Consider the following 144179-nt stretch of genomic DNA (forward strand, 5'->3'; position numbering starts at 1 on the left):
CCTTGGTCCCCGTGTGGCATGTGTTGTGATGTGTGTCTCCACCTGCATGTATGGCACGTGAGTCAGAGGTGTGTGTGGGTGTGTCACTGGAGTGATGGTGGCAGTGATGGTAGTATTTCCCCACTCATAATTGTGACCTAGCATGTTGTCATCCATACATGTGTCGAGTCAATGCACATGCAAGTGGCTGTGCTTTTTGTGGCTGACTTCTTGTGTGTCTCTCTTCCCCAGGTACCTGCGCATGCCATCTTCTGGTTGCATTGTTGTGGCACTGCTATTCCTCATGGACATGGCATCGTGGGCTGACTCAGCGTTACAGGCACGGACACGTTTGGAAGTCTCCATGGGGTAAGGGATGCATCTGGGGTGTATTGGGTGTGGCAGTTGTTCACGATGTGTGCACACTGCCCCGGTCGGGGTTTGGTTCCTCTGCAGACATGTGGCATCCCCATGGGACACGACATGCAGCTGGGTACACCTGCATAGATGGGCTGCCTGGTTGTCAGTCATCAGTGATGGGATAGTGGATTGTGATGATGGCATCAATGTGTGTGACACTGCCCTCGGACACATACGGTTAACATTGGCTTGACATGGCGTGGGACTTCCACATCAGCGGATCTATGGTGTATGGCAGGCTCTCTGTGTGCAGCTGTGGGTATTTAGCTGTTAGCCGACGCTTGTGTGCCAGTACCATGGCTATCACGCATTTGTGCTGCAGAAGGGGGGTGCCAGTGTTGGACCCACATGTTACTCCACATGATGTGTTCATGTGTACTTCAAGTTGCCTCTGCAATCCCAAAAACATGACTAATAAAGGTGTCCCTATGCCTCCAAGGTGCCTCTTCTCAGTCAATGCTGGTGTGTTGGCACGGTGCATCCTGCATGTCTGGCATGGTATTCCCTGATTGTGGCTATGTGTCAATGTGTCGAGTGGCAAGATGCAAGCTGTGTGTGTGTGCTGAGACTGTGTATTGGGCATGATGTCCATGACTGTGTGGGTATTGTGACATGTGCCATCCCCATGCATCCAACGTTGTCCATGACCCCATTCTCTGCATCCACCGGACTCAAGCTTGCAGGACATGGTTCTGCCACCTGTCTACACATACCTGGGTGCCCCCCAGGACACTGGCCAGGATCCCTGACCTCTGCGCATGACTGTTGCTGTACTCAATGTGTCTGTCAGCACGGTTGTTCGGCCACCCTCTCAGCTGGTTGTGCCCATCACGGGTGTGTATGGTGCTCCATGTCTGTCTTGCCTAATAAACTGTGACCCATGTGTCCTGTGCCAGACTCAGGCCCCAGGGTGTGGATGGTTGAAGAGAACAGATGACTCAGGCATGTTTAGACTGTACAAGACACATGTTAGGTAATAATGCTACCAGCAGGCATCTACTCTTAATAGTGTGATTTATTATTGGGGGGGGGGGACAAAGTGAGGGGCTTTCCGGGATTAGGGAATCCAAAGTTCAGTAGGGGAGTTGGTGTCCTTGCCATTGGAAATCCTCAGAGTCCATGCCACAGTCTTTGTCAACATTGGTCAGCCAGTGACCAGCAGGGCCATGTGGCAGAGAATGTCTCTTGATGCTGTGATGCTGTTGCTCCAGTGGGCCAGGTGCCAGGCCAGGTGTCCTGGGAGATGGTGATGTAGCAGATACCCTCACGGTCCTTTCCGTGGACGACCCGGCCTCCTGCGGGGAACCTCAGCAGCAGGCCGTGACGACGTCTGGGATGCTCCGTCGGATGTTTCCTCCTCCTCCTCCTGATCCCTCCCTGTGGGTGGTGATGTTCTCCGCCTTCTGGCACAGGGAGGGTCGGCCATGGTGTCGGCCATCCGACGGAGTGTAGCGTGAATCCCCTGGAACGCCGTCACTTGCTCAGCCTGTCTGTCCTCCATCCTCCGTTGGTGTACCAGTAGACAGGCTATTAGCTCCGCATGTTGCTGGGCCTGCTGGACCTTCATCCCCTCGAGGACGGACACAACCTGGGCCATGCCCGTGGTGTCCTGCCGGTATGAGTCCAGGATGTTACGGACATGGGAAAATACCGGATCCCCAGCCAACTGGTCAGGCTCGCGCCTCCGCCATCCTCCACTCCCACCACCACTGCCCACTTGCGACTGGCCTGCCCTCTTGGGCACATCGGGTCTCCGGGACCCCTGAGGGGTGGCATTGGCGTTGTCGCCTGCCTCCTCCTGGGTGCCCGGGACACCGTGTCCCTCCTGGCGAGCCTGGCTGCATTGTGGTGTTGGGGCAGGGATCCTGGGTGTCTCCTGGGATGTGGCAGGAGTGGGGGTGGTGGTTGGCACGGTTGTACCTGACGCAGGTGCTGCAGGTGGTTGGACACCAGAGGGGCCAGGTCGGTCGGGGTCGTCTGCAGAGTGGTGAGAGTGGTCGCTGCCGGTGGGATCGGTCTCCTGCAGATCCGGGTCCTGTGAGTGTTCCCCCCCAGTGTTGGGGGGTGCAGCACGACGTTGACCTGTGTGTCAGAGAGACAATGTTAATTTTGGTCCATGCAACATCCATGTTTCATCCGTTTCAAAGTTGGCACATTTCCTCTTGGAATTAGGATATGTCTTGCATTCCACTCACAGTGCACTTGTGCATGGGTGTGGTGTGGGGTTATTGGTCCATGGGTGGGTGTGGCAGTGTTTGAAGTTTGGGTGGGTGTGTTATAAGGAGTGGTGGTGTATTGGGCCTCTGTTTGTTTTTGGCAGTTGCAGGTCAGTGATTGTGTTATTTTAGTGGTTGTTGGCCATGTTTAGTGGCTTTGTGCCTTTCGAATGGTGTATTCTTGTGTTGTTTTGTTTTGTCCTGGTTGTGTACGTGCGTTTTGAGCGTGTGTACGGTGTGTACATGGGCCATTTGGTTGTACGATGATGTCCTTGTGTGTGGCTTTGTACGACTCGTACATGCGGTTGTGATGTTGGGGCATGGGGTGCGCTCCGTACTTAGGAGGTTGTGTTGGGGGTGCGCCAGGAACTACTGGGGTGTACATAGACGGTGGTACGACACGTACAGGGGTGGGGGTACGACTGGAACGTACTGGGGTGTAGGTACACGGGGGGTACGACACGTACTGGGGTGGGGGTACGACTGGAACGTACTGGGGTGTAGGTACACGGGGGGTACGACACGTACTGGGGTGGGGGTACGACTGGAACGTACTGGGGTGTAGGTACACGGGGGGTACGACACGTACTGGGGTGGGGGTACGACTGGAACGTACTGGGGTGTAGGTACACGGGGGTACGACACGTACTGGGGTGGGGGTATGACTGGAACGTACTGGGGTGTAGGTACACGGGGGGTATGACACGTACTGGGGTGGGGGTACGACTGGAACGTACTGGGGTGTAGGTACACGGGGCTATGACACGTACTGGGGTGGGGGTGGGGCTCGAACGTACTGGGGTGTACATAGACGGTGGTACGACACGTACAGGGGTGGGGGGGTGTACATTGACGGTGGTACGACACGTACTGGGGTGGGGGTACGACTGGAACGTACTGGGGTGTTGGTACACGGGGGGTACGACACATACTGGGGTGGGGGTACGACTGGAACGTACTGGGGTGTAGGTACACGGGGGGTATGACACGTACTGGGGTGGGGGTACGACTGGAACGTACTGGGGTGTACCTAGACGGGTGGGGGTATACATACACGGGGGGTACGTGTCGGACGTACGGGGCTGGGGGGAGTGTTGGGCGCGTATGCGGGCACATGTCTCCATGGTTGCTATGGGTGTTCGGTGCGGACGGTGTTTTTTCCATACGGTTGTACGCTCGGACGCACGGGATGGATCGTGATTCCTCGGTCGGACTTGGCTTTTCACGTTTGTAAGGTAAATCGTCCGAGGACGTGTCGGACACATTTTCCGACCCGAGGACGTGTGGGGAATGATTCCCAGTGCGGTTCGTATGGACTTTTTACCATGCGAATCGTGATTGCCAGTTCGTACGGCACTTGGACGATTCGTACGGTAATTAGACCCGATACGAGTCGCACGGGGGAATTTTTTACCGGATCGTGATCGGCACCAAAGTGTGAAGTGAGAGTTACATATGATCCGAGCTATAACAACTAACAAAGCACTCCAACACCTTTCGCTCTGCGATGAAACTGTTGCAGCTCAGGAGGAAGAGCGGAAAGGGGCGGGGCTATTTCCTGCCCTCTCTATGATTTGAGTGTGCAGTGTGGCATTGCGTAATGTCATTGCTATCTTTGGCCTTATAAAAAACACTCCAGCTGTAGTAGGGTCCTGGCTTCACCTACTGGTGCAGTGTGGGCTGTGCTTAATGGCAGGCATGGAGGGAGGGAGCGAGGGATTGTCTCGGCTGCAGCTCCGGCCTTGTACAGTGCCCCTGCTATTTCTAGTGAGCGAGAGGCGATAAGGTGGTGGTATTGTTATTGGTGGTGGTGGTATTGGTATTGGTGGTGATATCGGTGGTGGTGGTGGCATTGGTGGTATTGGTGGTGGTGGTGGTATTGGTATTGGTGGGGGTGGTATTGGCATTGGTGGTGGTGGTATTGGTGGTGTTAGTGTTATTGGTGGTGGTGGTATTGGTATCAGTGGTGGTGGTATTGGTGGTGGTGGTATTGGTGGTGGTATTGGTGGTGGCATTGGTGGTGGTGGTTTTAGTGGTGGTTGTGGTATTGGTGGTGGTGGCGGTGGTATTGGTGGTGGTGGTGCTATTGGTGGTATTGGGCGTGGTGGTATTGAGGGTGGTGGTATTGGTGGTGTCGGTATTGGTGGTGGTGGTACTGGTGGTGGTATTGGTGGTGGTGGAATTGGTGGTGGTGGTGGTATTAGTGATGGTATTGGTGGTGGTGGTATTGGTGGTGGTGGTAGTATTGGTGGTAGTGGTATTGGTGGTGGTGTTATTGATGGTGGTGGTGGTGGTATTGGTGGTGGTGGTAGTGGTGTATTGGAGGTGGTGGTGCTATTGGTGGTGGTGGTATTAGTGGTGGTAATGGTATTGGTAGTGGTGGTGGTATTGGTGGTGGTATTGGTGGTGTTGATGGTGGTATGGGTGGTGATATTGGCGGTGGTGGTGGTATTGGTGGTAGTATAGGTGGTGGTGGTATTGGTGGTGGTATTGGTGGTGGTGGTATTGGTGTTGGTGGTATTGGTGGTGGCGATGTTATTGGTGGTATTGGTGGTGGTGTTGTTGTTGATAAAACAGGCTTTTGAAAACAACCAGTCAGGTGGCTTAGTGCAGATGACATGAAACACATATGTGCTGTTGTCAGCTTCAGCCCATTAGCACACGATAATGTGCTACCTGTAATTCACATGACTTAATTTGCTAAATATTTCTAAATCAATTTTACTTGGGGGGTTGAAACAGACACGAGATAATGCCGGGTTAAAGTGATTGAAAGCGGCCGCCTGTGTTATGGGGCGGCCGTGCTGCTTAAAAAAACACAAGCGGTTTCAGCAGAAGCAGCGCATGTCTGGCCTGCAGGAGGAGAAACTCAGTAAAGTAAATAGTGCTTACAGACTAAATAACAGGTCCTGTTTAACAACGGAAGTAAAAGGGCAAGTCGCCATGGGAGGGTACAAATGAAGACAAGGCTGTACTAAGGAGGGACTAACAAGCCTATTAACGAATCCGAAGGCAGCATTTACGAAAGACAATGACACAAGCCAATGAAAAATGTGGGAGGAGAGTGGGCGTGGCTTGTCTCCCACACTCTACTACAGCAGTCTCGCTGAGCGAGCAATGCATGCGCGCTGCTGCTAGGCTCCACCTACAAATGCGGACAGATACCACAGCAGAGAACACGAATGAGCAAGACCATGTGATAAGGTTCTTTAAGGGGTACAAAAAACAGAGGCACATTCCCCCCACTGATACGATATTCATAGGCAATAAGTCCATAAATTAGAATGTACCCACAGACCAAGCATAATATTTATATTGTTTTTACTTTCATTTATTTATCAAAAATAATTTTATACATTTTGATATGAATGTTGTAGTGATGTCACTACTAATGTTCATTTTAAAAAAAAAAACAGATACATTTTGAATTCAACATTGACACAATATATAGTTTAGAAAAGAGAAACAATCCATATACCCGACGAGAAAAGCAATTAAACATACAGACAATGCATACAATGGGTCAATGCATACAAAGGCACAAAGAAATACCTAGGAAAAACAAAAGCTGAACAATGCACAATACAATATAACATACATAAAGGACAATAAACAAAACAGAAAAGCGCTTTTAAAAAAAAATGAACATTAGTAGTGACATCACTACAACATTCATATCAAAATGTATAAAAATATTTTTGATAAATAAATGAAAGTGAAAACAATATAAATATTATGCTTGGTCTGTAGGTACATTCTAATTTATGGACTTTTTGCCTATGAATATCGTATCAGTGGGGGGAATGTGCCTCTGTTTTTTGTATTGATTATTCCCTGACTCCTTTCCCCTCCTACTTATTGATTCAGGGTCCCTCTTTGTTTCTTCATTCATCTTTAAGGGGTACAACATGGAACACAGCACGATCTGTCCCCTTATCAAACGAAATTGGCACATACTGCACCATGATGAACACCTTAAGGGAGTAGTGGGCCAATATCAGAGCATAACATATCGTAAAGCTCCATCATTGGGCAACATGCTGATCAAGTCCATATTTTACCAGGAATCGAATTTGCTCAGCAACAGGCATATAGGCTTCAGGAAATGGGCCATCTGCAAAGCTTGCAAGTTTGGATCAAACCGAACCTCTTATGTAACTATGAGAGAAGAGATTGCAGAGTCAAGGAAAAGATCACCTGTGAAACTGAATTTGTGGTCTATGTATTGGAATGTGGTTGTGGTATGCGACATGTGGAGAGTACGGTCAACAAAGTTAAACTGAGGATTTTTTAGCATATCAGGGCCATTAAGCAGCAAGATAGAGCATACCCAATGGCTAAACATTTATGGGAAGTACATCAGGACAATATGGCTTAAAAAATGTGAGTATTCACCCACGTAGAGGGAATAGAGAACTTGAGCTACGGCGTTGTGAATCAAGAATTATTGTCCTATTAGGTACTGAGAAACCATGGGGCCACAATCTCGATGCAGACCTGTATGTTAATCTTTGAGGTATCATACATTGATTATTGCTATATGGCCAGGTTTGAAAGAATTGATTTGAACTTGTTCTGGCTTTTAGAGGACTTTGACTGTAATTTTAATGAAAATGAACATCGCTGTACCTACGAAGTATGAATCTGAGGACTAGGCTATGTACTGAATACTTTCCATCAGTTATTTTTTTGCACACATGCTTTGCACATAATATTTGCACCAGCACTTTATTTTACTGATCTCATAGTGATGGGAAATATGGATCTAGACCAAGCAAGCGATATATCACATTAGGATTCATTGCATTGTGGTGTTATGTTGCTCTTTTATAGCAATAATAGCACTTTGCCAAGAAAGAACAGGAATGATTTATCATGCTATTGCACTTTATTACTGAATATAGAGGTATACTAGGAAAAACAAACACAAAGCGTAGTACATATGACCATCTTGGAATTGTACGTAATTATTTGCATAAATATCGTTATCCCATGAGGAGAAGGTAGGAATTACACACAATGCACTTGCACTTTAAATCTAAGTACAAGTTGTAAATACTGTATCAAAATTGATGATATAGAGGCTCTGACACAGAGTTAACTAGTGTGAATGTTTACAGTCAAGCACTTGCACCTTATGCGTCTCTGTGTATAGTTTGATAGCTAGCAGATTACAGTTACAGAATAAGGCAGAGGATCGTCTTGGTTGTGTTTATATATATATATATAGTCGTATGGTGAATTTTGGTCGAACTCCTGAACCGCCGCCGATGAGTTTTTCCAGTCAACGAAGGAGTCGCAAGTTATTCAAACTTGGGTATGCCAGTTATTTATCTGACACCTGACACCTGCGGGGAAAATATCATATCAAATCCGGCGGCCGTGGTGAAGGACATGGGCAATGGAAATGGCGATGAAAGCAATTGGACATTGGCCGAACAGAACATCAGAGCCCTCCAATTGGCCCGGTATTATCCAATGGCTGAAGTGGACACAGTATAATTGTCCAATCTCATACTGTGTACCATGGACAAGCTTCACAGCACTGAAAAGGTGATGAACTCCGAAACGCGTCTGCTGTTAACAAATAAAGCCTGAAATGAGTCTGGGAGTGCCCCAAATCGTATCGGAGTTGCTGTGTAGCAAGAGTGAGGTCCCACCCTCACTGAAGGGAGATAGCACCCGCCCTGAATTCGGAGTTTGAGGTGGGAGTCGTATGGTGAATATATATATATATATATATATATATATATATATATATATATATATATATATATATATATATATATTACCCCTTTTTGCACATTTGCGTCCTTTGCACATATTTTATTGCTTTTTAATATATGTAGTTTCACATTTATGTGTTTTTACCAGTTGCTAATACAAAGATATATATGAAGTTAATGAAATATATATAGCACTTTGCACTTTTCATTATTTTGACCTAAGGTAATAGCGTGATGAGGAACTATACATATCAGGGGAATATCAAGCACTAACAAAAGGATTCTCATAGTAGATAGATAGATAGATAGATAGATAGATAGATAGATAGATAGATAGATAGATAGATAGATAGATAGATAGATAGATAGATAGATAGATAGATAGATAGATAGATAGATAGATAGATATGAACTTTATTCGATATGTAAAAACAATATCATAAAAGTACATACAAGTAAATATAAAAACAAGAGTTCATTAAAATAATACGTAAAAAATCAGCTAATTTATAACAATCTCAAGATTAATTAAAAAATTCAGATACACAACAGGGCTTTAGGACATATATCAGCTAAAACTGCATTGATGCCCTGAGCTTCATGGTCATTTTCATATAAGATGAAATAGCTTGCTGAAGGCTAGGGGGGTTTCCAAGGTTTTTAATTTGTGGTAAGCCGCTCTGCATGAGCGTAGTCCCCAAGATATAAGGAGAGTTTTCAGGAAAGTAGCCCTTGGCAGTTGGTAAAATTTGCAAAATAAGATGCAATGGATTTTAGATTGCATTGATAAACCATCGCAGGGGCATTCCTCCAAGTCATTTGACCAACAATTTGGGTTTGGAAAAGTTAAGAGTCTAAAAAAAGTGTCGGTGCGAAAGCGGGTCAGGAGAATACGAATAAAAGGCGATGGTTCTAAGAGTAAATATTGCTGAATCCCATTCATAATGGTCGATTGTTGATAGTCAACAATTGTACTCTTTTGTTTTTCTAAGGACCATCTTTGGCTGCTCAGGTGGTTTAGGACAAGACGTTTTAGGGTAACTTTTGGTATGGTATTTAGTGTTGAAGGATCAGAGAAAAATTCAGGGTGCCCTAAATCAGAGGACAACTTCTTTACATGTTCAGCCATTTGATGTTCTTGACCTCGTTCAGATTAAGACAGTCTGTAATGATTTCTCTGTTAAAAGGTGTCTCTTGGATTGTCCAAACTTTGTGCCATAGGATGAGGGGGGAGGAATTGATCGTATCCGCAATATATGTAAGACCTAATTCAGTATGCACCAAATAGGTAGATGTACTGGGTGGAACAGCCAGGAGGTAACGCAGAAAAGCGTTCTCGTGGCATTGAATTTGGTCAGCGCGCTCGATCCCCCAGATCCCGGATCCATAAGTGCCGGCTGAAATGCACTTCGCCCGGTAGATCTGAAGTAAGGGGTTTATCGGGCGGCCCCCGAGTTTTTTAGAAAAGTTGGTCAGTGCACCTATGGCTTTGGACAAAGCTAAACCCCTGGCTTGAGCTGCAGCACGCCAAGTGCCCCTCTTATTAAAAATAATGCCCAAGTATGGGAAACTATCGGTACTATCCAATTTTTTACCATTTAAAAAGGTGGAACATGTTTTTTTCCCGATCCCTGATCCACACGACATGGTGAAGGTTTTAGAGGAGTTGACATTTAGACCTCTCCTTGACATAAAATCAGAGAATTCATTAACTGCCTTCTGTAGGCCCATACGGGTCTGGGACATGATTACTGCGTCATCCGCGTAAAGCAGAATAGGTATGGGTTTGCCGTTGATAGTAGGGTAATCATAAAAAGTTCTGTTTAGATGATGACCAACAGAGTTGATGTAAAGGGTGAAAAGTAGGGGAGCTAAAATGCAGCCCTGTCTGACACCTCTCCTGATAAAAAATCTATCAGAGCATTCTCCACTCCTACCATATCTGACGCGGGCTGAAGCGTCCCTATACAGCTCTTTGATGAATAAAAGGATGGAAGGATCTAAACCAATCTCTACGAGAGATTCCCATAACAGCTCATGATCTACGCAATCAAATGCGGAGCTAAGGTCTACAAAGGTAATGAAAAGATTCCCTTTTTTAGCCTGAGTGTATTTGGCTATAATAAGGGTCAGGTTCAGACCTTGCTCGATGGTACCTTTGCCATGTCTGAAGCCATACTGCAGATTGGAGATAATGTCTTGATCACTTAACCAGTCATGTATTCTATTTAAAATGATTTGCCCAGCTACCTTCATGAGGGAGTCTAATAATGAAATTGGGCGGTAGTTGGCGGGATTATCCCTTGCGCCTTTTTTAAAAATCGGGACAACGATTGCCTCGGGCCAGGTGGAAATAAAACCAGTAGTGTTCAAGGCGTTCAAGACGTTAGTAAGCAGCGGAGCCCATAAGTCTGGCTGTGATTTAAAAACGTCTATGGGAACGCAATCCAGGCCTGGGGCCTTCCCAGAGGGACTTTCTTTTAGTGCCATCAATACTTCGGTGTGGTCGAAAAGGATGTTCAAAGGAAAGAAAGTGGAGGTGTTTGAATCTGGGGGGAAATTGGGCTGGCTTGCCCGCTCGCTCAGTCGATTAGCCGAATCATGGGGGTTATATAATATACTGAAGTGTTTAACCCAGGTTTCGGCAGTTATAGCTGAGTCCAAATTTGGAAGCTGAGAGGAACGAAAAAAAGGAGCGTTAACTGCCCTCCAAAAGGTGATATTATCCCTCTTAGTGGAGGCTTCCAGGAGGGCTTGCCAAGCCTCTGCCTTCAACTGTTTTTTCCTAGCCTGACGCATAGTGCGGTAGTTTTGTCTGGCTTGCTGGACTTCCAGACAACTTCTGGGATTAGATTTTAAGGCTGCTTTCAAAAGTCGCAATGCCTTGGAGCAATTCCTATCGAACCTGCCATGGCTAGATGACGGGGATTTCCTAGGAGCACGTGCAAGTAAACTTTTGATTTCCGACAAAATTATGGAAAAAGAGTGACTTACTACCTGCGTGTTTTCTGTGAGTGATGATCACGTTTGGATATGGTCATATGTGTTTATGACCAAAGAGTTAAGAAAAAGGGGAGGGACTACCTTGTCCCATTTTAAATAGAGCCCCATTGTTGTTCCCATCTGTAAAGGTGGAGTATAAAGGGAATTTTGCCTGGCCGGCGTACGGAGTTAATTTTAAAGACACCCCGATTGGGTAGTGGTCGCTAATTGCAGTGTCAAGGGTCTCCCAATTGAGCATAATCCCTGAGTACCTGGAGGATATGAGTATATAGTCGATTGTGGTATGATAGCCTCTCCCATTATAGGTAGGTTTAAAGCACTTAGATGGGAGGCATAGTTCGTTGGCAAAGGATAGATTAAAACGGGATGTTAGACCATTTAAAAGATCTCCTAATTTAGTGTGGCAAAAATGACAAGAAGGATCATCAATATCGTTTACCATACCACAGGTGCCTTTGATGCTCTGGGGACACAGGGGGCAGTTGAAATCACCCAGCCAAATGATTAGCGTATCGGAATCATTTTGATTCTCTATTTCGATTAAGTCAGTTTTTAGCCCAGTAAGGACCTGGTCCAGATGTAAGCTTGGAATATTGTGGTAAAAGTTGACCAAGACGGTGTTCCTGTGGGAGCCACCGGTTAGACTAATGATCTGGTAGTTTAAAGTCCCTGTGACGTAGACTGGTTTTAGTTGGCTTTCTACAGAGATGTAGGTCGAAAGTCCCCCCTTGCTTCTGCCGTGGGTGCTAGGAGAAGCTGGGGTATGGAAGGTCTGGTATCCTAAAAGGTGAAGCTCTGTAATGGTCCAAGTTTCCTGTAAGCAAATAATGCTATATCGGGAAACAATTTGGACCCATGCTGGATTAGACAGTTTATCAGAAAGGCCTGCCACATTCCAAGATAAAAGACTATCACCCGGAGGGGATTCGTCTGTATGTGACTTACCAGTCAAGGGGTCTGTTAAGCACTCAAAGATTTCTTGGGATTGCAAAGGGATTGGTGAGAGGGAAATGTCCCTCGTGGGGTATGTAATCAAAGAAAAATTGGTAGGTAGGCTACCAATTGGGCTTATTGGCTCAGAAGTTAAAGAGTGAAAAACAATACTATGTATTAAGTTTTTCCCAATATTGTCAGTGAGCAAGGAGTTTTTCTTGGAGTTAGGATTATCAGGTACTGAAGTAATTAGCGGGATGTTCATATTGAAGGAATTTTCAGCCATAAGAGCAGAGTTAGAAAGTCAATCCTGCTCGTCCAGACCAGAAAGAGGGGCGAATCTGTTAAAGGTGGGGAGAGCGAAATGGTGGGGCTCGGTGTTAATCCTCGAAAGTGGGTATGGAATTTGAGAATTTGACAAGAGGGAAAGGGGATAGAAATAACTCAAATCATGCGTTGAGATGCCTGTACCCCTGCTCGTGGTGTACCAATCCACTATGTGGGGTAGTGCCCTACGATCCCTAAAGTTGATTATAATAATATCACCCTGGATGTCCTTGGGCCTAGGACCCAACCATTTCAATCTTCTCACGTAAAGTATTTCGCCATTAATTTCAGGGGGAAGTGGTCTATTTTGATTTAACCAGTGTACTACTTTGTTTTTAAGTTCCTGGTGTCTCTCCGTTTTACCCGGGGCAAGCTCTGGGACACCAGTGAGTGTCACTATGTAGGGAGCTGCTTCGGGAGGCAAGTCGATGTGGGAAATCATTTCCGGTCTGTTATTCAGAAAGGACTGCCTGTTGATGGTGTTACCCAAGGGTGCTGCGGGGTAGGAGAGTTGATCTCCTCTTGGAGCCCCTTCAGCGGAAGATTTTTTCTCTGCTATGGGGGTAGGAACAGGTCTAATCTCCATACGATTTTGTGGGCTAGGCTGGATAACTGTTTGAATGGGTAGGGAGGGCGTGGTATCCGGGGTAAGATTTTTAGATAATTGAGTGTTCATTTCGTTGTTTAGTGCGATTAATGATGCATGTGAAGCTTCCAAAGATGTTAGTTGTTGGGCGATGGATTTAACTCTCTCCACCAGGGGTGCAAGTAGGGATTTTACCAAGTGCTCCATATCAGCCAATAAATTAGAAAAAGGTGATATGGGAGGCTGTGTTGGGGCTTTGGAGGGCCTGGTACTCGTAGGATTAGATGTTAGTTGTAGCGTGAGGATGGGAGACTCGGGGTAGTGATTTTTTCCCCTTTTTTTTGGCACAGTAGTTTTTTTTGCTGCAAGCGTAGAAGGAAGAGGTCTGTTTTTTACAGATTTTCTCTTAACTGTTTTGGCAGTTGGAATTGGGGTTAGGTCCTCAAGGGAGCTATCCGTTAATGGTTGGAAAGTGGGGGAACGTGTGTTAGTAACCTTTGGAGTAGCCAAAAGATCGGTTGAATCCTGTGAATGCAGGGGGGGGCCGGCGTCGTCCGTAAAATCAGGGCCTGTGTTCCTAGTTGGGGGTGAGGGGACCTGTTGGATATGGCCCAAGGACGAGCGCTTCTGGGAGGTGGGATCCAATGATAGACGGCGCTCTGCAATAGCAATCTCTTGTTCTAAAACAGTAGCGGCCCTGGTGATAAAGTTATCTAATGTCCCCCTAACCGAGCCCCCCACCAAAGAATGCCTAGGTTTTGTGGAGCGTGTGGCCATGATACTTAATTATATTAAATGAGACACAGACAATATGTACACGATCAAGCGATGTGTGTAGGCAGCTACTGACATACGAAAAAGGGAAGAGTAGAAGATATAACTAGTGCGAGAGACCAGCCCCCGTGGGTATATATGAAAGACTATAAATGACAATCACCCTGCTCCAGGAGGATTAGTGTAGACAGATCAACAAGCGACAAAGGGGGTGGCCCAGCCCGGCCTCGTTCGGCCTTGGATGGCCGTAGACGGCCCGCCCTTTGCCCGCCGTGTCCCGCGCGCGTCCCGCGAAGCGGGAGGCGCGAGGTGCTTATCAATCCGACGCCGGAGAAAGGGAGGAGCTACAGGTGATGACACTGCCCCCAAGGTCTTCTGGGCTCGGTAGTTTAGCGCGAGTTCAAACAAACAGGTCCACACTCCAGGCGCCGCGCGTCCCGCAAAGCGGGAGGCGCGAGGTGCTTATCAATCCGCCGCCGGAGAAAGGGAGGAGCTACAGGTGATGACACTGCCCCCAAGGTCTTCTGGGCTCGGTAGTTTAGCGCGAGTTCAAACAAACAGGTCCACACTCCAGGCGCTGTTTTTGGGATGTTTTTGGAATATGTTATATAATGTGCTGACGTGCTTCTGTACATGGACAGATATGCTTTAATAACAAGGAGATGTTCTGGAAGTACGAAAAATATACACATAGTATTTTTACTATGTTTAGAAGTGCCTCAGTCATTACGTCATTGTAAGTGCCAACACTGTGCCTTTAAATTTCTGTTTCTGTTACCCGTTTGTCATGTGATCGAGGACATCGTCTTGTGTCCGAAACACGTCAGAGACAGCACTGTTTTTATATCACTGCATAAATAAAGAAAACCTGGCATCAGCTATATACAGAGTCCGTGTTCCTGTCTGTGCACGATTGCACTTGGGAGTTTCCTTTTCGATATATATATATATATATATATATATATTCACTTAAAAAACCATAGGTTTCACACATGTTATAGTTAGTTGGACATTTCCCTCGTAAAAAAACAATGAAATTCCCCCGTTATAGTTAGTGCAGGCAACTATAACTCACGCGACCGCAGTCCTCTGCTGATGACGTCAGATATTACATCACTGTATTTAGACACCTATTTACCCATGTCTTCTTCCATTAATCTTTAGCTATACATATATTACAAATATTTATTTTTCAGAAAGACACATATGTAATCAGTGATGTAATATCTGACGTCATCAGCAGAGGACTGCGGTCGCGTGAGTTATAGTTGCCTGCACTAACTATAACGGGGGAATTTCATTGGTTTTTTACGAGGGAAATGTCCAGCTAACTATAACATGTGTGAAACCTATGGTTTTTTAAGTGAATTTGCAAGGTTTTTTAAATGCTAATTCCTAACTATAACGTGTGTGAAACCTATGGTTTTTTAAGTGAATTTGTACGTTTTTTTAAATGCTAAGTTATGTATTTATTAATATTTTTTTTTTTCAGGTTTTTCACCGAGCGCGCACCGTGCGCGCGGAGTGCGCTTCGCGCACCGTGCGCGCTCTGTGGGCGCTCGGTGCGCTTTGCGCACCGAGCACCCACGATGTGTTGTCCGTGCCGTGCGCGCACCCCGCGCTTTTTCGTGAAAACAAAAAAAAAAATTTCACCCTTGGGGGTCCTTCAGTGACCCCCTGACAAAGGCTAGGAGGTCAGGAACTGTCCACCCTGCCCCCTTTTCACGTTCTCCACCTTTGTTTTTCACTGCCTCAGACTGCGAGAGACAAAATGGCGGCCGACACTTCCTGATTTCGACCGATTCGAATGTTTACTGGCATCTAACAACCAGTCAGAATTGCGCTCGCGCACGTCACCGTGCGCGTACGGTATGCTTACCGTACGCGCACGGTGCGCGCTTATAGCTATATATATTGATTTAAATGCTATTTTCTTAGGAAATACTGAACAGATTTACACCAGACCTGCAAAAGGCACATCCCTGACCTGAGGACTACCTCTCTGCCAAATTTCAAGTAATTCTGTTCAGCCGTTTGGGCTGTACCTTGGACTAAATGTCCCTATGGAAAATTGCATGGGAAAAACGCGTTTTGGGACCCCCCTTTTTTCTCAGCCCCCGCTAGACGAATCCCCCCGAGACTTTCAGGGTAGGAGCGGAGCAGAGCGCCCCACCTATTTTGAAAAATTCGCGAGGATTCATCAATCGGCGCCAAAGTTATTCCAAATAGAATGTTGCGGATTTCCTATGGAAACACGGTCCTAACTATAACTATCTACTGGCGACCGCCAGTAGATAATATATATATATACATATATATATACATATATATATATATAACTGAAAAAACCATAGGTTTCAGGCATGTTATAGTTACAAATTGTGTGGGTGGTGTGTATGTGACTCTGTGCATAGATGTGTGAGTGGGTGATTCGCTGGGTGCATGGTTTCAAGAGTGCATCTGTGATGGACTGCATGGGTGGGTGAGTGTGTCAATGTATATCTCAGTGGTACATGTGCGAGTAACTACATATTTAAAAGGCAGTATATATGTTTGTTAGAGTATTTAAATGGCTATAAGTGAGAGTGTGTGATTGTGAGGGTGGTTATATGGATGAGTGTGTGGTTGTATCAGTGATTGTATAAGAGCATAAGAATGTTCTAGTATTTGTATGAGAAAGTGAGCAGGTGTGTGTATAACTATATAGATGAGTAAATGGGGTTGTGATTATTTATTTGCATAACTGACTAGATGTGTGAGTACCTATCCGGATGAGTGGCGGTGTGTGAGTGTCTATATAGGTGTATGAGTGCATGTGATAGTCCTGTACTGAGTGAGCATAAGTATGAATGACTGTACGGATGAGTGAGTGGATGTGTGTGTAGACCTAAGAATCAGCAAGTGGGTATGTGGTTGTTGGTGTTGGAGTGTCAAAGGTTTTGAGAATGGCCGCCTGTAATTTAGAGTGGGTGTATCAAAGGTTATATCCGGGTGTGAGAAGATGCATCAATTTAACACATGGATGATGTAATCAGTGATGTCATTTGAGATGCCATCAGTGATGTCATCAGTGATGTCACTGACCATGTCATGAGTGATGTAATAAGTGACGTCATCAGCAGTGCATTGCAGGGGCGTGAGTTATAGTTAGCTGAACTAACTATAACAAGGGAATTTCTATGGTTTTGTACGAGTGAAATGTCCAACTAACCTTAACTTTCCCTAAAATCTATGGTTTTTCATTGAATTTCTAAGGATTTTTAAATGCTAATTTCTAACTATAACGTGCCTGAAAACTATGGTTTTTTCAGTGAATTTCAAAGGTTTTTTAACTGCTAATTTCTAACTATAACGTGCCTGAAACATATGGTTTTTTCAGTGAATTTCATAGGATTTTTAAATGCTAGTTTCTAACTATGCCTACAGAGGTAGGACATGTGAAGGAAGAAGAAAAAACGCACAGAAAGAAGCAAAATAAATGCCGAAAGAAGCAACAGAAGTCCACAAAGACGAAGAAAAGTGCAGGAAGAAGGAAGACGTGCAGAAAGAAACGACCGAGGAGCAGAAAGAGGCCTTGTTGCAAAATCATCCTGTGCCCATAACTTTTTCAGATGGGTACTGGTGGTAACTGACTCTGACTAACCAGGCGTAAAGCCAGTGCTATGCTAAAAGACACTTAGAATTCAGTGAAAACACCTACATACACTAGGGAACACTATGCGTTGGGGTACCCCTGTGTTTAGCATGACCTCATTTGTAAGTTCCTAGTACATAATAGGGCAGGGGGATTAAAACTGCCTCTTAAAACGCGCCACGGGGGCGCGTTTGCACAGTGGTGAAGGGAGGGGGGCCTGAGATGACTTGTGTGCAAACACGCCCTTTGGCCGTTTCAAGTTGAGAGATTAAGTCCCCTTTAATCGTGAGGGTCCTTGGGGTCCAACTAGCCCACCAGGTACCTCCAGTAAGCGCCACAGAGCTGCGTTGCACAGAGGTTTAAAAAGGGACATGGCATGGACCACATCTCTGCAATGAAGCCCTATGGCGCTTACTGGAGGCACCTGGTGGCCTAGTTGGTCCCCAGGGGCCCTCAGGATTGAAGGGGACTGAATTACCCAACTTAAAAGGTGCCACGGGGCATGTTTGCACATGTCACCTCTGGCCCCGCCCCCTCCCTTTACTACTGTGCAAAGGCGCCCTGTGGCACGTTTTAAGTTGGGGGATTAAGTCATTTGAGATGTCATCAGTGATGTCATGAGTGATGTCACTGACCATGTCATGAGTGATGTAATAAGTGACGTCATCAGCAGTGCATCGCAGGGGCGTGAGTTATAGTTAGCTGAACTAACTATAACAAGGGAATTTCTATGGTTTTGTACGAGTGAAATGTCCAACTAACCATAACTTTCCCTAAAACCTATGGTTTTTTCATTGAATTTCTAAGGATTTTTAAATGCTAATTTCTAACTATAACGTGCCTGAAAACTATGGTTTTTTCAGTGAATTTCAAAGGTTTTTTAACTGCTAATTTCTAACTATAACGTGCCTGAAACATATGGTTTTTTCAGTGAATTTCATAGGTTTTTTAAATGCTAGTTTCTAACTATGCCTACAGAGGTAGGACATGTGAAGGAAGAAGAAAAAACGCACAGAAAGAAGCAAAATAAATGCCGAAAGAAGCAACAGAAGTCCACAAAGACGAAGAAAAGTGCAGGAAGAAGGAAGACGTGCAGAAAGAAACGACAGAGGAGCAGAAAGAGGCCTTGTTGCAAAATCATCCTGTGCCCATAACTTTTTCAGATGGGTACTGGTGGTAACTGACTCTGACTAACCAGGCGTAAAGCCAGTGCTATGCTAAAAGACACTTAGAATTCAGTGAAAACACCTACATACACTAGGGAACACTATGCGTTGGGGTACCCCTGTGTTTAGCATGACCTCATTTGTAAGTTCCTAGTACATAATAGGGCAGGGGGATTAAAACTGCCTCTTAAAACGCGCCACGAGGGCGCGTTTGCACAGTGGTGAAGGGAGGGGGGTCTGAGATGACTTGTGTGCAAACACGCCCTTTGGCCGTTTCAAGTTGAGAGATTAAGTCCCCTTTAATCGTGAGGGTCCTTGGGGTCCAACTAGCCCACCAGGTACCTCCAGTAAGCGCCACAGAGCTGCGTTGCACAGAGGTTTAAAAAGGGGCATGGCATGGACCACATCTCTGCAATGAAGCCCTATGGCGCTTACTGGAGGCACCTGGTGGCCTAGTTGGTTCCCAGGGGCCGTCAGGATTGAAGGGGACTGAATTACCCAACTTAAAATGTGCCACGGGGCATGTTTGCACATGTCACCTCTGGCCCCGCCCCCTCCCTTTACTACTGTGCAAAGGCGCCCTGTGGCACGTTTTAAGTTGGGGGATTAAGTCATTTGAGATGTCATCAGTGATGTCATGAGTGATGTCACTGACCATGTCATGAGTGATGTAATAAGTGACGTCATCAGCAGTGCATTGCAGGGGCGTGAGTTATAGTTAGCTGAACTAACTATAACAAGAGAATTTCTATGGTTTTGCACGAGTGAAATGTCCAACTAACCATAACTTTCCCTAAAACCTATGGTTTTTTCCTTGAATTTCTAAGGATTTTTAAATGCTAATTTCTAACTATAACGTGCCTGAAAACTATGGTTTTTTCAGTGAATTTCAAAGGTTTTTTAACTGCTAATTTCTAACTATAACGTGCCTGAAACATATGTTTTTTTCAGTGAATTTCATAGGTTTTTTAAATGCTAGTTTCTAACTATGCCTACAGAGGTAGGACATGTGAAGGAAGAAGAAAAAACGCACAGAAAGAAGCAAAATAAATGCCGAAAGAAGCAACAAAAGTCCACAAAGACGAAGAAAAGTGCAGGAAGAAGGAAGACGTGCAGAAAGAAACGACAGAGGAGCAGAAAGAGGCCTTGTTGCAAAATCATCCTGTGCCCATAACTTTTTCAGATGGGTACTGGTGGTAACTGACTCTGACTAACCAGGCGTAAAGCCAGTGCTATGCTAAAAGACACTTAGAATTCAGTGAAAACACCTACATACACTAGGGAACACTATGCGTTGGGGTACCCCTGTGTTTAGCATGACCTCATTTGTAAGTTCCTAGTACATTATAGGGCAGGGGGATTACAACTGCCTCTTAAAATGCGCCACGGGTGCGCGTTTGCACAGTGGTGAAGGGAGGGGGGCCTGAGATGACTTGTGTGCAAACACGCCCTTTGGCCGTTTTAAGTTGGGAGATTAAGTCCCCTTTAATCTTGAGGGTCCTTGGGGTCCAACTAGCCCACCAGGTACCTCCAGTAAGCGCCACAGAGCTGCGTTGCACAGAGGTTTAAAAAGGGGCATGGCATGGACCACATCTCTGCAGTGAAGCACTGTGGCGCTTACTGGAGGCACCTGGTGGCCTAGTTGGCCCCCAGGGGCCCTCAGGATTGAAGGGGACTGAATTACCCAACTTAAAATGCGCCACGGGGCATGTTTGCACATGTCACCTCTGGCCCCGCCCCCTCCCTTTACTACTGTGCAAAGGCGCCCTGTGGCACGTTTTAAGTTGGGGGATTAAGTCATTTGAGATGTCATCAGTGATGTCATGAGTGATGTCACTGACCATGTCATGAGTGATGTAATATGTGACGTCATCAGCAGTGCATTGCGGGCGCGTGAGTTATAGTTAGCTGAACTAACTATAACAGGGGAATATCAATGGTTTTGTACGAGTGAAAAGTCCAGCTAACTATAATGCCCCTGAAACCTATGGGTTCTTCAGTGAATTTCTAAGGTTTTTTAAATGCTAATTCCTAACTATAACATGTCTGAAACCTATGGTTTTTTCAGTGAATTTCAAAGGTATTTTAAATGCTAATTTCTAACTGTGCCTACAGAGATAGGACATGTGAAGAAAGACTAAAAAACGCACAGAAAGAAAAAAAAGAAATGCAGAAAGAAGCAACAGAAGTCCTCAAAGACGACACTGGTGGTAACTGAGTCTGACTAACCAGTCCTAGAGCCAGTGCTATGTTAAGACACTCAGAATACAGTGAAAACCCCTACATACACTAGGGAACACTATGCGTTGGGGTCCCCCTGTGATTAGCATGACCTCCTCTGTAAGCCCCTAGTATATAATAGGGCAGGGGATTAAAACTACCTCTTAAAACGTGCCACAGGGCATGTTTGCACACGTCACCTCAGGCCTCGTCCCCTCCCTTCCCCACTGTGTAAACACGCCCTGTGGCCGTTTTAAGTTGGCAGATTAAGTCCCCTTGAATCCTGAGGGTCCCTAGGGTCCAACTAGACCACTAGGTACCTCCACTAAGCGCCACAGAGCTGCGTTGCAGAGAGATGTAAAAAGTGGCACGGCCTGCACCACCTCTCTGCAACGCAGAACAGTGGCGCTTACTGGAAGCACCTGGTGGGCTAGTTGGCCCCCAGGGTCCCTCAGGATTGAAAGGGAATTATTCCCCCAACTTAAAACGCGCCACAGGGCGTGTTTGCACACATCACCTCAGGCCCTGTCCCCTCCCTTCACCACTGTGTAAACGTGCCCTGTGGCCGTTCTAAGTTGAGAGATTAAGTCCCCTTGAATCCTAAGGGTCCCTAGTGTCAAACTAGCCCACTAGGTACCTCCAGTAAGCGCCACAGCGTTGCATAGAGGTGTAAAAAGGGGAGTGGCCTCAGAACAACTGTCTGCAGCGCAGCTCCCCGGCGCATACTGGAGATGCCTGTTGGGCTATTTGGCCCTCAGGGACCCTCAGTATTGAAGGGGAATTAATTCCCCAACTTACAACTGGCCAGGGGGCGCGTTTGCAGAGTGCTGCAAGGAGGGGGCGTGGCCTCCGGCGCGATGCCGGTCTTTTATTTATTTTATTTTTTTAAGAAGGAGGGCTGTGTGGCCCCCCTTCTTTTTCTAATTTATTGGCCCTGGGGACCCCATCTCCCAGGGCCTGCACCCTAATTTTTTTGTTGAAAAAAATACATTTGGAAGGGGGCGCGTGGCCCCCCTCCCAAGGCCTTAATCGGTCCCGGGGACCCAAACCCCGGGTCATGGCCTTTTTTTTTTTTATTCTTTGGGAGGGGGGCTGCGTTGCCCCCCATCTCAGGCCATTTATGGCCCCGGGGACCCCATCCCAGGGGCGGCCTTTGTTTTTTATTATTTAAAAAAAATATATATTTATAGAAACACCTAGGACATGCTGGACAAACCGTATGTATCTATCACCATGACGATTTGCGTGATATTCATTAAAAGGCGACTATGCATAAAATGAATCCACATGGAATGTATTTACACCGCTAGTGAAGCTCTGACGTGTCTGACGCCCTACCATACCTAATCCCGGTGACCCCGCCGGTGGGTACTCTCCAAGTAGACACCTTTGTTGTTTATTTATACAAACATGGGTAGCTATTGACGGGCACATTTAATACACACGCACACCAAGCCATTCAAAGGGGATTTGACCAAAATTCGACCAAACTATGCAAGAAACCCCCCTCACGGCTAATAAAACACAAATCCACCGCCGGATGTGTAATACTTTTTATTTTACTCTCTGGAAAGGAGACGAACCTCACTTGAGAGTCACAGCGTGCTCCTGGCTGAGCCCAATGCTGTGTTACACCCACCAGTGCCCGCCGAGTGCCACACACCTCTGTGTTGTATTCCATTAGCTAGTGCGTATGCTATGACACAATCTCTAGCCCATGTGCACTGTAACACCACCCCGTGAATATGTCATGCCACACTTGCCTTCGCACGGGTTATTTTGCCCCATCTAACGTGCCTTCCTTGATGCCTATTTTAAAACGCACAGCGCTATGCCATACATATTACAATCTGGGATCCATATCTTTGTCACGGTGAGGATCTCTGACATATTATCGACAGACACATTATCGAACTACACAAATATCGCATCAAATATATCGACATCAAAAATATCGACATTGTATACTTATTTAAAAAACTACACTAATATCGACACTACAATATCATAATACAATTATATCGATCACACAAATATCGCACACATTAATATCGCAATACTAAATATCGACATGAGTTAATAAATATGACACATGTCATAAATATCGATAACCAAAATATAGACATCAATAATATCGTTTTTTTAAAATATATCGACAATTCTAATACTAATAAAACCAATACTTTCAACAACATAAAGACAATATTTTCCCAAAACATACATTTTCAAATGAGATTCTACTTAAACATAAACATAACATTTATAGCGATCTCAATATTTAACAACATAATAAAAAAACACTGAAATAATTATCACATTGGCATTTCGAACACATTTAAATAAAATTACTACACATTATAAACAATCTTTTATATATAATGATTTAAAACTCTCCTCCTTTAAAACTAAATATACTCTTACTTAGCATTTTCCATAAAAGGAAACCAATTAACTAAAAAAAATTCAAACCATCCAATAGAAAGGCCACATACAGAAAACAACCAATAACATTCAAGAAACAATTTGAAACCACTATATAAACCAATTAAAACAAGTCTTCTACTGTGCCTTAAACCAAAGCATTGAACGAAGAAGAAACTCTACTAAACAGAAGAAACCTACATCCTACTACTATTCTAAAAACGTAAGTAAATATTCTTTTCTAACTAAACTGCCAAATTAAACTAAAACACTAATTTATCTTTACTCAAATAAATAACTAACTTATATATTCCATCTCTTTATGTTTCCACTACAGATATTACTCCAAACAGCTAAAGAAAATATTGAAGATTGCCAGAAAAGACTCACTAAAAAGTAAGTATACTATCAAAATACTTTATAAAATATTAATTAAATCCTACTCAAACCCCAAAACATCCTAAACCCCTAAACAAATCCATGTTCTCTTTTTTAAATTTTTAAAAACCTGTATAAATTAACACCTATAGTCTATACCACTGGGCATGAGGGTAGGCTCTGTTTGCTTAGGGAGAGGTTAGGCTACTGCATCTTATTTATTAGGCAGGAGGGGCACATAGTAAGAGGGGTAGGGGACGGGGGTACATTGACATGTGGTGGGGGAGGGGGGGGGTAGAGAACTGGGTGGAAAGGTTGTTCATTCTCCTGAATAATTGGTCTTGATGATAAATGTGTGGTACTTCCGGGACAGGTGAAGGCGGGGGAATGTTTTTTGAGTTGTTAATTTGTAAAACAATAAAATACATTTCTACAATAAAAATATAGTCTATACCAAACAGCAATACCACCCCACTTAAAAAACTAAACCAACCACAACAATAAATGTTCTTTAACTTTCAGAGACTACATCAACTAAACAACATTTTGTCTACAAACAACATCTTCATTCAAATACAACCAAAAACACTTGGGTGCCGATCACGATCCGGTAAAAACCGGGTACGAACCGTCGGACGGAGCATAATCTCCGTCCGACGCGTACCCGGTCGTCAATTTTTACAAACAAGGAATTACGATTCGCACGGGTACACCATCACCGTATGATTCGTAAAAAAGCCCGACCGAACAAAAAAACCCTACCAATGCCATCCGGGAAAGCGCCGACCTGACGTCGGGACGCTCGCAGCCAGCCATTCACGACCCAGGAATTACGATTCGCACCAACGTCATCCCGCACGGTGAATATTTTCCGGCACCCAAAAACTGCCGGGAAATCAGGACGACGCGAACAAGGACCACCAGTACGCGACGGACAGACAGGACGACGCGAACAAGGAGGACCAGTACGCGACGGACACACAGGACGACGCGACCAAGGAGGACCCGTACACGACAGGACGACGCGATCACGGAGGACCCGTACGCGACAGGACGACGCGATCAAGGAGTACCAGTACGCGACGGACAGACATGGACCCGAACCTACGAGTCATCCCTGCCCTCATAGCAGTCCACCTCCTCTACAGGTTACGACGCAGACGCCGCAGAAGGTCAGAATAACTAAGGGAGGGGGGAAAGTGGGGTGGGGTGGGGGTTGCAGGACCAGGGCAGGCCACAAAACAACCACATAAGTCACACACCACACATGGCCTGGACATACCTGACTCCCATGCCCTGGTCACCACGAGGGGGTGGGGGCGTGTCCTGATAAGCCAGCGACCGCCACAACGGAAGTCCGTCACCACGCGAACCGGCAACACAACCAGACAGGTACGTCCCGTACCCACGCCCACACACACGTCACCCCAACAATGGCGGGACGGATCGTACCCACGTGGCAAAGGCCTGGGTACGGGCCGCACAAGCATCACATAGCGTGGGGACGGATATGTACGGACCCTACCCCCACCCCGTATGCAAGGAGCATACCCCCCACCCCAACAGTGTAAGTACGACCCGTACCCTCACCCGCGTATGCAAGGAGCGTACCCCACACCCCAACAGTGTAAGTACGACCCGTACCCTCACCCGCGTATGCAAGGAGCGTACCCCACACCCCAACAGTGTAAGTACGACTCGAACCCCCACCCGCGTATGCATGGAGCGTACCCCCCATGCCAACAGTGTAAGTACGATCCGTACCCTCACCCGCGTATGCAAGGAGCGTACCCCACACCCCTACAGTGTAAGTACGACCCGTACCCTCACCCGCGTATGCAAGGAGCGTACCCCACACCCCAACAGTGTAAGTACGACCCGTACCCTCACCCGCGTATGCAAGGAGCGTACCCCACACCCCAACAGTGTAAGTACGACTCGAACCCCCACCCGCGTATGCATGGAGCGTACCCCCCATGCCAACAGTGTAAGTACGATCCGTACCCTCACCCGCGTATGCAAGGAGCGTACCCCACACCCCTACAGTGTAAGTACGACCCGTACCCTCACCCGCGTATGCAAGGAGCGTACCCCACACCCCAACAGTGTAAGTACGACCCGTACCCCCACCCGCGTATGCAAGGAGTGTACCCCCCACCCCAACAGTGTAAGTACGACCCGTACCCTCACCCGCGTATGCAAGGAGCGTACCCCACACCCCAACAGTGTAAGTACGACTCGAACCCCCACCCGCGTATGCATGGAGCGTACCCCCCATGCCAACAGTGTAAGTACGATCCGTACCCTCACCCGCGTATGCAAGGAGCGTACCCCACACCCCTACAGTGTAAGTACGACCCGTACCCTCACCCGCGTATGCAAGGAGCGTACCCCACACCCCAACAGTGTAAGTACGACCCGTACCCCCACCCGCGTATGCAAGGAGCGTACCCCCCACCCCAACAGTGTAAGTACGACCCGTACCCTCACCCGCGTATGCAAGGAGCGTACCCCACACCCCAACAGTGTAAGTACGACTCGAACCCCCACCCGCGTATGCATGGAGCGTAGCCCCCCATGCCAACAGTGTAAGTACGATCCGTACCCTCACCCGATTATGCAAGGAGCGTACCCCACACCCCAACAGTGTCAGTATGACCCGTACCCTCACCCGCGTATGCAAGGAGCGTACCCCACACCCCAACAGTGTAAGTACGACTCGAACCCTCACCTCCAATGCATGGAGCGTACCCCCACCGTGTATGTCCCAAGCGTACATATCCTGAAATAGGAGGTGTGTGTGCAGAGTCCTCCCAGCTGTGCCCTGAGACAGGAGGGGTGTGTGCCTATCACTCCCAGCAGTGCCCTGAGACAGGAGGGGTGTGTGCCTATCACTCCCAGCAGTGCCCTGAGCCAGGAGGGGTGGGTGTGGAGTCCTCCCAGCAGTGCTCTGAGACAGGAGGGGTGGGTGTGGAGTCCTCCCAGCAGTGCCCTGAGACAGGAGGGGTGTGTGCCTATCACTCCCAGCAGTGCCCTGAGACAGGAGGGGTGGGTGCCTATCACTCCCAGCAGTGCCCTGGGCCAGGAGGGGTGGGTGTGGAGTCCTCCCAGCAGTGCCCTGAGACAGGAGGGGTGGGTGCCCATCACTCCCAGCAGTGCCCTGAGCCAGGAGGGGTGGGTGTGGAGTCCTCCCAGCAGTGCCCTGAGACAGGAGGGGTGTGTGCCTATCACTCCCAGCAGTGCCCTGAGCCAGGAGGGGTGGGTGTGGAGTCCTCCCAGCAGTGCCCTGAGACAGGAGGGGTGGGTGTGGAGTCCTCCCAGCAGTGCCCTGAGACAGGAGGGGTGTGTGCCTATCACTCCCAGCAGTGCCCTGAGACAGGAGGGGTGGGTGTGGAGTCCTCCCAGCAGTGCCCTGAGACAGGAGGGGTGGGTGTGGAGTCCTCCCAGCAGTGCCCTGAGACAGGAGGGGTGGGTGTGGAGTCCTCCCAGCAGTGCCCTGAGACAGGAAGGGTGTGTGCCTATCACTCCCTGCAGTGCCCTGAGACAGGAGGGGTGGGTGTGGAGTCCTCCCAGCAGTGCCCTGAGACAGGAGGGGTGGGTGTGGAGTCCTCCCAGCAGTGCCCTGAGACAGGAGGGGTGTGTGCCTATCACTTCCAGCAGTGCCCTGAGACAGGAGGGGTGGGTGCCTATCACTCCCAGCAGTGCCCTGAGCCAGGAGGGGTGGGTGTGGAGTCCTCCCAGCAGTGCCCTGAGACAGGAGGGGTGGGTGCCCATCACTCCCAGCAGTGCCCTGAGCCAGGAGGGGTGGGTGTGGAGTCCTCCCAGCAGTGCCCTGAGACAGGAGGGGTGTGTGCCTATCACTCCCAGCAGTGCCCTGAGCCAGGAGGGGTGGGTGTGGAGTCCTCCCAGCAGTGCCCTGAGACAGGAGGGGTGTGTGCCTATCACTCCCAGCAGTGCCCTGAGCCAGGAGGGGTGGGTGTGGAGTCCTCCGAGCAGTGCCCTGAGACAGGAGGGGTGGGTGTGGAGTCCTCCCAGCAGTGCCCTGAGACAGGAGGGGTGTGTGCCTATCACTCCCAGCAGTGCCCTGAGACAGGAGGGGTGGGTGCCTATCACTCCCAGCAGTGCCCTGAGCCAGGAGGGGTGGGTGTGGAGTCCTCCCAGCAGTGCCCTGAGACAGGAGGGGTGTAACACATGTGTGTGAGGCCAGAATTATCCACATGCATACTGCCTACAAGGGAACATGTCCCCATGAACTCATGTCAACAGACTCCACACACAAGTACAGTGATCACCAAGGATGCCACGATTGCTGCAGGTGGAGACATGGCCCTGCATGCATGGCCAAAGTAGAAGGGCTCCGTCACACACACAGCTCATGTAGACACAGCTCTGCGCTAAACATTGGGAACACCCTGCAGGGAAGAAAGCTGGGTACACAGAGGAAGGAATACACCCTGGGACAAGTGCACCATGCAGTAACTGCGTACATGAACAAAGAAAGTTAGCCAACACCTTGTGATGGCACACAGATCCCAGGGTCCCCCCAATGAGCAGCACACTACTACATATCCCACACACCCAAACCCTGAAACACCACCCAAAACCATGTAGCAGCCCCACCAACACCAATACCAGCATAGCAGTAGTGTGAAAATGAAAACAAAATTAAGCTTTATTCAGCATGAGCACAATGTCCGTGGATCGCAGGCAGTTCAATAATCACAAAGCCCATAGGGCAGTCAATGATTCCCAGCTGGATGGGGGACACAGTGGGATGCGTGTCCCCTACCTTGCCTGCACAGTCAAATGGCATCGTCTTCCACACTGGTGAGGGCATCAGGGGGGGGGGGAAGCACCAGGCACCGCAGGGACATCAGGGCAAAGGGGCGGCGTTGTGGGTGCAGGGATGGAGGACTCCACCACAGGGGGTGGGTCAGTGCCAAAGGCGGAGGCCAGGATGGCACTACACACCTTTGCAAGGTCCTCCAGGGAGTCCCCTGCACCCGAAGGGACCTCAGGCCCCAAGGAGGGGGGGGGGGGTCAGAGGGATGGGTCGCAGCGCCACCGGGGGAGGGTGGAGACAGGGGGGGAGACTCAACCACCCTGACCGAGGACTTCCTTGACCGCTTGCGTGGTGGTGTAACTGTGCGGCTCAGGGACAGAGCGGCCATGAAGGAGTCCTTGGGGGAGATGTGGCCAGGAGAGCTGAGGGGAGGGGATTTGGAGGGAGTGGACTGGGTGGAATGCGGACTCCCACTATGGCTGCGTGTCACACATTTGCCCCCCGACCCAGTGGGTGTGCCTACCTCACCCTGTGTGTGCGTGTCAGGAGGAGTGCGGTGGACCTTCCCTGCTGGTGTGGTGCCTGTGTCTGTTGATGTGGGTGCATGCCGACGTCTGGGTGTACGTGGGACAGGCATGGGAGTGGGAAGTGTGGATGGGGCAGGGGTAGGTGGGGGGAGGTCGCGCTGCAGGAGACCCACTGCTGCAGTCAGTGTGGAGTCTATGGACCTCAGCAAGTTGCGTTGGTCAGCCTGCGATGAATGAATGCCCTTCAAGAATGCCTCGATGTTGGTGAGGGTTTTGGCGTGGCCATGGGCAAGGATCGCAGCCTGACCAACCTGCAGTTGCCGCTGGATGTCCACAGACTCTGCATTGGCGGCAGCAGTGGAGACAGGGGCAGGGGGTGCGGTGCCTGGCAGGAAGGAGACATGCTGTGACCGGGCACGCTGGGAAGGGACACGAGCAAGTGGGAGGCGGCTGATGGGAACTGAGGGGGCGGTGCGAGGTGTTGTTCCGCTGTCAGCTGCTGGTGCAGCCACCGCCCACTCGGAGACATCCTCCTCGGACCTGTCAGCTTCGTATTCTGACGTGCCAGTCGACAGGTCCTCGGCCGCACTATCCTCCACCTCTGTCCCACTCGATATGCCAGCCCCGATGTCACGGCTGGCACTGGTGCTCGGTCCCTCCGCCTTGCCTGTGTCCATGTCTCCCTCTGTGTCCCCCGACGATGCTGTGGGCAGGGTGGAGAGACAGAAATTAATCAGACAGCTGTACACATCAGTCACATGAGTCCAATCTACATAGGTAACATTGCATAGCCTGAAAAGGAAGATCCCTAACATCTACTAAACAAGGTACCAATGTAGGGCATGAAACACACAGTTGGTTGAGCCACCATGCCACTAAAACACCATGGAGAGCATGAGACAATAGCTCAAGACAGGAAACGTAGTCTGACATAGCACCCAGGCCCTGGGGACAATCCATCACTGCATCTGCACCACACAGCGTCGGTGAAAATACCGATGACCAGGGACCATATCCACGAACTTGAGACACATGCTGCATAGGTAATGCTGGAAACATGCCCAACATGACTCGGTCACTGCACCTTGCGTGTGTGTCCAGACAAACATCACACACTGCCCAGACCCAGCAAGTAGAAATCAGGATTTTACATATAGGCATTGCCCGCCCCAACCAACCCCTACACGAGGCAAATTGTTGAGACACAGGTGGCACCAACATCTCATAGTCTGGGTGATAAACACAGGGGCAGGCAAAATGCAAGATTGGACGCCAAACAGCCAAGGTGCACCTGTACAAATAATGAGGTACCAGTGCCCATCCTCATATGAGTATAACAAGACACACAGGCACTGGCAACTGTGAGTATGAAGAAGGACAATCAGGTCAGGCTGCACAGTGGACACCTGTACAAAATAGCACGTCTATATACATGGTGACAGGGACAATGGCACAGAGCACAACCTACGCTGTAGACACTGAGAGTGTCCACGTTTATGATGACACACACCACTGAGGAAAAGGTGCTCCAGGGGACAGTAGTGGGCACGCAACTACATGCTACTGAATGGTAATGACTGCAACACACGCCACCATCCCTGCACTATGCGTATCGCACACTCATGCACATCATGTCACAGGCCACTACATAGGACATGCGCGCTGTAAGGCATGACACATGAGAGACCAACTCCCATGTCTGGAGTCAGCATCAGTGCCAACTGACATGGAACCCACATGCAGTGAACTTGACAGGGCACAGCCAAGGTCCAAAAAGCTGTTACACACCACCCCCACACATGATGCTACAGGCATTGTTCTCGTGGACAAAGCACCAGCCTACATTACCTTGTGAAGGAGTGACCACACACAGACCAGGGAACACATTGCAAGGAGGGGAAGGGTGGCAGGGGCGCAGCGCTATACTGGGGCAAACAGGATCTGCACAGCACCTTTAAACCCTGCCAGTGAATTAATGCTACCGTGCCCTTACAAATGCCGGTGACACACAACAAACGCACATGTACCTACCCCCTTCCGGCTGCTGCATCGCCTGTAAGCGCCTCTCCAGGTCTGGAAAGACCACCGGCAGCACACGCCTGTGGAGGTGGCTCAGACGGCGGCGGCCGCGGTTCTTGTGGCTCTCAGGTGAGTCCCCCAGCAGGAGCCGTGCAATCCTCCGCGTCCAGCACCGGATATCCTGCCAGCGTTTCCTCACCTGGGGCAGGCTCCGCCTCCGACCATCCACACCCCTCACGGCACTGACGGCAGTCAGCCAGATCTGCTCCTTGGCAGTTTCGCCTACCTGTGAGGAAGAACAAGTGACACCACATCAATACACCAGCCACATGTCACAGAGAGACATATGAGAACAAATTAGCTGGTTACAACAAGGCATGTCATGCAGCCAACGCATTGCACCTTTGTCATAGGGACATCATCCCCTGGTGAGGGAAAAAGCTGTACGTGCCATAGTGGGTACACAGGTGGAATGATGGCAATGTCACAATCAGTGATCAAGGCTCACACTGTGCATCACACCCACCCCTCCTGTCTCAGGGCACTGATGGGAGTGATAGGCACACACCCCTCCTGTCTCAGGGCACTGCTGGGAGGACTCCACACCCACCCCTCCTGGCTCAGGGCACTGCTGGGAGTGATAGGCACACACCCCTCCTGTCTCAGGGCACTGCTGGGAGACATCAGGCATCCCCCCCTGGGACTCCCCCTACAGTACATGGCATGTGTGTCACACCAGGACACAATGCCAGAAGTCACAGTCACAACATAGGGACAGTCTGTGCCAGTGGCCTATGCACTCACCTGATACCCTGGTCGCCCATACAGCATGGAGTACAGTGGGAGGATCACATCCAGCAGAGCCATGTTCTCCTCCAGGGTGAATGGCTGTGTCCTCTCCACAGCCCTTGACATGGTTCCAGGGAATCAGTAGCAGCAGCTGGGTCGACGAATGCAAAGATGTGCAGGCAAGTACTCCCTCATGGGACCTGGCTGCCTTATATCTGCCTTTCTGCCCTGTCTCATGCACAGGAGTACAGAGTGATTGGTCACTCACATTTGCATCCTATGTTTCCACCAATCCCTTCAAACCTAGCAGTCTGTGGGTTCTCTATCGGTTTCATTCTCCGGCATGATGTCAGACCCACAAACACATTGCAACAATGTAGAAGAATTCCAACTGACTTCTGCTGTGCACCTTCCAGAACAATTTCGAAATTTGAACTTGGTCTCCATGACAACCAGCATGCATGTAGGCCTTAATACTTGTCCCCTATGTAATTTGGAGCATCACACACAGGTACGGTGCGTTTCGGGGCCCTAGGGCACCCCAAATGCGTTGCAACGGCCCGTACACGCATGACTACGTTCACTATCAGTATGGGTGTCCTCGCGTATGCGTATTCGTAGTGGTACGGCCCGTACACACGCATGTACGCTTACTATCACTACGAGTACGCATACGCGTGCAGACCCATAGTGATAGTGAGCGTAGATGCGTGTGTACGGCCCGTACCACTACGAGTACGCATACGCGTGCAGACCCATAGTGATAGTGAGCGTAGATGCGTGTGTACGGCCCGTACCACTACGAGTACGCATACGCGTGCAGACCCATAGTGATAGTGAGCGTAGATGCGTGTGTACGGCCCGTACCACTACGAGTACGCATACGCGAGGACACACATTCTGATAGGGCCGTACACACGCATCTACGCTCACTATCACTATGGGTCTGCACGCGTATGCGTACTCGTAGTGGTACGGACCGTACACACGCATCTACGCTCACTATCACTATGGGTCTGCACGCGTATGCGTACTCGTAGTGGTACGGACCGTACACACGCATCTACGCTCACTATCACTATGGGTCTGCACGCGTATGAGTACTCGTAGTGGTACAGACCGTACACACGCATCTACGCTCACTATCACTATGGGTCTGCACGCGTATGCGTACTCGTAGTGGAACGGACCGTACACACGCATCTACGCTCACTATCACTATGGGTCTGCACGCGTATGCGTACTCGTAGTGGTACGGACCGTACACACGCATCTACGCTCACTATCACTATGGGTCTGCACGCGTATGCGTACTCGTAGTGGTACGGACCGTACACACGCATCTACGCTCACTATCACTATGGGTCTGCACGCGTATGCGTACTCGTAGTGGTACGGACCGTACAAATGCCTGTACGCTCGCCATCACGATGGGTACACATACGGCAGCACTCCCACAGTGATTTGGGAACGTACACAGGCCCTCTTAGCAGCAGTACGGCGGTTTTTACACATCACAGTGGGGATAGGCGATACACAGGTAGGAATAGGGCGGACATACTTGTCCATGGATGGACATACTTGTCCATGGATGGACATACTTGTCCAGGAATGGACATCAAGGCATCGTCTGTGCATTACTACATGTGTGGGGCACAGGTGTGACAGGCTGTGATGTGGAACATGACTCCTGAGTGGAGAAGGCACCAGATGTATGATGAGATGTGTATAGGTGTACTGTGTGATGGTGCAATGTGTGCCAGCCATGCCCTTGACTCCTTTGACATGTGTGCATGTCGTACTGCACACTTGGGGTAAGCGTCACTGGCATGGCACGGACACCAACACACGGAAGTGTCCCATGATGCCCGGTACAGGGGTTATGACACCTGACTTGTCACTACCCACAGTGCACAATGTGACTATGTCATTTATGTGTGGGGGATTTACATCAGGTTGATGTTGTAGCACCCTCATAAGCTGCAGCCGTAGCAGCAACCAACATGTGTCTGTGTGTAGATTGTCATTGCACACTGTTCCGCACACCATGCCACATGTGGTATCGGATGTGAGGTGCACATGTATGCATGGGACACGGAGTAGCGTGACAAGGCCATGTCTGCATCCTCACAAGGAATGTGTGGTGAGTCATGACATGTGCACCTTCATGGCAAGGTGTGTGGGCTGTCCTAGTGTAATGTCATGTGACCTGTGGCTCCAGTGTTCCGCTACCAGTCTCTGCAATCGGCATCCTACTTCTGCTGATGTGTGGGTGTATGTCACTCCTGTCTTGCGTCTGGCTGTTCACTTGCACTGGGACACAGCTATTCCCATGGCATGGCATGGGGAGGTTCTCAATCTCCGTGTGTAGCTGGGTCTTGGAAGGAGTGCCACCTTGCATCCATACGTGTGCTGGCCATGTAGCACATACCTGACTCCCTATGTAGCATGTGTGTATTGCCAGATTAACATGTGCTCAGTAGACATGAGTTGTTGTCGTGGTGCACTCACTCTTCCTTGTCACTTCCAAATTACTGCAGAGCGCCGCCTCTTGCCCGAATAATTCCAGACTTGGCTGCCATGCAGGAGAATGACAGCATCCGGCTCTACCGCTTCACCCAACTGTTGATTCTGGAGTTGACGGCGAGACTGGCACCACACCTGCAACCGCTGCACAGGTATCCTACGGCACTGACACCCCAGCTGAAGGTAATGGCTGCCCTACATTTTCTTGCCACGGGTACCTTTCAAAATACCATAGCTCATGTTGGTGGCATGTCCCAGAGCATGTTCAGCGGTGTGCTGCATGATTTCTTGGAGGCCATGTTGATTCACCTGGATGACTTCATCAAGTTCCCAACCCCTGAACAGATGACTGAGGTCAAGCGTGGATTCTATGCCCTGGGAGGGATGCCCCATGTCATTGGGTCCATAGATGGGACACATGTAGCTTTGGTACCACCACACGCACGGGAGGTGGCGTACCGCAATCGGAAACACTACCACTCCATCAATGCCCTTGTGGTGTGTCTCTCCAACATGGTGATTTCACATGTCTGTGCTCGTTTTCCAGGATCAGCACACGATGCCTACATCATGAGGCGTAGCGGGATGCCTGATATGATGATGCAGCTGCGCAACGAACGGGCATGTGTTGTAGGTGGGTACAGTCTGTCTGTCTTCTATTCTGTATCGCCTACCAGCACGACCGCTTCACCACTTCTAACGATGACCATGTGCTTCCCATGTAGGGGACGCTGGCTATCCCAACATGCCATGGCTGATCACACCTCTCCGCAACCCCATCACGCCGGCACAGCTCCGCTACAACACCGCCCATGGCCGGACAAGGCGAGTGATAGAGAGGACGTTTGGCATGCTGAAGAGCCGATTCCGGTGCCTCCACAAGACCGGCGGTGCACTCCCTTATGCCCCGGCAAAGGTCTGCAAGATCTTCATGGTCTGCTGCATGCTGCACAACATGGCAGTTGAAAGAGCTGTGCCACTCATCCTGAATCAACATGACGAGGACCATCCACCCGTGGAGGACGAAGGGCTTGGCAATGGGGCTAGTGATGTGGAGGATGTGGAGCCGCAAGAGGACATCCGGACTCGGCTCATACGCGACTTCTTTGCTTAGTGGTGAGTACCAGTGTCTGAGTGTGCACGCATTGGTCCCCGTGTGGCATGCGTTGTGATGTGTGTCTCCACCTGCATGTATGGCACGTGACTCAGAGGTGTGTGTGGGTGTGTCACTGGAGTGATGGTGCCAGTGATGGTAGTATTTCCCCAGTAATTATAATGACCTAGCATGTTGTCATCCATACATGTGTCGAGTAAATGCACATGCAAGTGGCTGTGCATTTTTGTGGCTGACTTCTTGTGTGTCTCTCTTCCCCAGGTACCTGCACATGCCGTCTGCTGGTTGCATTGTTGTGGCACTGCTATTCATCATGGACATGACATCGTGGGCTGACTCAGCGTTACAGGCACGGACACGTTTTGAAGTCTCCATGGGGTAAGGGATGCATCTGGGGTGTATTGGGTGTGGCAGTTGTTCACGATGTATGCACACTGCCCCTGTCGATGTGTTGTTCCTCTGCAGCCATGTCGCATCCCCATGGGACACGACATGCAGCTGTGTACACCTGAATAGATGGTCTGCCTGGTTGACAGGCATCAGTGATGGGATAGGGGATTGTGATGATGGCATCAATGTGTGTGACACTGCCCTCGGCCACATACGGTTAGCATTGTCTGGACATGGTGTGGGACTTCGACATCAGCGGATCTATGGTGTATGGCAGGCTCTCCGTGTGCAGCTGTGGGTATTTAGCTGTTAGCCGACGCTTGTGTGCCACTTCCATGGCAAACACGCATGTGTGCTGCAGAAGGGGGGTGCCAGTGTTGGACCCACATGTTACTCCACATGATGTGTTCATGTGTACTTCGAGTGGCCTCTGCAATCCCGAATACATGTCTAATAAAGGTGTCCCTATGCCTCCAAGGTGCCTCTTCTCAGTCAATGCTGGTGTGTTGCCACGGTGCATCCTGCATGTCTGGCATGGTATTCCCTGATTGTGGCTATGTGTCAATGTGTCGAGTTGCAAGATGCAAGCTGTGTGTGTGGGCTGAGACTGTGTATTGGGCATGATGTCCATGACTGTGTTGGTATTGTGACATGTGCCATCCCCATGCATCCAACGTTGGCCAGGCCCCCATTCTCGGCATCCACCGGACTCCGGCTTGCAGGACATGGTTCTGCCACCTGTGTACACATGCCTGGGTGCCCCCCAGGACACTGGACTGGATCCCTGACCACTGCGCATGACAGTTGCTGTACTCAATGTGTGTGTCAGCACGGTTGTTCGGCAACCCCCTCAGCTGGTTGGGCCCATCACGGGTGTGTATGGTGCTCCATGTCTGTCTTGCCTAATACACTGTGACCCATGTGTCCTGTGCCAGACTCAGGCCCCAGGGTGTGGATGGTTGAAGACAAAAGATGACTCAGGCATGTTTTGACTTTACAAGACACATGTTAGTTAATAATGCTACCAGCAGGCATCTACTCATCATAGTGTGATTTATTAGTGGGGGGGGGGGCAAAGTAAGGGTCTTTCCGGGATGTTTGAATCCAAAGTTCAGTAGGGGAGTTGGGGTCCTTGCCATTGGAAATCCTCAGAGTCCATGCCACAGTCTTTGTCAACATTGGTCAGCCAGTGACCAGCAGGGCCATGTGGCAGAGAATGTCTCTTGATGCTGTGATGCTGTTGCTCCAGTGGGCCAGGTGCCAGGCCAGGTGTCCTGGGAGATGGTGATGTAGCAGCCACCCTCACGGTCCTTTCCGTGGATGACCCGGCCTCCTGCGGGGAACCTCACCAGCAGGCCGTGACGACGTCTGGGATGCTCCGTCGGATGTTTCCTCCTCCTCCTCCTGATCCCTCCCTGTGGGTGGTGATGTTCTCCGCCTTCTGGCACAGGGAGGGTCGGCCATGGTGTCGGCCATCCGACGGAGTGTAGCGTGAATCCCCTGGAATGCCGTCACTTGCTCAGCCTGTCTGTCCTCCATCCTCCGTTGGTGTACCAGTAGACAGGCAATTAGCTCCGCATGTTGCTGGGCCTGCTGGGCCTTGATCCCCTCGAGGACGGACACAACCTGGGCCATGCCCGTGGTGTCCTGCCGGTATGAGTCCAGGATGTTACGGACATGGGAAAATACCGGATCCCCAGCCAACTGGTCAGGCTCGCGCCTCCGCCGTCCTCCACTCCCACCACCCCTGCCCACTTGCACCTGGCCTGCACTTGTGGGCACATGGGGTCTCCGGGACCCCTGAGGGGTGGCATTGGCGTTGTCGCCTGCCTCCTCCTGGGTGCCCGGGACACCGTGTCCCTCCTGGCGAGCCTGGCTGCATTGTGGTGTTGGGGCAGGGATCCTGGGTGTCTCCTGGGATGTGGCAGGAGTGGGGGTGGTGGTTGGCACAGTTGTACCTGACGCAGGTGCTGCAGGTGGTTGGACACCAGAGGGGCCAGGTTGGTCGGGGTCGTCCGCAGAGTGGTGAGAGTGGTCGCTGCCGGTGGGATCGGGCTCCTGCAGATCCAGGTCCTGTGAGTGTTCCCCCCCAGTGTTGGGGGGTGCACCACGACGTTGACCTGTGTGTGAGAGAGACAATGTTAATTTTTGTCCATGCAACATCCATGTTTCATCATTTTCAAAGTTGGCACATTTCCTCTTGGAATTAGGATTGGTCTTGCATTCCACTCACAGTGCACTTGTGCATGGGTGTGTCCCTTGGGCACCACTTTGGCCCCTTTAACTATGTGTGGCACAGTCTTACTTGCTGCGTCAAGTGTGACTGCAGTCAGCAGTGGAGTGGGCAGGTGTGGCGAGCCATGCACTGTACATGTGCACATGGAGTGGATCCACACACTTATATGATCCAGGTAGCTGTCCTTGTGCTCGTGAACAGGTTGTGACATGGCCATGTGTTTTGCCATGGTGAAGAGGGGGGCTTCTGGCACTGGCCACCCTTGTCTACATGCACGCAGTCTAACTGCTGACGAGCAGACATTCACACACGCAACACGGCTGATTGGCTCTCCCTGTGTCTCGCTCCCTCTGTGTCCCCCTCTCCCTCCCTCTGTGTCCCCCTCTCCCTCCCTCCGTGTGTCAGCCTCCTCCCTCTGTCCGTCTACCTCCCTCTCTGTCCCCCTCTCCCTCCATCTCTGTCCCCCTCTCCCTCCATCTCTGTCCCCCTCTCCCTCCCTCTCAGTCCCCCTCTCCCTCCCTTCGTGTGTCAGCCTCCTCCCTCTGTCCGTCTCCCTCCCTCTCTGTCCCCCTCTCCCTCCATCTCTGTCCCCCTCTCCCTCCATCTCTGTCCCCCTCTCCCTCCCTCTCTGTCCCCCTCTCCCTCCATCTCTGTCCCCCTCTCCCTCCATCTCTGTCCCCCTCTCCCTCCCTCTCAGTCCCCCTCTCCCTCCCTCCGTGTGTCAGCCTCCTCCCTCTGTCCGTCTCCCTCCCTCTCTGTCCCCCTCTCCCTCCCTCCGTGTGTCACCCTCTGTCACCTCGGCCCAGCTTCCTGGGCACACACTGTTAGCAGATCTTTGAGTGGCCCTTGGATTGTTGATGTGAGTTTGTTTATGATCTCCAGGCACCCATTGGGTGTAGTGTCTGTGTCTGTGCGCTGCTGCTGTGGTGGTGTGTGCTGCCACTCTTTCACAATGTTGGCTGTTCATTAGCTGCTGTCATGTGCAAAACAGTGCCTTCACCCCCATGTGTTGATGCAAGGCGTCCGCCATTTGCTGGCAAGTCATTCCTGTGTTGGGACACACTGTTTGTCTGGCTGTGACCTAGGCCATATGGGTAGAGTGAATTGTTGTCTGCTTCTGAGTTGCACTATGTGCTTTTTTGGGCCCAGCCTCCCGCCATCCGGGTTACCGTGTCATGTGTTGTTGTCTTCTGTGGCCTGTGACTTGACATTGTCCAGCTGGGTGCATGGGGCATGGTGGCAGCAGTGGCATGTGCGTGCTCATGGAGTGTGGTTGAGTCATGCGATGGCTTGTGGTGGTTGCGTGCCTGTTGGTGATTTTGGTTGTGGATGCCGTTCCCCCCTTGTGAGGTGCGTTGTTTGTGTACTCACCCGGGTCTCGGAGTCCTTCTAATCCTTCGACTGCCTCCACCGGCAGTATGGCCATCACCCTCTCCTCCCAGGGATGGTACTGTACGGGTCTGCGGGAGGGCCCTCCTCCGGTGACGTTGGCCTGGTCGTGTTCATCCTGCCTCTTGGCTCGGACCCTCCTCCGCAGATCGTACCACCTGTTCTGGCATTCCTGCTTGGTCCGTCTGGTGTCCGCAACAGCATTTACAGCATCGACGATGGTCTGCCACATGGCAGTTTTTGCTGCCAGGCTGGTGCTTCTGACCAATGTTCCAAAGATCTGTGGCTCGACTCTGAGGATTTGATCAACAAGGACCTCCAATTCTCGGTTACTGAACTTTGGATTCTTGGTGGTGGGCATGGTGAGGGGTGTGGGTGGGGATGGTGGGGGGGTGTGTGTGGATGTTGGGGGGTGTGTGGATGGTTGTGTGTGTGTGTGTGTGTGAATGTGATGAGGGGGTGTTTGTGAGGGTGGTTGTGTGAAGGTGTGCAAGTGTAAGGTGTGGTGTAGCTTGTAGTGTGGTTCTGTGGTGTCTGGCAGCAGTGAGTCTGTTGCAAAGGCTCATGGTTTGTGTGTGTGGGCCCTTTTTATTGGTCCATTGGTGGGTGTGGCTGTGTTTGAATCTTGGGTGGGTTGGTTATAAGGAGTGGTGGTGTATTTGGCCTCTGTTTGTTTTTGGCAGTTGCAGGTCAGTGAATGTGTTGTTTTAGTGGTTGTTGGACATGTTTAGTGGCTTTGTGCCATTCGAATGGTGTATTCTTGTGTTGTTTTGTTTTGTCCTGGTTGTGTACGTGCGTTTTGAGCGTGTGTACGGTGTGTACATGGGCCATTTGGTTGTACGGTGCTGTCCTTGTGTGTGGGTTGGTACGACTCGTACATGCGGTGGTGATGTTGAGACCTGGGGTGCGCTCCGTACTTAGGAGGTTGTGTTGGGGGTAGGACCGGAACGTACTGGGGTGTACATAGACGGTGGTACGACACGTACTGGGGTGTGGGTACACGGGGGTACGACACGTACTGGGGTGGGGGTAGGACTGGAACGTACTGGGGTGTACATAGACGGTGGTACGACACGTACTGGGGTGGGGGTACGACTGGAACGTACTGGGGTGTACATAGACGGTGGTACGACACGTACTGGGGTGTGGGTACACGGGGTACGACACGTACTGGGGTGGGGGTACGGCTGGAACGTACTGGGGTGTACATAGACGGTGGTACGACACGTACTGGGGTGTGGGTACACGGGGGTACGACACGTACTGGGGTGGGGGTACGACTGGAACGTACTGGGGTGTACATAGACGGTGGTACGACACGTACTGGGGTGTACATAGACGGTGGTACGACACGTATTGGGGTGGGGGTACGACTGGAACGTACTGGGGTGTACATAGACGGTGGTACGACACGTACTGGGGTGGGGGTAGGACTGGAACGTACTGGGGTGTACATAGACGGTGGTACGACACGTACTGGGGTGGGGGTAGGACTGGAACGTACTGGGGTGTACATAGACGGTGGTACGACACGTACTGGGGTGTGGGTACACGGGGGTACGACACGTACTGGGGTGGGGGTAGGACTGGAACGTACTGGGGTGTACATAGACGGTGGTACGACACGTACTGGGGTGGGGGTACGACTGGAACGTACTGGGGTGTACATAGACGGTGGTACGACACGTACTGGGGTGTGGGTACACGGGGGTACGACACGTACTGGGGTGGGGGTACGACTGGAACGTACTGGGGTGTACATAGACGGTGGTACGACACGTACTGGGGTGTGGGTACACGGGGGTACGACACGTACTGGGGTGGGGGTACGACTGGAACGTACTGGGGTGTACATAGACGGTGGTACGACACGTACTGGGGTGTACATAGACGGTGGTACGACACGTACTGGGGTGGGGGTACGACTGGAACGTACTGGGGTGTACATGGACGGTGGTACGACACGTACTGGGGTGTGGGTACACGGGGGTACGACACGTACTGGGGTGGGGGTACGACTGGAACGTACTGGGGTGTAAATAGACGGTGGTACGACACGTACTGGGGTGGGGGTAGGACTGGAACGTACTGGGGTGTACATAGACGGTGGTACGACACGTACTGGGGTGGGGGTAGGACTGGAACGTACTGGGGTGTACATAGACGGTGGTACGACACGTACTGGGGTGTGGGTACACGGGGGTACGACACGTACTGGGGTGGGGGTAGGACTGGAACGTTCTGGGGTGTACATAGACGGTGGTACGACACGTACTGGGGTGGGGGTACGACTGGAACGTACTGGGGTGTACATAGACAGTGGTACGACACGTACTGGGGTGTGGGTACACGGGGGTACGACACGTACTGGGGTGGGGGTACGACTGGAACGTACTGGGGTGTACATAGACGGTGGTACGACACGTACTGAGGTGTGGGTACACGGGGGTACGACACGTACTGGGGTGGGGGTACGACTGGAACGTACTGGGGTGTACATAGACGGTGGTACGACACGTACTGGGGTGTACATAGACGGTGGTACGACACGTACTGGGGTGGGGGTACGACTGGAACGTACTGGGGTGTACATAGACGGTGGTACGACACGTACTGGGGTGGGGGTAGGACTGGAACGTACTGGGGTGTACATAGACGGTGGTACGACACGTACTGGGGTGGGGGTAGGACTGGAACATACTGGGGTGTACATAGACGGTGGTACGACACGTACTGGGGTGTGGGTACACGGGGGTACGACACGTACTGGGGTGGGGGTAGGACTGGAACGTACTGGGGTGTACATAGACGGTGGTACGACACGTACTGGGGTGGGGGTACGACTGGAACGTACTGGGGTGTACATAGACGGTGGTACGACACGTACTGGGGTGTGGGTACACGGGGGTACGACACGTACTGGGGTGGGGGTACGACTGGAACGTACTGGGGTGTACATAGACGGTGGTACGACACGTACTGGGGTGTGGGTACACGGGGGTACTACACGTACTGGGGTGGGGGTACGACTGGAACGTACTGGGGTGTACATAGACGGTGGTACGACACGTACTGGGGTGTACATAGACGGTGGTACGACACGTACTGGGGTGGGGGTACGACTGGAACGTACTGGGGTGTACATAGACGGTGGTACGACACGTACTGGGGTGTGGGTACACGGGGGTACGACACGTACTGGGGTGGGGGTACGACTGGAACGTACTGGGGTGTACATAGACGGTGGTACGACACGTACTGGGGTGGGGGTAGGACTGGAACGTACTGGGGTGTACATAGACAGTGGTACGACACGTACTGGGGTGGGGGTACGACTGGAACGTACTGGGGTGTACATAGACGGTGGTACGACACGTACTGGGGTGTGGGTACACGGGGGTACGACACGTACTGGGGTGGGGGTACGACTGGAACGTACTGGGGTGTACATAGACGGTGGTACGACACGTACTGGGGTGTACATAGACGGTGGTACGACACGTACTGGGGTGGGGGTACGACTGGAACGTACTGGGGTGTACATAGACGGTGGTACGACACGTACTGGGGTGTGGGTACACGGGGGTACGACACGTACTGGGGTGGGGGTACGACTGGAACGTACTGGGGTGTACATAGACGGTGGTACGACACGTACTGGGGTGGGGGTAGGACTGGAACGTACTGGGGTGTACATAGACGGTGTTACGACACGTACTGGGGTGGGGGTAGGACTGGAACGTACTGGGGTGTACATAGACGGTGGTACGACACGTACTGGGGTGTGGGTACACGGGGGTACGACACGTACTGGGGTGGGGGTAGGACTGGAACGTACTGGGGTGTACATAGACGGTGGTACGACACGTACTGGGGTGTTGGTACGACTGGAACGTACTGGGGTGTACATAGACGGTGGTACGACACGTACTGGGGTGTGGGTACACGGGGGTATGACACGTACAGGTGTGGGGGTAGGACTCGGACGTACTGGGGTGTACCTAGACGGGTGGGGGTGTACATACACGGGGGGTACGTGTCGGACATACGGGGGCTGGGGGGAGTGTTGGGCGTGTATGCGGGCACATGTCTCCATGGTTGCTGTAGGAGTTCGGTGCGGACGGTGTTTTTTCCATACGGTTGTAACCTCGGACGCACGGGATGGATCGTGATTCCTCGGTCGGACTTGACTTTTCACGTTTGTACGGTAAATCGTCCGTGGACGTGTCGGACACATTTTCCAACCCGAGGACGTGTGGGGAAATATTCCCAATGCGGTTCGTATGGACTTTTTACCATGCGAATCGTGATTGCCAGTTCGTACGGCACTTGTACGATTCGTACGGTAAAAAGACCGGATACGAGTCGCACGGGGGAATTTTTTACCGGATCGTGATCGGCACCTTGGTAAGTATATATAAAAAAAATGCTTTTTTGCTATTTTCATTTAAATATATAAAGTACTATTGCATATATTTTAATATACATTTTTTCCAGATTTGCAACACATCACGATGACAGAAGAAGCCCAATTTATAACTTCGCAGAAAGGAAAATTCCTATTGTGTTACATGGGTTACACATACACCCAAGAAAAGCAGACGGACCGAAAAGTGAACTGGAAATGTACTAAATATTATTCTAACAAATGCTACGGACGAGCAACAACAAGAGAAACAACTGTACTATATACAAGAGAGCATAACCATCCACCCAATCTCTCTGAAATAGAAGTCAGATCAACTCTTGAAAATATCAAAGAATTAAGCACAGGTTCACAAACTGCTACAAGTGTAATCCTAAAAGAACTATTACCTAGAGTGCCCAAAGAAGCAAGAGGCCAATTACCATCAATTGCTTCTATAAAAAGAACTATTGCTAGGACCAAAAAAGCAACCACGACAACTATACCATCCCCTAAAACTTTTCAAGAGATCATCATTCCACCAGAATTAAGTATCACCCACAATAATGAACCTTTTTTTTTTTTTTTATAACAAAAGCCCAGAAAAAAGAATCATAATGTTTGCTACTGCAAACAATATAACTAAACTGCAACAATGCCAAACATGGATGATGGATGGCACCTTTACAATATGCCCAAAACCATTCTACCAGCTTTACACAATACACGGTCAATATCACAACACTTCCATACCTTTAATTTATGCACTATTAGCTAACAAACAAAACACAACATATAATGAAATGCTAGGAAAACTAAAACAAGAATCAAATGATTTTTACCCTCAAAGAATTATCATAGACTTTGAGCAAGCCATGATAAATTCCATTCTAAAACTGTACCCCCATACAGCTATCCAAGGATGTTACTTCCATCTAAACCAATGTATATGGAGACATTTACAAAAATCTTCACTTTGGTGCCGATCACGATCCGTTAAAAACCGCGTACGAACCGTCGGTCGGAGCGAATTCCCCGTCCGACTCGTACCCGGTTGTAAAACTTTACAAACATGGAATTACGATTCGCACGGAAACACCATTTCCGTACGAATCGTAAAAAACACCGACCTACGAAAATATACATACGAATGTGATCCGGGAATGCTGCGACGTGACGTCGGGACGCTTTCAGGCAGCGTTTCACGAACCAGGAATTACGATTCGAACCGACAGCAGTCCGGACGGCAATATTTTCACGGCACCCAAAAAGTGCCGCAAAAGCGAAGTACGGCGTGAATCGACCAGAGTAGGTGGCCCGGTACGCGCCGACCCCCCCCCCAGCCCCCGTAGGTACGCGCCGACCCCCCCCCGCCCCCGTAGGTACGCGCCGACCCCCCCCCCAGCCCCCGTAGGTACGTGCCGACCCCCCCTGTGTGTACACCCGTGTACGGTGCGTACCCCCCCCGTGTACGCTCGAGTCGAACCCCCCGTGTACGCTCGAGTCGAACCCCCCCGTGTACGCTCGAGTCGGACCCCCCCGTGTATGTACGGTGCGTACCCCCCCGTGTACGCTCGAGTCGATCCCCCCCGTGTACGCTCGAGTCGAACCCCCCCGTGTACGCTCGAGTCGGACCCCCCCGTGTACGCTCCAGTCGGACCCCCCCGTGTACGCTCGAGTCGTACCCCAGTGGGGGTACGACTCGAACGTACACGGGGGGTCCGACTCGAGCGTACACGGGGGGTTCGACTCGAGCGTACACGGGGGGGTATGCACCGTACATACACGGGGGGGGGTTCGACTCGAGCGTACACGGGGGGTTCGACTCGAGCGTACACGGGGGGTTCGACTCGAGCGTACACGGGGGGGTCCGACTGGAGCGTACACGGGGGGTCCGACTCGAGCGTACACGGGGGGGTACGCACCGTACATACACGGGGGGGGGTTCGACTCGAGCGTACACGGGGGGTTCGACTCGAGCGTACACGGGGGGGTTCGACTCGAGCGTACACGGGGGTTCGACTCGAGCGTACACGGGGGGATCCGACTGGAGCGTACACGGGGGGGTCCGACTCGAGCGTACACGGGGGGGTCCGACTCGAGCGTACACGGGGGGGTTCGACTCGAGCGTACACGGGGGGGTTCGACTCGAGCGTACACGGGGGGGTACGCACCGTACATACACGGGTGGGGGTTCGACTCGAGCATACACGGGGGGGTCCGACTCGAGCGTACACGGGGGGTTCGACTCGAGCGTACACGGGGGGGTTCGACTCGAGCGTACACGGGGGGTACGCACCGTACATACACGGGTGGGGGTTCGACTCGAGCGTACACGGGGGGTCCGACTCGAGCGTACACGGGGGGTTCGACTCGAGCGTACACGGGGGGGTTCGACTCGAGCGTACACGGGGGGTTCGACTCAAACGTACACGGGGGGTCCGACTGGAGCGTACACGGGGGGGTCCGACTCGAGCGTACACGGGGGGTTCGACTCGAACGTACACGGGGGGTACGCACCGTACACGGGTGTACACACAGGGGGGGTCGGCACGTACCTACGGGGGCTGGGGGGGGGGTCGGCGCGTACCTATGGGGGCTGGGGGGGGGGTCGGCGCGTACCTACGGGGGCTGGGGGGGGTACGGCACGTACCGGGCACCTGTTTGGATGTCTCCATGGTTGTTATGGGAGTTCGGTGCGGACGGTCTTTTCACCATACGGTTGTACATTCGGACGCCCGGGATGGATCGTGATTCCCCGGTCGGAGTTCACCTTTCACGTTTGTACGGTGAATCGTCCGAGGACGTGTTGGACACATTTTCCGACCCGAGGACGTGTGGGGAAATATTCCCAGTGCGGTTCGTATGGACTTTTTACCATGCGAATCGTGATTGCCAGTTCGTACGGCACTTGTACGATTCGTACGGTAAAAAGACCTGATACGAGTCGTACGGGGACATTTTTTACCGGATCGTGATCGGCACCTAAGTGTAGAATATGCCACTAACATAAGTTTTGCACATCAAATAAAACTTCTAACAGCCCTAGCTTATGTACCAACCACAGATGTTGCAGAACATTACAATCTTTTATTAGAAAGTCCATTCTACAAACAAAATGAAGTAAAGTTATCTCCCCTCTTAGATTATTTTGAGGATACCTGGGTGGGGAGACTACACAGATCAGGCCATAGACGTCAGCCCAAGTTCCAAATACCTTGGTGGAATGTATATGTAAGTACACTCAACCAACAAGCCAAAACTAACAACGCCGTCGAGGGCTGGCATAATGCATTCCTAACTTCTACTGGGAGAACAACTCCAACACTACAAAAACTACTAATTGCCATACAAAAGGAACAAAGTTTCCAAGAATTAAGAATGCAACAATCTGTCCTACAATTAAAACCAAAACAGTCTAGACAAACTACTCAAATGTATAATTACCTACAACAACAGGTACAGCTATACCCATCCACAAGAGGACTTGAGTACTTAAATATAATAGCTCAAACTCTCTTCTAAACCCTTTCCTAAATATTAACCCACAATTCTACTAAAACAACTATCACAACATAAATAAACCACTTTATTATATCACATATTTAATTATGTGGTCTAAAATATATACATCAATTATATGGACATATATTTAGACAACATAATTAAACAAACCAAGTACACAACAACAATATTAAATATATAAGGTTTGGCCACCAACAATAACAATATTTAAATGAACTTACCTGTGTAGTTGCTCCAATGGGATAATAACATTCCTTCCAAATAAATCCAGGGAGTTCAAAATCCATAGGTATCCAAAACAAAATCCCAATAAAATGTAAAAATACAACTGTTTATCGAAAACAACGTCTACGCAAAAAAACGACTATCCATTAACCATAAAAATCCCGAAAAATATTAAAAAGGTAAATAACCGCTCCTGGAAACCCGAACAATAAAGGAAGTGTAAAATAAACATTAGTAAACACAACTAATACACACTTCCTTTAAAACAAATAAGGTGTTTGAAACCGACGAAAATATCTTCTCCGTAAAACCTACAAAACAGAAACAAACATTCCCACCCACCCACAAACACACAAAACGCACCTAAAAACATCACTACAAACGTTATTCAAACACTATAAAACTTTAACACACCGAAATAACAAAACACTAACAAAGCCACAAACACGGAACACAACGTAAATTATAAAACCGTATACAAACTATTACTAACACCCTAACTTCTAAAACATCAATCAATACACACTTATTACAACATTACTACTTCCACAAAACACTTAAAACTATTTAATAATAAAGAAAATAACTCTTACCTTCTCAAACGCGAAACAGCTCCGGACCGCGACCTGGATTCGACCAAAATAACCCAAAACAACAGCGAGCGGTTACAAAATAAAAGACCCAAACAAACATAACAACTAAAAAAATACCAATAAATGGCCTAACTATTTATTTAACATTACACATTACTTTAAAAATTAGTAAAACATTAGAATACAATACTCAAAAAGAATACCTAATTTTTGTCTCTACGTGAAAATTCTTTAACGTATAAAAATAAATATAATAAATAAAATATTTTTATTAATATATCAATAAAACAGTATATATTAACAAAATAAATAGATGAACATGATATAATTAATATATTGTATCCACAACATACCAAAAAAATATTTTAAAAAATACATATTCTAAAATGTTAACAATTTCAATATTAAATATATAATATAAATATTAATAATTAAAATATATTAGTCATATATTTCAAAACATACAATTTCTTATAAATTCAAATAAATTCTAAAAAATTTCAGAGTACACAATATAAATTTATAAATATTATACAGCTATAAAAATCTGATTTTTTAATTTTTATTTATTTTGTGTGTTCATATATTCATGTCCAAAATATACATTAAACAAATATATATCCATTATAAAAAAATTATAACTATAATACAAATGTTAAATATTAATTATTTTATTACATGTTTATTTCAATGATTTAATTATTAGAATATGCGTAATAATAAACAAAATTTTCTCTCTAATGAATATACATTCCAACAACTATAAAATAAATATTATTTTCCTTTCTACTATTTAATAAAAAAAAATTGGAATTTGCATTCTGATATAACTTCTATCTTTTATCCAACCAAAACTAAAATCTACAGATTTTTTGTAAATTAAATCCAATTAATTTAACTATTCCTATTCAACTCTATAATTAATTCTAATATTTGCTATTTACCAAACTTAATTAACATACTACTCCCACTACATACTGAACTTAATTAATTTACTATTCTCAGTCCAATCTATATTTAATTAGGGTAGATGCTGGACACTGAACTTAAATAATTTACTATTCCCACTCTAGTCTATATTTAATTAAGATAAGTGCTGGACACTGAACATAATTAATTTACTATTCTCACTCCAACCTATATTAAATTAGAGTAGGTGCTGGATACTGAACTTAATTAATTTACTATTCCCACTCCACTCTATATTTAATAAAGAAAACTGCTGGACACTGAACTTAATTAATTTACTATTCTCACTCCAACCTATATTAAATTAAGGTAGGTGCTGGACACTGAACTAAATTAATTTACTATTCCCACTCCAGTCTATATTAAATTAAAATAAGTGCTGGACACTGAACTTAATTAATTTACTATTCTCACTCCAACCTATATTTAATTAGAGTATGTGCTGGACACTGAACTTAATTAATTTACTATTCTCACTCCAACCTATATTTAATTAGAGTATGTGCTGGACACTGAACGGAATTAATTTACTATTCCCACTCCAATCTCTATTTAATTAAGATAAGTGCTGGACACTGAACTTAATTAATTTACTATGCTCACTCCAAACTATATTAAATTACAGTAGGTGCTGGACAATGAACTTAATTAATTTACTATTCCCACTCCACTCTATATTTAATTAAGATAAGTGCTGGACACTGAACTTAATTAATTTACTATTCTCACTCCAACCTATATTAAATTAGAGTAGGTGCTGGACACTGAACTAAATTAATTTACTATTCCCACTCCATTCTATATTAAATTAAAATAAGTGCTGGACACTGAACTTAAGTAATTTACTATTCTCACTCCAACCTATATTTAATTAGAGTATGTGCTGGACACTGAACTTAATTAATTTACTATTCTCACTCCAACCTATATTTAATTAGAGTATGTGCTGGACACTGAACTGAATTAATTTACTATTCCCACTACAATCTATATTTAATTAAGATAAGTGCTGGACACTGAACTTAATTAATTTACTATTCTCACTCCAAACTATATTAAATTACAGTACGTGCTGGACAATGAACTTAATTATTTACTATTCCCACTCCACTCTATATTTAATTAAGATAAGTGCTGGACACAGAACTTAATTAATTTACTATTCTCACTCCAACCTATATTAAATTAGGGTAGGTGCTGGACACTGAACTAAATTAATTTACTATTCCCACTCCATTCTATATTAAATTAAAATAAGTGCTGGACACTGAACTTAATTAATTTACTATTCTCACTCCAACCTATATTTAATTAGAGTATGTGCTGGACACTGAACTGAATTAATTTACTATTCCCACTCCAATCTATATTTTATTAAGATAAGTGCTGGACACTGAACTTAATTAATTTACTATTCTCACTCCAAACTATATTAAATTACAGTAGGTGCTGGACAATGAACTTAATTAATTTACTATTCCCACTCCACTCTATATTTAATTAAGATAAGTGCTGGACACTGAACTTAATTAATTTACTATTCTCACTCCAACCTATATTAAATTAGGGTAGGTGCTGGACACTGAACTAAATTAATTTACTATTCCCACTCCAGTCTATATTAAATTAAAATAAGTGCTGGACACTGAACTTAATTAATTTACTATTCTCACTCCAACCTATATTTAATTAGAGTATGTGCTGGACACTGAACTGAATTAATTTACTATTCCCACTCCAATCTATATTTAATTAAGATAAGTGCTGGACACTGAACTTAATTAATTTACTATTCTCACTCCAAACTATATTAAATTACAGTAGGTGCTGGACAATGAACTTAATTAATTTACTATTCCCACTCCACTCTATATTTAATTAAGATAAGTGCTGGACACTGAACTTAATTAATTTACTATTCTCACTCCAACCTATATTAAATTAGGGTAGGTGCTGGACACTGAACTAAATTATTTACTATTCCCACTCCAGTCTATATAAAATTAAAATAAGTGCTGGACACTGAACTTAATTAATTTCCTATTCTCACTCCGACCTATATTTAATTATAGTATGTGCTGGACACTGAACTGAATTAATTTACTATTCCCACTCCAATCTATATTTAATTAAGATAAGTGCTGGACACTGAACTTAATTAATTTACTATTCTCACTCCAAACTATATTAAATTACAGTAGGTGCTGGACAATGAACTTAATTAATTTACTATTCCCACTCCACTCTATATTTAATTAAGATAAGTGCTGGACACTGAACTTAATTAATTTACTATTCTCACTCCAACCTATATTAAATTAGGGTAGGTGCTGGACACTGAACTAAATTAATTTACTATTCCCACTCCAGTCTATATAAAATTAAAATAAGTGCTGGACACTGAACTTAATTAATTTCCTATTCTCACTCCAACCTATATTATATTATAGTATGTGCTGGACACTGAACTGAATTAATTTACTATTCCCACTCCAATCTATATTTAATTAAGATAAGTGCTGGACACTGAACTTAATTAATTTACTATTCTCGCTCCAAACTATATTAAATTACAGTAGGTGCTGGACAATGAACTTAATTTATTTACTATTCCCACTCCAGTCTATATTTAACTAAGATAAGTGCTGGACACTGAACTTAATTAATTTACTATTCTCACTCCAACCTATATTAAATTAGGGTAGGTGCTGGACACTGAACTAAAATAATTTACTATTCCCACTCCAGTCTATATTAAATTAAGATAAGTGCTGGACACTAAACTTAATAAATTTAGTATTCTCACTCCAACCTATATTTAATTAGAGTATGTGCTGGACACTGAACTGAATTAATTTACTATTCCCACTCCAGTCTATATTTAATTAAGATAAATGCTGGACACTGAACTTAATTAATTTACTATTCTCACTCCAACCTATATTACATTAGAGTAGATGCTGGACAGTGAACTTAATTTATTTACTATTCCCACTCCAATCTATATTTAATTAAGATAAGTGCTGGACACTGAACAAAATTAATTTACTATTCTCACTCCAAACTATATTAAATTACAGTAAGTGCTGGACAATGAACTTAATTAATTTACTATTCCTACTCCAGTCTATATTTCATTAAGATAAGTGCTGGACAGTGAACTTAATTAATTTAATATTCTGACTGAAATCTATATTTAATTATGGGATTTGTTAAATTCTAAAATATATTTAAATTTTCTAAATATTTTTATTTTTTAATTAAAAAATATATAAACATTTTAAATTAACTTCCCACCCTTATCCCCTATAACCCAACATTCCGCTCCTAAAATTATTTGTAACATTCTAAATTAAAGTTACAATTTCTAAATAATTTTTTTTTTAAATTAACAAATATATAAACATTTTTAAAACACTTCCCACCCTTATCCCCTATTAACCAACATCCCACTCCTAAAATTATTAGTAAAATTCTTAATTTATTTTACAATTTCTAAATTTTTATTTTTTTTAAATTAACAAATATATAAACATTTTTAAAAAACTTCCCACCCTTATCCCCTATAAACCAACATCCCGCTCCTAAAATTTTATTTAAAATTCTACATTTAATTTACAATTTCTAAATTAATTTTTTTTTTAAATTAAACAATATATAATCATTTTTAAAACACTTCCCACCCTTATCCCCTATAAACCAACATCCCGCTCCTAAAATTATTTCTAAAATTCTAAATTTAATTTACAATTTCTAAATAAATTTTAAAAAAATTCAAACAATATATAAACATTTTTAATACACTTCCCACCCTTATCCCCTATAAACCAACATCCCGCTCCTAAATTTTTTTTTTAAATTCTAAATTTAATTTACAATTTCTAAAAATTTAGTTTTAAAAATTTACAAATATATAAACATTTTTAAAACACTTACCACCCTTATCACCTATAAACCAACATCCCGCTCCTAAAATTATTTTTAAAATTCTAAATTTAATTTACAATTTCTAAATAATTTTTAAAAAATTCAAACAATATATAAACATTTTTAAAACACTTCCCACCCTTATCCCCTATAAACCAACATCCCGCTCCTAAAATTATTTTTAAAATTCTACATTTAATTTACAATTTCTAAATTATTTTTTTTTTTAATTAAACAATATATAAACATTTTTAATACACTTCCCACCCTTATCCCCTATAAACCAACATCCCGATCCTAAAATTAAATATACATTTCACATTTTAAATAAAATTTACTAATTAAATGTTACAATATATTAAAAAAATAAATTAACTTTTTTAAAACACTCCCCACCCTTATCCCCTATAACCCAACATCCCACCCCTAAAACAATATAAATATTTCTCATATTATATACATTTTAACTATTTATACAAACAACTTCAAAATATTTACTAAACACACAATGACGATATTTTCACATGTCGATATTATTACTAACGATATTACTTACATCGACATATAAGTAAAAAAAAAAAAACGATATTTTTCACATCGATATTAGCTATTTCGATATTTTGGACATTCGATATTTTTGACTCGATATTTACGTCCCTCGATATTAAAAAGTCGATATATAGACTGCTCACCCACAGTGCATATGCAACGTTACACTCCCCAGCACATATTTTATATTACAACTTTAGAGACTAGTTAGGTTACACAACACTGCCCTGTGCATATTACACTCCAAGGCGCATATCGCATAGCACGCGCTAGTGCCTGTGCTATCTCGCGCTCTCCAATGAATCTGCCATTGCGCACAATGTATTGCATATTATATTTCACGCCCGGTTCATCTTATATCACACTTTTTGGTGCATAGTTTAAACCATATACTATATCTAGTTTTCATTTTCAATCGTGCTCTCAGGACTATGTTCTATATAACACTGCGTCCACCTACCCTTTTCACAGGCATTACATTTTGCAATGGGGGGTGGAGGGTCAGGGGGTGTTTCTGCCAAGTGAGCCCAGAGTCACAGTCACAATCGTCCTCTTCTTCCTGAATAAAAGTGAGATTATGCTGCATACTTGTTCATATTTTAAGTAGTTCGCACAGACACACATTTTAAAAACAATAAAGTTCCTAATACCCACCTTCTCTGAACAGTTAGCTTACTGCCCCATCCACCTCCTCCCTATCCTCTGTTGTCTGAATCCATGGACTAGCCTCCTCCCTCCTGCCATGCATGGTCTGATGTGCTGCCACTGCCCTCCATTTAGCATGATGAACCAATCCACTCCTCATGCCCTCCATTGCCCAATTCTATGGCCCACCATTGACCTCCTGCTTAGGTGCCAATTCCGATCCGGTAAAAAAATTCCCCGTCCGACTCGTATCCGGATTTTTTTCCGTCCGAATCGTCAAAGTAGCGTACAAACTGCCAAGTACGATTCGAACGGAAAAAAGTCCATACGAATCGCATTGGGAAGATTTCCCCACACGTCCTCGGGTCGGGAAAAGTCACCGACACGTCCCCGGGCGAGAAACCCACCGTGCGGAAAAATAAAGTCCGACTGCGCAAGTACGATCCCTCCCGTCCTCCCCATTTCACAACCGTACGCAAAAAACACCGTCCGAACCGAACTCCCATAGCAACCATGGAGACATGTGCCCGCATACGCGCCGAACACCCCACCACCCCCCGCCCGCGTATGTACGCCCCGAACCCCCACCCGTGTATGTACGCACCAAACACCCACCCGTGTATGTACGCCCCCGAACCCCCCCCAGCCGTGTATGTACGCACCGAACCACCAGCCGTGTATGTACGCCCCCGAACCCCCCCCAGCCGTGTATGTACGCACCGAACCACCAGCCGTGTATGTACGCACCAAACCCCCCCCCCAGCCCTGTATGTACGCACCGAACCACCAGCCGTGTATGTACGCCCCCGAACCCCCCCCAGCCGTGTATGTACGGACCGAACCACCAGCCGTGTATGTACGCACCAAACACCCACCCGTGTATGTACGCCCCCGAACCCCCCCCAGCCGTGTATGTACGCACCGAACCACCAGCCGTGTATGTACGCACCAAACACCCACCCGTGTATGTACGCCCCCGAACCCCCCCCCAGCCGTGTATGTACGCACCGAACCACCAGCCGTGTATGTACGCCCCCGAACCCCCCCCCAGCCGTGTATGTACGCACCGAACCACCAGCCGTGTATGTACGCACCAAACCCCCACCCCAGCCGTGTATGTACGCACCGAACCACCAGCCGTGTATGTACGCACCAAACACCCACCCGTGTATGTACGCCCCCGAATCCCCCCCCCAGCCGTGTATGTACGCACCGAACCACCAGCCGTGTATGTACGCACCAAACACCCACCCGTGTATGTACGCCCCCGAACCCCCCCCAGCCGTGTATGTACGCACCGAACCACCAGCCGTGTATGTACGCCCCCGAACCCCCCCCAGCCGTGTATGTACGCACCGAACCACCAGCCGTGTATGTACGCACCAAACCCCCACCCCAGCCGTGTATGTACGCACCGAACCACCAGCCGTGTATGTACGCACCAAACACCCACCCATGTATGTACGCCCCCGAACCCCCCCCCCAGCCGTGTATGTACGCACCGAACCACCAGCCGTGTATGTACGCCCCCGAACCCCCCCCCAGCCGTGTATGTACGCACCGAACCACCAGCCGTGTATGTACGCACCAAACACCCACCCGTGTATGTACGCCCCCGAACCCCCCCCCAGCCGTGTATGTACGCACCGAACCACCAGCCGTGTATGTACGCCCCCGAACCCCCCCCAGCCGTGTATGTACGCACCGAACCACCAGCCGTGTATGTACGCACCAAACCCCCACCCCAGCCGTGTATGTACGCACCGAACCACCAGCCGTGTATGTACGCACCAAACACCCACCCGTGTATGTACGCCCCCGAACCCCCCCCCAGCCGTGTATGTACGCACCGAACCACCAGCCGTGTATGTACGCACCAAACACCCACCCGTGTATGTACGCCCCCGAACCCCCCCCCAGCCGTGTATGTACGCACCGAACCACCAGCCGTGTATGTACGCCCCCGAACCCCCCCCAGCCGTGTATGTACGCACCGAACCACCAGCCGTGTATGTACGCACCAAACCCCCACCCCAGCCGTGTATGTACGCACCTAACCACCACCCCACCAGGGAATGTACGGACCGCACCCCCACCAGTGCATGTACGGACCGTACTGACGCCAAAAAAACACGTACTGAACCCGGACAAACCATATTTACACAAGGAGAGTCAAGTAGAGTTTCCCCACACCACCAAACAGGCCCAACAACCCCACAAACATCACATACACTCACCTGCAACTGCCAAACTGCCAAACAGAGGCCCAAAACTCAATCACTCCTCATAACACACCCACACAAATTTCAAACACAGCCACACCCACAAATGGACCAATAAAAATGGACCACACACACAAACCATGAGCCTTTGCAACAGACCCACTGCTGCCAGAGCCCACAGACGACCCACACCACCATACTTGAACCTCACACTTGCATACCTTCACACAACCACCTACACAAACACCCCCTCATCACATTCACACACACACCTCCACTACCACACCCACACACCCACAGCCATCCACACCCACACCCCCACAACCACACCCCACGCCATGTCCACCACCAAGAATCCAAAGTTCACAAAGGAGGAGCTGGAGATCCTTGTCGACGAAATCCTCAGAGTCGAGCCACAGCTCTTTGGGACATTGGTCAGACAGACCAGCATATCCGAAAAAACCGCCATGTGGCAGAGGATCGTCGATTCTGTGAATGCTGTTGGGACAACCAGAAGGACCAGGCACGAGTGCCAATCCAGGTGGTACGATCTGCGGAGGACGGTCAAGAGGAAGATGACTGACAATCACAACCAGGGGAACATCACTGGAGGAGGGCCGCCCCCCAGACCGGTACAATACCATCCCTGGGAGGAGAAGGTGATGTCCACGCTGGCGGTGGAGGGACTACACGGACTGCCAGGACTCCCAGACCCTGGTGAGTACACAAACAACTCACCTCACATGGGGGGGATGCCATACACAATCAATCATGCATGCCACCCCCCCAAGCCACCACCGGACACAACAACACTCCACAAACACACACATGCCACTGGCACCTCCATGCCCCATGCATCAATCAGGGCCATGCCAAGTCACAGGCCACACAAAACACCAACACAACACAGGATGTGGTCGATGCTGGGAGTGGGGGCAGCAAAACTAACATTGAGCAACTCACAAGCACACAACAATGCCCTCAGCCCATATGGCCCAGGGCACAGCCATACAAACTGTGTGTACCCACACAGTACTGTCTTGCCTGCAAATGATGGCTGCCATGCAGGATGCCATGGGTCTGAAGGCACAATTTGCACATAACAGCAGACAATGAAGATGCATCGCTCTGATAGAGTCTCAGCACACACCGCCACAGCAGCAGCCTACACTCAGACACACTGCCCAATGGGTGCCCGGAGAACAGGGACTAACTCACATGAACAAGCCAATGGCCATTCAAAGACCGGCTAACTGTGTGTGCCCAGGAAGCTGGCCTGAGGTGACAGAGAGTGACAAAGAGAGGGAGGGAGAGGGGGAATGAGAGGGAAGGAGACAGAGGGGGGACACAGGGAGACAGACAGAGGGAGGGAGTAGGGTGACAGAGGGAGACCGACAGAGGGAGGGAGGAGGGTGACAGAGGGAGGGAGGAAGGGAGACACAGGGAGACTAAATCACCCTTGGGTGGTGTGGCCATGTCCACTCGTCAGCCGGTGGACTGTGTGCATGCAGACCAGGTCTGGCAGTGCCTCAACCCCCCCTTCCGTAGATGAAGACCGGTCCATGTGTCAATCTGTGCACGAGTCCATCCGTGCTGCAGGCACAGACCTAACCACACACCCAGTATACCCACCCACCGTGTCGGTAAGAACCCTGTCACAAATGCTTCAGTCCCCTACCTGCAACATCAAATTGCCTTGCCAAAACACCATTTGGCCACGTACAGTGCAACACGTAAGGCGCCTCTGCATGGCTCGCTACGCCCGCACACCACACTGCTGACTGTGTACCCAAATAGATGCATCAACTAAGATTGTGTCTCACACATGCGTAAAGCCCTGACAGCTGTGGCCAAGGGACATAGCCATGCACAAGTGCACTGTGAGAGGAATGCAGGACAGATCCAACTACCCAGAGGAAGAGTGCCAAATCAGAAATGCATGCAACATGGATGCCACATGTGACACTGTTAACATTGTCTCTCTCACACACAGGTCAACGTCGACGAACACCCCCCAACACTGGGGGGGAAGTCACACAGGACCAGGCTCCGCGGGATGATGACCCCACCGCCAGCGATGACTCTCACCACTCCGTGGATGACCCAGACCAACCTGGCCCCTCTGGTGTCCAACCACCTGCAGCACCTGCGTCAGGTACAACTGTGCCAACCACCACCCCCATTCCTGCCACATCCCAGGAGACGTCCAGGAGCCCTGCCCGCACACGACCACCCAGCCAGTCTGCCCAGGAGGGACACGGTCCTCCGGGCACCCAGGAGGAGGCAGGCGGCAACGCAGATGCCATCCCTCAGGGGTCCCGGAGACCCGATGCACCCACAACGGCAGGCCAGGTGCACGTGGGCAGGGGTGGCGGGAGTGGAGGACGGCGGAGGCGCGAACCTGACCAGGCAGCTCAGGACCCGGTAGTGTCCCAGGTCAGCAACATCCTGGATACATACCGGCGTGACACCAGGGGCATGGACCAGATTGCGTCCACCCTCAATGACATCAAGGGGACCCTCCAGGAGATGAAGACCCTGCAGTCCCAGCAACATGCCTGTCAACTGCAACACCAAGGAAGGATGGAGGATAGACAGGCTGAGCTCGTGGCGGTGCAAACCCAAATGACCGGTGTACTCCGTCGGATTGCCGACAACATGGGCAACCCTCCCTGTGGCACCAGGCGAAGGCCATTACCAGACACAGGGAGGGATCAGGAGGAGGAGGATTCATCCGACGGAGCGTCACAGACATCGTCACGGACTGCTTCCGAGGGTCCCCGCAGGAAGGTGGGTCGTCCACGAAAAAGACTGTGAGAGTCAGCAGAACATCACCATCTCCCAGGTCACCTGGCCTGGCACCTGGCCCTCTGGCCCAATAGCAGCACATGACATTCTCTGCCACATGGACTTGCTGGTCACTGTCTGACCTATGTTGACGAAGACTGTGGCATGGACTCTGACATTTTGCTACGACAAGGATACCAACTCCCCCAGTGAACTTTGGATTCTACACTCCCGCTGTGCACCTCTTGTCATCCCCACAAACCCGTACCCCACCACAAATAAATTAATCACACTTACAAGATGATGCCGTGATTCTACATTATTACAATACATGTGTGTGTCGTACAGTCAAAGCATGCCTGATCTCAGAATTAACTCCAACCATCCAAACCGTGGGGTCGCAGTCTTGCCCAGGACACACATGGGTCCCAATGTCTCATCTGATACAGACATGGAGTACCAAACTCACCTGTGCTGGGCCCAACCAGCTGAGTGGTTCCCGCACAACTGTGGCTACAGACACATTCAGGGGAGCAACAGTCATGCGCAGAGGTCAGGGATCATGTGGAGTGACCTGGCTTGCCGCTCCCAGGTATGTCTAGACATGTGTCCCTACAATGTGCAGCATGCTTGCGTCAGGCGGATGTTGAGAATGGTGGCTAGGCCAAGGTTGGATGCATGGAGATGCCAGAATGCAGTTTAGGATCACTGTGCCACATGGTTGTGTTGGGGTTGTGGGCTGCATCATGAGTGTGGGCGTGGATCTAGAAGGTCATCCTGCAGCTGGCTGTGAAACATTCCCCCCATCCCGTTAGGACGTTGATGTGGCCTGGTTGCCCGACGCAGTAGCAGAGCTGTGCAGATGCACTCCGGATATGGACAAGTACCATGGGAGTCGTGAGGCACATGTCCGTAGACTGCAGGGTAGGATTCTACACAGATGTTGTAGTTTCCCTGGGGGATGGTCTCTCTTGCCTTGAGGTGGATGGAACTGTGCATCTTGTGCATAATACAGTTCCCACTCCCTGACAAACCCCTAGCATCTTGTCACTCTACACATAGACACATATGCACCACCTATGAAAACTATGCCAGACCTGCGGCACGCACAGTGGCAACAGGGCACCATTGACAGGGAAGAGGCACCTTGGAGACAGAGGGACAAATTTATTAGTCATGTGTGTTGGAATGACAATGATACTCTGTCAACACATACACAGGTCATGTGGATGTACATGTGGGAGCAACACTGGCACCCCCCATTGCAACACAGATGCTGGCATCCCATTGACCTGGCACACAAGTGACGGATAACAGCTAAACACCCCCTGCTGCCACGGAGAGGCCGCTATACACCATTGAGGCCCTGATGGGGCAATCACACACCATGTCAACCCGGTGCAACCTGTATGTTTCCGAGGCCAGTGTTACACACAATGATGGCCTCATCACAATCCCCAATCCCCTGCCACATGACAGTCACCAAGTCTGAGCATGGCTCCAGGTGAAGCCTGCCCCATGTCATGTTCCCCATGTAGGATCACCATGTATGCAAATGGAACACACATGAACCGGAGAAGTGCACACAGACTACAAACAATTCACACACCCAAAACGACGTGAGGCATCCCTTACCCTGAGGAGATTTCAACACTTGCCCGTGCATGTGACGCTGAATCAGCACATGTCGCTGTGTTCATGAGGAGTAGCAGGAGCACAACAATGCCACCAGCAGACAGCATGCACATGGACCTGTGGAAGAGAGACACACAAGGATTCAGCACAAAGGAGCACATCCGCAAGCATGTACTTAACACGTATCATGTTGTTAACATGACAGGTGACAATGATGACCCTCAGACAACATCCTTCCATTGCGCCATCACTTGAGTGACACTTCAATACACACCACTGACTCACTTGGCAGACATGCAGATGGACACACACATTGCAACACATGCCACACACGGCCCAATGCGTGCACACTCAGACACTGGAACTCACCACTAAGCAAAGAAGTTGCGTATGAGCCGACTCCGCATGTCCTCCACAGCCTCCTCCTCCTCCACATCACTTGCCCCGTCACCAAGCCCTTCATCCTCCACGGGTGGATGGTCCTGGTCATCTTGATCCAGTATGAGTGGAACAGCTTCCTCCACTGCCATGTTGTGCAGCATGCAGCAGACGATGATGATCTTGCACACCTTCACCGGGGCATATGGGAGTGCTCCGCCGGTCTTGTGGAGGCACCGGAATCGGCTCTTCAGAAGTCCAAACGTCCTCTCAATGACTCTCCTGGTCCGCCCATGTGCGTTGTTGTAGAGGTGCTCGGCAGCCGTGCTGGGGTTGCGGACAGGCGTCATCAGCCATGGCATGTTGGGATAGCCAGCGTCCCCTACAAGGAAACATCATGGACAGAAGTGTGTCAGCACAGGCAGTGAGATTGGAAGATGACGCCAAACACTGAACTGCCAGAGTCTACCCACCAACAATACATGCTCGCTCGTTCCGCAGCTGCAGCATCATTTCTGGCACCCTGCTACGCCTCATGATGAAGGCATCGTGTGCTGATCCTGGAAAGCGAACACAGACATGTGAAATCACCATGTTGGACAGACACACCACAAGGGCATTAATGGAGTGATAATGTTTGCGATTCCTATACACCACCTCCTGTGCCTGTGGTGGTACCAACGCAACATGTGTCCCATCTATGGACCCAATGACATGGGGCATCCCTCCCAGGGCATAGAACTCACGCTTGACATCTGTCAACTGCTCACGATTTGGGAATTTAATGTACTCATCCAGGTGAACCAACATGGCCTCTAAGAAATCATGCAGAACACGGCTGAACATCGTCTGGGACATGCCCCCGACATCAGCAATGGTATGTTGGAACGTACCCGTGGCAAGGAAATGTAGGGCTGCCATCACCTTCAACTTGGGTGTCAGTGCACTTGGATACCTGTGGCGCGGGAGGAGTTGTGCTTCCAGCCGGCCAGTCAACTCATCAATCAACGGTTGGCTGAATCTGTAGCGGCGTATACAGTCCCGTTCATGCAGGGCAGCAATGTCTGGCATACGTCGAGGGAGAGGCGGAGCCCTGCAGTGAAATGGAAGGAACACCTAAGAGTGAGCACTGTACAACAACATCGTCAATGCACTGAGCACATGTTACACAGCCAATACACATATGCCACGTTGTGAGTCAGGTCTGTGCCACAGTTCCTGGACACGAACGCCAGTCAGGTTACACTCCTACCAAGGGACAGCCACTAACGGAGGGGGGCAAGATCACGATGACATGGCATGAGACTAGCTGTGGGCCAGTGTAAGTGAACATGCACACGCATCACAGGATTCACAGACATCCACACATGTGCAGAGGTAGTATGCGTATGGTACAGACAGGTAGTTGGATGCGATATGCACTGGTCACATGTCATAGGAATAGGACAGGCCACACACATTGCCTTTGAGGAGTACATGTCGAGACAGAACATACATAGGGAGCATGTGGATATGTACTTGTGTTGATACTCCGTGTAGTTGGATACATACACACCTCATGGCAAATCACATATGTGGGCTGGTGTGCGGAACAGTGTGCCATGCCCATCGACACACAGACACATGTTGGCAGCAGCAACTGCTGACACATTGAATCACACACCTACAGCAAAATCATGGAAAGACATGCCACACACATGACATGGTTGCAGCATGCAACGCAGCCATACACGTGTCATATGTAATATTCCGTGTACCTGGCATCAGGGGACAGGTGCGGGTGTCCGTGACTGGGACATGCAAGTGACTCATGGCTCCACTAGTGTGTACGACATGCACACATGTCAAAGGAGTGCAGGGGATGTGTGGTACAATGCGCACCATCACACACGACATGTGTACACAGCTCATCGTACATGTGCTTTGCCCACACCTCAGGGGTAAAGTGCCACATCACATCCTGACACACCTGTGTCACACACAGGTGGTATTGCACAGACAATGCATTGGTGTCCACCCTTGGCAATACCTGTCCGCTCCATTCCTGTCTGTGTGCCGCCTGTCACCACTGACAGTTGTTATACGCACCGTACATACGCTCGGAGCGCGTGTATAGGGTCCCTGGGCCAATATTGCCGCTGGCGTATGCGTACGCCACAGTAGTACGGACTGTACACGCGCTTGTGCGGTCCGGATCACAATATGGGCGCTGGCGTATGCGTACGCCACAGTAGTACGGACTGTACACGCGCTTGTACGGTCCGTACTACTGTGGCGTACGCATACGCCAGCGCCCATATTGTGATCCGGACCGTACAAGCGCGTGTACAGTCCGTACTACTGTGGCGTACGCATACGCCAGCGCCCATATTGTGATCCGGACCGTACAAGCGCGTGTACAGTCCGTACTACTGTGGCGTACGCATACGCCAGCGCCCATATTGTGATCCGGACCGTACAAGCGCGTGTACAGTCCGTACTACTGTGGCGTACGCATACGCCAGCGCCCATATTGTGATCCGGACCGTACAAGCGCGTGTACAGTCCGTACTACTGTGGCGTACGCATACGCCAGCGCCCATATTGTGATCCGGACCGTACAAGCGCATGTACGGTCGGTATCACTGCTTGTGGGGTGCCCTAGGGCGTGGAACGCACCGTACCTGTGTGTAAATGTATGAAAACACATAGGGGACACATGAGGGACAAGTATAAGGGCCTAAATGCCTGATGGTTGCCATGGAGACTGAGTTAAATTTTTGAATTTGAGCACCAGGTGCACAGCAGAAGTCAGTTTGAAAGAATCTACATTGTTGCAATGTGGATGTTGACTTGACATCATTATCAAAACTGAAACCATGCAAAGCCACACACTGGGGTAGGTTTGAAGGGATTGGATGAAACGTAGGATGCTAATGTGACTGACCAATCAATCTGTACTCCTATACATGAACAGGCCAGCCAGGCATATATAAGGCAGCCAGGTCCCATGAGAGAGCACTTGCCTGCACATCCATTCATCCATGACCACTGCTGCTGATAGTGATTCCTCTGGCACCATGTCCAGGACTGTGGAGAGGTCACAGCCATTCACCCAGGAGGAGAACCTTGCCCTGATAGATGTGATCCTCCCACAGTTCCAGAGCCTGTATGGTCGACCAGGGGTTCAGGTGAGTGCAGACTCCACTAGCTTAGACTGTGCCCCTTTTGTGTGACAGTGACTTCTGGCATTGTGTCCATGTGTGACAGACATGCACTGTTGTTTGGAGTGGGTCCCAGGGTGTGGAAGGCCTCATGTCACCCATGCAGAGCATGCTGTGTTTCCTGTGTGCACTCCTCACTTGCATAGTGCCTACTGTGACAATGAATGCAAGGTGCATGCCACATTCTGCCTGCATACTCCTCCTGGGGATGTTGTTTCCACAGTCCTGATGTGATCCTGTGTTCCCCCCAGTGTGACAGGTGTCAGTACCCATGGATGTGTGTTTGTTCAGTGTACCTGTGCTGTGAGTGTCCAAAGGCCGTGTTCGTCCCCTGCACATTGGTGTGTGTGTTAGTCCCCTGTCATGTGGGTGAGTGCATATGGGGAGTGTTGCACACAAGCAGCATGAGGGATGGATATGGCCTGGCCATCGGATGTGAGCAGGGAGCAGTGCTGTGTGCATGCCGTGCTGAGCCAGCCCCACACCTGTGACACCCCCGTCTACTGGCACATGGGCAGAGTGAGGTGTGTACCCGCAGTTGGCAATGCCATGTGATTGTCCTGTACCTGTGTGTGTCTGTGTACTCTGCTGAGGTAGCATCAGTGTGCTGGGGCAGGTGACTGCTGTGAGGTGCTGTACATAATCCTGGTGTAGCCTGTGAGGCACAGTGTGATCCCTGGTCAGTGAGTGTGTGGTACCCCTCATGCCACCCGTGTGCTTCCACTGGCACGTAGTGCATTTGGCCTTCCACAGTGGATAATGTCCCTATGACAAAGGTGCAATTAGTTGCATGCATACCATGGCCTGTTCATAATGAGGATTGTTCTATATGTGTGTCTCTGTGTCTTTGCTCATGTGGATTAATGTATTCTCTCTTTTGCATCCTCACAGGTAGGCGCCATTGCCAAGGGGGAGATCTGGAGGGAAGCCGTCAGTGCCGTGAGGGGTACAGAGGGTCGGAGGCGGAGCCTGTCTCAGGTGAGGAAACGCTGGCAGGACATCCGGTGCTGGACGAGGAGGATTGCACGGCTCCTGCTGGGGGACTCACCTGAGAGCCGTAAGAACCGTGGCCGCCGTCGTCTGACCCACATCCAGAAGCGTGTGCTGGCGGTGGTCTTCCCCGATATGGACAGGCGCCTACAGGAGAGGCAGCAGCAGGAAGGGGGTAGGTACATGTGTGTCAGTTGTGTGTCCCCAGCCAATGTAAGTGTGCAGTTGCATGGATACACTGCCAGGGTTTGATTGTGCAGTGCGTCAACTTCTCCACAAAGTAGCACAGTGCTGTTCTCACTCCCTCCCTTCCCCTCCTTGCAATGTGTTCCCTGGTCTGTCGCCACTCTTGCACAAGGTTATTTATGCAGGCAGTTCATGCAGGTGCCCTATGCTATCAGCATCATGTGTGGGGGTGATGTGCCACAGGTATGGGGACCTTGCGTGTGCCATGGCCAATTTCAGTCATTGTGGTGTCCATGTCACTTGGCACTGATTGTGAATCACGACATAGGGGTGTGTCTCCAAAATGTACAGCCTTCCAGCATGCATGTCCAATTGTGTGCCCTCTGACATGATGTGCCTGAGTGGGAGGCCTGCTAAGTGCAGGGACGGTTGCTTAATTTGCAGTCATGTCCATCCTGGACCATGGAGGAGTGTGGGCACTACTGTGCCCTGGGGCACCTCTTCCTAGGTATCATGTGCGTCATCCAACAATATGGCCATTCACTGTGTCTTTGCCATGGGTTGCGTAGGGTGGCATTGTACCCTGGGCTCAACTGTTAGGACCTACAGGTTGCTACATGTGTCCACTGTACAGGGGGACCCATTTTGCTTGTGCATACTCACAGTGGGCATTACCTGTGTGTGTTGTTGAGACAATCTGATGATGTTTGCCTGTCAATGATGTGTGGACATGGCCACCAGGGGCTGTGTGTTTACAGTCATGAATTAGTGGAGGCCATGTGTTTCCATCCCAGAGTAAGAGGTGTACATACTTTCTCCGTCTCAATGAGATTGTCTCAGGTGTGGGTGGTTTGTGCGTACAAGGCCTACATGTCAGAAGCTTCATCCTCCTTGCTGGGTTTAGCCTGTGTGTGATGTTTGACTGGACATACGCTCAAGGTGCAGTGACCCTGTCATGTGTGGCCTGGTTTCATGTATTGCCTTTGCAGCATGCGGCAAGAGTAAATGGATATGATTCATGCTCATCCCTTTTTGACGACGCAGTGTGGTGCAGGTGCTGTGCACATTTGTCCCCAGAGGCTGACTCCTCTCTAAAATTTCAGGTGCAGTGATTTGCTGTTGTGTCATGATCTCCATTGTGTCTCAGTGGCATGGTGGGTAGAAAAACTGTGTGTTCCATGGCCTACATGTGTACATTGTTTTGTAGGTGTTACTCCTGTTGCTTTTCAGGCTATGCAATGTGACCTATGTATATTTGACTCATGTGACATAAGTGTACAGGTGTCTGATTTTCTCCTGTCTCTTCACCTTGCCCACAGCATCGCCGGGGGACACGGAAGGAGACACTAGCACGGACCGGGAGGAGAGATTGAGCACCAGTACCAGCAGTGCTGTCCTGTCTGGCACATGGAGTGGCACGGAGGCCGAAGGGAGTGAGGCGGAGGACCTGTTGACTGCCAACACAGACTATGACGCAGACGGGTCCGAGGCTGAGCTCCCAGAGGTGGCGGAGTCTGCCCCCCCAGCTGATGGCAGCCCTCCACATCCCCCCGCCACCTCAGGTTCCATCACCGGCCTCCCACATGCTCGTGGCCCTTCCCTCCGTGCTCGGTCCCCACATGTCTCCTTCCTGCCAGGCACCGCACCCCCTGCCCCTGTCACCACTGCTGCGGTGAGTGCGGAGTCTGTGGACATCCTGAGGCAGTTGCAGGTTGGTCAGACTGCGATGCTAAATGTCCTCCATGCCCACACCCAGGTGCTGACCCAGATGGAGGCATACATGGAGGGCATGTCGGCTGCGCAGTCTGACCAACGGCAGTTGCTGAGGTCCATAGACTCCACACTGACTGCAGCACTGGATCTCCTGCAGCGCTGCGTAACACCCCCTACCCCTGCCCCATCCACAATTCCCACTCCCGTGCCTGTCCCACGCACATCCAGACGTCAGCGTGCACGCACCCCAACAGACACAGGCACCACACCACCAGGGAAGTCGAAGCGCACACCTCCTGTCATGCACACACAGGGTGAGGAAGGCACACCCACTGGGTCGGGGGGGAAACGTAGAACACGCAGCCACAGTGGGAGTCCGCATTCCACACAACCCACTCCCTCCAAATCCACTCCCCTTAGCTCTCCTGGCCAACAGTCAGTGACAGCATCATCCACTGCGAGTGTGCCCCCCAGCCCCAGGATGACACCACCCCGCAAGCGGTGGAGGCGGGACCCGGCCAGGGGAGTTGAGTCCCCCACCCTGTCCACACCCTCCCCCAGTGGCGCTGCGACCCATCCCTTTGCCCCCCCCCCCTCCTTGGGGCCTGTGGTTGGATTGGGTACGGGGGAGTCGCTGGGGGAACTTGCCGACGTGTGCAGCGCCATTCTGTCCTCCACCTTTGGCGCTGGCACCCCCCCTGTGGCAGATTCATCCCTCCCTGCACCCACAACACCTACCCTTTCCCCTCCTGTCCCTGCGGTGCCTGTTTCCACCCTCCCCCCTGATGCCCCCTCTTCTGTGGATGAAATGGACTTGTGAACTGTGCAGGCAAGCTAGGGGACACACGTCCCGATGTGTACCCCCCCCCCGGACATTGCTGCTGGGCTGGCCCATGGCCCTTGTACATAGTGGACATTTTCTCTGATATATTTTCCTGCTGAATAAAGCCTTTTCTTTTTGTTTTGCACACTGATGCTTTCCTGGACTTGCTGTTGGTGCTGGTGCTCCCTGCGTTGGGGTGGTGATAATGTGTTAGGGGTCTGTGAAATGTTGGAGTGTGCTGCTCATGGGGTGTACCCTGCCATCTGCGTGCCATCACAAAGGTCTCTGCAAATGGTATTTGGTCATGTTTGCTCTCACTGTATGGTGACATTGTCCCAAGGTGTGTTCCGTCCTCTGTGGCCCAGGCCATTTTTCCTGCAGGGTGTCTCCCAAATGCTGTGCTGTGCTGTGTCTACATTTCCTGGATGTGTGAGGGTTGCCTTTCAATATAGCCATGCTGGCTCAGCGATGGCTCCGCCTGCATCTGGGGTATCACCCTTGTAGGTCACTGAACTTGTTGATGGGGTATATTGTCCGATGTCTGGGCACTGCTGGGAGTGATAGGTACACACCCCTCCTGTGTCTGGGCACTGCTGGGAGTGATAGGCACACACCCCTCCTGTGTCTGGGCACTGCTGGGAGGACCCTGCACCCACCCCTCCTGTGTCTGGGCACTGCTGGGGGTGTTTTGCACACCCCATTCTTATAGCAGGTTCGGTGCGTACATGCACGGGTGGGGGTTTGGTGCGTACATACACGGGTGGGGGTTCGGTCCGTACATACACGGGTGGGGGTTCGGGGCGTACATACTCTGCTGGGGTGGGGGTTCGGTGCGTACATACACGGGTGGTGGTTCGGTGCGTACATACACGGCTGGGGTGGGGGTTTGGTGCGTACATACACGGCTGGTGTGGTGGTTTGGTGCGTACATACACGGGTGGGGGTTCGGTCCGTACATACACGGGTGGGGGTTCGGGGCGTACATACTCTGCTGGGGTGGGGGTTCGGTGCGTACATACACGGGTGGTGGTTCGGTGCGTACATACACGGCTGGGGTGGGGGTTTGGTGCGTACATACACGGCTGGTGTGGTGGTTTGGTGCGTACATACACGGGTGGGCGTTTGGTGCGTACATACACGGGTGGTGGTTTGGTGCGTACATACACGGCTGGGGTGGTGGTTTGGTGCGTACATACACGGGTGGGGGTTTGGTGCGTACATACACGGCTGGGGTGGGGGTTCGGTCCGTACATACACGGGTGGGGGTTCGGGGCGTACATACTCTGCTGGGGTGGGGGTTCGGTCCGTACATACACGGGTGGTGGTTCGGTGCGTACATACACGGCTGGGGTGGGTGTTAGGTGCGTACATACACGGGTGGGGGTTTGGTGCGTACATACACGGCTGGTGGTTCGGTGCGTACATACACGGCTGGGGGGGGGTTCGGTGCGTACATACACGGGTGGTGGTTCGGTGCGTACATACACGGCTGGGGTGGGGGTTTGGTGCGTACATACACGGCTGGTGTGGTGGTTTGGTGCGTACATACACGGGTGGGCGTTTGGTGCGTACATACACGGGTGGTGGTTTGGTGCGTACATACACGGCTGGGGTGGTGGTTTGGTGCGTACATACACGGGTGGTGGTTTGGTGCGTACATACACGGCTGGGGTGGGGGTTCGGTCCGTACATACACGGGTGGGGGTTCGGGGCGTACATACTCTGCTGGGGTGGGGGTTCGGTCCGTACATACACGGGTGGTGGTTCGGTGCGTACATACACGGCTGGGGTGGGTGTTAGGTGCGTACATACACGGGTGGGGGTTTGGTGCGTACATACACGGCTGGGGGGGGTTCGGGGGCGTACATACACGGGTGGTGGTTCGGTGCGTACATACACGGGTGGTGGTTCGGTGCGTACATACACGGCTGGGGTGGGGGTTTGGTGCGTACATACACGGCTGGTGGTTCGGTGCGTACATACACGGCTGGGGTGGGGGTTTGGTGCGTACATACACGGCTGGTGGTTCGGTGCGTACATACACGGCTGGGGGGGGGTTCGGGGGCGTACATACACGGGTGGTGGTTTGGTGCGTACATACACGGCTGGGGTGGGGGTTCGGTCCGTACATACACGGGTGGGGGTTCGGGGCGTACATACTCTGCTGGGGTGGGGGTTCGGTCCGTACATACACGGGTGGGGGTTCGGGGCGTACATACTCTGCTGGGGTGGGTGTTAGGTGCGTACATACACGGGTGGGGGTTTGGTGCGTACATACACGGCTGGTGGTTCGGTGCGTACATACACGGCTGGGGGGGGTTAGGGGGCGTACATACACGGGTGGTGGTTTGGTGCGTACATACACGGCTGGGGTGGGGGTTCGGTCCGTACATACACGGGTGGGGGTTCGGGGCGTACATACTCTGCTGGGGTGGGGGTTCGGGGGCGTACATACACGGGTGGTGGTTCGGTGCGTACATACACGGGTGGTGGTTCGGTGCGTACATACACGGCTGGGGTGGGGGTTTGGTGCGTACATACACGGCTGGTGTGGTGGTTTGGTGCGTACATACACGGGTGGGGGTTTGGTGCGTACATACACGGCTGGGGGTTCGGGGCGTACATACCAGGGTGGGGTGGGGGTTCGGGGCGTACATGCACGGGTGGCGCTTGGGTGCGTACATACACGGGTGGGGGTTCGGGGCGTACATACCAGGGTGGGGTGGGGGTTCGGGGCGTACATACACGGGTGGCGCTTGGGTGCGTACATACACGGGTGGCGGTTCGGGGCGTACATACACGGGTGGGGGTTCGGGGCGTACATACACGAGTGGGGGTTCGGGGCGTACATGCACGGGTGGGGGTACGGGCCGTACTTCCACGGGTGGGGGTACGGTCCGTACATACCCCTGCCCACGCTCTGCGTGCCTGGGTACGGGCCGTACCCATGCCTTTGGTGTGTGGGTACGGTGCGTCCCACCATTGTTGCGGGCCGTGGGGTCCGCACCGTACACAGGCCTTGGGGGCGTGGCTACGGGTCGTACCACGCGTACCCCTACATGACCCCAGCAATGCTGGTACGAGCTGTACCAAGGCCTTTCTGACGTGGGTACGGGCCGTACCGCTATTGTTGGAGTGACGTAGGGGGACGCGTGGTACGTTCCGTACCCACGCTCTTGCGGCCTGGGTAGGGTACGTACCGGTTCGCGTGACCATCCACTTCCGTTGTGGCGGACGCTTGCGTTGCTGGCCTTGCCCCCACCCCCTGGAAGTGACCAGGCCCTGATGGTCAGGTATGTCCAGGCCATGTGTGATTTGGTACCATGTGTTGGTGTTGTGTGTCCTGCCCCTGCCCCCCCTTTGCCCCTGGTTGTTGTGCTGACCTTCTGCGGCGTCTGCGTCGGTTCCTGTACGCCAGGTGGACTGCTAGGAGGGCAGGGATGGCACGTAGGTTCGGGTCCATGTCTGTTCGTCGCGTCCAGCTGCTCCTTGCGTGTGTCGTCCTGATTTCCCGGCAGTTTTTGGCAGCCGGTAAATATTTTCCGTGCGGGATGACGTCGGTTCGAATCGTACTTCCTGGTTCGTGAAACGTAGGCTGGATGCGTACCGACGTCACGTCGGCTCCTTTCAGGATCGGAATTGTGTTTAGTTTCTGTTCGGTCGGTGTTTTGTTCGAATCGTACGGAAATGGTGTTTCCGTATGAATCGTACTTGCATTTTCGGATGGATTTCGCACCGGGTACGAGTCGGACGGAGAAAAGGCTCCGTCCGACGGTTCGTACCCGGTTTTTACCGGATCGGAATTGGCACCTTAGTCTCTGTGCTTAGCTTGCTGCCCCTATTCTCTTTCCGCCTGCCCTCCGATGTCTTTGTGCATGCCCCTGCTCCATCCTTTTTGCCCACCATGTTCCATGGACCTGCCACTCCTATCTACTCTGAGTGTTCTGTTGAGCTGCCACTCCCCTCCCACCTGCCTAGCATTGTCAGATGACTGTAATCTGTCCCTGCCACCTCCACCCTGCCTGTCCACATGCCATGCCCCTATCCCCTTCCTCCTGTCCTCCATGGTCCATTTTACTGCCACACCCTTCTGCCCTCCCTGGTCTGTTGTGCTGCAACTGCTCCTCCTGCCTGCACCGCACGGTCTGTTGTGAGGCCCCTTCCCCTGAACTCTCTTGTCTGTGCCCAGGTCCTGACCCTCCCTTCTATCCTCCAAGGTCCTTTGTGCATGCCCCTGCACCCTCCTTCTTGCCCATCGAGGCCACTGTGCTGCCACTAACCCTCCCACTTGCCATGCATGGTCTTCTGTGCTGCCATGGCCCCTCCCACCTTCCCTGTGTGGTCAGCTAGCTGCCCCTGACCCCCTCCCACCTTCCCTCCATGGTCTGTGTGTATGCCATCATAGTCTCACTGTTGCTCTCCATGGTTTGTCTTGTTTCTAGTGCCCATCCTGCCTGACCTCCATGGTCATCTTGCTGCTCCTGCCCTGCCCCCTTGCCCCCAGCCCTCTGTTTCCATGTGCAGACCCCTATTCCCTCCCTCCTGGCTTGTCTGTTCCATTGTAATGCCCCTGATCCGTCCCTCCTGCCCTTTATGGTCTGTTATGCTGCAGCTTTCTCTCCTGTCTGTCCATTATGGTCAGCTAGCTACCAGTGCCTCTTTCCCCTCTGTTCTCTGTTGTCCATGTGCATGGTCCTGTCCCCTCCCTATTGCTTTCTATGGATTGTTGTGCTGCACTCCCGTCCCGCATGCCCTGTGTGGTGTATTGTGCTGCTGCAAACCTTGATGCCTGCCCTGTAGGGTCAGTTTAGTGCACCTCTCCATGTCCCTCCTGTCCTCTGTTATCCGAGTCCATGTCCCTACCCCAATTCCTCCTGCCTACCATGATCCAATGTACCATACTTGCGAACATTTTGAACTTGGTAAGAGGGAGATTTTGAAAAAAAACTGGGGTATTGATTTTCCCCTTTGAGTTACATTGAAAAAGAGGAGATTGTAGACAGGAGACAGATCAAGTAAAGCCCATTTGAGCTTAAAAACATTGGACGTTTCCTGGCTGAAACGGGTCTGTTGGCATGTATGGTTGTACTACCACTGCCTCTTCCTTCTGCCCACAATGGTCTATTATATTGCCACAGCCTCTCTTGCCAGTCCTGTATTGTTGGTTTGTTGCCCCTGCCCCCCTTTCCACTGCCCTCCATAGTCTGTTGTGCTGCCACTGCCCTTCCTGCCTGCCCAGTGTGGTCAAATTGTTGCCTCTGCACTCTCCTACCTGCCTTCAACTTTCAGAGTCCGTACCCTTGGCCTCTGCCTCTCAACAGTATCCCAATGAACAACTAGATTGCTAACAATCTATATTTATTACAAAAGTGTGGAACGCCTGACGTCATCTTGATGTAATCAAAACTGTAATACCTAGAGCATTTACTTTAGAAATTACATATATGAGAGGGTCTTATTTGCATCAAAATTATGGTTAGTGCTCTAAAAAACTAAAATGAGGACATATTTTCTGAGTTTTCAAATTGCGATAAAGAACTTTTAAATTATTTGTAATCTTTATGTTTTTTTATCCAGTTGACCACTTGATTAAATGTTGCACTTCGGGGAGAGGATGTGGTGTTACTTCCAGAGCTGCAGACTTTGCAACTGGGGAACCAGGTTGGAGTTTCTGCTTCAGCTCAACATTCTGTGATTCTGGTCAAATCACTTAATCTCCCCATGTCTACAACCAAAATGAATTTGATCTTGTGTGATGTAACCAATGCTCACGTAAAACACACCAATACCTGACAAGTCTGCACTATATAAAAGTGCAAAAACACAACAAATAAGTGTTTTGCACACTTCTGTCATTGGGCTACATGTGGGCTACATCTGGGTGATATTTGGGCTGCATTTGGGCTCTTTTGTCTCTGGTGGCCATCTTGGGAGATTTATTTGTTATGAAGTTCTCTAATTTCCTCATTTACTGCAGTCTCCTCAATAGGAAATGCTTTCAGTTTTTTACTTTGATTCCATCAACAAGGTATTCAGATATGTCACACATTTGCCATAAATTCTGAATGTTAACACTCTAGTTGCTCATTAGATCACTGTAGTAAAGCTACTGCTCACCACAGAAGTCTGCTGCTGGTATTAAAAGTGCATGTTTCAGTCTGCATATCAGAACTTTTTTATGAAATAGAAGAGGATTTGAGAAGTCACTCAAAATGTGCCCTAATTTTTCTTTCTTCAGCACTAATCATAATTCTATGGCAAAATGAACCTCCTCATTGTGTTCCTTTTTAAATTAAATGTTTTAAGTGTTACCAGTTTATTCCAATCAAGATGGCTTCAGGTGTGCCATACTTTTGTCATAAGTAAGACAGTAAGCGCTCTAGTTGTTCTTAAGAACACTCTGGGACATTCTGTCATTGGGCTATACTTGGGCTACATCTGGGTGATATTTGGGCTACATTTGGGCTCTTTTGTCTCTGGAGGCCATCTTGGGAGATTAAGGTGCCGATCACGATCCGGTAAAAAATTCCCCCGTGCGACTCGTATCGGGTCTTTTTACCCTACGAATCGTCCAAGTGCCGTACGAACTGGCAATCACGATTCGCATGGTAAAAAGTCCATACGAACCGCACTGGGAATCATTCCCCACACGTCCTCGGGTCGGAAAATGTGTCCGACACGTCCTCGGACGATTTACCTTACAAACGTAAAAATCCAAGTCCGACCGAGGAATCACGATCCATCCCGTGCGTCCGAGCCTACAACCGTATGGAAAAAACACCGTCCGCACCGAACACCAATAGCAACCATGGAGACATGTGCCCGCATACGCGCCCAACACTCCCCCCAGCCCCCGTACGTCCGACACGTACCCCCCGTATATGTATACCCCCACCCGTCTATGTACACCCCAGTACGTTCCAGTCGTACCCCCACCCCAGTACGTGTCGTACCACCGTCTATGTACACCCCCCCACCCCTGTACGTGTCGTACCACCGTCTATGTACACCCCCCCACCCCTGTACGTGTCGTACCACCGTCTATGAACACCCCAGTACGTTCCAGTCGTACCCCCACCCCAGTACGTGTCGTACCACCGTCTATGTACACCCCCCCACCCCTGTACGTGTCGTACCACCGTCTATGTACACCCCCCCACCCCTGTACGTGTCGTACCACCGTCTATGAACACCCCAGTACGTTCCAGTCGTACCCCCACCCCAGTACGTGTCGTACCACCGTCTATGTACACCCCCCCACCCCTGTACGTGTCGTACCACCGTCTATGTACACCCCCCCACCCCTGTACGTGTCGTACCACCGTCTATGAACACCCCAGTACGTTCCAGTCGTACCCCCACCCCAGTACGTGTCGTACCACCATCAATGTACACCCCCCACCCCTGTACGTGTCGTACCACCGTCTATGTACACCCCCCCACCCCTGTACGTGTCGTACCACCGTCTATGAACACCCCAGTACGTTCCAGTCGTACCCCCACCCCAGTACGTGTCGTACCACCGTCAATGTACACCCCCCCACCCCTGTACGTGTCGTACCACCGTCTATGTACACCCCCCCACCCCTGTACGTGTCGTACCACCGCCCATGTACACCCCAGTACGTTCCAGTCGTACCCCCACCCCAGTACGTGTCGTACCACCGTCAATGTACACCCCCCACCCCTGTACGTGTCGTACCACCGTCTATGTACACCCCCCCACCCCTGTACGTGTCGTACCACCGTCTATGTACACCCCCCCACCCCTGTACGTGTCGTACCACCGTCTATGTACACCCCCCCACCCCTGTACGTGTCGTACCACCGTCTATGAACACCCCAGTACGTTCCAGTCGTACCCCCACCCCAGTACGTGTCGTACCACCGTCAATGTACACCCCCCACCCCTGTACGTGTCGTACCACCGTCTATGTACACCCCCCCACCCCTGTACGTGTCGTACCACCGTCTATGAACACCCCAGTACGTTCCAGTCGTACCCCCACCCCAGTACGTGTCGTACCACCGTCAATGTACACCCCCCCACCCCTGTACGTGTCGTACCACCGTCTATGTACACCCCCCCACCCCTGTACGTGTCGTACCACCGCCCATGTACACCCCAGTACGTTCCAGTCGTACCCCCACCCCTGTACGTGTCGTACCACCGTCAATGTACACCCCCCCACCCCTGTACGTGTCGTACCACCGTCTATGTACACCCCCCCACCCCTGTACGTGTCGTACCACCGCCCATGTACACCCCAGTACGTTCCAGTCGTACCCCCACCCCAGTACGTGTCGTACCACCGTCAATGTACACCCCCCACCCCTGTACGTGTCGTACCACCGTCTATGTACACCCCCCCACCCCTGTACGTGTCGTACCACCGTCTATGAACACCCCAGTACGTTCCAGTCGTACCCCCACCCCTGTACGTGTCGTACCACCGTCAATGTACACCCCCCACCCCTGTACGTGTCGTACCACCGTCAATGTACACCCCCCCACCCCTGTACGTGTCGTACCACCGTCTATGTACACCCCCCCACCCCTGTACGTGTCGTACCACCGCCCATGTACACCCCAGTACGTTCCAGTCGTACCCCCACCCCAGTACGTGTCGTACCACCGCCCATGTACACCCCAGTACGTTCCAGTCGTACCCCCACCCCAGTACGTGTCGTACCACCGTCTATGTACACCCCCCACCCCTGTACGTGTCGTACCACCGTCTATGTACACCCCCCCACCCCTGTACGTGTCGTACCACCGTCTATGTACACCCCCCCACCCCTGTACGTGTCGTACCACCGCCCATGTACACCCCAGTACGTTCCAGTCGTACCCCCACCCCAGTACGTGTCGTACCACCATCTATGTACACCCCCCCACCCCTGTACGTGTCGTACCACCGTCTATGAACACCCCAGTACGTTCCAGTCGTACCCCCACCCCAGTACGTGTCGTACCACCGTCAATGTACACCCCCCACCCCTGTACGTGTCGTACCACCGTCAATGTACACCCCCCCACCCCTGTACGTGTCGTACCACCGTCTATGTACACCCCCCCACCCCTGTACGTGTCGTACCACCGCCCATGTACACCCCAGTACGTTCCAGTTGTACCCCCACCCCAGTACGTGTCGTACCACCGTCAATGTACACCCCCCACCCCTGTACGTGTCGTACCACCGTCTATGTACACCCCCCACCCCTGTACGTGTCGTACCACCGCCCATGTACACCCCAGTACGTTCCAGTCGTACCCCCACCCCAGTACGTGTCGTACCACCGTCAATGTACACCCCCCACCCCTGTACGTGTCGTACCACCGTCTATGTACACCCCCCCACCCCTGTACGTGTCGTACCACCGTCTATGAACACCCCAGTACGTTCCAGTCGTACCCCCACCCCTGTACGTGTCGTACCACCGCCCATGTACACCCCAGTACGTTCCAGTCGTACCCCCACCCCAGTACGTGTCGTACCACCGTCTATGTACACCCCCCACCCCTGTACGTGTCGTACCACCGTCTATGTACACCCCCCCACCCCTGTACGTGTCGTACCACCGTCTATGTACACCCCCCCACCCCTGTACGTGTCGTACCACCGCCCATGTACACCCCAGTACGTTCCAGTCGTACCCCCACCCCAGTACGTGTCGTACCACCGTCTATGTACACCCCCCCACCCCTGTACGTGTCGTACCACCGTCTATGAACACCCCAGTACGTTCCAGTCGTACCCCCACCCCAGTACGTGTCGTACCACCGTCAATGTACACCCCCCACCCCTGTACGTGTCGTACCACCGTCAATGTACACCCCCCCACCCCTGTACGTGTCGTACCACCGTCTATGTACACCCCCCCACCCCTGTACGTGTCGTACCACCGCCCATGTACACCCCAGTACGTTCCAGTCGTACCCCCACCCCAGTACGTGTCGTACCACCGTCAATGTACACCCCCCACCCCTGTACGTGTCGTACCACCGTCTATGTACACCCCCCACCCCTGTACGTGTCGTACCACCGTCTATGTACACCCCCCCACCCCTGTACGTGTCGTACCACCGTCTATGAACACCCCAGTACGTTCCAGTCGTACCCCCACCCCAGTACGTTCCTGGCGCACCCCCAACACAACCTTCTAAGTACGGAGCGCACCCCATGCCCCAACATCACAACCGCATGTACGAGTCGTACAAAGCCACACACAAGGACCAAATCGTACAACCAAATGGCCCATGTACACACCGTACACACGCTCAAAACGCACGTACACAACAAGGACAAAACAAAACAACTCAACAATACACCATTCGCAAGGCACACAGCCACTAAACATGGCCAACAACCACTAAAATAACACAATCACTGACCTGCAACTGTCAAAAACAAACAGAGGCCCAATACACCACCACTCCTTATAACACACCCACCCAAAATTCAAACACTGCCACACCCACCCATGGACCAATAAAAAGGGCCCACACACACAAACCATGAGCCTTTGCAACAGACCCACTGCTGCCAGACACCACAGAACCAGACTACAAGCGACACCACATCTTACACTTGCACACCTTCACACGACCACCCTCACAAACACCCTCTCATCACATTCACACACACACACAACCATCCACACCCCCCCCCAACATCCACACACCCCCCACACCCACACCATCCCCACCCACACCCCTCACCATGCCCACTACCAAGAATCCAAAGTTCAGTCACCGAGAGTTGGAGGTCCTTGTTGATCAAATCCTCAGAGTCGAGCCACAGATCTTTGGAACATTGGTCAGAAGCACCAGCCAGGCAGCCAAAACAGCCATGTGGCAGACCATCGTCGATGCTGTGAATGCTGTTGCGGACACCAGGAGGACCAAGCAGGATTGCCAGAACAGGTGGTACGATCTGCGGAGGAGGGTCAGAGCCAAGAGACAGGAGGAACACGACCAGGCCAACGCCACCGGAGGAGGGCCCTCCCGCAGAGCCGTACAGTACCATCCCTGGGAGGAGAGGGTGATGGCCATACTGCCGGTGGAGGCAGTTGAAGGAGTAGAAGGACTCCGAGACCCGGGTGAGTACACAAACAACGCACCTCACATGGGGGGAACTGCAACCACAACCAAAATTAATAACAGGCACGCAAACACCACAAGCCATCGCATTACTCAACCACACTCCATGAGCAGGCACATGCCACTGCTGCCACCATGCCCCATGCACCCAGCTGGACAATGTCAAGTCACAGGCCACAGAAGACAACAACACATGACACGGTAACCCGGATGGCGGGAGTGTGGGCACCAAGAATCACATAGTGCGACTCCAAAGCAGACAACAATGCCCTCTGCCCATATGGCCTAGGTCACAGCCAGACAAACACTGTGTCCCAACACAGGAATGACTTGCCAGCAAATGGCGGATGCCTTGCATCAACACATGGGGGTGAAGGCACTGTTTTGCACATGCCAGCAGCTAATGAACAGCCAACAGTGTGAAAGAGTGGCAGCACACACCACCACAGCAGCAGCGCACAGACACACAGCAGACAAAATGGGTGCCTGGAGATCAGAAACAAACTCACATCAACAGGCCAAGGGCCACTCAAAGATCTGCTAACAGTGTGTGCCCAGGAAGCTGGGCCAAGGTGACAGAGGGTGACACACGGAGGGAGGGAGAGGGGGACACAGAGGGAGGGAGAGGGGGACTGAGAGGGAGGGAGACACAGGAAGATGGACAGAGGGAGGAGGCTGACACACAGAGGGAGGGAGAGGGGGACAGAGAGGGAGGGAGAGGGGGACACAGAGGGAGGGAGACACAGGAAGATGGACAGAGGGAGGAGGCTGACACACAGAGGGAGGGAGAGGGGGACACAGAGGGAGGGAGACACAGGAAGATGGACAGAGGGAGGAGGCTGACACACAGAGGGAGGGAGAGGGGGACACAGAGGGAGGGAGAGGGGGACAGAGAGGGAGGGAGACACAGGAAGATGGACAGAGGGAGGAGGCTGACACACAGAGGGAGGGAGAGGGGGACACAGAGGGAGGGAGACACAGGAAGATGGACAGAGGGAGGAGGCTGACACACAGAGGGAGGGAGAGGGGGACACAGAGGGAGGGAGAGGGGGACAGAGAGGGAGGGAGACACAGGAAGATGGACAGAGGGAGGAGGCTGACACACAGAGGGAGGGAGAGGGGGACACAGAGGGAGGGAGACACAGGAAGATGGACAGAGGGAGGAGGCTGACACACAGAGGGAGGGAGAGGGGGACACAGAGGGAGGGAGAGGGGGACAGAGAGGGAGGGAGACACAGGAAGATGGACAGAGGGAGGAGGCTGACACACAGAGGGAGGGAGAGGGGGACAGAGAGGGAGGGAGAGGGGGACAGAGAGGGAGGGAGAGGGGGACAGAGAGGGAGGGAGAGGGGGACAGAGAAGGAGGGAGACACAGGGAGAGCAAATCAGTCCTTTGGTGTGTGGGAATGTCTGCTCGTCAGCAGGTGGACTGCGTGCATGTAGACAAGGGTGCCCAGTGCCAGAACCCCCCCTCTTCATCATGGCAAAACGCAGGGCCATGTCACAACCTGTACACGAGCACAAGGACAGCCACCTGCATCATATGAGTGTGTGGATCCACTCCATGTGCACATGTACAGTGCTACAAGGAAGGCGCAAACGCATAGCTCGGCACACATGCACACTCCACTGCTGACTGCAGTCACACTTGACGCAGCAAGTAAGACTGTGCCACACATAGTTAAAGGGGCCAAATTGGTGCCCAAGGGACACACACATGCACAAGTGCACTGTGAGTGGAATGCAAGACAGATCCTAATTCCAAGAGGAAATGTGCCAACTTTGTAACGGATGCAACATGGATGTTGCATGGATCAAAAGTAACATTGTCTCTCTCACACACAGGTCAACGTCGTGCTGCACCCCCCAACACTGGGGGGGAACACTCACAGGACCCGGATCTGCAGGAGACCGATCCCACCGGCAGCGACCACTCTCACCACTCTGCGGACGACCCCGACCGACCTGGCCCCTCTGGTGTCCAACCACCTGCAGCACCTGCGTCAGGTACAACCGTGCCAACCACCACCCCCACTCCTGCCACATCCCAGGAGACACCCAGGATCCCTGCCCCAACACCACAATGCAGCCAGGCTCGCCAGGAGGGACACGGTGTCCCGGGCACCCAGGAGGAGGCAGGCGACAACGCCAATGCCACCCCTCAGGGGTCCCGGAGACCCCATGTGCCCACAAGTGCAGGCCAGACGCAAGTGGGCAGGGGTGGTGGGAGTGGAGAGCGGCGGAGGCGCGAGCCTGACCAGTTGGCTGGGGATCCGGTATTTTCCCATGTCCGTAACATCCTGGACTCATACCGGCAGGACACCACGGGCATGGCCCAGGTTGTGTCCGTCCTCGAGGGGATCAAGGTCCAGCAGGCCCAGCAACATGCGGAGCTAATAGCCTGTCTACAGCTACACCAACGGAGGATGGAGGACAGACAGGCTGAGCAAGTGACGGCGTCCCAGGGGATTCACGCTGAACTCCGTCGGATGGCCGACACCATGGCCGACCCTCCCTGTGCCAGAAGGCGGAGAACATCACCACCCACAGGGAGGGATCATGAGGAGGAGGAGGAAACATCCGACGGAGCATCCCAGACGTCGTCACGGCCTGCTGCTGAGGTTCCCCGCAGGAAGCCGGGTCGTCCACGGAAAGGACCGTGAGGGTGGCTGCTACATCACCATCTCCCAGGACACCTGGCCTGGCACCTGGCCCACTGGAGCAACAGCATCACAGCATCAAGAGACATTCTCTGCCACATGGCCCTGCTGGTCACTGGCTGACCAATGTTGACAAAGACTGTGGCATGGACTCTGAGGATTTCCAATGGCAAGGACACCAACTCCCCTACTGAACTTTGGATTCCCTAATCCCGGAAAGGCCCTCACTTGGCCCCCCCCCCAATAATAAATCACACTATTATGAGTTGATGCCTGCTGGTAGCATTATTACCTAACATGTGTCTTGTACAGTCTAAACATGCCTGAGTCATCTGTTCACTTCAACCATCCACACCCTGGGGCCTGAGTCTGGCACAGGACACATGGGTCACAGTTTTCTAGGCAAGACAGACATGGAGCACCATACACACCCGTGATGGTCAGAACCAGCTGAGGGGGTGGCCGAACAACCGTGCTGACAGACACATTGAGTACAGCAACAGTCATGCGCAGAGGTCAGGGATCCTGGCCCGTGTCCTGGGGGGCACCCAGGTACGTGTAGACAGGTGGCAGAACCATGTCCTGCAAGCTTGAGTCCGGTGGATGCAGAGAATGGGGTCATGGACAACGTTGGATGCATGGGGATGGCACATGTCACAATACCCACACAGTCATGGACATCATGCCCATTACACAGTCTCAGCACACACACACAGCTTGCATCTTGCCACTCGACACATTGACACATAGCCACAATCAGGGAATACCATGCCAGACATGCAGGATGCACCGTGCCAACACACCAGCATTGACTGAGAAGAGGCACCTTGGAGGCATAGGGACATCTTTAATAGTCATGTGTTTGGGATTGCAGAGGCAACTTGAAGTACACATGAACACATCATGTGGAGTAACATGTGGCTCCAACACTGGCACCCCACTCTGCAGCACAAATGCGTGATAGCCATGGAACTGGCACACAAGTGTCGGATAATAGCTAAATACCCACAGCTGCTCACGGAGAGCCTGCCATACACCATACATCCGCTGATGTGGAAGTCCCACGCCATGTCAAGACAATGTTAACCGTATGTGTCCGAGGGCAGTGTCACACACATTGATGCCTTCATCACAATCCACCATCCCATCACTGATGACTGACAACCAGGCAGCCCATCTATTCAGGTGTACCCAGCTGCATGTCGTGTCCCATGGGGATGCCACATGTCTGCAGAGGACCCAAACCCCGACCGGGGCAGTGTGCACACATCGTGAACAACTGCCACACCCAATACACCCCAGATGCATCCCTTACCCCATGGAGACTTCCAAACGTGTCCGTGCCTGTAACGCTGAGTCAGCCCACGATGCCATGTCCATGAGGAATAGCAGTGCCACAACAATGCAACCAGCAAACGGCATGCGCAGGTACCTGGGGAAGAGAGACACACAAGAAGTCAGCCACAAGAAGCACAGCCACTTGCATGTGCATGTACTCGACACATGTATGTATGACAACATGCTAGGTCACAATTATGTCTGGGGAAATACTACCATCACTGCCACCATCACTCCAGTGACACACCCACACACACCTCTGACCCACGTGCCATACATGCAGGTGGAGACACACATCACAACGCATGCCACACGTGGACCAATGCGTGCACACTCAGACCCTGGTACTCACCACTAAGCAAAGAAGTCGCGTATGAGCCGAGTCCGGATGTCCTCTTGAGGCTCCACATCCTCCACATCACTAGCCCCATTGCCAAGCCCTTCGTCCTCCACGGGTGGATGGTCCTCGTCATCTTGATCCAGGATGAGGGGCACAGCTCTTTCAACTGCCATGTTGTGCAGCATGCAGCAGACCATGAAGATCTTGCAGACCTTCGCCGGGGCATATGGGAGTGCGCCGCCGGTCTTGTGGAGGCACCGGAATCGGCTCTTCAGCATGCCAAACGTCCTCTCTATCACTCGCCTTGTCCGGCCATGGGCGGTGTTGTAGCGGAGCTGGGCCGGCGTGATGGGGTTGCGGAGAGGTGTCAGCAGCCAAGGCATGTTGGGATAGCCAGCGTCCCCTAAATGGAAAGCACATGGATATCGTTAGAACTGGCGAAGCGGTAGTGCTGCTCGGCCAAACAGAATACAGGACAGACAGACTGTACCCACCAACAACACATGCACGTTCGTTGCGCAGCTGCATCATCATATCAGGCATCCCGCTACGCCTCATGATGTAGGCATCGTGTGCTGATCCTGGAAAACGAGCACAGACATGTGAAATCACCATGTTGGACAGACACACCACAAGGGCATTGATGGAGTGGTAGTGCTTCCGATTGCGGTACGCCACCTCCCGTGCGTGTGGTGGTACCAAACCTACATGTGTCCCATCTATGGACCCAATGACATGGGGCATCCCTCCCAGGGCATAGAAACCACGTTTGACCTCAGTCATCTGTTCAGGGGTTGGGAACTTGATGAAGTCATCCAGGTGAATCAACATGGCCTCCAAGAAATCATGCAGCACACCGCTGAACATGCTCTGGGACATGCCACCAACATGGGCTATGGTATATTGGAAGGTACCCGTGGCAAGGAAATGTAGGGCAGCCATTACCTTCAGCTGGGGTGTCAGTGCCGTAGGATACCTGTGCTGCGGTTGCAGGTGTGGTGCCAGTCTCGCCGTCAGCTCCAGAATCAACGGTTGGGTGAAGCGGTAGAGCCGGATCCTGTCATTCTCCTGCATGGTGGCCAAGTCTGGAATTCTTCGGGCAACAGGAGGCGCTCTGCAGTAATTTGGAAGTGACAAGGAAGAGTGAGTGCACTACGAGAACAACTCATGTCTACTGAGCACATGTAAATCTGCCAATACACACATGCCACATAGGGAGTCAGGCATGTGCTACATGCCCAGGACACGTATGGATGCAAGGTGACACTCCTTCCAAGACCCAGCTACACACGGTGATTGAGAACCTCCCCATGCCACGCCATGGGAATAGCTGTGTCCCAGTGCAAGTGAACAGCCCGACGCAAGACAGAAGTGACATACACACACACATCAGCAGAAGTAGGATGCCGATTGTAGAGACTGGTAGCGGAACACCGGAGCCACAGGTCACATGACATTACACTAGGCCTGCCCACACACCTTGCCATGAAGGTGCACATGTCATGACTCACCACACATTCCTTGTGAGGATGCTGACATGGCCTTGTCACGCTACTCCGTGTCCCATGCATACATGTGCACCTCACATCAGATACCACATGTGGCATGGTGTGCGGAACAGTGTGCAATGACAATCTACACACAGACACATGTTGGTTGCTGCAACGGCTGCAGCTTTTGAGGGTGCTACAACATCAACCTGATGTAAATCCCGGACACATAAATGACATAGTCACATTGTGCACTGTGGGTAGTGACAAGTCAGGTGTCATGACCCCTGTACCGGGCATCATGGGACACTTCCGTGTGTTGGTGTCCGTGCCATGCCAGTGACGCTCACCCCAAGTGCGCAGTACGACATGCACACATGTCAAAGGAGTCAAGGGCATGCCTGGCACACATTGCACCCTCACACAGTACACCTGTACACATCTCATCATACATCTGGTGCCTCCTCCACTCAGGAGGCATGTTCCACATCACAGCCTGTCACACCTGTGCCCCACACATGTAGTAATGCACAGACGATGCCTTGATGTCCATTCCTGGACAAGTATGTCCATCCATGGACAAGTATGTCCGCCCTATTCCTACCTGTGTGTCGACTATCACCACAGTGATGTGTACAAACCGGCGTACTGCTGCTAAGAGGGCCTGTGTATGTTCCCCAATCACTGTGGGAGTGCTGCCGTATGTGTACCCATCGTGATGGCGAGCGTACAGGCATTTGTACGGTCCGTACCACAACGAGTACGCATACGCGTGCAGACCCATAGTGATAGTGAGCGTACATGCGAGTGTACGGCCCTCTCACTATGGGTCTGCACGCGTATGCGTACTCGTTGTGGTACGGACCGTACACTCGCATCTACGCTCACTATCACTATGGGTCTGCACGCGTATGCGTACACGTAGTGGTACGGACCGTACAAATGCCTGTACGCTCACTATCACTATGGTTCTGCACGCGTATGCGTACACGTAGTGGTACGGACCGTACACACGCATGTACGCTCACTATCACTATGGGTCTGCACGCGTATGCGTACACGTAGTGGTACGGACCGTACACTCGCATGTACGCTCACTATCACTACGGGTACACAGACCCATAGTGATAGTGAGCGTACAGGCATTTGTACGGTCCGTACCACGACGAGTACGCATACGCGTGCAGAACCATAGTGATAGTGAGCGTACAGGCATTTGTACGGTCCGTACCACTACGTGTACGCATACGCGTGCAGACCCATAGTGATAGTGAGCGTACATGCGTGTGTACGGTCCGTACCACTACGTGTACGCATACGCGTGCAGACCCATAGTGATTTTGAACGTCGGCATGCATGTACGGGCCGTTGCCATGCATTTGGGGTGCCCTAGGGCCCGGAAACGCACCGTACCTGTGTGTGATTCTCCTAATTACATAGGGGACAAGTATTAAGGCCTACATGCATGCTGGTTGTCATGGCGACCAGGTTCAAATTTCGATTTTGTTCTGGAAGGTGCACAGCAGAAGTCAGTTGGAATTCTTCTACTTTGTTGCAATGTGTTTGTGGGGCTGACATCATGCAGGAGAATGAAACCGATAGAGAACCCACAGACTGCTAGGTTTGAAGGGATTGGTGGAAACATAGGATGCAAATGTGAGTGACCAATCACTCTGTACTCCTGTGCATGAGACTGGGCAGAAGGCCACATATAAGGCAGCCAGGTCCCATGAGGGATTACTTACCTGCACATCTTTGCATTTGTCGACCAAGCTGCTGCTACTGATTCCCTGGAACCATGTCAAGGGCTGTGGAGAGGACACAGCCATTCACCCTGGAGGAGAACATGGCTCTGCTGGATGTGATCCTCCCACAGTACCCCATGCTGTATGGGCGACCAGGGTATCAGGTGAGTGCATAGGCCACTGCCACAGACTGTCCCTATGTTGTGACTGTGTCTTCAGGCATTGTGACCCGGTGTGACACACATGCCATGTACTGTGGGGGGGGTACCAGGGGGGGGGTGCCTGATGTCTCCCAGCAGTGCCCTGAGACAGGAGGGGTGTGTGCAGAGTCCTCCCAGCAGTGCCCTGAGACAGGAGGGGTGGGGACCTATCACTAACAGCAGTGCCCTGAGACAGGAGGGGTGGGTGTGGAGTCCTCCCAGCAGTGCCCTGAGACAGGAGGGGTGGGTGTGGAGTCCTCCCAGCAGTGCCCTGAGACAGGAGGGGTGGGGACCTATCACTAACAGCAGTGCCCTGAGACAGGAGGGGTGGGTGTGGAGTCCTCCCAGCAGTGCCCTGAGACAGGAGGGGTGGGGACCTATCACTAACAGCAGTGCCCTGAGACAGGAGGGGTGGGTGTGGAGTCCTCCCAGCAGTGCCCTGAGACAGGAGGGGTGGGGACCTATCACTAACAGCAGTGCCCTGAGACAGGAGGGGTGGGTGTGGAGTCCTCCCAGCAGTGCCCTGAGACAGGAGGGGTGGGTGTGATGCACAGTGTGAGCCTTGATCATTGATTGTGACATTGCCATCATTCCACCTGAGTACCCACTATGGCACGTACTGCCTTTTCCCTCACCAGAGGATGATGTCCCTATGACAGAGGTGCAATGCGTTGTCTGCATTACATGCCATGTAGTAACCAGCTATTATGTTCACATATGTCTCTCTGTGACATGTGGCTGGTGTATTGATGTGGTGTCACTTGTACTTCCTCACAGGTAGGCGCCTCTGCCAAGGAGCAGATCTGGCTGACCGCCGTCAGTGCCGTGAGGCGTGTGGATGGTCGGAGGCGGAGCCTGTCCCAGGTGAGGAAACGCTGGCAGGATATCCGGTGCTGGACGCGGAGGATTGCACGGCTCCTGCTGGGGGACTCACCTGAGAGCCACAAGAACCGCGGCCGCCGCCGTCTGACCCACCTCCACAGGCGTGTGCTGCCGGTGGTCTTTCCAGACCTGGAGAGGCGCTTACAGGCGATGCAGCAGGCGGAAGGGGGTAGGTACATGTGCGTTTGTTGTGTGTCACCGGCATTTGTAAGGGCACAGTGGCATTAATTCACTGGCAGGGTTTAAAGGTGCTGTGCCCATCCAGTTTGCCCAAGTGTAGCGCTGCGCCCCTGCCACCCTTCCCCTCCTTGCAATGTGTTCCCTGGTCTGTGTGTAGTCACTCCTTCACAAGGTAATGTAGGCTGGCGCTTTGTCCACGAGAACAATGACTGTAGCATCATGGGTGGTGGTGGTGGGTAACAGGTTGTGGGACCTTGCCTGTGAACTGTCAAGTTCACTGCATGTGGGTTCCATGTCAGTTGGCACTGATGCTGGCTCCAGACATGGGAGTTGGTCTCTCATGTGTCATGCCTTACAGCGCGCATGTCCTATGTAGTGGCCTGTGACATGATGTGCATGAGTGTGCGCTACGCATAGTGCAGGGATGGTGACGTGTGTAGCAGTCATTCCCATTCAGCCATTCAGTAGCATGTAGTTGCGTGCCCAATACTGTCCCCTGGGGCACCTTATCCTCAGTGTTGTTTGTGTCATCATCAACGTGGACACTCTCACTGTCTACAGCGTAGGTTGTGCTCTGTGCCATTGTCCCCTGTCACCATGTATATAGACGTGCTATTATGTACAGGTGTCCACTGTGCAGCCTGACCTGATTGTCCCTCTTCATACTCACAGTTGCCAGTGCCTGTGTGTCTTGTTATACTCATCTGAGGATGGGCACTGGTACCTCATTATTTGTACAGGCGCACCTTTGCTGTTTTGCGTCCAATCTAGCCTTTTGCCTGCCACTGTGTTTATCACCCAGACTATGAGATGTTGGTGCCACCTGTGTCTCAGCAATTAGCATCGTGTGGGGGTTGCTTGGGGCGGGCAATGCCTATGTGTCAAATCCTGATTCCTAATTGCTGGGTCTGGACAGTGTGTGATGTTACTGGACACACACGCAAGGTGCAGTGACCGAGTTATGTTGGGCATGTTTGCAGCATTACCTATGCAGCATGTGTCTCAAGTTCATGGATATTGTCCCTGGTCATAGGTATTTTCACAAACGCTGTGTGGTGCAGAGGCAGTGCAGGATTGTCCCCAGGGCCTGGGTGCTATGTCAGACTCCGTTTCCTGTCATCAGCTATTGTCTCATGCTCTCCATGGTATTTCAGTGGCATGGTGGCTCAACCAACTGTGTTTCATGCCCTACATCGGTACCTTGTTTTGCAGATGTTAGGGATCTGCCTCTTCAGGCTATGCAATGTTGACTATGTAGATTGGACTCATGTGACAGATGTGTACAGGTGTCTGATTAATTTCTGTCTCTCCACCCTGCCCACAGCATCGTCGGGGGACACAGAGGGAGACATGGACACGGACCAGGCGGAGGGACCGAGCACCAGTGGCAGCCGTGACATCGGGGCTGGCACATCGAGTGGGACAGAGGCGGAGGATAGTGTGGCCGAGGACCTGTCGACTGGCACATCAGACTACGAAGCTGACAGGTCCGAGGAGGATGTCTCAGAGTTGGCGGAGGCTGCACCAGCAGCTGACAGTGGAACAACACCTGCCACCGCCCCCTCAGTTCCCACCAACCGCCTCCCACTTGCTCGTGTCTCTTCCCAGCGTGCCCGGTCACCGCATGTCTCCTTCCTGCCAGGCACCGCACCCCCTGCCCCTGTCTCCACTGCTGCCGCCAATGCTGAGTCCATGGACATCCAGCGGCAAATGCAGGTTGGTCAGGCTGCGATCCTGAATGTCCTCCATTCCCACGGGAAAACCCTCACCAACATCGAGGCATTCTTGGAGGGCATTCATTCTTTGCAGGCTGAGCAACGCAACTTGCTGAGGTCCCTAGACTCCACACTGACTGCAGCAGTGGGTCTCCTGCAGCGCGACCTCCCCCCACCTACCCCTGCCCCATCCACACTTCCCACTTCCATGCCTGTCCCACGTACACCCAGACGTCGGCATGCACCCACCACAACAGACACAGGCACCACACCAGCAGGGAAGGTCCACCGCACTCCTCCTGACACGCACACACAGGGTGAGATAGGCACACCCACTGGGTCGGGGGGCAAACGTGTGACACGCAGCCAGAGTGGGAGTCCGCATTCCACACAATCCACTCCCTCCAAATCCCCTCCCCTCAGCTCTCCTGGCCACATCTCCCCCAAGGACTACTTCATGGCCGCTCTGTCCCTGAGCCCCACAGTTACGCCACCACGCAAGCGGTCAAGGAAGTCCTCGGTCAGGGTGGTTGAGTCTCCCCCCCTGTCTCCACCCTCCCCCGGTGGCGCTGCAACCCATCCCTCTGAACCCCCCCCCTCCTTGGGGCCTGAGGTCACTTCGGGTGCAGGGGACTCCCTGGAGGACCTTGCTAAGGTGTGTAGTGCCATCCTGGCCTCCGCCTTTGGCCATGACACACCCCCTGTGGTTGAGTCCTCCATCCCTGCACCCACAACGCCGCCCCTTTGCCCTGATGTCCCTGCGGTGCCTGTTGCTTCCCCCCCCCCCTGATGCCCTCACCAGTATGGAAGACGATGGCATTTGACTGTGCAGGCAAGGTAGGGGACACACATCCCACTGTGTCCCCCATGCAGCTGGGAATAATTGACTGCCCTATGGCCTTTGTTGACTTTGAACTGCCGTTGATCCACGGACATTGTGCTCATGCTGATTAAAGCTTATTTTTTTTTTCATTATCACACTCCTGCTATGGTGGTATTGGTGTTGGTGGGGCTGCTACATTGTTTTGGGTGGTGTTTAAGGCTTTGGGTGTGTGGGATTTGTAGTAGTGTTCTGCTCTTTGGGGCCACCCTAGGATCTGTGTGCCATCACAAGGTGTTGGCTAACTTCCTTAGGTCATGTCAGCAGTTACTGCATGGTTCAATTGTCCCAGGGTGTATTCCTTCCTCTGTGTACCCAGTTTCTTCCCTGCAGGGTGTTCCCAATGTTTAGCGCAGAGCTGTGTGTACATGAGCTGTGTGTGTGACGGAGCCCTTCTACTTTGGCCATGCATGCATGGCCATGTCTCCACCTGCAACAATCGTGGCATCCTTGGTGATCACTGTACTTGTGTGTGGAGTCAGTTGACATGAGTTCATGGGGACATGTTCCCTTGTAGGCAGTATGGATGTGGGTAATTGTGGCATCACACACATGTGTTACACCCCTCCTGGGTGTGGACACTGCTGGGAGGACTCTGCACCCACCCCTCCTGGGTCTGGACACTGCTGGGAGGACTCTGCACACACCCCTCCTGTCTCTGGGCACTGCTGGGAGGTGTCTGCACCCACCCCTCCTGGGTCTGGACACTGCTGGGAGGACTCTGCACCCACCCCTCCTGTCTCTGGGCACTGCTGGGAGGACTCACCACCCACCCCTCCTGGGTCTGGACACTGCTGGGAGGACTCTGCACACACCCCTCCTGTCTCAGGGCACTGCTGGGAGGTCTCTGCACCCACCCCTCCTGTCTCTGGGCACTGCTGGGAGGACTCACCACCCACCCCTCCTGGGTCTGGACACTGCTGGGAGGACTCTGCACCCACCCCTCCTGTCTCAGGGCACTGCTGGGTGGACTCTGCACACACACCTCCGATTTCTGGATATGTGCGCTTGGCACATACACGGTGGGGTTACGCACACTGCATTAGAGGTGAGGGTACGTGTCTACTGACACTGGTGTGGTGGGGGTACGCTCCGTACGTCCGCGGGTGTGGGTACGGGTCGTACTTACACTGTTGGGCAGGGGGGTACGCTCCTTGCATTCGTGGGTGGGGGTTCGAGTCGTACTTACACTGTTGGCATGGGGGGTACGCTCCATACGTCCGCGGGTGGGGGTACGGGTCGTACTTACACTGTTGGGCTGGGGGTACGCTCCGTGCGTCCGCGGGTGGGGGTACGGGTCGTACTTACACTGTTGGGCTGGGGGTACGCTCCGTACGTCCGCGGGTGTGGGTACGGGTCGTACTTACACTGTTGGGCAGGGGGGTACGCTCCTTGCATTCGCGGGTGGGGGTACGGGTCGTACTTACACTGTTGGGCAGGGGGGTACGCTCCTTGCATTCGCGGGTGGGGGTACGGGTCGTACTTACACTGTTGGGCTGGGGGTACGCTCCGTACGTCCGCGGGTGGGGGTACGGGTCGTACTTACACTGTTGGGCTGGGGGTACGCTCCGTACGTCCGCGGGTGTGGGTACGGGTCGTACTTACACTGTTGGGCAGGGGGGTACGCTCCTTGCATTCGTGGGTGGGGGTTCGAGTCGTACTTACACTGTTGGCATGGGGGGTACGCTCCGTACGTCCGCGGGTGGGGGTACGGGTCGTACTTACACTGTTGGGCTGGGGGTACGCTCCGTGCGTCCGCGGGTGGGGGTACGGGTCGTACTTACACTGTTGGGCTGGGGGTACGCTCCGTACGTCCGCGGGTGTGGGTACGGGTCGTACTTACACTGTTGGGCAGGGGGGTACGCTCCTTGCATTCGCGGGTGGGGGTACGGGTCGTACTTACACTGTTGGGCAGGGGGGTACGCTCCTTGCATTCGCGGGTGGGGGTACGGGTCGTACTTACACTGTTGGGCTGGGGGTACGCTCCGTACGTCCGCGGGTGGGGGTACGGGTCGTACTTACACTGTTGGGCTGGGGGTACGCTCCGTACGTCCGCGGGTGTGGGTACGGGTCGTACTTACACTGTTGGGCAGGGGGGTACGCTCCTTGCATTCGTGGGTGGGGGTTCGAGTCGTACTTACACTGTTGGCATGGGGGGTACGCTCCATGCATACGCGGGTGGGGGTACGGGTCGTACTTACACTGTTGGGCAGGGGGGTACGCTCCTTGCATTCGCGGGTGGGGGTACGGGTCGTACTTACACTGTTGGGCTGGGGGTACGCTCCGTACGTCCGCGGGTGGGGGTACGGGTCGTACTTACACTGTTGGGCTGGGGGTACGCTCCGTACGTCCGCGGGTGGGGGTACGGGTCGTACTTACACTGTTGGGCTGGGGGTACGCTCCGTACGTCCGCGGGTGGGGGTACGGGTCGTACTTACACTGTTGGGCTGGGGGTACGCTCCGTACGTCCGCGGGTGTGGGTACGGGTCGTACTTACACTGTTGGGCAGGGGGGTACGCTCCTTGCATTCGTGGGTGGGGGTTCGAGTCGTACTTACACTGTTGGCATGGGGGGTACGCTCCATGCATACGCGGGTGGGGGTACGGGTCGTACTTACACTGTTGGGCAGGGGGGTACGCTCCTTGCATTCGCGGGTGGGGGTACGGGTCGTACTTACACTGTTGGGCTGGGGGTACGCTCCGTACGTCCGCGGGTGGGGGTACGGGTCGTACTTAAACTGTTGGGCTGGGGGAACGCTCCGTACGTCCGCGGGTGGGGGTACGGGTCGTACTTGCACTGTTGGGCTGGGGGGTACGCTCCTTGCATACGGGGTGGGGGTAGGGTCCGTACATATCCGTCCCCACGCTATGTGATGTTTGTGCGGCCCGTACCCAGGCCTTTGCCACGTGGGTGCGATCCGTCCCGCCATTGTTGGGGTGACGTGTGTGGGCGTGGTCCGACTCGTACCCACGCTCTTCAGGCGTGGGTACGGGACGTACCTGTCTGGTTGTGTTGCCGGTTCGCGTGGTGACGGACTTCCGTTGTGGCGGTCGCTGGATTATCAGGACACGCCCCCACCCCCTCGTGGTGACCAGGGCATGGGAGTCAGGTATGTCCAGGCCATGTGTAGTGTGTCACTCATGTGGTTGTTTTGTGGCCTGCCCTGGTAGTGCCACCCCCACCCCACCCCACTTTCCCCCCTCCCTTAGTTATTCTGACCTTCTGCGGCGTCTGCGTCGTAACCTGTAGAGGAGGTGTACTGCTATGAGGGCAGGGATGACTCGTAGGTTCGGGTCCATGTCTGTCCGTCGCGTACTGGTACTCCTTGCTCGCGTCGTCCTGTCGCGTACGGGTCCTCCTTGATCGCGTCGTCCTGTCGCGTACGGGTCCTCCTTGGTGGCGTCGTCCTGTGTGTCCGTCACGTACTGGTCCTCCTTGTTCGCGTCGCCGTCTGTCCGTCGCGTACTGGTGGTCCTTGTTCGCGTCGTCCTGATTTTCCGGCAGTTTTTGGGTGCCGCAAAATATTCACCGTGCGGGGTGACGTCGGTGCGAATCGTGATTCCTGGGTCGTGAATGGCTGGCTGCGTGCGTCCCGACGTCAGGTCGGCGCTTTCCCGGATCGCATTGGTAGGTGTTTTTTGTTCGGTCGGTCTTTTTTACGATTCGTACGGTAATGGTGTACCCGTGCGAATCGTAATTCCATGTTTGTATATTTTGACGACCGGGTACGCGTCGGACGGAGAATATGCTCCGTCCGACGGTTCGTACCCGGTTTTTACCGGATTGTGATCGGCACCTTATTTGTTATGAAGTTTCCTAATTTCCTCATTTACTGCAGTCTCCTCAGTAGGAAATACTTTCAGTTATTTACTTTGGTTCCATCAAGAAGGCATTCAGATGTGTCACACATTTGGCATAAATTCTGAAGGTGGGTGACCTTTTCTACGTGGCCTCTACTTCGGATTGCCTTTGCTTCGGATCGTTAGTGTGCAGAAACCATTACATCGCATGGTTTTACTGCACATGACCGTTACTTCGCAGGATATCCACATCATTGTGTTTATTTAAGTGCTTCCGTTTCTAAAAACGTAGTACAGCTCTGACGACACAGGAAGCTGGAGCAGTAGAAGGTGATCCACGAGGAGAGAGAGGTAAGTGAAGGCGCGTGTACGATTGTGTAGGTGTAGTGTAAAGTAGTGTAATTGGTTGTAGTGTATTGTATGGGGTCGGAAATGGTAGTGTTTGGGAGTAGGGAACGGACTGGGGGTAGGGTCGTGCTGGGGTTAGTGTTTTAGGGTTTAGGGTAGTGTTGTGGGGTTAGTGAAGTGTAGGGTAGTGTTTTAGGGTTTAGTGTAGTGTCGGGGGGTTGTGATGGGTAGTGAATGAGTGTAGGGACAGGAGTAGGGGAATGTGTATGTTCGTGCAGGAGGTAGGGCTTTAGGGTTTAGGGTAGTGTAGTGGTGTTTCAGTAGTATAGGGTAGTGTAGTGTTTTAATGTATTGGTAGTGTTTTAGTGTTTTAGAGGTGTAAGGTAGTATGAAACGTTATTCCGCATGCCATTCTTATTACTAGGTAAGTTTTTACTTCGCATATATTAACACTTTCATTGTAATGGTATGCGAAGTAAAAACTTGCGTAGTAACGGTTATTGCTAAGTAATAACCGCGTAGTAATAGCATGCGAAGTAATGGCATGCAAAATAACGTCTCATATTCATTCTGAATGTTAGCACTCTAGTTGCTCATTAGATCACTGTAGTAAAGCTACTGCTCAACAGGGAAGTCTGCTGCTGGTATTCAAAGTGCATGTTTCAGTATGCATGTCAGAATTTTTTTATGAAATAGAAGAGGATTTGAGAAGTCAAAATGTGCCCTAATTTTTCTTTCTGCAGCACTAATCATAATTTCTATGGCAAAATGAACCCCCTCATTTTGTTCCTTTGTAAATTAAATGTTTTAAGTGTTACCACTTTATTCCAATCAAGATGGCTTCAGGTGTGCCATACTTTTGTCATAAGTAAGACTGCTAGCGCTCTAGTTGTTCGTTAGAACACTCTGGGACATTCTGTCATTGGGCTATATTTGGGCTACATCTGGGTGATATTTGTGCTACATTTGGGCTCTTTTGTCTCTGGTGGCCATTTTGGGAGAATTATTTGTTATGAAGTTTCCTAATTTCCTCATTTACTACAGTCTCCTCAGTAGGAAATACTTTCAGTTTTTTACTTTGATTCCATCAAGAAGGCATTCAGATGTGTTACACATTTGCCATAAATTTAGAATGTTAGCACTCTAGATTCTCATTAGATCACTGTAGTAAAGCTACTGCTCACCAGGGAAGTCTGCTGCTGGTATTGAAAGTGCATGTTTCAGTCTGCATGTCAGAATGTTTTAATGAAATAGAAGTCAATCACAATGTGCCCTAATTTTTCTTTCTGCAGCACTAATCATACTTTCTATGGCAAAATGAACCCCCTCATTTTGTTCCTTTTTAAATTAAATGTTTTAAGAGTTACCACTTTATTCCAATCAAGATGGCTTCAGGTGTGCAATACGTTTGTCATAAGTAGGACTGTTAGCGCTCTAGTTGTTCTTTAGAACACTCTGGGAAGCTGCAGTAGAACACAAAGGAATGAACTGACAGTCTCTGCCCTTGTTGGATGAACATGTTTTACTGAGAATGTCAGACTTCATTCTCACATGACTGAGAAAGATAATGTGAATTTACAGAAAATATGCTCTCAGTTTAGCTTATAGATCACCTTCCAAACCTCCGTGGGAAAAGCATGAGAAAATAGTTTTCTCTCAAACATGATTCATGATATCACAGCAGAAGGCTTTTTCACATGGTAAAATCACCTTAGAACACACCACAATTCCTAAAATGACTATGGTACCATCAACAAATGATTTATAATGTAACTAAAGTCTTAAAACCTTCTATTAACTGCAATGCTTTTTAATGAGGTGCTATCATGTATATTGGTCCCAAGATGGCTGCCAACACTTCTTGGATGAAGTACTGACAGCCAATCAGATCTCACTATGAGATGTGTGGTTAGGCTCCGCCCAGATATATCTATCTTTTTAACTCTAATTTTCTCAGGAACTACTGAACGGATTTACACCATTTAAGCAAAAGGCATGAGTCTGAACTGAGGACTACCTCTTTGCCAAATTTGGTGTAATTCCGTTCAGCAGTTCGGTCTGTAGCGGCGTCAACAGGTCCTATGGGAAAATGCATGGGGAAAACACATTTTGGGAGCCCCCTTTTTTCTCGGCCCCCGCTTGACGAATCACCGTGAAATTTTCAGGATAGGAGCAGACCGGAGCTGGCCAAAAGTGTGGAAAACTTCGCGAAGATTCGTCAATCGGTGCCAACGTTATTCCAAATAGAATGTTGCGGATTTCCTATGGAAAATAGGTCCTAACTATAACTACCTACAGGCGACTGCCAGTAGGTTTTATATATATATCTATCTATATATCTATATATCTATATATCTATATATCTATATATCTATATATCTATATATATATTCACTTAAAAAACCATAGGTTTCACACATATTATAGTTAGCTGGACATTTCCCTCGTAAAAAAACATTGAAATTCCCCCGTTATAGTTAGCGCAGGCAACTATAACTCACGCGACCGCAATCCTCTGCTGATGACGTCAGATATTACATCACTGTATTTAGACACCTATTTACCCATGTCTTCTTCCATTAATCTTTAGCTATACATATATTACAAATATTTTTTTTTCAATAAGACACATATGTCATCAGTGATGTAATATCTGACGTCATCAGCAGAGGATTGCGGGGGAATTTCAATGGTTTTTTACGAGGGAAGTGTCCAGATAACTATAACATGTGTGAAACCTATGGTTTTTTAAGTGAATTTGCAAGGTTTTTTAAATGCTGATTCCTAACTATAACGTGTGTGAAACCTATGGTTTTTTAAGTGAATTTGCAAGGTTTTTTAAATGCTAATTCCTAACTATAACATGTGTGAAACCTATGGTTTTTTCAGTGAATTTGTACGGTTTTTTAAATGCTAAGGTATGTATTTTTAAGGTTTTTCACCGTGCGCGTACCGTACGCGCACGGTGCGGTTCGCGCACCGTGCGCGCGCTGTGCGTGGTTCGTGCCGTGCGCATACGGTGCGCGCACTCCGCGATTTTTCACAAAAAAATATATTTTTTTTTTACCCTTGGGGGTCCTTCAGTGACCCTCTGACAAAGGCTAGGGGGTCAGGACCTGTCCATCCTGCCCCCTTCTCACGTTTTCCCCCTTTGTTTTTCATTGCCTCAGACTGCGAGAGACAAAATGGCGGCCGACACTTCCTGATTTCGACCGATTCGAATGTTTACTGACATCTAACAACCAATCAGAATTGCGCTCGCGCACGTCACCGTGTGCGTACGGTATGCTTACCGTACGCGCACGGTGCGCGCTTATAGCTATATATATTGATTTAAATGCTATTTTCTCAGGAAATACTGAACAGATTTACACCAGACCTGCAAAAGGCACATCCCTGACCTGAGGACTACCTCTCTGCCAAATTTCAAGTAATTCTGTTCAGCCGTTCGGGCTGTAGCTTGGACTAAAGGTCCTATGGAAAAATGCATGGGGAAAATGCGTTTTGGGACCCCCCCTTTTTCTCAGCCCCCGCTTGACGAATCTCCCCGAGACTTTCAGGGAAGGAGCGGAGCGGAGCGGAGCACCCCACCTATTTTGAAAATTTCACGAGGATTCGTCAATCGGCGCCAAAGTTATTCCAAATAGAATGTTGCGGATTTCCTATGGAAACACGATCCTAACTATAACTATCTACTGGCGACCGCCAGTAGATAATATATATATATATATGAAAACAAGGGTGTCCTGTGCACGAGGGAGCACTCACATGGCAGGCAATTCATCAGGTGAGTATTTTCACAAGGAATGCTGGTATTCGTAGTTTTGCCCTGGATTCCTTTCACCCCTTCAGTGGGGTTTGCTAAGTTGCAGACAATTAATGATGCATTTAAAACCCTCCAGTGGGTCTCAGAGTGCTACTTAATCAGTCCATTTTAACAGCTCTGTCATGTCGAAAAAGTCAAAGAAAGGTTCCTTAGCTCCACGCCCCACATTCGTTTCTGGGGGGTGCTCTCCTCCACGGCCAGACTGCCGTGATGATTATGAAAACAAGGGTGTCCTGTGCACGTGGGAGTACTCACATGGCAGGCAATTCATCAGAATTAATTTCTTCAGGGGAACCGGCAAGTTTACACGCTGATTTATATCTTCTGCCTAACGCGTTTCAGAGCCCCTGGCTCCTTTGTCAAAGGCTGCCTGCAACTTCCGCAAATAACTTCCAAGGGACTCACAACATTTTGTACATTTTTTATTTACCTCTAGTCGGTTCAGGTGAGTATTTTCACAAGGATTGCTGGTATTCGTAGTTTTGCCCTGGATTCCTTTCACCCCTTCAGTGGGGTTTGCTAAGTTGCAGACAATTAATGATGCATTTAAAACCCTCCAGTGGGTCTCAGAGTTCTGCTTAATCAGTCCATTTTAACAGCTCTGTCATGTCGAAAAAGTCAAAGAAAGGTTCCTTAGCTCCACGCCCCACATTCGTTTCTGGGGGTGCTATCCTCCACGGCCAGACTGCTGTGATGATTATGAAAACAAGGGTGTCCTGTGCACGAGGGAGCACTCACATGGCAGGCAATTCATCAGAATTAATTTCTTCAGGGGAACCGGCATGTTTACACGCTGATTTATATTTTCTGCCTAACGCGTTTCAGAGCCCCTGGCTCCTTTGTCAAAGGCTGCCTGCAACTTCCACAAATAACTTCCAAGGGACTCACAACATTTTGTGCATGTTTTATTTCCCTCTAGTGGGTTCATGTGAGTATTTTCACAAGGAATGCTGGTATTCGTAGATTTGCCCTGGATTCCTTTCACCCCTTCAGTGGGGTTTGCTAAGTTGCAGACAATTAATGATGCATTTAAAACCCTCCAGTGGGTCTCAGAGTGCTTCTTAATGAGTCCATTTTAACAGCTCTGTCATGTCGAAAAAGTCAAAGAAAGGTTCTTTAGCTCCACGGCCCACATTCGTTTCTGGGGGGTGCTCTCAGGCAATTCATCAGAATTAATTTCTTCAGGGGAACCGGCAAGTTTACACGCTGATTTATATCTTCTGCCTAACGCGTTTCAGAGCCCCTGGCTCCTTTGTCAAAGGCTGCCTGCAACTTCCGCAAATAACTTCCAAGGGACTCACAACATTTTGTACATTTTTTTTTTTCCCTCCTCCCACAGGACACCCTTGTTTTCATATATATATGGCGACATCTGGAATAAAGACGGAATAATTTTGCACACAGTTTTGGGTTTGTGTCCATCCTTGGGGATTGCCGGTGAACAACGGGCAGCGGAGACGTATTCAAGATATATATATATATATATATACATATTCACAGAAAAAACCATAGGTTTCAGGCACGTTATAGTTAGGAATTAGCATTTAAAAAACCTCAGAAATTCACTGAAAAAACCATAGGTTTCAGGGGTGTTATAGTTAGCTGGACTTTTCACTTGTACAAAACCATTGAAATTCCCCCGTTATAGTTAGTTCAGCTAACTATAACTCGCGCGCCCGCAATGCACTGCTGATGACGTCACATATTACATCACTCATGACATGGTCAGTGACATCACTCATGACATCACTGATGACATCTCAAATGACATCACTGATGACATCACTGATGACATCATCCTTGTGATAGAGTGGCAGACCTCCTCTCACCCTAATATAACCTTTGATACACACATTCAAAAATAGAGAATAAAATTTTCAAAACAATGGACATACCAATACCAGTTACAACAACCTCTTCAGGAATTCTAAGATCCACATACACATCCACTCATTCACCAACAGTCCTATACAGTCACTCATACATGTACTCACTCATCATATGTACTCATACACCTATACATCCTGTTACACAATGCCACTCATCCATAGAGTTACTCACACACATAGTCACTCATGCTAATAAAGAATCAAACCTAAATTTACTTGCATATACAGTTATACACACACCACCACACTTACTTCTACGGAAACTTACACATACTTAGTCTTTTAAACAATCACTTATAGAAACACATACTTATTCATACAGGAACTCTTTCAATCTCTCACTCTCACATATACTCACTTATATACACCAATAGTCACATATACTAGTTTAAAACATATGTAGTTACTCATAAAGACACTATTGAGACAGTCATTCACTCACTAACACACCCATACACACACTCATCCACCCATACAGTCCTGAACACATGCTGTCTTCAACACATACAAACAGTGAGTCACTCATTCATACACCTATGCACTATGTAATACCCCCCACCGAACCATGCAGACACTCAGACTGATACTCAAAAAACCAACTAATAACCTATATAGACACCCATGTAGCTACTCACCAACCCATGCAGCCACTTATACGCAAAGTGAGAGACTGATACAGATATTTACATATTTAAACATTACTCACTAAGCCATGTATTCACTATGATACACTTAATCAGTCAGTTACACAATCAATTTTTCAAAAACAAATCATCCATTTAGACACTTATATACCCATTTATTCTTCCATCGACCTTGAGATATACATATATAAAACATATTTAATTTTCAGAAAAACACACATTCACTGGATGATGTCATCAGTGATGTCATCAGTGATGTCATTTGAGATGTCATCAGTGATGTCATGAGTGATGTCACTGACCATGTCATGAGTGATGTAATATGTGACATCATCAGCAGTGCATTGCGGGCGCGCGAGTTATAGTTAGCTGAACTAACTATAACGGGGGAATTTCAATGGTTTTGTACAAGTGAAAAGTCCAGCTAACTATAACACCCCTGAAACCTATGGTTTTTTCAGTGAATTTCTGAGGTTTTTTAAATGCTAATTCCTAACTATAACGTGCCTGAAACCTATGGTTTTTTCTGTGAATTTCAAAGGTTTTTTAAATGCTAATTTCTAACTATGCCTACAGAGATAGGACATGTGAAGAAAGAAGAAAAAATGCACAGAAAGAAACAAAAGAAGTGCAGAAAGAAGCAACAGAAGTCCTCAAATACGAAGATAAGTGCAGGAAGAAGGATAACGTGCAGAAAGAACAAAAAGAAGAGCAGAAAGAAGCCTTGTTGCAAAATCATCCTGTACCCTCAACTTTTTCAGACGGATACTGGTGGTAACTGAGTCTGACTAACCAGTCCTAGAGCCAGTGCTATGTTAAAAGACACTTAGAATACAGTGAAAACACCTACATACACTAGGGAACATTATGCGTTGGGGTCCCCCTGTGATTAGCATGACCTCCTCTGTAAGCCCCTAGTGTATAATAGGGCATGGGGATTAAAACTACCTCTTAAAACAGGCCACAGGGCGTTTTTGCACACGTTAACTCAGGCCCCGTCCCCTCCCTTCACCACTGTGTAAACAAGCCCTGTGTCCATTTTTAGTTGGGAGATTAAGTTCATTTGAATCCTGAGGGTCCCTAGGGTCCAACTAGCCCACTAGGTACCTCCAGTAAGTGCCACAGAGCTGCGTTGCAGAGAGGTGTAAAAAGTGGCACGGCCTGGACCACCTCTCTGCAATGCAGCTCAGTGGCGCTTACTGGAAGCACTTGGTGGGCTAGTTAGCCCCCAGGGGCCCTCAGTATTGAAGGGAAATTATATCCCCAATTTAAAACGTGCCATAGTGCGTGTTTGCACACGTCGCCTCAGGCCCCGTCCCCTCCCTTCACCACTGTGTAAACGCGCCCTGTGGCTGTTCTAAGTTGAGAGATTAAGTCCCCCTGAATCCTAAGGGTCCCTAGGGTCAAACTAGACCACTAGGTACCTCCAGTAAGCGCCAGAGAGCTGCGTTGCAGAGAGGTGTAAAAAGGGGCTTGGCCTCAGAACACCTGGCTGCAGCGCAGCTCCCTGGCGCATACTGGAGATGCCTGTTGGGGGCGCGTTTGCAGAGTGCTGCACGGAGGGGGCATGGCCTCCGGCATGATGCCAGTCTTTTATTTATTTTAGTTTTTTAAGAAGGGGGGCTGTTTGGTTCCCCTTCTTATTCTAATTTATTGGCCCTGATGACCCCATCCCCCAGGGCCAGTCTCCTAATTATATTTTTTTGACCCCAATCCCCAGGGCCGGCCACTGTTTTTTATTATTTTTAAAAAATATATATTTATAGACACACCTAGGACATGCTGGACAAACCGTACGTACCTATCACCATGACGATTTGCGTGATATTCATTAAAAGGCGACTATGCATGCAATGAATCCACGTGGAATGTATTTACACCACTAGTGAAGCTCTGACATGTCTGATGCCCTACCGTGCCTAATCCTGGTAGACACCCTTGTCGTTTATTTATACAAACATGGGTAGCTATTGACGGGCACATTTATTACACATGCACACCAAGCCATTCAAAGGGGATTCGACAAAAATTCGACCAAAACTATGCAAGAAACCCCCCTCACGGTTAATAAAACACACATCCACTGCCGGATGTGTAATACTTTTTATTTTACTCTCTGGAAAGGGGACGAACATCACTTGAGAGTCACAGCGTGCTCCTGACAGAGCCCAATGCTGTGTTACACCCACCATTGCCTGCCGAGTGCCACACACCTCTGTGTTGTATTCCACTAGCTAGTGCATATGCTATGACACTCTCTAGCCCATGTGCACTGTAACACCACCCCGTGAATATGTCATGCCACACTTGTCTTCGCACGGGTTATATTGCCCCATCTAACGTGCCTTTCTCGATGCCTATGTTATAACGCACAGTGCTATGCCATACATATTACAATCTGGGATCCATATCTTTGTCACAGTGCATATGCAACGTTACACTCCCCAGCACATATTTTATATTACAACTTTAGAGACTAGTTAGGTTACACAACACTGCCCTGTGCATATTACACTCCAAGGCGCATATCGCATAGCACGCGCTAGTGCCTGTGCTATCTCGCGCTCTCCTATGAATCTGTCATTGCGCACAATGTATTTCATATTATTTTTCACGCCCGGTTCATCTTATATCACACTTTTTGGTGCATAGTTTATACCATACACTATATCTAGTTTTCATTTTCAATCGTGCTCTCAGGACTATGTTCTATATAACACTGTGTTCACCTACCCTTTTCACGGGCATTACATTTTGCGATAGGGGGTGGAGGGTCAGGGGGTGTTTCTGCCAAGTGAGCCCGGAGTCACAGTCACAAACGTCCTCTTCTTCCTGAATAAAAGTGAGATTATGCTGCATACTTGTTCATATTTTAAGTAGTTCGCACAGACACAATGTTTTAAAAACAATAAAGTTCCTAATACCTGCCTTCTCTGAACAGTTAGCTTGCTGCCCCATCCCCTTCCTCCCTATCCTCTGTTGTGTGAATCCATGGACTAGCCTCCTCCCTCCTGCCATGCATGGTCTGATGTGCTGCCACTGCCCTCAATTTAGTATGATGTACCAGTCCACTCCTCCTGCCCTCCATTGCCCAATTCTATGCCCCATCATTGACCTCCTGCTTAAACTCTGTGCTTAGCTTGCTGCCCCTATTCTCCTTCCCCCTGCCCTCCGATGTCTTTGTGCATGCCCCTGCTCCATCCTTTTTGCCCACCATGTCCCATGGACCTGCCACTCCTATCTACTCTGAGTGTTCTGTTGAGCTGCCACTCCCCTCCCACCTGCCTAGCATTGTCAGATGACTGTAACCTGTCCCTGCCACCTCCACCCTGCCTGTCCACATGCCATGCCCCTATCCTCTTCCTCCTGTCCTACATGGTCCATTGTACTGCCACACCCTTCTGCCCTCCCTGGTCTGTTGTGCTGCAACTGCTCCTCCTGCCTGCCCCGTGTGGTCTGTTGTGAGGTCCCTTCCCCTGAACTTTCTTGTCTGTGCACAGGTCCTGACCCTTCCTTCTATCCTCCATCGTCCTTTGTGCATGCCCCTCCACCCTCCTTCTTGCCCATCATAGCCATTGTGCTGCCACTAACCCTCCCACTTGCCATGCATGGTCTTCTGTGCTGTCATGGCCCCTCCCACCTTCCCTGTGGGGTCAGTTAGCTGCCCCTGACCCCCTCCCACCTTCCCTCCATGGTCTGTGTGTATGCCATCACAGTCTCACTGTTGCTCTTCATGGTGTGTCTTGCTTCTAGTGCCCATCCTGCCTGACCTCCATGGCTATCTTGCTGCTCCTGCCCTGCCCCCTTGCCCCCAGCCCTACTCCCTCCCTCCTGGCTTGTCTGTTCCATTGTAATGCCCCTGATCCGTCCCTCCTGCCCTTTATGGTCTGTTATAGTGCAGCTTTCTCTCCTGTCTGTCCATTATGGTCAGCTAGCTACCATTGCCTCTTGCCCCTCTGTTCTCTGTTGTCCATGTGCATGGTCCTGTCCCCTCCCTCTTGCTTTCTATGGATTGTTGTGCTGCACTCCCGTCCTGCATGCCCTGTGTGGTGTATTGTGCTGCTGCAAACCCTGATGCCTGCCCTGCAGGGTCAGTTTGGTGCACCTCTCCATGTCCCTCCTGTCCTCTGTTATCCAAGTCCATGACCCTATCCCATTTCCTTCCATGATCCAATGTACCATACTTGCGAACATTTTGAACTTGGTAAGAGGGAGATTTTGAAAAAAAACTGGGGTATTCATTTTCCCCTTTGAGTTACATTGAAAAAGAGGATATTGTAGACAGGAGACAGATCAAATAAAGCCCATTTGAGCTTAAAAACATTGGACGTTTCCTGGCTGAATCGGGTCTGTTGGCATGTATGGTTGTACTACCATTGCCTCTTCCTTCTGCCCACAATGGTCTATTACATTGCCACAGCCTTGAAGGAGGGTAGATTTTGTATCACAGGGGCCCCCTGGCCCGTTCTGTCCACACCTGAAGTATGAGACCCTTGTCCTTGCCCTGCCAGCTGCATTTGTAGGCCGTATTAAATTGACCAGCGGGTCCTGTGTTGCTATATAATTATCCTGAGACATCCTTACCACTCAGCCAGCATAAAACCCCTGTGTAGGCCCTTCTGTTCAATATGTAGGCCTCTTTGTTAAATTGACCATAGCTCTGCAATTTTAGTGTATAGCAGTCTGAAGGCAGGTCTGCGAGGCCTTCTGATCCAAACTAGTAGCCCCCACCCTACCCGAGTGCTCCGTGCTCGGTATCAAAGTTCAACATCCCCCTGAAGCTGTCGACATACAGTAGGCTGCATCCTGGACTGGTACTTGCTTCCTGGGCAGGTTTCCCGCTTTTAAGGAAGTGGCAACCGCAGAGCGTCAAGTTAGGAGAACTGAGGAGATTTTATACATGAATATATTGAATTCCCGTACAATACCCATTATTTTCTGCTTGCTCTATGGAACTTACGATAAGCGATTGGCCTGAGAGACTGACCTTTTCACCCAGTCCATTGTCAGCATTAAGTGGGTAAATGACGAAATGTCTGGTAAAATCTGCAGACGAAGCTTTTGGGTAGCATACGTAGGTAGATGTAGCGTGCAAAGGAGCCCACAAAATGATATAAAAAGGGAGCACCCACAGATATCGACGGACTACCTCGCCGTCTGTATGTAGGTTAACAGGCAGTGCAGGTTTTCCCCAAGAGCTGGGAGCTCTTGTCTTCCTTTGCTTAAAATGTCTTGCTCTGCTTTGCTTGAAGTATCTTATTCTATTTTACCTATGTGAAATGTCATGTTATGTTTAACCATTGTTCTCTTTACTTTTGCATTTAAAAGATTTTGTATTGTAATTGCAGGAATGCTTGCTCTAAGAGTAAACGTGAGTGTTCCTAGGTAACATTTTCCTTGGTGTAACTTGTTTCTCATGATGCATTTATAGATGTGTTTTCTCTCTCTCTCTGTCAGTACATTAATTGAGATACAGAGAATATTATGACAGCTGTATGATTATCTGGATTCTGTATTTTGTACTTTATGTCTCTATTCTGCGGTTTCTTTGAAGTTGCATCTTCTCATTAAACTGCCATTGTATTCTGCCTCCAATTCCATGTCTCATATGTCTGTTTTCTTCATTTTTGGAGCAAGCGTTCCTAGGCACCCCGGCTCAAATTAAGGTGCCCCTTTTGTCCCTGACTCACTCTCCTGCTCAGTTCTGTGCTGGCTCCCGGGGATCTGGGGACCGCCCCTAGCTTCCTTGACCCGTAATAGATCTTCCCTCCAACAGCCTCTCTTGCAAGTCCTGTATTGTTGGTTTGTTGCCCCTGCCCCCCTTTCCACTGCCCTCCATAGTCTGTTGTGCTTCCACGGCCCTTCCTGCCTGCTCAGTGTGGTTAAATTGTTGCCTTTGCACCCTCCTACCTGCCTTCAATTTTCAGAGTCCGTGCCCCTGGCCTCTGCCTCTCAACAGTATCCTAATGAACAACTAGATTGCTAACATTCTATATTTATTACAAAAGTGTGGAACGCCTGACATCATCTTGATGTAATCAAAACTGTAATACCTAGAGCATTTCCTTTAGAAATTACATATATGAGAGGGTCTTATTGGCATCAAAATTATGGTTAGTGCTCTAAAAGACTAAAATAAGGACATATTTTCTGAGTTTTCAAATAGCGACAAAGCACTTTTAAATTATTTGTTATCTTTATGTTTTTTTATCCAGTTGACCACTTGATTAAATGTTGCACTTAGGGGAGAGGATGTGGTGTTACTTCCAGAACTGCAGACTTTGCAACTGGGGAACCAGGTTGAAGTTTCTGCTTCAGCTCGACATTCTGTGATTCTGGTCAAATCACTTAGTCTCCCCATGTCTACAACCAAAATGAATTTGTTCTTGTGTGATGTAACCAATGCTCATGTAAAGCACTCCAATACCTGACAAGTCTGCACTATATAACACTGCAAAAACACAAAATAATAAGTGTTTTGCACACTTCTGTCATTGGGCTATATTTGGGCTACATCTGGGTGATTTTGGGCTACATTTGGGCTCTTTTGTCTCCGGTGGCCATCTTGGGAGATTTATTTGTTATGAAGTTTCCTAATTTCCTCATGTACTGCAGTCTCCTCAGTAGGAAATGCTTTCAGTTTTTTACTTTGATTCCATCATGAAGGTATTCAGATATGTCACACATTTGCCGTAAATTCTGAATGTTAGCACTCTAGTTGCTCATTAGATCACTGTAGTAAAACTACTGCACCATCGAAGTCTGCTCCTGGTATTAAAAGTGCATGTTTCAGTCTGCATGTCAGAATTTTTTAATGAAATAGAAGAGGATTTGAGAAGTCACTCAAAATGTGCCCTCATTTTCTTTCTTCAGCATTAATCATAATTTCTATGGCAAAATGAACCTCCTCATTGTGTTCCTTTTTAAATTAAATGTTTTAAGTGTTACCAGTTTATTCCAATCAAGATGGCTTCAGGTGTGCCTTACTTTTGTCATAATGAAGACAGTAAGCGCTCTAGTTGTTTTTAAGAACATTCTGGGACATTCTGTCATTGGGCTATACTTGGGCTACATCTGGGTGATATTTGGGCTACATTTGGGCTCTTTTGTCTCTGGTGGCCATCTTGGGAGACTTATTTGTTATGAAGTTTCCTAATTTCCTCATTTACTGCAGTCTCCTCAGTAGGAAATACTTTCAGTTTTTTACTTTGATTCCATCAAGAAGGCATTCAGATGTGTCACACATTTGCCATAAATTCAGAATGTTAGCACTCTTTTTGCTCATTAGATCACTGTAGTAAAGCTACTGCTCACCAGGGAAAACTGCTGCTGGTATTGAAAGTGCATGTTTCAGTCTGCATGTCAGAATTTTTTAATGAAATAGAAGAGGATTTGAGAAGTCACTCAAAATGTGCCCTAATTTTTCTTTCTGCAGCACTAATCATACTTTCTATGGAAAAATGAACCCCCTCATTTTGTTCCTTTTTAAATTAAATGTTTTAAGAGTTACCACTTTAATCCAAGCAAGATGGCTTCAGGTGTGCCATACGTTTATCATAAGTAGGACTGTTAGCGCTCTAGTAGTTCTTTGGAACACTCTGGGAAGCTGCAGTAGAACACAAAGTAATCAACTGACAGTCTCTGCCCTTGTTGGATGTACATGTTTTACTGAGAATGTCAGACTTCATTCTCACATGACTAAGAAAGATAATGTGAATTTACAGAAAATAAGCTCTCAGTTTAGCCTATAGATCACCTTCCAAACCTCTGTGGTAAAAGCATGAGAAAATATTTTTCTCTCAATCATGATATCCCAGCAGAAGGCTTTTTCACATGGTGAAATCACCTTAGAACATACCACAATTCCTAAAATGAGTATGGTACCATCAACAAATGATTTATAATGTAACTAAAGTCTTAAAACCTTCTATTAACTGCAATGCTTTTTAATGAGGTGCTATCATGTATATTGGTCCCAAGATGGCTGCCAACACTTCTTGGATGAAGTGCTGACAGCCAATCAGATCTCAGGATGAGATGTGTGGTTAGGCTCCGCCCACATATATATATGCTTTTAAATGCTATTTTCTCAGGAAATACTGAACAGATTTACACCAGACCTGCAAAAGGCACTTCCTTGACCTTATGGCTACCTCTCTGCCAAATTTCAAGTAATTCTGTTCAGCCGTTCGGGCTGTAGCTGTGTCTAAAGGTCCTATGGAAAAATGCATGGGGAAAACGCGTTTTGGGACCCCCCTTTTTTCTCGGCCCCTGCTTGACGAATCCCCCCGAGACTTTCAGGGTAGGAGCGGAGCGTAGCGCCCCACCTATTTTGAAAATTTCGCGAGGATTCGTCGACCGGCGCCAAAGTTATTCCAAATAGAATGTTGCGGATTTCCTATGGAAACAGGGTCCTAACTATAACTACCTACTGGCGACCGCCAGTAGGTAATATTACCTACTGGCGGTTGCCAGTAGATAGTTATAGTTAGGTAACGTCTCTGAAACCTATGTTTTTTTCTGTGAATATATATATATATATATTCACTGAAAAAACCATAGGTTTCACAAACGTTATAGTTACGAATTAGCATTTAAAAAACCTTGCAAATTCACTTTAAAAACCATAGGTTTCACACATGTTATAGTTGGCTGGACATTTCACTCGTAAAAAAACAATGAAATTCCCCCGTTATAGTTAGTGCTGGCAACTATAACTCACTCGACCGCAATCCTCTGCTGATGACGTCAGATATTACATCACTGTATTTAGACACTTATTTACCCATGTCTTCTTCCATTAATCTTTAGCTATACATATATTACAAATAAATATTTTTCAGAAAGACACATATGTCATCAGTGATGTAATATCTGACGTCATCAGCATTGGATTGCGGTCGCGCAGAGCAAGCAAACTCACGAATGCACTGATGGCATCTGAAGAAAGAGTTAGAGACTCTGAAACGCGTCAGGCCGAGGGTTTCCAAGACGGAATCGGAAGCTGCCTGTTTCTTTGAAATAAAGATGTTCTTTAACCTGCAGTGGTGTGTGGCCTCAATTGCTGAATCAATGTGGGATATATATATATATATATGATATTATTGTAACCCTGTCAAAGGAAGCCAAACATTTTCATGCATCTGCAAGACATTTTTTATGCATCTGCACTTTATAAGTATGCATGTAGCATTGTTTAGTGTACTTATGTTGTAAATATTGAGGCTTTAACACATATCAATTCAGTGTGATTGTTTACAATTAAGCATTTGCACTTTCTTGAAGTGTTTATGTGCACTTTGTGAGTTTTTAAAAACTTGGAAGGTGAGAGGTTCAGTAGTGACGTAATCCACACCAAGTGCAGCAGATGAGCTAATAAGTTTAAATATTATATATAAAAATAAGCACTTGTACTTTAAATGAGTATAGTGCACTTAATGGAAATTCTTGGATGCATATACAAAGACTGGGGTTTACATTTACACATATAGAACAATTTGAATTAGCAAAAGTTGGAATTTTATCACATTGTAGTCCAACATGGTTGAAAACGTTGACCGAGTAAAAATGTAAGAAGCGGTCTAGATGTTGCAAACAGGAAATTATAGAGGGTCATGTGATGTATACTTGTTTTTTAAAATTCACTTTGAATATGGGAATGGGGACTGCCCAGTCGAAGGCGCAAGCCGAAGAGCCTAGGCATCCTGTGTTGGGTGTTGCGGCACATGAATTAATCATATGCAAATAAAATGCACAACTAAAGAAAGCGGACTCACCGGTGTTCTTTGGCTGTTCCGTGGAGTGAGTGCGGCTGGATCGCTTCAGAAGAGTGATCACTGTGATGGAATATATATATTGTTAATTTGAGGGGAGGGAGGTGTGCGGCCCCCTGCCCAGGCCATTACAGGCCTGGGGGAGCCCACTCCCCAGGCCCAAATGCCAAGAACTGTGGAGGGGGCTTGTGACCCCTTTCCTGAGCCTCTAAAGGTCCAGAGGACCCCATCTCCGGGGCCGCTAAACATTTTAAAAGGAAGGGTGCAGCACAGCCCCACCCCCTCCTTAAGCCTTCTTTGGCCCCAGGGACCCCAGCCCTGGGCAGGCTCACATGCTGTATCTGCAGGGAGCCCACCCCTGGGACACAGCAGTTTCCCCGCCCGCACTGGCATGGGCAGGGAAACTTATGTTTGCTCCTGCCTGGTGGGAGCATTTGTAAATCTCCTGCCATGTGTGAGCAAACACAAAGGTGCCGATCACGATCCGGTAAAAAATGTCCCCGTACGACTCGTATCGGGTCTTTTTACCGTACGAATCGTACAAGTGCCGTACGAACTGGCAATCACGATTCGCATGGTAAAAAGTCCATACGAACCGCACTGGGAATCATTCCCCACACGTCCTCGGGTCGGAAAATGTGTCCGACACGTCCTCGGACGATTTACCTTACAAACGTGAAAAGCCAAGTCCGACCGAGGAATCACGATCCATCCCGTGCGTCCGAGCTTACAACCGTATGGAAAAAACACCGTCCGCACCGAACTCCTATAGCAACCATGGAGACATGTGCCCGCATACGCGCCCAACACTCCCCCCAGCCCCCGTACGTCCGACACGTACCCCCCGTGTATGTATACCCCCACCCGTCTAGGTACACCCCAGTACGTTCAAGTCGTACCCCCACCCCAGTACGTGTCGTACCACCGTCTATGTACACCCCAGTACGTTCGAGCCCCACCCCCACCCCTGTACGTGTCGCACCACCGTGTACCTACACCCCAGTACGTTCCAGTCGTACCCCCACCCCAGTACGTGTCATACCCCCGTCTATGTACACCCCAGTACGTTCCAGTCGTACCCCCACCCCAGTACGTGTCGTACCACCCTCTATGTACACCCCAGTACATTCCAGTCGTACCCCCACCCCAGTACGTGTCATACCCCCCGTGTACCTACACCCCAGTACGTTCCAGTCGTACCCCCACCCCAGTACGTGTCGTACCACCGTCTATGTACACCCCAGTACGTTCCAGTCGTACCCCCACCCCAGTACGTGTCATACCCCCGTGTACCTACACCCCAGTACGTTCCAGTCGTACCCCCACCCCAGTACGTGTCGTACCACCGTCTATGTACACCCCAGTACGTTCGAGCCCCACCCCCACCCCAGTACGTGTCATACCCCCGTGTACCTACACCCCAGTACGTTCCAGTCGTACCCCCACCCCAGTACGTGTCGTACCACCGTCTATGTACACCCCAGTACGTTCCAGTCGTACCCCCACCCCAGTACGTGTCATACCCCCGTGTACCTACACCCCAGTACGTTCCAGTCGTACCCCCACCCCAGTACGTGTCGTACCACCGTCTATGTACACCCCAGTACGTTCGAGCCCCACCCCCACCCCTGTACGTGTCGCACCACCGTGTACCTACACCCCAGTACGTTCCAGTCGTACCCCCACCCCAGTACGTGTCATACCCCCGTCAATGTACACCCCAGTACGTTCCAGTCATACCCCCACCCCAGTATGTGTCGTACCACCCTCTATGTACACCCCAGTACGTTCGAGCCCCACCCCCACCCCTGTACGTGTCGTACCACCGTCTATGTACACCCCAGTACGTTCCAGTCGTACCCCCACCCCAGTACGTGTCATACCCCCGTGTACCTACACCCCAGTACGTTCCAGTCGTACCCCCACCCCTGTACCTGTCGCACCACCGTCTATGTACACCCCAGTACGTTCGAGCCCCACCCCCACCCCTGTACGTGTCGCACCACCGTGTACCTACACCCCAGTACGTTCCAGTCGTACCCCCACCCCAGTACGTGTCATACCCCCGTCTATGTACACCCCAGTACGTTCCAGTCGTACCCCCACCCCAGTACGTGTCATACCACCCTCTATGTACACCCCAGTACGTTCGAGCCCCACCCCCACCCGTGTACGTGTCATACCACCGTCTATGTACACCCCAGTACGTTCCAGTCGTACCCCCATCCCAGTACGTGTCATACCCCCGTGTACCTACACCCCAGTACGTTCCAGTCGTACCCCCACCCCTGTACGTGTCGCACCACCGTGTACCTACACCCCAGTACGTTCCAGTCGTACCCCCACCCCAGTACGTGTCGTATCACCGTCTATGTACACCCCAGTACGTTCCAGTCGTACCCCCACCCCAGTACGTGTCATACCCCCGTGTACCTACACCCCAGTACGTTCCAGTCGTACCCCCACCCCAGTACGTGTCATACCCCCGTGTACCTACACCCCAGTATGTTCCAGTCGTACCCCCACCCCAGTACGTGTCGTACCACCGTCTATGTACACCCCAGTACGTTCGAGTCGCACCCCCACCCCTGTACGTGTCGTACCACCGTCTATGTACACCCCAGTACGTTCCGGTCCTACCCCCAACACAACCTCCTAAGTACGGAGCGCACCCCAGGCCCCAACATCACAACCGCATGTACGAGTCGTACCAACCCACACACAAGGACAGCACCGTACAACCAAATGGCCCATCTACACACCGTACACACGCTCAAAACGCACGTACACAACCAGGACAAAACAAAACAACACAAGAAGACACTATTCGAATGGCACAAAGCCACTAAACATGGCCAACAAACACTACAAATACACCTTCACTGACCTGCAACTGCCAAAGACAAACAGAGGGCCAAAACACCACCACTACTTATAACACACCCACCCAAAATTCAAACACTGCCACACCCACCCATGGACCAATAAAAAGGGCCCACACACACAAACCATGAGCCTTTGCAACAGACTCACTGCTGCCAGACACCACAGAACCATACAGCAAGCTACACCACACCTTACACTTGCACACCTTCACACAACCACCCTCACAAACACCCCCTCATCACATTCACACACACACACACACACAACCATCCACACCCCCCCCAACATCCACACACCCCCCCCACCATCCCCACCCACACCCCTCACCATGCCCACTACCAAGAATCCAAAGTTCAGTAACCGAGAGTTGGAGGTCCTTGTTGATCAAATCCTCAGAGTCGAGCCACAGATCTTTGGAACATTGGTCAGAAACACCAGCCTGGCAGCAAAAACAGCCATGTGGCAGACCATCGTCGATGCTGTGAATGCTGTTGCGGACACCAGGAGGACCAGGCAGGAATGCCAGAACAGGTGGTACGATCTGCGGAGGAGGGTCAGAGCCAAGAGGCAGGAGGAACACGACCAGGCCAACGCCACCGGAGGAGGGCCCTCCCGCAGACCCGTACAGTACCATCCCTGGGAGGAGAGGGTGATGGCCATACTGCCGGTGGAGGCAGTCGAAGGATTAGAAGGACTCCGAGACCCGGGTGAGTACACAAACAACGCACCTCACATGGGGGGAACGGCATCCACAACCAAAATCACTAACAGGCACGCAACCACCACAAGCCATCGCATTACTCAACCACACTCCATGAGCACGCACATGCCACTGCTGCCACCATGCCCCATGCACCCAGCTGGACAATGGCAAGTCACGGAAGACAACAACAAATGACACGGTAACCCGGATGGCGGGAGGCTGGGCCCCAAAAATCACATAGTGCGACTCCGAAGCAGACAACAATGCACTCTGCCCATATGGCCTAGGTCACAGCCAGACAAACAGTGTGTCCCAACACAGGAATGACTTGCCAGCAAATGGCGGACGCCTTGCATCAACACATGGGGGTGAAGGCACTGTTTTGCACATGACAGCAGCTAATGAACAGCCAACATTGTGAAAGAGTGGCAGCACACACCACCACAGCAGCAGCGCACAGACACACATCACACCCAATGGGTGCCTGGAGATCAGAAACAAACTCACATCAACAAGCCAAGGGCCACTCAAAGATTTGCTAACAGTGTGTGCCCAGGAAGCTGGGCTGAGGTGACAGAGGGTGACACACAGAGGGAGGGAGAGGGGGACAGAGAGGGAGGGAGAGGGGGACAGAGAGGGAGGGAGAGGGGGACAGAGAGGGAGGGAGACACAGGGAGACGGACAGAGGGAGGAGGCTGACACACAGAGGGAGGGAGAGGGTGACAGAGAGGGAGGGAGAGGGGGACAGAGAGGGAGGGAGACACAAGGAGACGGACAGAGGGAGGAGGCTGACACACAGAGGGAGGGAGAGGGTGACAGAGAGGGAGGGAGAGGGGGACAGAGAGGGAGGGAGACACAGGGAGAGCAAATCAGCCGTGTGGTGTGTGGGAATGTCTGCTCGTCAGCAGGTAGACTGCGTGCATGTAGCCAAGGGTGGCCCGTGCCAGAACCCCCCCTCTTCTCCATGGCAAAACACAGGGCCATGTCACAACCTGTGCACGAGCACAATGACAGCTACCTGCATCACATAAGTGTGTGGAACAAATCCATGTGCACATGTACAGTGCTACACGGAAGGCGCCAATGCATGGTTCGCAACACCTGCCCACTCCACTGCTGACTGCAGTCACACTTGACGCAGCAAGTAAGACTGTGCCACACATAGTTAAAGGTGCCAAAGTGGTGCCCAAGGGACACACCCATGCACAAGTGCACTGTGAGTGGAATGCAAGACAGATCCTAATTCCAAGGGGAAATGTGCCAACTTAGGAAATGATGAAACATGGATGTTGCATGGACCAAAATTAACATTGTCTCTCTCACACACAGGTCAACGTCGTGGTGCACCCCCCAACACTGGGGGGGAACACTCACAGGACCCGGATCTGCAGGAGCCCGATCCCACCGGCAGCGACCACTCTCACCACTCTGTGGACGGCCCCGACCGACCTGGCCCCTCTGGTGTCCAACCTCCTGCAGCACCTGCGTCAGGTACAACTGTGCCAACCACCACCCCCACTCCTGCCACATCCCAGGAGACACCCAGGATCCCTGCCCCAACACCACAATGCAGCCAGGCTGGCCAGGAGGGACACGGTGTCCGGGGCACCCAGGAGGAGGCAGGCGACAACGCCAATGCCACCCCTCAGGGGTCCCGGAGACCCGATGTGCCCACAGGGGCAGGCCAGGCGCAAGTGGGCAGGGGTGGTGGGAGTGGAGGACGGCGGAGGCACGAGCCTGACCAGTTGGCTGGGGATCCGGTATTTTCCCATGTCCGTAACATCCTGGACTCATACCGGCAGGACACCACGGGCATGGCCCAGGTTGTGTCCACCCTCAATGAGATCAAGGGGAGCCTCGATGAGATAAAGACCCAGCAGGCCCAGCAACATGCGGAGCTACATGCCTGTCTACTGGTACACCAACGGAGGATGGAGGACAGACAGGCTGAGCAAGTGACGGCATTCCAGGGGATTCACGCTACACTCCGTCGGATGGCCGACAACATGGCCGACCCTCCTTGTGCCAGAAGGCGGAGAACATCACCACCCACAGGGAGGGATCAGGAGGAGGAGGAGGGATCAGGAGGAGGAGGAGGAGGAAACATCCGACGGAGCATCCCAGATGTCGTCACGGCCTGCTGGTGAGGTTCCCCGCAGGAGGCCGGGTCGTCCACGGAAAGGACCGTGAGGGTCGGCGCTACATCACCATCTCCCAGGACACCTGGCCTGGCACCTGGCCCACTGGAGCAACAGCATCACAGCATCAAGAGACATTCTCTGCCACATGGCCCTGCTGGTCACTGGCTGACCAATGTTGACAAAGACTGTGGCATGGACTCTGAGGACATCCAATGGCAAGGACACCAACTCCCCTACTGAACTTTGGATTCCAAATTCCCGGAAAGACACTCACTTTGTTTCCCCCCCCCCCCCCAATAATAAATCACACTATGAAGAGTAGATGCCTGCTGGTAGCATTATTACCTAACATGTGTCTTGTAAAGTCAAAACATGCCTGAGTCATCTTTTGTCTTCAACCACCCACACCCTGGGGCCTGAGTCTGGCACAGGACACATGGGTCACAGTGTATTAGGCAAGACAGACATGGAGCACCATACACACCCGTGATGGGCCCAACCAGCTGAGGGGGTTACCGAACAACCGTGCTGACAGACACATTGAGTACAGCAACAGTCATGCACAGAGGTCAGGGATCCAGTCCAGTATCCTGGGGGGCACCCAGGTATGTGTAGACAGGTGGCAGAAACATATCCTGCAAGCTTGAGTCCGGTGGATGCAGAGAATGGGGGCCTGGCCAACGTTGGATGCATGGGGATGGCACATGTCACAATACCCACACAGTCATGGACATCATGCCCAATACACAGTCTCAGCCCACACACACAGCTTGCATCTTGCCACTCGACACATTGACACATAGCCACAATCAGGGAATACCATGCCAGACAAGCAGGATGCACCGTGGCAACACACCAGCATTGACTGAGAAGAGGCACCTTGGAGGCATAGGGACACCTTTATTAGTCATGTATTCGGGATTGCAGAGGCAACTCGAAGTACACATGAACACATCATGTGGAGTAACATGTGGGTCCAACACTGGCACCCCCCTTCAGCAGCACACATGCGTGTTCGCCATGGAACTGCCACACAAGCGTCGGCTAACAGCTAAATACCCACAGCTGCACACGGAGAGCCTGCCATACACCATAGATCTGCGGATGTCGAAGTCCCACACCATGTCAAGCCAATGCTAACCGAATGTGTCCGAGGGCAGTGTCACACACATTGATGCCATCATCACAATCCCCTATCCCATCACTGATGACTGTCAACCAGGCAGACCATCTATTCAGGTGTACACAGCTGCATGTCGTGTCCCATGGGGATGCGACATGGCTGCAGAGGAACCAAACACCGACAGGGGCAGTGTGCACACATCGTGAACAACTGCCACACCCAATACACCCCAGATGCATCCCTTACCCCATGGAGACTTCCAAACGTGTCCGTGCCTGTAACGCTGAGTCAGCCCACGATGTCATGTCCATGAGGAATAGCAGTGCCACAACAATGCAACCAGCAGACGGCATGCGCAGGTACCTGGGGAAGAGAAACACACAAGAAGTCAGCCACAAAAAGCACAGACACTTGCATGTGCATTTACTCGACACATGTATGGATGACAACATGCTAGGTCACAATTATGACTGAGGAAGTTCAACCATCACTGGCACCATCACTCCAGTGACACACCCACACACACCTCTGACTCACGTGCCATACATGCAGGTGGAGACACACATCACAACGCATGCCACACGGGGACCAATGCGTGCACACTCAGACACTGGTACTCACCACTATGCAAAGAAGTCGCGTATGAGCCGAGTCCGGATGTCCTCTTGCGGCTCCACATCCTCCACATCACTAGCCCCATTGCCAAGCCCTTCGTCCTCCACGGGTGGATGGTCCTCGTCATGTTGATTCAGGATGAGTGGCACTGCTCTTTCAACTGCCATGTTGTTCAACATGCAGCAGACCATGAAGATCTTGCAGACCTTCGCCGGGGCATATGGGAGTGCGCCGCCGGTCTTGTGGAGGCACCTGAATCGGCTCTTCAGCATGCCAAACGTCCTCTCTATCACTCGCCTTGTCCGGCCATGGGCGGTGTAGTAGCGGAGCTGGGCCGGCGTGATGGGGTTGCGGAGAGGTGTGAGCAGCCAAGGCATGTTGGGATAGCCAGCGTCCCCTACATGGAAAGCACATGGTCATCGTTAGAAGTGGTGAAGCGGTCGTGCTGGTAGGCTATACTGAATACAGGACAGACAGACTGTACCCACCAACAACACATGCCCGTTCGTTGCGCAGCTGCATCATCATATCAGGCATCCCGCTACGCCTCATGATGTAGGCATCGTGTGCTGATCCTGGAAAACGAGCACAGACATGTGAAATCACCATGTTGGACAGACACACCACAAGGGCATTGATGGAGTGGTAGTGCTTCCGATTGCGGTACGCCACCTCCCGTGCGTGTGGTGGTACCAAAGCTACATGTGTCCCATCTATGGACCCAATGACATGGGGCATCCCTCCCAGGGCATAGAATCCACGCTTGACCTCAGTCATCTGTTCAGGGGTTGGGAACTTGATGAAGTCATCCAGGTGAATCAACATGGCCTCTAAGAAATCATGCAGCACACCACTGAACGTGCTCTGGGACATGCCACCAACATGAGCTATGGTATTTTGAAAGGTACCCGTGGCAAGAAAATGTAGGGCAGCCATTACCTTCAGCTGGGGTGTCAGTGCCGTGGGATACCTGTGCTGTGGTTGCAGGTGTGGTGCCAGTCTCGCCGTCAACTCCAGAATCAACGGTTGGGTGAAGCGGTAGAGCCGGATGCTGTCATTATCCTGCATGGCAGCCAAGTCTGGAATTCTTCGGGCAAGAGGCGGCGCTCTGCAGTAATTTGGAAGTGACAACGAAGAGTGAGTGCACTACGACAACAACTCATGTGTACTGAGCACATGTTAATCTGGCAATACACACATGCTAAATAGGGAGTCAGGTATGTGCTACATGGCCAGGACACGTATGGATGCAAGGTGACACTCCTTCAAAAACCCAGCTACACACGGAGATTGAGAACCTCCCCATGCCATGCCATGGGAATAGCTGTGTCCCAGTGCAAGTGAACAGCCAGACGCAACACAGGAGTGACATACGCCCACACATCAGCAGCAGTAGGATGCCGATTGCAGAGATTGGTAGCGGAACACTGGAGCCACAGGTCACATGACATTACACTAGGCCAGCCCACACACCTTGCCATGAAGGTGCACATGTCATGACTCACCACACATACCTTGTGAGGATGCTGACATGTCCTTGTCACGCTACTCCGTGTCCCATGCATACATGTGCACCTCACATCCGATACCACATGTGGCATGGTGTGCGGAACAGTGTGCAATGACAATCTACACACAGACACATGTTGGTTGCTGCAACGGCTGCAGCTTTTGAGGGTGCTCCAACATCAACCTGATGGGAAGCCCCCACACATACATGACATAGTCACATTGTGCACCGTGGGTAGTGACAAGTCAGGTGTCATAACCCCTGTACCGGGCATCATGGGACACTTCCGTGTGTTGGTGTCCGTGCCATGCCAGTGACGCTCACCCCAAGTGCGCAGTACGACATGCACACATGTCAAAGGAGTCAAGGGCATGCCTGGCACACATCGCACCATCACACAGTACATCTGTACACATCTCATCATACATCTGGTGCCTTCTCGACTCAGGAGTAATGTTCCACATCACAGGCCTTTCACACCTGTGCCCCACACATGTAGTGATGCACAGACGATGCCTCGATGTCAATTAATGGACAAGTATGTCCATCCATGGACAAGTATGTCCGCCCTATCCCTACCTGTGTGCCGCCTGTCACCACTGTGATGTGTGAATACCGCTGTACTGCTGCAAAGAGGGCCTGTGTACGTTCCCATATCACTATGGGAGTGCTGCCGTATGTGTACCCATCGTGATGGCGAGCGTACAGGCATGTGTACGGCCCGTACCACTACGAGTACGCATACGCGAGGCCACACATACTGATAGGGAGCGTACAGGCGTGTGTACGCTCCCTATCAGTATGTGTGGCCTCGCGTATGCGTACTCGTAGTGGTACGGGCCGTACACACGCCTGTACGCTCCCTATCACTACGAGTACGCATACGCGAGGCCACCCATACTGATAGGGAGCGTACAGGCGTGTGTACGGCCCGTACCACTACGAGTAAGCATACGCGAGGCCACACATACTGATAGGGAGCGTACACACGCCTGTACGCTCCCTATCAGTATGGGTGGCCTCGCGTATGCGTACTCGTAGTGATAGGGAGCGTACAGGCGTGTGTACGGCCCGTACCACTACGAGTACGCATACGCGAGGCCACCCATACTGCTAGTGAACGTAGTCACGCGTGTACGGGCCGTTGCAATGCATTTGGGGTGCCCTAGGGCCCCGGAACGCACCGTACCTGTGTGTGGAGCTCAAAATTACATAGGGGACACATGAGGGACAAGTATTAAGGCCTACATGCATGCTGGTTGTCATGGAGACCAAGTTCAAAATTCGAATTTCTTCTGGAAGGTGAACAGCAGAAGTCAGTTGGAATTAAAATACTTTGTTGCAATGTGTTTGTGGAGCTGACATCATGCAGGAGAATGAAACCGATAGAGTACACACAGACTGCTAGGTTTGAAGGGATTGGTGGAAACATAGGATGCAAATGTGAGTGACCAATCACTCTGTACTCCTGTGCATGAGACAGGGCAGAAAGGCACATATAAGGCAGCCAGGTCCCATGAGGGAGTACTTGCCTGCACATCTTTGAATTCGTCGACCCAGCTGCTGCTACTGATTCCCTGGAACCATGTCAAGGGCTGTGGAGAGGTCACAGCCATTCACCCTGGAGGAGAACATGGCATTGCTGGATGTGATCCTCCCACAGTACCCCATGCTGTATGGGCGACCAGGGTATCAGGTGAGTGCATAGGCCACTGGCACAGACTGTCCCTATGTTGTGACTGTGACTTCTGCCATTGTGTCCTGGTGTGACACACATGCCATGTACTGTTGGGGGGGTCCCAGGGGGGGGATGCCTGATGTCTCCCAGCAGTGCCCTGAGACAGGAGGGGTGTGTGCCTATCACTAACAGCAGTGCCCTGAGACAGGAGGGGTGGGTACAGAGTGCTCCCAGCAGTGCCCTGAGACAGGAGGGGTGGGTACAGTGTGCTCCCAGCAGTGCCCTGAGACAGGAGGGGTGTGTGCCTATCACTAACAGCAGTGCCCTGAGACAGGAGGGGTGGGTACAGTGTGCTCCCAGCAGTGCCCTGAGACAGGAGGGGTGGGTGTGGAGTCCTCCCAGCAGTGCCCTGAGACAGGAGGGGTGGGTACAGTGTGCTCCCAGCAGTGCCCTGAGACAGGAGGGGTGGGTACAGAGTGCTCCCAGCAGTGCCGTGAGACAGGAGGGGTGGGTACAGTGTGCTCCCAGCAGTGCCCTGAGACAGGAGGGGTGGGTACAGAGTGCTCCCAGCAGTGCCCTGAGACAGGAGGGGTGGGTGTGGAGTCCTCCCAGCAGTGCCCTGAGACAGGAGGGGTGGGTACAGTGTGCTCCCAGCAGTGCCCTGAGACAGGAGGGGTGGGTACAGAGTGCTCCCAGCAGTGCCCTGAGACAGGAGGGGTGGGTGTGATGCACAGTGTGAGCCTTGATCATTGATTGTGACATTGCCATCATTCCACCTGTGTACCCACTATGGCACGTACTGCTTTTTCCCTCACCAGAGGATCATGTCCCTATGACAAAGGTGCAATGCGTTGGCTGCATGACATGCCTTGTTGTTACCAGCTAATTTGTTATCAAATGTCTCTCTGTGACATGTGGCTGGTGTATTGATGTGGTGTCACTTGTTCTTCCTCACAGGTAGGCGCCACTGCCAAGGAGCAGATCTGGCTGACCGCCGTCAGTGCCGTGAGGGGTGTGGATGGTCGGAGGCGGAGCCTGTCCCAGGTGAGGAAACGCTGGCAGGATATCCGGTGCTGGACGTGGAGGATTGCACGGGTCCTGCTGGAGGACTCACCTGAGAGCCACAAGAACCGCGGGCGCCGCCGTCTGAGCCACCTCCACAGGCGTGTGCTGCCGGTGGTCTTTCCAGACTTGGATAGGCGCTTACAGGCGAAGCAGCAGCCGGAAGGGGGTAGGTACATGTGTGTGTTGTGTGTCACCGGCATTTGTAAGGGCACAGTAGCATGAATTCACTGCCAGGGTTTAAAGGTGCTGTGCAGATCCATTTTGCCCCAGTATAGCGCTGCGCCCCTGCCACCCTTCCCCTCCTTGCAATGTGTTCCCTGGTCTGTGTGTAGTCACTCCTTCACAAGGTAATGTAGGCTGGCGCTTTGTCCACGAGAACTATGCCTGTAGCATCATGTGTGGGGGTGGTGTGTAACAGGTTTTGGGACCTTGGCTGTGCCCTGTCAAGTTCACTGCATGTGGGTTCCATGTCAGTTGGCACTGATGCTGACTCCAGACATGGGATTTGGTCTCTCATGTGTCATGCCTTACAGCGCGCATGTCCTATGTAGTGGCCTGTGACATGATGTGCATGAGTGTGCAATACGCATAGTGCAGGGATGGTGGCGTGTGTTGCAGTCATTACCATTCAGGAGCATGGAGTTGCGTGGCCACTACTGTCCCCTGGGGCACCTTTTCATCGGTGTTGTATGTGTCATCATAAACGTGGACACTCTCAGTGTCTACAGCGTAGGTTGTGCTCTGTGCCATTGTCCCCTGGCACCATGTATATAGACGTGCTATTTTGTACAGGTGTCCACTGTGCAGCCTGACCTGAATGTCCTTCTTCATACTCACAGTTGCTAGTGCCTGTGTGTCTTGTTATACTCATCTGAGGATGGGCACTGGTACCTCATTATTTGGACAGGCGCACCTTGGGTGTTTGGCGTCCAATCTTGCATTTTGCCTGCCCCTGTGTTTATCACCCAGACTATGAGATGTTGGTGCCACCTGTGTCTCAACTATGTGCCTCGTGTAGGGGGTGGTTGGGGCGGGCAAAGCCTATATGTCAAATCCAGATTTCTACTTGCAGGGTCTGGGCAGTGTGTGATGTTTGTCTGGACACACACGCAAGGTGCAGTGAACGAGTCATGTTGTGCATGTTTTCAGCATTACCTATGCAGCATGTGTCTCAAGTTCATGGATATGGTCCCTGGTCATCGGTATTTTCGCCAACGCTGTGTGGTGCAGATGCAGTGCTGGATTGTCCCCAGGGCCTGGGTGCTATGTCAGACTCCGTTTCCTGTCTTTAGCTATTGTCTCATGCTCTCCATGGTATTTCAGTGGCATGGTGGCTCAACCAACTGTGTGTTTCATGCCCTACATCGGTACCTTGTTTAGTAGATGTTAGGGATCTTCCTTTTCAGGCTATGCAATGTTACCTATGTAGATTGGACTCATGTGACAGATGTGTACAGGTGTCTGATTAATTTCTGTCTCTCCACCCTGCCCACAGCATCGTCGGGGGACACAGAGGGAGACATGGACACAGACCAGGCGGAGGGACCGAGCACCAGTGCCAGCCGTGACATCGGGGCTGGCACATCGAGTGGGACAGAGGCAGAGGATAGTGCGGCCGAGGACCTGTCGACTGGCACATCAGAATACGAAGCTGACAGGTCCGAGGAGGATGTCTCCGAGTGGGCGGAGGCTGCACCAGCAGCTGACAGCGGAACAACACCTCGCACAGCCCCCTCAGTTCCCATCAGCCGCCTCCCACTTGCTCGTGTCCCTTCCCAGCGTGCCCGGTCACCGCATGTCTCCTTCATGCCAGGCACCGCACCCCCTGCCCCTGTCTCCACTGCTGCCGCCAATGCTGAGTCTGTGGACATCCAGCGGCAACTGCAGGTTGGTCAGGCTGCGATCCTTAATGTCCTCCATGCCCACGGGCAAACCCTCAACAACATCGAGGCATACTTGGAGGGCATTCATTCTTCGCAGGCTGACCAACGCAACTTGCTGAGGTCCATAGACTCGACACTGACTGCAGCAGTGGGTCTCCTGCAGCGCGACCTCCCCCCACCTACCCCTGCCCCATCCACACTTCCCACTCCCATGCCTGTCCCACGTACACCCAGACGTCGGCATGCACCCACATCAACAGACACAGGCACCACACCAGCAGGGAAGGTCCACCGCACTCCTCCTGACACGCACACACAGGGTGAGGTAGGCACACCCACTGGGTCGGGGGCAAACGTGTGACACGCAGCCATAGTGGGAGTCCGCATTCCACCCAGTCCACTCCCTCCAAATCCCCTCCCCTCAGCTCTCCTGGCCACATCTCCCCCAAGGACTCCTTCATGGCCGCTCTGTCCCTGAGCCCCACAGTGACACCACCCCGCAAGCGGTCAAGGAAGTCCTCGGTCAGGGTGGTTGATTCTCCCCCCCTGTCTACGCCCTCCCCCGGTGGCGCTGCGACCCATCCCTCTGACCCCCCCCCCCCTCCTTGGGGCCTGTGGATCCTTCGGGTGCAGGGGACTCCCTGGAGGACCTTGCAAAGGTGTGTAGTGCCATCCTGGCCTCCGCCTTTGGCCCTGCCCCACCCCCTGTGGTGGAGTCCTCCATCCCTGCACCCACAACGCCTCCCCTTTGCCCTGATGTCCCTGCGGTGCCTGGTGCTTCCCCCCCCTGATGGCCTCACCCCTGTGGAAGACGACGGCATGTAACTGTGCAGGCAAGCTAGGGGACACGCATCCCACTGTGTCCCCCATCCAGCTGAGACTTATTGACTGCCCTATGGGCTTTGTGAATATTTAACTGCCTGCAATCCATGGACACTGTGATCATGCTGAATAAAGCTTTATTTTTTTTTTCATTCTGACACTACTGCTATGCTGGTATTGGTGTTGGTGGGGCTGCTACATGGTTTTGGGTGGTGTTTATGTGTTGGGTGTGTGGGAAATGTAGTAGTTGGCTGCTCATTGGGGGGACCCTGGGATCTGTGTGCCATCACAAGGTGTTAGCTAACTTTCTTTGTTCATGTAAGCAGTTACTGCATGGTGCAATTGTCCCAGGGTGTATTCCTCCCTCTGTGTACCCTGATATCTTCCCTGCAGGGTGTTCCCAATCTTTAGTGCAGAGCTGTGTCTACATGAGCTGTGTGTGTGACGGAGCCCTTCTACTTTGGCCATGCATGCAGGGCCATGTCTCCACCTGCAACATTCGTGGCATCCTTGGTGATCACTGTACTTGTGTGTGGAGTCTGTTGACATGAGTTCATGGGGACATGTTCCCTTGTAGGCAGTATGCATGTGGGTACTTCCAGCCTCACACACATGTGTTGCACACCTCCTGTCTCTGGGCACTGCTGGGAGTGATAGGCACCCACCCCTCCTGTCTCTGGGCGCTGCTGGGAGTGATAGGCACCCACCCCTCCTGACTCTGGGCACTGCTGGGAGGACTCTGCACCCACCCCTCCTGTCTCAGGGCACTGCTGGGAGGACTCTGCACCCACCCCTCCTGTCTCAGGGCACTGCTGGGAGGACTCTGCACCCACCCCTCCTGTCTCAGGGCACTGCTGGGAGGACTCTGCACCCACCCCTCCTGTCTCAGGGCACTGCTGGGAGGACTCTGCACCCACCCCTCCTGTCTCAGGGCACTGCTGGGAGTGTTAGGCACCCACCCCTCCTGTCTCAGGGCACTGCTGGGAGGACTCTGCACCCACCCCTCCTGTCTCAGGGCACTGCTGGGAGTGTTAGGCACCCACCCCTCCTGTCTCAGGACACTGCTGGGAGTGTTAGGCACCCACCCCTCCTGTCTCAGGGCACTGCTGGGAGGACTCTGCACCCACCCCTCCTGTCTCAGGGCACTGCTGGGAGGACTCAGCACCCACCCCTCCTGTCTCAGGGCACTGCTGGGAGTGTTAGGCACCCACCCCTTCTGTCTCAGGGCACTGCTGGGAGTGTTAGGCACCCACCCCTCCTGTCTCAGGGCACTGCTGGGAGGACTCCACACCCACCCCTCCTGTCTCAGGGCACTGCTGGGAGGACTCTGCACACACACCTCCTATTTCTGGATATGTACGCTTGGAACATACACGGTGGGGGTACGCTCCATGCATACGAGGGTGATGGTACGGGTCGTACTTACACTGTTGGGGTGGGTGTACGGTACGTACATACGCGGTTGGGGTGGAGGTACGCTCCATGCATACGCGGGTGAGGGTACGGGTCGTACTTACACTGTTGGGGTGGGGGTACGCTCCATGCATACGAGGGTGAGGGTACGGGTCGTACTTACACTGTTGGGGTGGGGGTACGGTACGTACATACGCGGTTGGGGTGGGGGTACGTTCCATGCATACGCGGGTGAGGGTACGGTACGTACATACGCGGTTGGGGTGGGGGTACGCTCCATGCATACGCGGGTGGGGGTACGGGTCGTACTTACACTGTTGGGGTGGGGGTACGCTCCATGCATACGAGGGTGAGGGTACGGGTCGTACTTACACTGTTGGGGTGGGGGTACGGTACGTACATACGCGGTTGGGGTGGGGGTACGCTCCATGCATACGCGGGTGAGGGTACGGTACGTACATACGCGGTTGGGGTGGGGGTACGCTCCATGCATACGCGGGTGAGGGTACGGGTCGTACTTACACTGTTGGTGTGGGGGTACGCTCCATGCATACGAGGGTGAGGGTACGGGTCGTACTTACACTGTTGGGGTGGGGGTACGGTACGTACATACGCGGTTGGGGTGGGGGTACGCTCCATGCATACGCGGGTGAGGGTACGGGTCGTACTTACACTGTTGGGGTGGGGGTACGGTACGTACATACGCGGTTGGGGTGGGGGTACGCTCCATGCATACGCGGGTGAGGGTACGGGTCGTACTTACACTGTTGGGGTGGGGGTACGCTCCATGCATACGCGGGTGAGGGTATGGTACGTACATACGCGGTTGGGGTGGGGGTACCCTCCATGCATACGAGGGTGAGGGTACAGGTCGTACTTACACTGTTGGGGTGGGGGTACGGTACGTACATACGTGGTTGGGGTGGGGGTACGCTCCATGCATACGCGGGTGAGGGTACGGTACGTACATACGTGGTTGGGGTGGGGGTACGCTCCATGCATACGCGGGTGAGGGTACGGGTCGTACTTACACGGTTGGGGTGGGGGTACGCTCCATGCATACGCGGGTGAGGGTACGGGTCGTACTTACACTGTTGGGGTGGGGGTACGCTCCATGCATACGAGGGTGAGGGTACGGGTCGTACTTACACTGTTGGGGTGGGGGTACGGTACGTACATACGCGGTTGGGGTGGGGGTACGCTCCATGCATACGCGGGTGAGGGTACGGTACGTACATACGCGGTTGGGGTGGGGGTACGCTCCATGCATACGCGGGTGAGGGTACGGGTCGTACTTACACTGTTGGGGTGGGGGTACGCTCCATGCATACGAGGGTGAGGGTACGGGTCGTACTTACACTGTTGGGGTGGGGGTACGGTACGTACATATGCGGTTGGGGTGTGGGTACGCTCCATGCATACGCGGGTGAGGGTACGGTACGTACATACGCGGTTGGGGTGGGGGTACGCTCCATGCATACGCGGGTGAGGGTACGGGTCGTACTTACACTGTTGGTGTGGGGGTACGCTCCATGCATAAGAGGGTGAGGGTACGGGTCGTACTTACACTGTTGGGGTGGGGGTACGGTACGTACATACGCGGTTGGGGTGGGGGTACGCTCCATGCATACGCGGGTGAGGGTACGGGTCGTACTTACACTGTTGGGGTGGGGGTACGGTACGTACATACGCGGTTGGGGTGGGGGTACGCTCCATGCATACGCGGGTGAGGGTACGGGTCGTACTTACACTGTTGGGGTGGGGGTACGCTCCATGCATACGCGGGTGAGGGTACGGTACGTACATACGCGGTTGGGGTGGGGGTACGCTCCATGCATACGAGGGTGAGGGTACGGGTCGTACTTACACTGTTGGGGTGGGGGTACGGTACGTACATACGCGGTTGGGGTGGGGGTACGCTCCATGCATACGCGGGTGAGGGTACGGTACGTACATACGTGGTTGGGGTGGGGGTACGCTCCATGCATACGCGGGTGAGGGTACGGGTCGTACTTACACTGTTGGGGTGGGGGTACGCTCCATGCATACGCGGGTGAGGGTACGGGTCGTACTTACACTGTTGGGGTGGGGGTACGCTCCATGCATACGAGGGTGAGGGTACGGGTCGTACTTACACTGTTGGGGTGGGGGTACGGTACGTACATACGCGGTTGGGGTGGGGGTACGCTCCATGCATACGCAGGTGAGGGTACGGGTCGTACTTACACTGTTGGGGTGGGGGTACGCTCCATGCATACGAGGGTGAGGGTACGGGTCGTACTTCCACTGGTGGGGTGGGTGTACGTTCCATGCATAGGGGGGGTGGGGGTAGGGTCTATACATCTCTATCCCCACGCTATGTGATGCTTGTGCGGGCCGTACCCAGGCCTTTGCCACGTGGGTACGATCCGTCCCGCCATTGTTGGGGTGACGTGGGTGTGGGCGTGGTACGTCTCGTACCCACGCTCTTGAGGTGTGGGTACGGGACGTACCGGTCTGGTTGTGTTGCCGGTTCGCGTGGTGACGGACTTCCGTTGTGGCGGTCGCTGGCTTAGCTGGACACGCCCCCACCCCCTCGTAGTGACCAGGGCATGGGTGTCAGGTATGTCCTGGGCATGTGTGGTGTGTGACTTTGGTGGGGGTTTTGTGGCCTGCCCTGGTCCTGCCACCCCCACCCCCCCCCTTTCCCCCCTCCCTTAGTTGTTCTGACCTTCTGCGGCGTCTGCGTCGTAGCCTGTAGAGGAGGTGGACTGCTATGAGGGCCGGGATGACCCGTAGGTTCGGGTCCATGTCTGTCCGTCGCGTACGGGTCCTCCTTGTTTGCGTCGTCCTGTGTGTCAGTCACGTACTGGTGGTCCTTGTTCGCGTCGTCCTGATTTCCCGGCAGTTTTTGGCAGCCGGAAAATATTCACCGTGCGGGATGACGTCGGTGCGAATCGTGATTCCTAGTTCGTGAATGGCAGGCTGCGAGCGTCCCGACGTCAGGTCGGCCCTTTCCCGGATCGCATTGGTAGGTTTATTTTGTTCGGTCGGGCTTTTTTACGAATCGTACGGAAATGGTGTTCCGTGCGAATCGTAATTCCTTGTTTGTAAATTTTGACGACCGGGTACGCGTCGGACGGAGAATATGCTCCGTCCGACGGTTCGTACCCGGTTTTTACCGGATCGTGATAGGCACCAAAGTCTGCTCCCAGCGGGCAGGATCTTTGAAAATGCTTCCACGAGCAGGGAGCAGACTTTTGATCTGTTTCTGCACCGCAGTGATGCAGGCAACAAAATCGATCAAGAGATTGCTCCTGTCTAGAGGGAGCGCATAAAGAGCTGCTCCCTGCGGGCGGCTGCACTGCAGGCTCCCGCATCATGTGGGGAGCTGTCTGGGGCAGCAGGTGCCCTGAGGCTCACCCTGCGGCCCCCAATGAATGTATGGTGGGTGCTCTGGGTGACCACAAGGGCATCCACCCATATTAAAGGCAGGACTCAGGGAGTGGGGACCCTGGGGCCAAAAAAGGCTCGGGGAGGGGGCCACATACATGACCACATGGCCGCACAGCTCACCTCCCATTTAAAGAATACACAGCCCTGAGGGATGAGGTCCCCAGGGCTTTTTTAAGGCTCAGGGAGGGGGGCCACATGACCCTCACCCCTTTTTTGTATGCTCTCCGATGTTCCAAGATTCCAATATATATATATATATTCACTTAAAAAACCATAGGTTTCACACATGTTATAGATAGGTGGATATTTCACTCGTAAAAAACCAATGAAATTCCCCCGTTATAGTTAGTTCAGATAACTATAACTCGCGCGACCGCCACTCTATCACAAGGATGATGTCATCAGTGATGTCAAGAGTGATGCCACTGACCATGTCATGAGTGATGTAATATGTGACGTCATGAGCAGAGGATTGCGGGCGCGCGAGTTATAGTTATGTGTACTAACTATAACGGGGGAATTTCATTGGTTTTTTATGAGTGAAATATCCACCTATCTATAACATGTGTGAAACCTATGGTTTTTTAAGTGAATATATATATATATATATATATATATATATATATATATATATATATATATATATATATATATATATATACATTCAATTAAAAAACCATAGGTTTCACACATGTTATAGTTAGGTGGATATTTCACTCGTAAAAAACCAATGAAATTCCCCCGTTATAGTTAGTTCAGATAACTATAACTCGCGCGCCCGCAATCCTCTGCTCATGACTTCATGACGTCACATATTACATCACTCATGACATGGTCAGTGGCATCACTCATGACATCACTGATGACATCATCCTTTTGATAGAGTGGCGGTTGCGCAAGTTATACTTATCTGAACTAACTATAACAGGGGAATTTCATTGATTTTTTACGAGTGAAATGTCCACCTAACTATAACATGTGTGAAACCTATGGTTTTTTAAGTGAATTTGCAAGGTTTTTTAAATGCTAATTCCTAACTATAACGTGTGTGAAAAGTATGTTTTTTTCTGTGAATTTGTACGTTTTTTTGAATGCTAAGTTATGTATTTATTATTATATTTTTTATATATTTATTTTACAATAAACTACGTATTAAAAATTTGTAAATTTTTTTATGGTTTTTCACCGTGCGCGCACCCCGCGATTTTTTTTTTAAAAAAGTAATTTTTTTTTCTGCCTTCGTCGTCCTTCAGGGACCCCCTGACAAAGGCAAGGGGGTCAGAAACTCTACCCTGCCACCTTTTCACGTTCGCCACCTTCCTTTTTCACTCTCGCACTCAAAACAAACAAAATGGCGGCCGACACTTCCTGATTTCGACCGATTCGAACGTTGACTGACATGTAACAACCAATGAGAATTACGCTCGCGCACGTTAGGGTGCGCGCACGGTGCGCGCACGGTGCGCGGATATAGATATTTATGTACTTTAACTGCAATTTTCTCAGGAACTACTGAACAGATTGACTCCATATATGCAAAAGGCACATCCCTGACCTGAGGACTACCTCTTTGCCAAATTTCAAGTAATTCTGTTCAGCCGTTCGGGCTGTACCTTCGACTAAAGGTCCTATGGGAAAATGCATGGGGAAAACGCGTTTTGGGACCCCCCTTTTTTCTCGGCCCCCGCTTGACGAATCCCCCCGAGACTTTCAGGGTAGGAGCTGAGCGGAGCGCCCCATTAGTTTTGACATTTTCGCGAGGATTCGTCAACCGGCGCCAAAGTAATTCAAAATAGAATTTTGAGATTTCCTATGGAAACACGGTCCTAACTATAACTATCTACTGGCAACCGCCAGTAGATAATATATATATATATATATATATATATATATATATATATATATATATATATATATATATATATATCACTGAATGTTTCTCGTCGGTACTGACACAGAAAGACGTTCCAGCCCAAATCCATATACGCAAAGAAAATATATTCTGGCATGTAGCAAGTCAAACGCCCGACGCGTTTCGGTGCAGCCGCACCTTGATCACGGATCAATGGTTTGTTTGAAAAATCACATATATATAGTGCACTTTACAAATTGACATCAACATAGAAGTAGGACTACATATCCCAAAGGCTCTATTTCAGTGGGGAAAAACTGGCGGCCATATTGTGATGGACACAAATATATACAAATTGCTTTGTTTATACTGGATAAGTATAACATTGTAACTACGAATGCAGTTCTTATACAGAATTTCATGGGAAAATCCATGCTTCTGTACACGAGTCATCATTTAACAACCGATTAGTTGATGCTTTTGCCCAAGTGGGCCACTCTATCCCCAACATTGTAGTGAACAAGTTATTCGTCTATAATTTCACAATCACGCCTCAGTGGGCATTCGTATTGCTTTTTGAATATATATATATATATATATATATATATATATATATATATATATATATATATATATATATATATATATATATATATATATATATATAACAAATGCAGGATACCCGTTCGAAGAAAGCCACTGGAATGTTGATCATTCACATTTATTTAATGGCAGCACGCTGACAGCAAGAGTGAACAACCGATGACTGCAGTAAATTCATACACCAAACGCGTTTCGAGAGCTCCCTGCTCTCTTCTTCAGTGGTGTTTGGTTGACTGGAAGAAAGCGCCAGTGCTCGCGCACAGTCTATATGTATCACCTGCCTCAGAAGGCGTGGTCGACAACACGGCCTTGTGGATAATGTAGTACATCAAAACCCCAGTGGGTGCGCTTTTCATTCCAAAAATAAAACCTTATTTTAATCCCAAGTGGGTCAGAGTTACCAGAAGTTCAGTCAGCTGCCCTGCTTCGTTGCTGACATAGTGAAAAGAGTGGGCGCTACCCCGCAATAGCGCCAGCTCACATTCCTTCCAAGAGCTAGACACCTGTAAGTGCCTGGCGGGACCCGCTGATCAGCGGTGGGCTGTCTTCACGACCGGGAACAGCCGCCTTTAAATCCAACAAATGCAGGATACCCATTCGAAGAAAGCCACTGGAATGTTGATCATTCACATTTATTTAATGGCAGCACGCTGACAGCAAGAGTGAACAACCGATGACTGCAGTAAATTCATACACCAAACGCGTTTCGAGAGCTCCCTGCTCTCTTCTTCAGTGGTGTTTGGTTGACTGGAAGAAAGCGCCAGTGCTCGCGCACAGTCTATATGTATCACCTGCCTCAGAAGGCGTGGTCGACAACACGGCCTTGTGGATAATGTAGTACATCAAAACCCCAGTGGGTGCGCTTTTCATTCCAAAAATAAAACCTTATTTTAATCCCAAGTGGGTCAGAGTTACCAGAAGTTCAGTCAGCTGCCCTGCTTCGTTGCTGACATAGTGAAAAGAGTGGGCGCTACCCCGCAATAGCGCCAGCTCACATTCCTTCCAAGAGCTAGACGCCTGTAAGTGCCTGGCGGGACCCGCTGATCAGCGGTGGGCTGTCTTCACGACCGGGAACAGCCGCCTTTAAATCCAACAAATGCAGGATACCCATTTGAAGAAAGCCACTGGAATGTTGATCATTCACATTTATTTAATGGCAGCACGCTGACAGCAAGAGTGAACAACCGATGACTGCAGTAAATTCATACACCGAACGCGTTTCGAGAGCTCCCTGCTCTCTTCTTCAGTGGTGTTTGGTTGACTGGAAGAAAGCACCAGTGCTCGCGCACAGTCTATATGTATCACCTGCCTCAGAAGGCGTGGTCGACAACACGGCCTTGTGGATAATGTAGTACATCAAAACCCCAGTGGGTGCGCTTTTCATTCCAAAAATAAAACCTTATTTTAATCCCAAGTGGGTCAGAGTTACCAGAAGTTCAGTCAGCTGCCCTGCTTCGTTGCTGACATAGTGAAAAGAGTGGGCGCTACCCCGCAATAGCGCCAGCTCACATTCCTTCCAAGAGCTAGACGCCTGTAAGTGCCTGGCGGGACCCGCTGATCAGCGGTGGGCTGTCTTCACGACCGGGAACAGCCGCCTTTAAATCCAACAAATGCAGGATACCCATTTGAAGAAAGCCACTGGAATGTTGATCATTCACATTTATTTAATGGCAGCACGCTGACAGCAAGAGTGAACAACCGATGACTGCAGTAAATTCATACACCGAACGCGTTTCGAGAGCTCCCTGCTCTCTTCTTCAGTGGTGTTTGGTTGACTGGAAGAAAGCGCCAGTGCTCGCGCACAGTCTATATGTATCACCTGCCTCAGAAGGCGTGGTCGACAACACGGCCTTGTGGATAATGTAGTACATCAAAACCCCAGTGGGTGCGCTTTTCATTCCAAAAATAAAACCTTATTTTAATCCCAAGTGGGTCAGAGTTACCAGAAGTTCAGTCAGCTGCCCTGCTTCGTTGCTGACATAGTGAAAAGAGTGGGCGCTACCCCGCAATAGCGCCAGCTCACATTCCTTCCAAGAGCTAGACGCCTGTAAGTGCCTGGCGGGACCCGCTGATCAGCGGTGGGCTGTCTTCACGACCGGGAACAGCCGCCTTTAAATCCAACAAATGCAGGATACCCATTTGAAGAAAGCCACTGGAATGTTGATCATTCACATTTATTTAATGGCAGCACGCTGACAGCAAGAGTGAACAACCAATGACTGCAGTAAATTCATACACCGAACGCGTTTCGAGAGCTCCCTGCTCTCTTCTTCAGTGGTGTTTGGTTGACTGGAAGAAAGCACCAGTGCTCGCGCACAGTCTATATGTATCACCTGCCTCAGAAGGCGTGGTCTACAACACGGCCTTGTGGATAATGTAGTACATCAAAACCCCAGTGGGTGCGCTTTTCATTCCAAAAATAAAACCTTATTTTAATCCCAAGTGGGTCAGAGTTACCAGAAGTTCAGTCAGCTGCCCTGCTTCGTTGCTTACATAGTGAAAAGAGTGGGCGCTACCCCGCAATAGCGCCAGCTCACATTCCTTCCAAGAGCTACAGATATTACATCACTGATGACATATGTGTCTTTCTGAAAAATAAATATTTGTAATATATGTATAGCTAAAGATTCATGGAAGAAGACATGGGTAAATAAGTGTCTAAATACAGTGATGTAATATCTGACGTCATCAGCAGAGGATTGCGGTTGCGTGAGTTATAGTTGCCAGCACTAACTATAACGGGGGAATTTCATTGTTTTTTTACAAGTGAAATGTCCAGCTAACTATAACATGTGTGAAACCTATGGTTTTTTAAGTGAATATATATACATATATATATATATATATATATATATATATATATATATATATATATATATATATATATATATATATATATATATATATATATATATATATATATATATATTCACTGAAAAAACCATAGGTTTCACACATGTTATAGTTAGCGGAAATTTTACTGATAAAAAACCAGTGAAATTCCCCCGTTATAGTTAGCGCAGGCAACTATAACTCACGCGACTGCAATCCTCTGCTGATGCTAATACTGTATTTAGACACTTATTTGCCCATGTCTTCTTCCATACATTTTTAGCTATACATATATTACAAATATTTTTTTTTCATAAAGACATATATGTCATCAGCAGAAGATTGCAGTTGCGTGAGTTATAGTTGCCTGCGCTAACTATAACGGGGGAATTTCACTGGTTTTTTATCAGTAAAATTTCCGCTAACTATAACATGTGTGAAACCTATGGTTTTTTCAGTGAATTTGCAAGGTTTTTTAAATGCTAATTCCTAACTATAACGTGTGTGAAACCTATGGTTTTTTCAGTGAATTAGTACGGTTTTTTTAAATGCTAAGTTTTTTTCCCTTATAATAAGCCCTGTACATTTGGTGGCCTTCGGCCACCAAAAGCACAGGGGGTGGGGTAAGTGTGGATAGTGTTTTTTGCCCTTAACATAAGCCCTGTACATTTGGTGGCCTTCGGCCACCATAAGCACAGGGGGTGGGGTAAGTGTGGATAGTGTTTTTTTTATTTTTATTTTTTTACCGTACGCTTACCGTAAGCGTACGGTAAGCGTACCCCGCGAAATTGCCGAAAAAAAAATAAAACCGTTTTTGCACTTGGGGGGATGTTTGGGGACTCCCTCAACATGACTATGTGGGAGGGAGTTGTCAAAACAGCCCCTTTACATGTTTTTGGGCTTGTTATTTTAAAAATCACTCTCAGTGCGAGAGACAAAATGGCGGCCGCCGCTTCCTGGTTTCAGCCGATTCGAATGTTTACTAAGATCTAAGAGCCAATCAGAATCGCGCTCGCGCACGCCACCGTACGCTTACCGTAAGCGTACGGTAAGCGTACCGTAAGCTGGCTCAGATATATATATTGATTTAAAGGCTATTTTCTCAGAATCTACTGAACAGATTTACACCAACCCTACAAAAGGCACTTCCTTGACCTAGGGACTACCTCTCTGCCAAATTTTGAGTAATTCTGTTCAGCCGTTCGGGCTGTAGCTCGTTCTAAAGGTCCTATGGAAAAATGCATGGGAAAAACGCGTTTTGGGACCCCCCTTTTATCTCAGCCCCCGCTCGACGGATCCCCCCGAGACTTTCAGGGTAGGAGCGGAGCGTAGCGCCCCACCTATTTTGAAAAATTTGCGAGGATTCGTCGACCGGCGCCAAAGTTATTCAAAATAGAATGTTGAGGTTTTCCTATGGAAACGTGGTCCTAACTATAACTACCTACTGGCTATCGCCAGTAGGTAATATATATATATATATATATATATATATATATATATATATATATTACCTACTGGCGCGCACCCTGAAAAACACAAAAAAAAAATTTTTTTTTTTGCAAAAAAAAAAAAATAATTCGCAGGGTGAAAACCAAAAAAAATAATAATAATTTTTAATACGTAGTTTATTGTAAAATAAATATATAAAAAATAATACATAAATAAATTAGCATTTAAAAAACCGTACAAATTCACTGAAAAAACCATAGGTTTCACACACGTTATAGTTAGGAATTAGCATTTAAAAAACCTTGCTAATTCACTGAAAAAACCATAGGTTTCACACATGTTATAGTTAGCTGGACATTTTACTGATAAAAAACCAATGAAATTCCCCCGTTATAGTTACTGTAGGCAACTATAACTCACGCGACCGTAATCCTCTGCTGATGACATATGTGTCTTTATGAAAAAAGAATATTTGTAATATATGTATAGCTAAAATTTAATGGAAGAAGACATGGGCAAATAAGTGTCTAAATACAGTATTAGCATCAGCAGAGGATTGCGGTCGCGTGAGTTATAGTTGCCTACAGTAACTATAACGGGGGAATTTCATTGGTTTTTTATCAGTAAAATGTCCAGCTAACTATAACATGTGTGAAACCTATGGTTTTTTCAGTGAATTAGCAAGGTTTTTTAAATGCTAATTCCTAACTATAACGTGTGTGAAACCTATGGTTTTTTCAGTGAATATATATATATATATATATATATATATATATATATATATATATATATATATATATATATTATCTACTGGCGGTCGCCAGTAGATAGTTATACTTAGGACCGTGTTTCCATAGGAAATCTCAAAATTCTATTTTGAATAACTTTGGCGCCGGTTGACGAATCTTCGGGAAATTTTCAAAACTAATGGGGCGCTCCGCTCAGCTCCTACCCTGAAAGTCTCGGGGGGATTCGTCAAGCGGGGGCCGAGAAAAAAGGGGGGTCCCAAAACGCGTTTTCCCCATGCATTTTCCCATAGGACGTTTAGTCGAAGGTACAGCCCGAACGGCTGAACAGAATTACTTGAAATTTGGCAAAGAGGTAGTCCTCAGGTCAGGGAAGTGCCTTTTGCATATTTGGAGTCAATCTGTTCAGTAGTTCCAGAGAAAATTGCAGTAAAAAGCACATACATATCTATAGCCGCGCACCGTGCGCGCACTGTGCGCGCACCCTAACGTGCGCGAGCGTAATTCTCATTGGTTGTTACATGCCAGTCAACGTTCGAATCGGTCGAAATCAGGAAGTGTCGGCCACCATTTTGTTTGTTTTCAGTGCGAGAGTGGGAAAGGAAGGTGGCGAATGTGAAAAGGGGGCAGGGTAGAGAGTTCCTGACCCCCTAGCCTTGGTCAGGGGGTCCCTGAAGGACCCCGAAGGCAGAAAAAAACATACATTTTTTTTTTTAAATCGCGGGGGTGCGCGCATGGTGAAAAATCATAAAAAAAAATATTAATTTTTAATACGTAGTTTATTGAAAAAAATATATAAAAAAAAAATAATAATACATACATAACTTAGCATTTAAAAAACCATACAAATTCACTGAAAAAACCATAGGTTTCACACACGTTATAGTTAGGAATTAGCATTTAAAAAACCTTGCAAATTCACTTAAAAAAACCATAGGTTTCACACATGTTATAGTTAGGTGGATATTTCACTCGTAAAAAACCAATGAAATTCCCCCGTTATAGTTAGTTGAGATAACTATAACTCGCGCGACCGCCACTCTATCACAAGGATGATGTCATCAGTGATGTTATGAGTGATGCCATTGACCATGTCATGAGTGATGTAATATGTGACGTCATGAGCAGAGGATTGCGGGCGCGCGAGTTATAGTTATCTCAACTAACTATAACAGGGGAATTTCATTGTTTTTTTACGAGTGAAATATCCACCTAACTATAACATGTGTGAAACCTATGTTTTTTTAAGTGAATATATATATATATATATATATATATATATATATATATATATATATATATATATATATATATGCATAGATATCATGGCACCTCCCGCTCCTGACAGAAAGAGAGCACGTACACAAGGCTGTGGAGTTTAAGACTTCTTTATTTCATCCGGCCTGCCTCGACCCGGGAGGCTAAGAGAGACACGTTTCGGCTGCCGTAGCAGCCTTTGTCAATCTGTTTGGCGCAATTTTTAAAAATGCTTATATACTTGTCATGCATCATGGACATAGAAAAATTGCAACGTAGGTAAAAAATATATTGTGTATACTGAGTCACACAAAATGTGTACAGATGGATTACAATTACATTTAAAAGTTTGCGAATCACAGCAATGATAATAGACTAGCAATTATTTCCACTGAAAGTGTGATAAAGTACATGATTCTCTAAACCATCAGATTGATGATATTAGGTTAGCCCAAATGAGTGTATTTATCACTGCGCGCATAATTATAAAACATCATGTTGCATGTTTTAAATCTTGTACTTATCAAGTTTTAAAAAAAAAGGAAGAACAATCATAGTGCAAGCGCTATAGAGGTGACGTGTATATCAGAGCATTTAAAATACTGTTTAGATCAAAAAGTAGTATCAACTGGGCATTTACAATGTTCTTTTAAACTATACAGTACAATCCAATACATATACATATATATATATATATATATATATATATATATATATATATATATATATATATATATATATATATATATATATATATATATATATATATATATACACATATATATATATCCAATGCTGCGAACTTTAGAAAAATCAGCAAAGACTTTAAAGAAGATCTTAATAGTTGGAAAAGAGAGGGCCTGATTACTAAGGATGAAATGAACTTTCTACATAAAGATTTTCCTGTTCTACCTACATTCTATTTAATACCAAAAATACACAAACAGGTAGATCCAGTGCCGGGTCGGCCAATTATTTCAGCCAAAGATAGTATTTTTGAGAACACTTCACGCTATGTGGATTATTATCTTCAGGAACATGTTGTTGGTTTGCCTACTTACATCAGAGACACTAAGGACTTTTTGTCCAAACTTAATTCCATCCAATGGTCGGGGGATTATTTGTTGATGACCTTAGACATTTATCTCTATATACCAGCATTAGGCATCATGATGGACTGTCTGCAATTGATTATTTTTTGAAGAAACGCTGTATTTCTATGTATAGACACAATGAAATCCTTCTAAAGATGATACATTGGTGTTTACACAACAACATGTTTATGTTCGATGGTCTGATATATAGACAAAAACAAGGTGTGGCGATGGGGGCATGCTTCTCTCCCAGCTACGCATGTTTACATGTGGGCTGGTGGGAGGAGCATGTCCTCATGGGCGTACACAGGGATCTGTGTGATCAACATGTTATTACAATGTGGAGATATATCGATGACATATTCATCATTTGGGATGGTACATCGAAACAAGCTGAAGACTATGGTGCCGATCATGATCCGGTAAAAAATTCCCCCGCGCGACTCGTATCGGGTCTTTTTACCGTACGAATCGTACAAGTGCCGTACGAACTGGCAATCACGATTCGCATGGTAAAAAGTCCATACGAACCGCACTGGGAATCATTCCCCACACGTCCCCGGGTCGGAAAATGTGTCCGACACGTCCTCGGACGATTTACCTTACAAACGTGAAAAACCAAGTCCGACCTAGGAATCACGATCCATCCCGTGCGTCCGAGGTTACAACCGTATGGAAAAAACACCGTCCGCACCGAACTCCTACAGCAACCATGGAGACATGTGCCCGCATACGCGCCCAACACTCCCCCCAGCCCCCGTACGTCCGACACGTACCCCCCGTATATGTATACCCCCACCCGTCTAGGTACACCCCAGTACGTTCCAGTCGAACCCCCACCCCAGGACGTGTCATAGCCCCGTCTACCCACACCCCAGTACGTTCCAGTCGTACCCCCACCCCAGTACGTGTCGTACCACCGTCAATGTACACCCCCCCACCCCAGTACGTGTCGTACCACCGTCCATGTACACCCCCCCACCCCTGTACGTGTCGTACCCCCCGTGTACCTACACCCCAGTACGTGCGAGCCACACCCCCACCCCAGGACGTGTCATAGCCCCGTCTACCCACACCCCAGTACGTTCCAGTCGTACCCCCACCCCAGTACGTGTCGTACCCCCCGTGTACCTACACCCCAGTACGTGCGAGCCACACCCCCACCCCAGGACGTGTCATAGCCCCGTCTACCCACACCCCAGTACGTTCCAGTCGTACCCCCACCCCAGTACGTGTCGTACCCCCCGTGTACCTACACCCCAGTACGTGCGAGCCACACCCCCACCCCAGGACGTGTCATAGCCCCGTCTACCCACACCCCAGTACGTTCCAGTCGTACCCCCACCCCAGTACGTGTCGTACCCCCCGTGTACCTACACCCCAGTACGTGCGAGCCACACCCCCACCCCAGGACGTGTCATAGCCCCGTCTACCCACACCCCAGTACGTTCCAGTCGTACCCCCACCCCAGTACGTGTCGTACCACCGTCAATGTACACCCCCCCACCCCAGTACGTGTCGTACCACCGTCCATGTACACCCCCCCACCCCTGTACGTGTCGTACCCCCCGTGTACCTACACCCCAGTATGTGCGAGCCACACCCCCACCCCAGGACGTGTCATAGCCCCGTCTACCCACACCCCAGTACGTTCCAGTCGTACCCCCACCCCAGTACGTGTCGTACCCCCGTGTACCTACACCCCAGTACGTGCGAGCCACACCCCCACCCCAGGACGTGTCATAGCCCCGTCTACCCACACCCCAGTACGTTCCAGTCGTACCCCCACCCCAGTACGTGTCGTACCACCGTCAATGTACACCCCCCCACCCCAGTACGTGTCGTACCATCGTCCATGGACACCCCCCCACCCCTGTACGTGTCGTACCCCCCGTGTACCTACACCCCAGTACGTGCGAGCCACACCCCCACCCCAGGACGTGTCATAGCCCCGTCCACCCACACCCCAGTACGTTCCAGTCGTACCCCCACCCCAGTACGTGTCGTACCACCGTCAATGTACACCCCCCCACCCCAGTACGTGTCGTACCATCGTCCATGGACACCCCCTGTTAGAAAGGTAGATGGACCGGGAGGGTCGGCCGGGGTCAGGAGGAGAGGTCTCCGGGGAGAGCCGTCTCCAGCGATCGTACAGACAAGTAACTTCCCCCCCACAGACAGATATCACACACGGATAAGGTTCAGTGTTCTTTATAAGCACTTATTTAAGGTACGGTTAAATGGTACAAGGAGGTCTGGACTCAGGGGTCCCCTCGATTAGAGTCTCGCAAGGTAGGGAAGGGGGTAGCGGGACAGTCTATTTACCAATCAGGTAGTTCGGATGAGATGATGATGAGCTCACAATCCTCGAGCTTGGGGATTAGGTGGTATGGGCCGCGGCAGCGCCAGCAGGTCCCGGTGTGGATGGTCGTTACAACGGGCCGCGGCAGCGCCAGCAGGTCCCAGGAAGATGACTGTTGCAGAAGGCCGCGGCAGCGCCAGCAGGTCCCGGTGAGGATGGTCGTTACAACGGGCCGCGGCAGCGCCAGCAGGTCCCAGGAAGGTGAAGGTTGCAGAAGGCCGCGGCAGCGCCAGCAGGTCCCGGTGAGGATGGTCGTTACAACGGGCCGCGGCAGCGCCAGCAGGTCCCAGGAAGGTGAAGGTTGCAGAAGGCCGCGGCAGCGCCAGCAGGCAGGACGATGGTTCACAAGAGCGGGCTACGGCAGCGCCAGTAGACCGTCAGGGTTGAGTTCACTCGGTGTCTCTCGACTCCAGGATACAACTGCCTTCCTGCTCCGGAGCTGCCCCAGTTATAGGGCTGGTGCCCTTTGATGTCCGGACCCTCGCACTTGGAGGTCGGAGGGTCCGGGATGAAGGGGTCCAGACACCCAGCAGGGGGTGGAGCCAGTGCCTGGGGGAGCTGGGGGCGATCGGCACCTGGCGGGGGAGAGCCCTTGACACTTCGTTCTCCCATTGACCTGCCAAGTGGTCCGCTCACCTCCTGGGTGGATGGTGGTGCCGGGATGTCGGGGCCGGCCAGGCCCGGGGTTAGGGTCGAGGGGAGGCCGTGCGGCCGCGTGGTGCAGGGCCCAAGATGGCGGCTTGACCCGGCCGGGAAAGCCGGTGGGGCGGGACCCCGTGATGAGTAGGGGTCCGAGGGCAGAGGGTCCGTCGGGAGACGGAGTACAGGGGCTTGTTGCGGGGATATGCCAGGTGGGCCGGGGTTCGGGCCCCGTCGAGCGGGGAGGGAGCGAGCCGTTTGTGAGGCCTGTCCAACATGCGTCCCCCCCAGCTGAAGGCGGGGAGAGTCACCCATCTCCTTGGGGACTCTCTTCGTCGAGGCGGAAAAAGCGGGACAGGCCATCTGCGTTGGCGTGATCTTGGCCTGGTCGGTGCTCCACGGTGAAGTCCATTCCCTGCAGGGAAATGGACCAGCGCAAGAGTTTTGGGTTTTCCCCCCGCATCTGCATCAGCCATTGCAGGGGTCGATGGTCGGTTTGTACCCGGAAGTGGGTACCGAAGAGATAGGGTCGGAGCTTTTTGAGGGCCCACACTACTGCAAATGCCTCCCTCTCGATGGTGCTCCAACGCTGTTCTCGGGCCAGGAGACGTCGGCTGATGAAGGCCACCGGCTGGTCATGACCTTCGGGGTTCAGCTGAGAGAGGACGGCCCCGATGCCGTGGTCGGAGGCGTCGGTCTGCACCACAAATTCCCGACTGTAATCGGGGGCCTGGAGCACCGGGGCGGTGCACAGGGCGGCCTTCAGCTCCTCGAAGGCCGCTTGACAATCAGGGGTCCAGTTGACCCGCTTCGGCTGGTTCTTGGATGTGAGACCCGTGAGGGGCCCCACGATGCTGCCGTAGTCCTTCACGAACCGCCGGTAGTAGCCGGTGAGCCCCAAGAAGGCTCGGACCTCGGTCTGGGTG

This window comes from Triturus cristatus, chromosome 5_2 (assembly GCF_964204655.1).
Source record: "Triturus cristatus chromosome 5_2, aTriCri1.1, whole genome shotgun sequence".
NCBI lineage: Eukaryota > Metazoa > Chordata > Amphibia > Caudata > Salamandridae > Triturus > Triturus cristatus.